The sequence below is a fragment of the Rhinatrema bivittatum genome, chromosome 2, assembly GCF_901001135.1.
Source record: "Rhinatrema bivittatum chromosome 2, aRhiBiv1.1, whole genome shotgun sequence".
Lineage (NCBI taxonomy): Eukaryota > Metazoa > Chordata > Amphibia > Gymnophiona > Rhinatrematidae > Rhinatrema > Rhinatrema bivittatum.
Window position 1 is genome coordinate 61,161,394 of NC_042616.1, and position 118,807 is coordinate 61,280,200.

General features: G+C 44.6%; 3 protein-coding genes across 3 annotated transcripts in view; 2 read left to right on the forward strand and 1 right to left on the reverse strand.

The window, feature by feature from the left end:
• The window catches only part of LOC115086021, a 12,973-nt gene extending 4,968 nt beyond the window's left edge, over positions 1–8,005 (forward strand). The window contains exons 2-3 of the mRNA XM_029592602.1: positions 6,490–6,978; positions 7,498–8,005. Coding sequence (XP_029448462.1) covers positions 6,498–6,978; positions 7,498–7,973 — 957 coding nt within the window. The 5' untranslated portion in view covers positions 6,490–6,497 and the 3' untranslated portion in view covers positions 7,974–8,005. The remainder of the gene's footprint in view (positions 1–6,489; positions 6,979–7,497) is intronic.
• Positions 8,006–40,192: 32,187 nt separating this feature from the next.
• LOC115086022 (nebulin-like) lies at positions 40,193–50,301 on the reverse strand. Its single transcript, XM_029592603.1, has 3 exons — positions 50,119–50,301; positions 41,401–41,514; positions 40,193–40,736 (listed from the first exon to the last, which is right to left on the reverse strand). The coding sequence occupies exons 1-3, from the start codon at positions 50,296–50,298 to the stop codon at positions 40,257–40,259; spliced, it is 774 nt and encodes a 257-aa protein (XP_029448463.1). The 5' UTR covers positions 50,299–50,301; the 3' UTR covers positions 40,193–40,256.
• A 2,085-nt stretch (positions 50,302–52,386) lies between these two features.
• Positions 52,387–96,215, forward strand: LIPT1 (lipoyltransferase 1). Its single transcript, XM_029588259.1, has 2 exons — positions 52,387–52,751; positions 92,681–96,215. The coding sequence occupies exon 2, from the start codon at positions 92,682–92,684 to the stop codon at positions 93,786–93,788; it is 1,107 nt and encodes a 368-aa protein (XP_029444119.1). The 5' UTR covers positions 52,387–52,751; position 92,681; the 3' UTR covers positions 93,789–96,215.
• The last annotated feature ends 22,592 nt before the right edge of the window (positions 96,216–118,807 follow it).

Sequence of the window (118,807 nt, forward strand, 5' to 3'; positions counted from 1 at the left end):
ATACAAATTTAACATGGGGTGGGGCAAAGGGGGGGGGGGGGGGGGGTTTAAAAAAAAAGTGGGGAAAGCATGCCATGGGAGAGGAGGAGGAGCGCTGTCAGTGTTGGCCCCCCTGTGCTGATGCTCCAGCAGGAGCCCGCGCCAAGACCAGCAGGGACTGAGCTCCTGCGATTGCTCGCAGGAGCTCTACCATCTCCTGCTGGCTGTGATGCTGGTCCTGCAGGAGCATCAGCACACGCAGTGAGTTCCCCTCCAGGGCGTGTAAGGTGTTGGCGATCTGCGCCAGGAGGTACAGCATTGAGTCCATACGGCCCTCAATGCTGCCCTCTGGCCGATCGCCAACCCTGGAAAGCCCTGGAGAGGCTGGGCCAACGACCTCGACATCGCTGTCCTCCTCCTCCTCTCCCATGGCAGGCGGGGCGGGGCTGGGCGAGGTGGGTAGGTCGGGAGACAGTTGGGGTTGAAAATCAGGGGGGGGTTTGGTGCGGTGGGATATAGCCGGGGAGGGGCAAAATAATGGGTAGGCGCTCCAAAATGGGGGTGGGCGGGGAAGCAGGGGAAGCAGGAGCCATTTTGGGGGGTGAAGGAAATGGGACGGGACGGATAACAGTGGGACGGTCCATGTGTGGGTGGGGTGGAATGGGCGTGGGCGTGGCCAGCATTTCTTCATCAGAAGTATCTGAAAAGAGAAAAATCAAGGCCTTAATCCCATCCAACATTAATTCATGCACAACAAGAAACAGAACAGAGCAACCTTTTTTAACAGGAACAATAGTGGATTCAATTTAACACATGTACACATGCCAATTCCCTTGTCGCGAACAATGCAGAAAGTAAGCCAATAATACTGAAGGCTCACCTTGGGGGGGTGCCAGCTCTTCCCCCGTCATTTCTCCTTCATCAGAAGTATCTGAAAAGAGAAAAATCAAAGCCTTAATCCCATCCAACATTAATTCATGCACAACAAGAAACAGAACAGAGCAACCTTTTTTAACAGGAACAATAGTGGATTCAATTTAACACATGTACACATGCCAATTCCCTTGTCGCGAACAATGCAGAAAGTAAGCCAATAATACTGAAGGCTCACCTTGGGGGGGTGCCAGCTCTTCCCCCGTCATTTCTCCTTCATCAGAAGTATCTGAAAAGAGAAAAATCAAGGCCTTAATCCCATCCAACATTAATTCATGCACAACAAGAAACAGAACAGAGCAACATTTTTTAACAGGAACAATAGTGGATTCAATTTAACACATGTACACATGCCAATTCCCTTGTCGTGAACAATGCAGAAAGTAAGCCAATAATACTGAAGGCTCACCTTGGGGGGGTGCCAGCTCTTCCCCCGTCGTTTCTGCTTCATCAGAAGTATCTGAAAAGAGAAAAATCAAGGCCTTAATCCCATCCAACATTAATTCATGCACAACAAGAAACAGAACAGAGCTACATTTTGGACAATGGTAAATACTTTTTTCACTTTCTGCTCAGCCTTTAAATCTGTTAAATGCACCTACCGTCCTGTTGGTGGCCCCGCAGGGCCCTCAGGTACTCCGGCTCCTCCTTCCGGATCCTGCGCGCCCGCTTCTTCAGTGCCTCTATCTGTGGGTTATATAATAGCCAAAGGAAAGGGAAGTTGAACTACAAGTAGAGAGGTGGAATGTAATTTTAGCCCTACCAGTCTAATAGGTAGTGTTATTTTTACATTTGTCATCCGCATCCCAAATAGATACCTAGTGCCCAAGCACATGTAAAAGTAAAGTTTAGTCAAGTGCCATGTTTCATGCTGTGATGTACAGCTCTACTAAGCGAACACCCCCAAAAAAAATTGCTCTTGCAAGTGAAGCATCACTTTACCACCATCAGATTTAACACTACTAAACAAACAAAGCGAAGATGTTAAACTTAAAACTTTACTCAAAAAAAAGAAGCAAACACCTCTCAATTCGATACGCACACAGCACTCTAGAGAGGGAAAATAGTATTTAGACTATTTACCGATACCATATATCAAAAAGTAGACTAGAGACAATATCATAGGCTCTATGAAACTTTAAACTTTTGCATGCAGTTACAAAATTTACTACAGGCCTATGAACTTACCTCCCGCGGAAAATCCGCTTGGGCGTTGAATTGCGCTCTGAGCGCCTGCCAGGCCTCGTCCGCCCTCTCCTGGTCCCGCGGGCGCCCAGGGCGAAAGTACAGGCGAGCCATGTTTGCCGCCACTAGCTCCGCCAGCAGCCGGACATCGCCGGCGGAAAAATTGCGGCCTCTTCCGCGAGGCATATTTGCTGCGATTGCAAAATGGCCGCCCGGATGTTTCATTGCACGTGCGAGCGCCGTGCATCCGGCTTTAGGCGCCTTTCCCTCCGCCATATTCCTACAGTCAAACACAACTGGCGATGTAGCCTAGATTTCAGCGTGCCTTCGGTTCGCCATTTTGCTACGGCTAAACATATGGGCGCTCTATCCTCGGTTGAAGCTTAGTTTTCGGTTCTCCATTTTGCTACGGCTAAACATATGGACGCTCTATCCTCGGTTGAAGCTTAGTTTTCGGTTCGCCATTTTGCTACGGCTAAACATATGGGCGCTCTATCCTCGGTTGAAGCTTAGTTTTCGGTTCGCCATTTTGCTACGGCTAAACATATGGGCGCTCTATCCTAGGTTGAAGCTTTGCTACGGCTAAACATATGGGCGCTCTATCCTCGGTTGAAGCTTAGTTTTCGGTTCTCCATTTTGCTACGGCTAAACATATGGGCGCTCTATCCTCGGTTGAAGCTTAGTTTTCGGTTCGCCATTTTGCTACGGCTAAACATATGGGCGCTCTATCCTCGGTTGAAGCTTAGTTTTCGGTTCGCCATTTTGCTACGGCTAAACATATGGGCGCTCTATCCTCGGTTGAAGCTTAGTTTTCGGTTCGCCATTTTGCTACGGCTAAACATATGGGCGCTCTATCCTAGGTTGAAGCTTAGTTTTCGGTTCGCCATTTTGCTACGGCTAAACATATGGGCGCTCTATCCTAGGTTGAAGCTTTGCTACGGCTAAACATATGGGCGCTCTATCCTAGGTTGAAGCTTAGTTTTCGGTTCGCCATTTTGCTACGGCTAAACATATGGGCGCTCTATCCTAGGTTGAAGCTTTGCTACGGCTAAACATATGGGCGCTCTATCCTCGGTTGAAGCTTAGTTTTCGGTTCTCCATTTTGCTACGGCTAAACATATGGGCGCTCTATCCTCGGTTGAAGCTTAGTTTTCGGTTCGCCATTTTGCTACGGCTAAACATATGGGCGCTCTATCCTAGGTTGAAGCTTAGTTTTCGGTTCGCCATTTTGCTACGGCTAAACATATGGGCGCTCTATCCTAGGTTGAAGCTTTGCTACGGCTAAACATATGGGCGCTCTATCCTCGGTTGAAGCTTAGTTTTCGGTTCTCCATTTTGCTACGGCTAAACATATGGGCGCTCTATCCTCGGTTGAAGCTTAGTTTTCGGTTCGCCATTTTGCTACGGCTAAACATATGGGTGCTCTATCCTCGGTTGAAGCTTAGTTTTCGGTTCGCCATTTTGCTACGGCTAAACATATGGGCGCTCTATCCTCGGTTGAAGCTTAGTTTTCGGTTCGCCATTTTGCTACGGCTAAACATATGGGCGCTCTATCCTAGGTTGAAGCTTAGTTTTCGGTTCGCCATTTTGCTACGGCTAAACATATGGGCGCTCTATCCTAGGTTGAAGCTTTGCTACGGCTAAACATATGGGCGCTCTATCCTCGGTTGAAGCTTAGTTTTCGGTTCGCCATTTTGCTACGGCTAAACATATGGGCGCTCTATCCTAGGTTGAAGCTTAGTTTTCGGTTCGCCATTTTGCTACGGCTAAACATATGGGCGCTGTATCCTAGGTTGAAGCTTTGCTACGGCTAAACATATGGGCGCTCTATCCTCGGTTGAAGCTTAGTTTTCGGTTCGCCATTTTGCTACGGCTAAACATATGGGCGCTCTATCCTAGGTTGAAGCTTAGTTTTCGGTTCGCCATTTTGCTACGGCTAAACATATGGGCGCTCTATCCTAGGTTGAAGCTTTGCTATGGCTAAACATATGGGCGCTCTATCCTCGGTTGAAGCTTAGTTTTCGGTTCTCCATTTTGCTACGGCTAAACATATGGGCGCTCTATCCTCGGTTGAAGCTTAGTTTTCGGTTCGCCATTTTGCTACGGCTAAACATATGGGCGCTCTATCCTCGGTTGAAGCTTAGTTTTCGGTTCGCCATTTTGCTACGGCTAAACATATGGGCGCTCTATCCTCGGTTGAAGCTTAGTTTTCGGTTCGCCATTTTGCTACGGCTAAACATATGGGCGCTCTATCCTAGGTTTAAGCTTAGTTTTCGGTTCGCCATTTTGCTACGGCTAAACATATGGGCGCTCTATCCTCGGTTGAAGCTTAGTTTTCGGTTCGCCATTTTGCTACAGCTAAACATATGGGCGCTCTATCCTAGGTTGAAGCTTAGTTTTCGGTTCGCCATTTTGCTACGGCTAAACATATGGGCGCTCTATCCTAGGTTGAAGCTTTGCTACGGCTAAACATATGGGCGCTCTATCCTCGGTTGAAGCTTAGTTTTCGGTTCACCATTTTGCTACGGCTAAACATATGGGCGCTCTATCCTAGGTTGAAGCTTAGTTTTCGGTTCGCCATTTTGCTACGGCTAAACATATGGGCGCTCTATCCTAGGTTGAAGCTTTGCTACGGCTAAACATATGGGTGCTCTATCCTCGGTTGAAGCTTAGTTTTCGGTTCTCCATTTTGCTACGGCTAAACATATGGGCGCTCTATCCTCGGTTGAAGCTTAGTTTTCGGTTCGCCATTTTGCTACGGCTAAACATATGGGCGCTCTATCCTAGGTTGAAGCTTTGCTACGGCTAAACATATGGGCGCTCTATCCTAGGTTGAAGCTTAGTTTTTGGTTCGCCATTTTGCTACGGCTAAACATATGGGCGCTCTATCCTAGGTTGAAGCTTTGCTACGGCTAAACATATGGGCGCTCTATCCTAGGTTGAAGCTTTGCTACGGCTAAACATATGGGCGCTCTATCCTAGGTTGAAGCTTAGTTTTTGGTTCGCCATTTTGCTACGGCTAAACATATGGGCGCTCAATCCTGAATTGCCGCCATTCTTGCCGCATTCCTATTACTGGCGTTTAGTGTTGGTGAAAACTGGAGTTTCAAGAAGGTCTTTGAAACCGTAGTTTCCTATTCGTTTTCAAACAGCTGTTTCCTATTGGTTTTCAAATTGCAGTTTGAAACTGGAGTTTCCTATTGGTTTTCAAACTGCATTTTCATTTCGGTTTTATAACTTGCTTTTCCTATTGGCCAGCACGGCATACTAATCGTACCATGGGCGTGTATATAGCTCGCTTCCCTTGGATGGAAAAGTCCCTTTACATCTTTCGTTTGGACAAGGACACACCGTGAACAACTGTTTTGTCGGATATTGTCAAGGCTTTAAGCAGGTAAGCATTGCATTAAACGCTTTTGGTTCGGGCATCCACGGGCCCCCCTTGTGTTTAACCGTGTGACTTTGCAACTGTCCCTCTTATTTTCTTTGTCTTTTTTGCCCTGTTATGTTTCACTCTTTTTTGCATTTCTAACAGCGCAGATGTTTCCATTTCAGCGCTTGGCTTTAAGCTTTCCGTTGTATTGTGCCCGTTAGCCTAGTTTCACGGTTCTTTGCATTCATGCTGTGTTTTATGTTTATCGCTTGCCATCCCTATATCTAATGGAGATGTGAATCGTGTCGTCAAGTCGGTAGATGGTCGCCCGAATCGCGATGGCCGCCCGTGAACATAGGCGTCCGTAAGGGAATTCTCGTCCACCCTCGATTGGCGCCCATTTTCCTGCGCCCATTTTCCATTTCAGCGCTTGGCTTTAAGCTTTCCGTTGTATTGTGCCCGGTAGCCTAGTTTCACGGTTCTTTGCATTCATGCTGTGTTTTATGTTTATCGCTTGCCATCCCTATATCTAATGGAGATGTGAATCGTGTGATCAAGTCGGTAGATGGTCGCCCGAATCGCGATGGCCGCCCGTGAACATAGGCCTCCGTAAGGGAATTCTCGTCCACCCTCGATTGACGCCCATTTTCCTGCGACCGCTTTGTCTGTTCCGCCCTACGGATGCCTCCTGCGTGATAATCGCCGGCCGTATTCCCGTACGGCAACACGATTCGTGTGCAGGAAGTAGTTCCCGGACCCCAGGTGGACTTTGGTCTAGTCCTGTGTGGGGTTTTACCGCCCTAACCAAGATTAACGATTTGTTGCATTAAATCGGGGGAATTCTTATTATTTATATCTCAACCTGGAGTTAATCACTAATGTTCACAACAGCTGAACACAGTTTATGGAAAGGCTCTTAAACAAGGCTATACAGGGGCCTAAATAATGTTACCGTATATATTACCGATTTCATCTCCTCCATGATGATCATTAATCGCGTTTTCTTTGTTACCGTCCAGGTTGAACTATGCCGGGAAAGCGAGTTCTGGCTCAGATAGAGGACCATGCCACTGACCAGCAGCCAGAGGAGGACTCAAGCGCCTCCCAGCCATCCCAAAAGAGAACCCGTAATGCGCGCTTTACGGATGATGAAAAAGAACTCTTGTGCCGTGCTGTATGTGAAAAACATCGCCTTCTCTTTAAGTCCAAGCTTTCGTGGTGCAGCCGAAAGAAGATTTGGGAGAAGATTGCACAGGATGTAAGCTCCCTTTCGGTTATGCCAAGAGATATTAAGCAGGTGCAGCACCGGTGCTGTGACACCAGAAAAGAGGTTAAAGAGAAGGCCGCTAAAATCAATGCCCACGCAAAGAGGACTGGTGGAGGGCCACCGTGCAGCATCGTGCTGACACCTGTGGAGGAGATGGTTCTCAGAACCATGGCTGCGGAGGTAGTGGTGGGCGTGCAGACGGAGTATGGCGGTGAAACGGAACCATGTGCACCTTGTGCAGGTATGTATTTATCTAAATTCAGATGTGAGCTGTATGGTAGCTCAGTGGTCAGCCGATGTGTGATCGCTCATTTCTTACAATTTACTACTGTAATATAAGACATATAAGACTTTCTTGTGCCATGTATATTTTGTTCTTATGTTTACGTTTAGCCATGTATTTTTTGCTCTTATGTTTAAATGTTACTCAAAAAGTTATACAATATGTTACTCAAAAAAAAAGTTCTTTGTTATATGTAATTGCCCACAAGCAAGCCTATTCAACCGTTCTCTGTAAACCGATTTGATTTACATATAATGTAAGAAGATCGGTATATAAAAACCATAAATAAATAAAATAAATAAATGTAATAGAAATGTGCATCATTGATTGCCCTGCCGTCACTGTACTTGTCACAATATTGTCTGATAGCCATAAGAATTCTCTTTTTATGACAAAATAGAAATCGGTACTGTTATAAATTATGATTAACTTTCCACAGTTATGTAATGACGTTGACCTCTCTATCTTTGCCCACAGAAACAATGGACAACGGTGACGGTGATGGTGACAGCGGAGAATCCGAACACCAGGAATCATTGTTTCCGCAGCCTAGCGCAGACCCCCCCAGCCAAGCGATGTCAGCAGGGGACATGGATACACAGGATCAGTACGATGTCCCTGTGATCGGAGCGGAGGATGTTGTACTGGACCTACAGTATTTGAACACCCCCCTGGCATTTCAAGAACCCGAGCCATCACAGCAAAGCGATGAAGCTACAGTGATTGAGGAATCTGAACCAGTGTTTCCTGACACGGAAATTGCACCAGTATTTGGCATAGAGACCGTGACCGATCAATTACTGGCTGGAATCAGCTCGCGCCTGGATGGTCATCATGCTCTAATCCTCCAGGAACTGCGTTTGCTCAGAGCTGACTTTAATCAGTGCATGGCGTCACTGATTGGCGCAATCAAGTCACTTGCCCCGAAACCTCCAGCCGGCAACAAATCCTAAAACGTTTAATAAAAGTTATATTTTGTTTTCAATTTGAGTAAGCGTACTTTTGTTTATATTAAAACCGTTGTCCTTGGGGGGGGTCATGTAACGCAGGAAGGGATATTTATTCAAGCATAAATCACCATTTCATAACGAAGTGGCTAGAAATGGCCAGGGGGGACCACAAAAGGTTATACATGTACAGTTTTTAATGGGACGGTCATATTTTCCAGATTCAAATGGAAATTAATAATTCAATAAGAGTTGTTATATAATAAAATTTTTATTGAGTGATCCTCAGACACAATTATAACTGTGTGTTCAAAATCTCTAGAGCCACCCCACAGAATACTCATGTCGCCTACAATCCTTTAACGGTGTAATCATCTTCCGTTAATGTCTTAAAAGACATGAATTTCAAATTCTGGAACAGAAATAGAAGAAAAGGCAAGAGTAAATAGTACATACATGTACAGAAACGATCAATCTCTAGAGATCTTAGTCTGAACCGGACCATGTAAAATTACCCCCTTATCTTCCTGCTCCAGGCTGTACTCCCACTTCCGGTCCAATCGGCTGCCAATTGTCCGAGTGGTGCCGATGGACTTATGCCCTTACCATGAAACATGGTATACGTGCTCCTACAATGCGACCGGGGCTGAGCAATGCCACCGGAAGCGATCTCCTGCACTGGGCCCGTCGGTGGGTTTGGGGGGGGGGGGTTCAGTAGAGTAGAGGTAAACAAGGGGCAACAATTCAAAGGACAAGGGTAGATTGATGCTTTTTGTGTGTGACATTTCCCGCCGCCCCCATTTTCAACGGGTCTCCCTATCTTCTTGGGTTTTACTCCCCCGCTATCGGATGATTTTAAAATTATCCAAGATATTCTCCATCGTCTGAAGCCTACTTCACATCTCTATTAATATGTATAGAATACCACAGCTATGACGAACTATTGAACCACAATATCGTCGTGGGCCACAGTAGACAGTAGACAGGAATGGTTATATGACAGCAGTAATGAAATGTAATGTATGACATGAAACTTACATGAGAAATAAATTTCGATGATCCTCCGCCGGACTTCATTACCCCGTGCTGTGCTGTCCGCATCAACTGCCAGCTCCTGTGGCGGATCGGGTATCAAGTTTTCTTCAACCTCTGCATGCATACCGAATCTCAGACAAACGTTGTGTAGCATGCAGCAGGCAATAATTATGCTGACAACCTTTTCGGCACCGTATTGCAGGGCCCCCCCCGAGCGATCCAGACATCGAAAACGCGCCTTCAGCACTCCAAAGGTGCGTTCAATGACGTTTCTGGTGCTGGCATGAGCCTCATTGTACCGTTTCTCAGCATTTGTGTGTGGTGACTGGAGCGGTGTTAGTAACCAAGGCTTACAACCATAGCCGCCATCACCTATGGGATGCAAAATATGGGATGTATTGAAAACAACTTGCAGCGCTAACACCGTAAACATAATATTCATAACTATATAGCTATCATCTTTCAGATCCGGAGAACAGAACACTACATATGAGAGACAGACAAATCACAGGAAGTTGCAATTGTCACTTACCAAGTAGCCAGCCTTCGCCGTACTTTCCTTCAAGGAAATTAGTAGCCAGATTGGAATGCGCGAGAATGTAGGCATCATGGCAGCTCCCTGGAAAGTTAGCTACCACATTTAAGATGCGAAGGCGTGCGTCGCAAACCACTTGCACATTCATGGAATGAAAGTGCTTGCGATTACGGAACCCACTCTCTTCTTCCGCCCTGGGTCTTAACGCTATATGGGTGCAGTCGATAGCGCCTAACACGTTGGGCATACCGGCAATACCCATGAAGCCACTGCGGATCTGTTGGAGTTCTGCTGGATCCGTAGGAAAGAATATATAGTCTCTCTTCCGCTTCATCATGGCCTTCAACACCTGGGCCAGATTCCGTGAAACAGAGGCCTGCGTCATACCTGCAACTTTGCTCACCGGGTTTTGAAAACTTCCGGTACCAAAAAAATTTAAGGCACACAGAAGCTTACTCAACCCGGGCACAGCATGGCATCGATTGGTCTTGGGATCCAGGTCCTCACGCAGGTCTTCATACAGGGACAAGATTGCCTGTGAGCTCAGCCGGTATGTTCGGACAACATCTCTCTCACACATGCCAAAGAGCATCGCCCGTGTACGGATAACACGCGGCCGCTGGATGGCCTGTTGATGGGCCGGCTCTGCCTGCAGGGGATACAACAGATGATAAAACCGTCAATGATATAAGACAACTCAAATTAGCAATGGACACATATAAATGCTTTTAGCACATGGATTGCACTGGGTTATATGTTGATTAACAGCTATGTTCATTGACTTCATTTGATATATGCTTGGTATTTCTACATTAATTGTAAAGCCAGTGCCTACATTAGCTATGTGAATCTTTATTTGGCGATTTTAAATGTCGTCTGATGTATTTTAATCTTCTAAAATCGTTAGAGACGCTATATAATAGGAATCCCCCCTATTTATCGTCAGAAAGGGTAGTGGAAGGGGGAAGGGGAGTGCGGGATAACCTCCCCAAGATATCTCTAATGTATATATGGTATGAAAAACTACAGCCGGATTGGCTCAATAGCTGACAAAAATATGTGTCACAAAAAAGAGCAAAATAAATACAGAAAAAACCATGGCCATGGATCAGTGACAATTATGCACTACCGTACAGGCGCCTGTGAACGGTCTTTTACGGGTGGCTGTGGGCATAGGCCCGGCGCCATTTGTTATACTCGGGTCTGTTTTCCCGATGGTTGAATCAGTCTCTATCTTGAAGAACAAAAGAAATTGTTAAAACCCTTTATCGTTTTGGTCGCCCTTCTCTGTACCTTCTTCACAGCTCGATTAACATTTCTATTCATTGTAAACTGATGTCTATAACGTGCCGCTGTATAAGAAGACTTTAAATATATAAATAAATATATTAATAAACAAATTAATAAACAAACAACTATAGCCCTTGGCTCAATAGCTGCAAAAAGACAGACACTGATCTCTAAGGCGCCCGTAACCGTGAACGGCGGACGAGAAAGCAGTCGACCGGCGCACATCCTCCGCTGCCCAACCACCGGCGCATACCCTCCGGCGCCCATTACCGGCGCCCATAACCGGCGGCTATATGGACCGGCGCCCATAACCGGCGGCTATATGGACCGGCGACCATCGACCGGCGCACATCCTCCGGTGCCCATCGACCGGCGTCAATAGAGGCACCAGAAGGCACGGGCGCCGTTCTTACAGAAAATAACAGATCACCTACCTCCGGTCTTACAGCTGGGTTCTCGGGTTGGTCTGGTTCTCCATGCTGCGGCAGCCCCCTGTTCACCTCTCCGATCTGCCGAGCGTTTCCTGGGTTTCTCAGTCGAGCATACATTCGTCTCCTTCTCCACTGAATCATTATTAGCGTCAGAGCAAAAAAAAACAGCTCGTCCATGGTGCAGTCCGGTACCTAACTGTTCGAACACCACACTAACACCACGTTGAGGTAGGCGCTAAACGAGCGTGTTAAGGCTGCGGCTAAACAGTGGGTTACAAAGGAGATAATCTGAGCGCGCTTTACGGTATCGGAGAGGAAGAGCTAATTCCTTCATTATACAGCATTATACAGCTAATTCGCTCATTTACATGCCGGGTGCGGAAAGGGTTATGCGTCTGTTTTCAGAAGCGATACGGACGCGTGAAACTGGAGACTGTATCGCTGAATTGCTTTGCGCGCCCGAATTGTGCGCTATGAGCACGTTACAGACGGGCAATCTTCGATCGGACGATACTGGATCGAGCTGATAGTGAATGATAAAGCCCAAAATGTTCCAACTAGTCTGTCCAAGTTTAACATTTTTTTTTAAGGGTAGTAGTGACTGCCTCTTTGTGCAGGCTCTCCCCAAGCCTTTTGTTAAGGGCAATAGCAACTATTGCTCCTTGCAATCCTCTGTTAAGCCTTCTGTTAAGGTTAGTCGTAACTGCCGCTCTAAGCAGGCTACCCCCAAGACTACCTTCAAGCAGAAATATAAGCTTCATGTTTTGTGAATTTTTTGCAGAGCCACTTTACTAATTTGAAAGATTCCTTACAAGGAGCTGCAGATTTTGTTAGCAGCGGTGCCGTATTGTATTGTATTGTATTTGATAGACATTTGATACTCCGCCTTTTACCAAGAATGGCCTCAAGATGGATTGTAAAAAAAATTTAGGCGCAGACATTGCAATTGAAATAATATTATGGTGATGGTCAATTTGCATTGAGAGTGCAGGTTTCCTAGCTTTAGGCTTACTATAAAGCAGTTTAACCAATTTAATAAATTAACCCCAAGGTTAAGTTTGAAGAGCAGCATTTGCAAAAAGTTCCATTCCACCATGTCAAAAGTATAGTTTCATGGTTTAAAGTTAAATATTACTGTTTTATTTATCATTCTCCATCTAGTGATTATGTCAAAATTGATTGTATTATGACCACTGTTGCCAAGTGGCTCCACCACCATTGTTTTTGCACTAGGACTAGCATTCTGCAAAGAGCCAGATGTAATAAAGCTGCATCTTTCACCATAAACGACTGCTCCTTAGTGCAGCTGGCATCTAAAAAGTTGAGAAATCAGACATTCACTAAAATTATATCAGGGTAATTGAAATCTCCCATTATTATTGTTTTCAATTTTGGTAGATTAACCTGGCTATTCAAACAAGCCTATCCCTAATGGACTACTCCTCTTCAGAACTGCGTTCTCACCTTCCCCTCTCTTTCTCACTCCTTATCTCAATGATCATTTCATACTGGTAAAAATCATCTTAATGTAAAATGTTTCACATTCTTTCACATACACATACTCCATCCTCCCCTCCCATGCACCCATCATCCCTCAATGTTCATCTCACACTGGTAAAAATCTTTTGAATGTATAAATGTATTCACATACAATTTTTACCCTACCCCAAATAGATTTCAACCTATTACGCCTCTTACTGCTCATGTTTGAAAATACCTAGTTATATATAGAGGTAGATCTTCAAAACTTACGCGATCGCGGGCGGGAACAAAAGTACACCAGATTTTATAAGATATGCGCGTATCTTATAAAATCCGGGGTCGGCGCGCACAAGGCTGCCAAAATCGGCAGCCTGCACGCGCCGAGCCGATTTCGGAGCGGCCTCGGAGGGAACTTTCCTTCGCCCTCCCCCCACCTTCCCCTACCTAACCCACCCCCCCCGGCCCTATCTAAACCCCCCCTTACCTTTGCACGCGCCAGCCGGCTGCCCCGCTCCGTGTTCCGGTCCCGGGGGCTGTTCCGGAGGCCGCGGCCACGCCCCCGGAACGCCCCCGGGCTGAAACCATGCCCACGTTGCCACCCCCGAAACGCTGCATCGCCGCCCCCGAAACGCCGCGTCATTACGGCACGCCCCCGACAGGAAGCCCCGGGACTTACGCGCGTCCCGGGGCTCTGTGTGCGCCGGCGGCCTATGCAAAATAGGCGCGCCGGCGCGCAGGGGTTTTAAAATCCGCCCCATAGTCTTCCATGACATAACTTCCCCCTGTTAGGCTTGACGCAATTGTATTATTTGTTTGTGCTATTTGCTTTGACTTCATTTGAGATTTGTTTGTTCTATTGTCAATTGATTGTAAAGCTTGTTGCTGAATTATGGTTCATTGTAAACCGAGGTGATGTTTGTAACGTGCCGCGGTATATAAAAATCTCTGAATAAATAAATAAAATAGAACAAAGGGGATAGCACACAGTTGCTCAGCAGTGCATGGTTCGGAGGGAGGTATCTTGAAAGGATACTAATGATGCATTAGAATTAGGGCATCCCAACAGTGAGGTTCCAATAATAAGAAAAGTAGTCCAAGTGCCTGTAACTAAAAACTCACCTGAGCTAAAAAATTCTAACTTATCCCTATTAATTAAAAAGCAGAATGATAATACAATCAAAAAACAAACTTTGAAATGTTTGTATGCTAATGCCAGAAGTCTAAGAATTAAGATGGGAGAATTAGAATGTATAGCAATGAATGATCTCACAAATTCTTGTAATTTATAGGCTTATAAGTCCTCTCAATGTAAATCTACAATTAACCAACCCTAGTCATAGAGGAACCTATCATTCATATATTCCAAAATTAAATACTCTCACAATTATATTTGGGAAATTGTATCAGAAAAGCAGTGTGCTCTTACAATCGTCTGGCTCTTGCCCACAAAGGGCTGCAACCAGTTTCGTGTATATGACACTCACAGTCACCTCATTTACTCTTTCCCATCAGTTACATTTTTTAGAATTTTTTAAAATTTCGATATTCCACTTGTGTCACCCAAATTTAAAATCACTTTTAACACTCCTTGTTTAAATTAATACCCAACACCTCTGTGCTCCAAATTTTTATCCTTAATGTTTTTCACTATTGCTTCAGCACCTTTTATCACCACATTTGCGCTCCACTTGCTATTTTCTCGCTGTTGCTTCAGGGATGCCTGAGATTCTTAAATTATTTCGGCGTGATCTATTTTCTAAATCATCTAATTTTTCACTCTGAGCTTTTATTTTGGATTCAAATGCAGCTATCTGTCTCACCGCTGTGTTCGAATCATCCTCAAGGAGGGAAACCCTTCCTTTTATGGTGTCCATGCGGGGCTGAATTTCATCCAGCGAGGTTTGTAGGACAGTTATTTCGGATGAAAGATTATCAAATTTTATGTTTAATGCTGCCACAACAGCAGCTGTAACTTTTTCCATCAGAGAATCCAGTTGCTGCAGAGGGGCCTACCTCACCTGGCTCGGCTGGCTCCAGTGCTGGTTTTTCTGGTGCAGGCCTCAATTTTTCTTTATCTTTTTTACCACTTTTGAGGGCCATGGCCATCGATGATTTTTGCATATATTTGTCTATTGACATATGCAGAATAGATCTCAAAGAGAATGGAATTATAAAGACCAGGATGGTGTTTAAAAGTTCAGATTGGAGGTGGCTAGGGCTCGGAGCTGGGGAAAGCACGTCTTTTCAGCTCACCACATCACGTGACCTCCCTGAGAACAGCATTTTGTGCATGTATGCCCTCTCCCCGGAGGAACTCCATCTGCCCATGTCTTGCCAGAGTATCGTGCTACTGAATGTCTGCCTGCTGCTGCAGTGATGGTACGACCGCAAGGAGTTGTGCTCGCCCACCCTGCCAAGGAGGAGAAATGGAGGGAAGCTGGCAAAGCTGAAACCACGGTCAAGTAGAGGAAAGCAGACCGATCCCGGCCCAACATCCCATCCCCTTCCCCCTCCTAGGTTATTTAAGTGGACCCCTCTCCTTTTCAATGGCTTCATTTTTTTTTTACAAAACACAGAAAGGTCAGCTGTAGGCAAATGAAAGACACTGAAGCTCCTGCTCCTAGGGTTGCATGAGATGTAAATCTGGTCTTGTCCAAGAGGGCAGAATACAAATAGGGACCTTCATTTTCACAGGATTAAAACCAGTGGATGAAAATGATTATTTTCCAATGATTTTTCACCCTTTTGTGTGCTAGAATACTGATACATTTCCAGAAAAAATAAAATAAGCAGCATAAAAGTGGAATACGTATGATAAAAAACTGTCTTGGATAAGAAGTGATATGGGAACCGAGATAAAACACACTTGGTAGTGTGGACAGGAATAACTGGATAGAATGTATGGGCTAATTGGTCTTTTTCGATCATCATCTGCAGTTCCATGATTTACACATTCATGGTCTGCAAATAACCAGGTGGAATCAAAAAAATCATAAATATTTATTTATTTAGCAGTTTTTTGTATATCGAGGTATAGCAGAAATCGCCTTCACTCCGGTTTACATTTACAACAACTTGTTACATTTAAAGCATTTAACAACAGCTGAAACTGGTTCTGAACAGCAACTTAATCCAAAACAATATCTACAATATAACGAGGTATATATCCGTGCTCAAATCATGTGAGGGGGAATTGAAAAAAGGGGGAAACTCGATAAGGTTTCAGTGAATCAGTGAAATAGTCATTGGAAAGATATTGCATGCCCGAAGTGGAAATGCAATGGGTGTGGTCTGTTGTCTTATCCTATGCCATCTTTGAAAGTTTGGCTGAACAGCCATGATTTGAGCTCTTGAAAAGATTTAATGTTTTCTTGTGAGCTCAGGTGTTGAGGTAAAGAGTTCCATAATTTCGGGCCAATGATGGAGATGGCTCTGTTTCTTGTGGATGAGTTTGGCTAGCGGTAGTGATGGCACATCAAGATGTAGTTTACTTGTTGACCTAGTCGTACGTAGTGACCTGTGTATATGTATGACATTGACCAGGGCTGTGTTGTCTGCTTTATGGATTGCATTGTGTAGAATTGAAAGGACAGGAAACAGAGAGTAGGACTAAATGGTCAATTTTCTCAGTGGAAAAGGGTAAACAGTGGAGTGCCTCAGGGATCTGTACTTGGACCGGTGCTTTTCAATATATATATCAATGATCTGGAAAGGAATACGATGAGTGACGTTATCAAATTTGCAGATGATACAAACTTATTCAGAGTAGTTAAATCACAAGCAGACTGTGATACATTACAGGAGGACCTTGCAAGACTGGAAGATTGGGCATCCAAATGGCAGATGAAATTTAATGTGGACAAGTGCAAGGTGTTGCATATAGGGAAAAATAACCCTAGCTGTAGTTACACGATGTTAGGTTCCATATTAGGAGCTACCACCCAAGAAAGAGATCTAGGCGTCATAGTAGATAATACATTGAAATCGTCAGCTCAGTGTGCTGCAGCAGTCAAAAAAGCAAATAAAATGTTAGGAATTATTAGGAAGGGAATGGTTAATAAAACGGAAAATGTCATAATGCCTCTATATCGCTCCATGGTGAGACCACACCTTGAATACTGTGTACAATTCTGGTCGCCGTATCTCAAAAAAGATATAGTTGCAATGGAGAAGGTACAGAGAAGGGCAACCAAAATGATAAAGGGGATGGAACAGCTCCCCTATGAGGAAAGGCTGAAGAGGTTAGGGCTGTTCAGCTTGGAGAAGAGACGGCTGAGGGGGGATATCATAGAGGTCTTTAAGATCATGAGAGGTCTTGAACGAGTAGATGTGACTCGGTTATTTACACTTTCGAATAATAGAAGGACTAGGGGGCATTCCATGAAGTTAGCAAGTAGCACATTTAAGACTAATCGGAGAAAATTCTTTTTCACTCAACGCACAATAAATCTCTGGAATTTGTTGCCAGAGGATGTGGTTAGTGCAGTTAGTGTAGCTGGGTTCAAAAAAGGTTTGGATAAGTTCTTGGAAGAGAAGTCCATTAACTGCTATTAATCAAGTTTACTTAGGGAATAGTCACTGCTATTAATTGCATCAGTAGCATGGGATCTTCTAGGTGTTTGGGTAATTGCCAGGTTCTTGTGGCCTGGTTTGGCCTCTGTTGGAAACAGGATGCTGGGCTTGATGGACCCTTGGTCTGACCCAGCATGGCAATTTCTTATGTTCTTATGTTCTTAATTCAGCAAAATTGCTTACCTTGTAATAGGTGTTATCCCAGGGCAGCAGGATGAAGTCCTCACATAAGGGTGACGTTACTCACGGAGCCCTAATGCGAGAAAACTTCTGGCAAAGTTTCTAGAAGCTTTTAACTGGCAGCCTGCGGCTACTGAGCATGTCCGGCATGCCATGATATTCCCTCCCACAGGGGTCTCACTTCAGTCTGGTATGTAGCAATAAGCGTTAGCAAAGTAAAATAATAAAAAGTCTGAGGCCCAACTCCGCGGGGTGGTGGGTGGGTTCTGTGAGGACTGAATCCTGCTGTCCTGGGATAACATCTATTACAAGGTAAGCAATTTTGCTTTATCCCAGGACAAGCAGGATGCTAGTCCTCACATATGGGTGATTAGCAAGCTAGAGGCTGAGTCATTGTCCATGTAGTTAGCAGTGATGCGTTGTTGAGGAAATGAGGCAGCCGAAGATCACAGCAGGTTAGTTGTAGAAGGAGTTGGGATCAAGCTGGAAACAAGTTCTGTAAGACAGATTGTCCATAGGCTGAATCTTGTCGTCCTTATTTATCCAGACAGTAATGAGCTGCAAAGGTGTGAAGAGAACTCCATGTTGCTGCTTTACAAATGTCAATGATTGGCACTGAACGGAAATGTGCTACTGAAGTTGACATTGCTCTCACTGAATGTGCCTTTACTCGCCCTTGGAGAGGAAGGCCTGCTTTTTCATAGCAAAACTGTATGCAATCTGCTAACCAGTTTGATATAGTATGCTTACCCACTGCATTACCCGGCTTATTTGGATCATAAGAGACAAAAAGCTGATTGGATTTTCTGAGGGATGTAGTGCGATTCAGGTAAAAGGATAATGCACGTTTACAGTCCAAAGTGTGCAAAGCTCTTTCTCCTTGGTGAGAATGAGGCCATGGAAAGAATGTGGGTAGAACTATGGTTTGATTTAAGTGGAACTCTGTAACTACCTTAGGAAGGAATTTTGGGTGTGTACGGAGAACCACTCTGTCATGGAGAAACTTTGTATAAGGTTCATACGTGACAATTGCGTGTAACTCACTAACCCTTCTAGCTGATGTGACAGCTATAAGGAAGATAGTTTTCCATGTGAGAAATTTGAGATCACAAGAATGAATGGGTTCAAAGGGAGGACGCATTAATGCTGTTAAAACCAGATTCAGGTCCCATTGTGTGACTGGAGGCCGAATTGGTGGTTTAAGGTGAGTTAGACCTCTCATAAACCTACTGACAAGAGGTTGTGTGGATATAGGTGCATCTCCCATCTTGTTATGATAAGCTGAGATTGCACTCAAATGTACTCTGATTGATGAGGTCTGAAGACCGGAGTCTGAAAGATGGTACAAATAGTCCAGAAGAGAAGTAGTGGGGCAAGTGAAAGGATCAATATTGTTTTGTCTGCTCCACAAAGTAAATGTTTCCATTTGAAAGAATAATTCTTTCTTGTGGAAGGTTTGCGTGAAGCTATAAGCACTTGAGAAACATTAGTGGATAGATTGAGTGGTTGTAAGATTAAGCTTTCAACATCCACGCTGTCAGGGATAGGGATTGAAGGTTGGGATGGCGCAATCGACCCTGATCCTGAGTTATGAGATTGGGAGCTACTCCCAGGCGTATTGGATCCCTGACTGAAAGGTCTAGTATTGTGGGAAACCATACTTGTCGAGGCCAGTATGGGGCTATGAGTATCATGGTCCCCTTGTCTTGTTGTAGCTTCACTAGGGTTTTCATTATAAGCGGTATTGGAGGATACGCATATAGCAGGCCTGAGCTCCAAGGGCGAGCAAAAGCATCCTTGGCAAGCTGGTTCTGTTGTTTGTGTAGAAAACAGAAGTTGTTTACTTTGTAATTCAGAGGTGACGCAAAGAGGTCCGTTGTTGGTTGTCCCCAACGTTGGACTATCTTGGCGGCTACTGAGGGATTCAGGGACCACTCGTGTGGTTGGAATTGACGACTGAGTCGGTCTGCTAGCACATTCTGAATTCCTGCTAGGTAAGTGGCCTGTAGGAACATTGAGTGGTTCAAGGCCCAGTCCCAAATTTGTGCAGCTTCTTGACAAAGGAGATACGAGCCCGTACCTCCCTGTTTGTTGATGTACCACATAGCTACTGTATTGTCTGTTTGGATCAGAACAGTCTTGTATGAAAGGCAGTCCTTGAACGCATGCAGCGCATAATGTATAGCTCGAAGTTCCAGAAAATTGATCTGATATGTGGCTTCGAGTTTTGTCCAAGTTCCTTGAATTTGAAGAGAGTTTATGTGAGCTCCCCAACCCAAGGTGGATGCATCCGTAGTTAATGTTACCTGAGGGACTGGTTTCTGGAAGCGTAGGCCCTTGCGTAAATTGTCCTTGGTTGTCCACCATCGTAGTGATGAGCGTAGTTGGTGGGTTACTTGTATTGGATAGTGTAACGGCTGAATGGCTTGGATCCATTGTGATCGTAGAGTCCATATGGCGAGTCGTGCCATAGGGGTGACATGAACTGTGGAGGCCATGTGGCCTAGTAAGGTAAGGAACTGATGAGCTGTTGCTTGTTGTTGCATGGAAATTGAGTGCGCTAACAGGGACAGTGTGACTGCACGATCTTCTGGTAGAAAAGCCCGTGCAATGTCTGTGTTTAACTCTGCACCTATGAATTGGAGTAGATGAGAAGGGTTCATGTGGGATTTTTGATAATTGATGAGGAATCCCAGTTTGTGAAGTACAGCTATGGTGTAATTCAGTGAATTTATTGCTCCTTGTTGTGATTGACTTTTGATGAGCCAATCGTCGAGATAAGGAAAAACATGAACACCTTGTTTGTGTAAGTGTGCTGCTATCACTGCCAGGCATTTGGTGAATACCCTGGGAGCTGAAGCGAGGCCGAATGGTAACACTCGGTATTGGAAATGCTGACGTCCTACTGTGAATCGCAGATACCTGCGATGAGGCGGGAATATAGGAATGTGTGTGTAAGCATCCTGAAGATCCAGAGAACAAAGCCAATCTCCCTTTTGTAGGAGTGGAAGCATGGTGCCTAGTGAAACCATCCTGAACTTTTCTTTTTTTAAGAATTTGTTGAGATTTCTGAGATCTAGAATGGGACGTAGGCCTCCGGTTTTCTTTGGAATGAGGAAATACCGGGAATAGAATCCTCTGCCCTTCTGACTGTGTGGTACGTGTTCCACAGCTTTTGCTTTCAGAAGAGTGGATAATTCTGTTTGTAATTGAGGTATGTGATTGAGATGGGAGTTTTGTGGTGGAAACTCCTGAGGGAGAGATGCAAAGTCTAGGCGGTAGCCTTGATGAATTATGGACAGGACCCAATGATCAGTTGTTATTGTTGTCCATTCCTTGTAGAAATGGGATATTCTCCCTCCAACTGGCAAGGTGGCATAGGGATTGGGATATTGGCTTTGTGCTCTGAAATTTGTTTCAAAAGCCCGAGGTAGATCCTGTTTGAGGAGGTGGTTGGGGCCTCGCAGACTGTTGTTGCCTTTGCTGTGGTCTTTGTTGAGACCTTGGCGGTCTTGACCTAGAAGCCGGAGGATAGTATCTCTTTGGGCGATAGAAGGGACGTTTCGCTTCTCTAAGTGGTGGTCTGCGAGTTGTGTGGGTTGCAGGGTCATGAGGCAGCGTAGAGAGTTGTTTTAGCATCTCTGAGTGCTCTCGAAGTTGGGCGACAGCATCTTGTACTTTGGTGCCAAACAAATTATCTCCCTGACAGGGAAGGTCTACTAATTTGTCCTGGACTTCAGGGCGTAAATCAGAAGCCTTTAGCCAGGCCCATCTTCTGGCACTGATGCCGGATGCTGCTGTTCTAGAGGATGTTTCAAAAGCATCGTAGGCTGCCCTTACCTCATGCTTTCCTGCATCCAAACCCTTTTGGATAATGATTTGTGCTGCCTCCAGGTGTTGTTGGGGCAGAGAGGGTAGAAACTCTTCAATCTGCTTCCTGAGATTCCTCTGGTGCTGCGTCATGTAAAGCTGATATGCAGCAATTTTGGAGTTGAGCATGGCTCCTTGGTAGATTTTTCTTTCCATCAGATCTAAAAATCTACTGTCCTTTCCTGGAGGGATTGAGGCATGAGTCCTGGTTCTGCGAGATTTTTTCTGAGCAGATTCCACCACAAGGGAATTGTGAGGAAGCTGAGGTTTCTCAAATCCTGGGGCTGCTTGAACCAGATAGGTTGAGTCTACCCTCTTATTTACAGTAGGGGTTGTACATGGATGTTCCCATATCCTCTGCTGAAGCTGTAATAGCACTTCGTGTACTGGGATGGCCAGATTGTGCTTAGGAGGATCCACAAACTGTAAAATTTCAAGCGTTTGCTGCCTCTCATCCTTTTCAGCCTGGAGTTGGAATGGTATGGACTCAGACATTTCTTGAATAAATGATGAAAATGAAAGGTCCTCTGGAGGTGACTGCTTTTTGGCTTGAGGTGGAGAGGCCTCAGACAAGAAATCTTCTGAGGAAGGTTCAGATTCTGTATCTGACCAAGTATCAGAAGTAGGTATGTGATACTGAGGAGGTGCAGGCCTTTGAGGTGGAGGTATCCCTGAAGGGCCTTGCAAGGGATCTTGTGGGTCCGGTGAAGTCTCTTGATCCTCTTCTTCTTGCCCAGGTATTATGGGCAATGAAGCCAGAAGGTCCTGATACCTCTTAGTGAGGATGCTGTGCAACTGTGCTTCAGAACTAGAAGTGTCTGGAACTGTGGAAGTAGTCTTCAGTGAAGAATGTTTAAATTTCCCCGATGACTTTTGTGTGGAAGATGTTTTTCTTGGCGACGGTGCCATGGTGTAGAGAGACATCGATTGTGTAATCGGTGGCATCGATGAAGTAGTGAAGGCAAACATCGATATTGGAATCATCGATGATATAGGTCTGGCTGGCATCAAAGGCATCGGGAATTGTAAAGGAGCCGATGGTATCGATGGTATGTATCTTGGAACTGGATCCGTCATCGAAGAAGTCATCAGCAGAATCGATGAAGACATCACTGGCATCGGCGTATATGCCGGCATCGACTGAAACGTCGGCATCATCGGTGGAGTCACCGGCATCGGCTGTGAAGCCGGAATCGAAGGTTATCGTCGGCGATCCCGCCGGCATCGACACGATGGTCGGCATCGACATTGTTGTCGGCATCAACGATGACGCCGGAATTTGATGCTGCAAGGCATCAGTGACTATTTGTTTAATTAAAGCAGTCAAGTCAGTAATCGAAGTCGATACTTGCTGTGATGTCGACGGTATCGATTCCGGAACCGATGGTACCGTAGTTGAGGAAGTCTTTTGCCTTTTAGCGGTCGGTTCCTCCGGCGGTGGGAGTGGCGGGACAGATCGATGCTGTCGGTGTTTGTGCTTCGATCGTGGTTCGGATACCGACCTTGTCGATGATGTGGAGGGTGTTGGAGAAGAGGCATCCCCCGAGCCCTCCGGAAGTCTTTTCTTGATCAGGATCTTTTTTGTAAGGCCTACCGGCGATGATTTTGTAGAAGTCGTCGGTGAAGGCCCCTATTGAATCTGGAAAATCTGTGCCATTTTTTCTTGGCGGAGTTTTCTGCCTTTTGCCGTCATTTCTTGGCATTTTGGACAGGCAGCGATGTCATGCTGTCCACCAAGTCATCGAATGCATTCGATATGCGGGTCCGTTATGGACATTGTTCGGTTGCAGGCTGGGCACTTCTTGAAGCCTGATGACATTTTGACTCGACGTCCGTCGAAGGAAAAAATGTGAATTTTTTAGCAAAAGCTAAATTGTTTGTCACCGGCCGGTGACAAACGGTATGAGACCCGAAATGGGCAAATTTGTTAACAAAATTTTTTAACTTTCTCGTTAAGTTGTGAGGAGAACCTCACAGGGCTCCTGTGACCGCGACGTCGATGGCAGTGCGGAAAAAAGAAGACTGAAGTGAGACCCCTGTGGCAGGGAATATCATGGCATGCCGGGCATGCTCAGTAGCCCCGGGCTGCCAGTTAAAAGCTTCTAGAAACTTTGCCAGAAGTTTTCCCGCATTAGGGCTCCGTGAGTGACGTCACCCTTATGTGAGGACTAGCATCCTGCTTGTCCTGGGATAATATTCTTTTTTCTACTGGAAGCCAGTGTAGATTGTTGAGCACGGGGGTGATGTGGTCTGATTTCTTTTTACCAGTCAGGACTCTGGCAGCGGCATTCTGAAGTAACTGGAGTGGTTTTAAGGCCGTTTTAGGTAGACCTATCAAGAGAGAGTTGCAGTAGTCAAGGCTGGTGAAAATGAGGGCTTGTAAAACGGTTCTGAATTCATGGAGGTGCAGCATTGGTTTTAGGTGTTTGAGTATTTGGAGTTTATGGAAGCCTTCTTTTGTTCTTGTTGCAATGTGTTTTTGTAGTTTAGTTCACTGTCAATCCATATGCCAAGGTCTTTTACGTTATCTTTGAGTTGTAAGCAGATGTTATCAATTTGGAAGGGTGGTGTGGTTATTGATTCTGAGTTTTTTCTTATGATTAAAATGCATTCGGTTTTGCTCATGTTTAACATAATTTTAGGTTGTTTAGCATATTTTGAATTGCATCAAGGTGTGAGACTGCTCTTGCCATTGCATCTTCTATAGTGGAAGTGATTGGAATGAGGAGTTGTATGTCATCATCATACATGTAGTAAGTTATACCTAGGCTTGTTAGGAGTTGGCACAGAGGTAGTAGGTAAATATTAAAGAGTATGGGCGATAGAGCAGACCCTTGTGGCACTCCTGTTTCAAGGACCAATTAGGCATTGGTCACAACTAAGAATCACAAATTTCGGTTTGCATTTTGAGAATGACTGAAATACCATACAGAGTGAGAAAAGCAAAATTGCTTACCTTGTAATAGGTGTTATCCCAGGACAGCAGGATGTAGTCCTCACATATGGGTGACGTCATTGATGGAGCCCTAGTGCGGGAAAACTTTATGTCAAAGTTTCTAGAAATTTTTGACTGGCCTGGAGAGGCCACTGAGCATGCCCAGCATGCTATGATATTCTCTGCCACAGGTGTCTCTCTTCAGTCTCATATGTAGCAAAAAGCGTTAGCAAAAATGAAATAATAAGAGATGTGGTACCCAACTCCGCGGGGAGGCGGGTGGGTTTCGTGAGGACTACATCCTGCTGTCCTGGGATAAAACCTATTACAAGGTAAGCAATTTTGCTTTATCCCAGGACAAGCAGGATGCTAGTCCTCACATATGGGTGATTAGCAAGATAGAGGCTGAGTCATTTGGTATTGAGGCAACAGAGAAGTATTGTTGTTGAAAAGAAGCAGCCGAAGATCACAGTAGGTTGGATGTAGAAGGAGTTGGGATTATGCTGGAAACAAGTTCTTTAAGACAGATTGTCCATAGGCTGAATCTTGTTGTCCTTCTTTGTCCAAACAGTAATGAGCTGCAAAGGTGTGAAGAGAACTCCATGTTGCTGCTTTACATATGTCAAGTATTGGTACTAAGCGATAGTGTGCTACTGAGGTTGACATTGCTCTTACTGAATGTGCCTTTACTCGCCCTTGGAGAGGAAGGCCTGCTTTCTCATAGCAAAATTGTACGCAATCTGCTAGCCAATTGGATAGAGTATGTTTACCCACTGCTTTACCTGGTTTGTTTGGATCATAGGACACAAACAATTGATTGGATTCCCTGTGGGCTGCAGTGCGATTCAAATAAAAAGACAATGCACGTTTGCAGTCTAAGGTGTGTAAGGCTGTTTCTCCTTGGTGAGAATGAGGTCTTGGAAAAAATGTGGGTAAAACTATGGATTGGTTCAAGTGGAATTCCGTAACTACCTTAGGAAGGAATTTTGGATGTGTATGGAGAACCACTCTGTCATATAGGAACTTTGTGTAAGGTTCGTATGTGACAAGTGCTTGTAACTCACTGACTCTTCTAGCTGATGTAATAGCTATGAGGAAGAAGGTTTTCCATGTAAGAAATTTAAGATTACAGGAATTCATGGGTTCAAAGGGAGAATGCATGAGCCTTGTTAGAACTAAATTTAAGTCCCATTCGGGCACGGGTTGCCGAATTGGTGACTTGAGGTGAGTTAAACCTTTCATGAACCTGGTGACAAGAGGTTGTGTGGATATAGGTGCATCTCCCAGTTTGTTATGGTAAGCTGAGATTGCACTTAAATGTACTCTGACAGATGAAGTCCGGAGACCAGTATCTGAAAGATGGCATAAATAGTCTAGTAAAGAAGTTGTGGGGCAGGAGAAAGGGTCAATCTGCTTTTGTGTGCACCACAAGGCAAACCTTTTCCATTTTGAAGAATAATTCTTTCGTGTGGAAGGTTTGCGTGAAGCTAGAAGTTCCTGAGAAACTTTAGTTGAAAGATTGAGTGGCTGTAAGATCAAGCTTTCAACATCCATGCTGTCAGGGATAGGGACTGAAGGTTGGGATGTTGTAACCAGCCCTGATCCTGAGTTATGAGAGTGGGCGCTACTCCCAGACAAATGGGATCCCTGATTGAGAGGTCTAGAAGTGTGGGAAACCATACTTGACGAGGCCAATACGGGGCTATGAGTATCATGGTCCCCTTGTCCTGTTGTAGCTTCACTAGAGTTTTGGTTATAAGTGGTATCGGAGGGTATGCGTATAGTAGGCCTGAGTCCAAGGGCGAGCAAAGGCGTCCTTGGCAGATTGGTTCTTCTGTTGGTGTAGGAAACAGAAGTTGTCTACTTTGTAATTCAGATGTGATGCAAAGAGGTCTACTGTTGGTTGACCCCAACATTGGAATATCCTGGATGCTACTGCAGGATCCAGGGACCACTCGTGTGGTTGAAATTGACGACTGAGTCTGTCCACCACTACATTTTGAATGCCTGCCAGATATGTGGCCCTGAGAAACATTGAGTGGTTCAGGGCCCAGCCCCAAATCTGTGCATCTTCTTGACAAAGGAGATACGAGCCCGTACGCCCCTGCTTGTTGATGTACCACATGGCTACTGTGTTGCCCGTTTGGATCAGAACAGTCTTGTGTGAAAGGCAGTCCTTGAACGCATGCAGCGCATAACGTATAGCTCGAAGTTCCAGGAAATTGATTTGAAATGTTTCTTCGAGTTTTGTCCAAGTGCCTTGGGTTTGGAGATTGTCTATGTGAGCTCCCCAACCCAAGGTGGATGCATCTGTAGTTAAAGTTATTTGTGGGACTAGTTGCTGGAAGGGAAGATCTTTGCACAAGTTGTCCTTGTTTATCCACCATAATAGAGAAGAACGAAGCTGGTGGGTGACTTGAATTAGAGAATGTAGTGGTTGAATGGCTTGGATCCATTGAGATCTTAGAGTCCATTGGGTTATTCTCATGGCCAGTAGTGCCATAGGAGTGACGTGTACTGTGGAGGCCATGTGGCCTAGTAGAGTAAGAAACTGGTGAGCTGTTGCTTGTTTCTTGGAGTGCATGGAACTTGCCAGAAGGGAAAGTGTGTCTGCTCGATCCTTGGGAAGAAATGCCCTTGAGAGTATGGTATGCAATTCTGCTCCTATGAATTGAAGCAGGTGAGATGGAGTAAGATGGGATTTCTGGTAATTGATTAGAATCCCATCGAGTGGAGAACAGTGATTGTTTGATTGAGAGAAGCCAGAGCCCCTTGCTGAGATGGGCTTCTGATTAGCCAGTCGTCTAGATATGGAAAAAATGGACATGTTGTTTGTGTAAATGTCCTGCTATGACTGCTAGACATTTTGTGAATACTCTTGGAGCAGAGGTTAATCCGAAAGGTAGAACCTGGTATTGGTAATGTTGATGGCCTACCATGAAGCGCAGGTATTTGCGGTGAGGTGGAAAAATTGGAATGTGAGCATAAGCATCTTGAAGGTCCAGAGAACAAAGCCAGTTGCCTTCTTGAAGAAGTGGAAGTATGGTTCCCAGAGAAATCATTCTGAATTTTTCTTTTCTTAGAAATTTGTTGAGATTTCTGAGGTCGAGGATGGGACAAAGGTCTCCAGTTTTCTTTGGGATGAGGAAGTAACGGGAATAGAATCCTCTGCCCCTCTGAGAGTGAGGTACCAGCTGTATAGCTCTTGCTTTCAGAAGGGTGGATAATTCTGATTGTAGAGTGAGAAGTTGAGATTCTGTTTGTGTGAAGAATCTTGGAGGGGTTTCTGGAGGAAGTGTGAGAAAGTTCAGTTTGTAACCTCGAGATATTATAGAGAGTACCCACTGATCGGAGGTGATGGCTTGCCATTGCTCTTGAAAGAAAAGCACTCTTCCTCCCACTGGTAGGTCTGATCGAGGATTTGGTGACTTGGCCTGTTCTCTGGAGTGAGTTTCAAAAGCCTGTAGCCGGGCCTGTCTGTGGAGGAGGCTGCGGCCTGGTTGTTCTAGGCTGTCTGGTTTGAGAGCGTTGTTGTGGTCTTGTAGATCTTCCCCTAGATGTCTGGGGGTAGTATCTTCTTGGTCTATAATAGGGTCGTCTAGTATCCCTTCGAGGGAATCGACGAGGAGGCTGAGGGACAGTGTCTGGTGGTGTTTGAGAAAGCTGACGAAGGGTTTCTGTATGGTCCTTTAGCTGTTGGACTGCTTCCTGGACCTTTTCACCAAACAAATTGTCTCCTTGGCACGGTAGATCAACTAGTTTGTCTTGGACCTCAGATCTAAGGTCTGAGGCCTTTAGCCATCCCCATCTTCTGGCAGTAATTGCAGAAGCTGCTGCCCTAGAAGATGTCTCAAAATTATCATACACTGCCCTCACCTCGTGCTTTCCAGCCTCCAATCCTTTATTTATTATAGACTGTGTTTGTTCTTGCAACTGAGAAGGGAGAGAGGTGATAAGCTCTTCCATTTGCTTCCACAAATTTCTTTGATATTGCGTAATGTATAATTGATACACAGAAATTCTGGAACTGAGTATTGGACTCTGGTAGACCTTCCTGCCTAAGGCATCGAGAAATCGATGGTCTTTCCCTGGTGGATTGGAGGAGTGTGGACGGACTCTTTTTGCTTTCTTCTGTGCAAATTCTACCACAACAGATTGGTGTGGTAGTTGCTGTTTTTGGTAACCTGGGGCTGACTGTACCAAATAGGTAGAGTCTATTCTTTTATTCACTGCACACTGAAGATGGATGTTCCCAGATTCTATTCTGAACATCTAAGAGGACATCATGTATTGGAACCGCTAAGACCTGTTTAGGTGGGTCCACAAACTGTAAAACCTCTAGGGGTAGATTTTCAAAAACGGCGCGTTGGCGTACTTTTGTTGGCGCTCCAGGCGCAACAAAAGTACGCGGGATTTTAGTAGATACGCGCGTAGCCGCTAAAATCCTGGATCGGCGCGCGCAAGGCTACCGATTCCGTGTAGCCGGCGCGCGCCGAGCCGCGCAGCCTACCTCCGTTCCCTCCGAGGCCGCTCCGAAATCGGAGCGGCCTCGGAGGGAATTCGCTAACGCCCTCCCCTCACCTTCCCCTCCCTTCCTCTACCTAACCCACCCCCCCGGCCCTGTCTAAACCCCCCCTACTTTTGTTGGGGGATTTACGCCTCCCAGAGGAAGAAGTAAATCCCCGTGCGCCAGCGGGCCACTGGCGCGCCTAGACGCAACCCAGGGGCGGCTCCGGAGGGCGCGGCCACGCCCCCGGACCGCCCCGGGCTGAAACCACGCCCCCGGGCCCGCCCCCGAAACGCCGCGTCCCGCCCCTAAAACGGCGCGCCGCTCGGCCCCGCCCCCGACACGCCCCCCTCGGAAAACCCCGGGACTTACGCGAGTCCTGGGGCTCTGCGCGCGCCGGTAGGCCTATTGAACATAGGCACACCGGCGCGTAGGGCCCTGCTCGCATAAATCCGGCTGGATTTACGTGAGCAGGGCTCTTAAAATCCGCCCCCTAGTGTCTGTTGTCTTGAATCTTGCTCAGCTGAAAGTTTAAATGGGATAGAGTCTGCCATATCCTGAAGAAATGAAGAAAAAGAAAGATCATCAGGAGGAGATCTTTTTCTGGGATCAGGAGGAGATGGATCTGACATAAACTCCTCTGATGAGGGATCAGTTTGTTGTTCATCCCATGAATACTCTGGGTCTTCTGTATAAGGAGACCTTGCAGTTGACTTAGGAGGATGATGAAGACCTGAAGGGCCTGGCTGTGAATCATCGATAGGAAAAACCTGAGGAATGTCCTGAGGCTTTGTAGGTGGTAGATTACCGATGACTTTTTGGTATCTCTCCAAAAGTTGTTGATAAAATTCGAGGTTCTGCTGTCCCTGATCCGTTGACCTCGATGGCATCGAGGGTTCAGCTGTCGGCATCGAGGAAATCATCGGACGACTCATTCTAGACGGCGTCGATGACGTCGATGGTCCAGTCATCGAGATTGGTATCGAGGAAGTGGACAGTATCTGCGCAAAGACAGACGTTGATGTCGTTATAATCCTCGGCACCAATGACAGTGGTTGAGAAGTCGTCGATGTCATCGATGGCATCAGTGATCCCACTGGCATCGGTATCTCTACCAGCATCGATGCTGGTTGCATCGGCATCGGCGGTATCGCCGGAAAGACTTGTTCTTTGAACGCCTGCAGTACCGCTTGTCTGATCAAGTCAGACAATTCCAGCTGTACAGCTGCTGGTAATAATGCAGGTGTAAGCAGTGGCGGAGTCTGTGATATTATTTCCTGTGAAGGGACCTGCGGCGGAAATGTTATCGATGGAGAAGGCCCAGGCAGTAATGCTACCGATGTATCTTCAATACGTGGCCGCTTTATCATCGATCCCTCTGGGGATGTCGAGGTCGATGCTTCCGGGCGTCGATGACGATGTCGATGCTTGGTCTTCGACTGGTCAGCCGACTTAGTCGATGCGAAGGACGATGGCGGAGACGGTTGATCTCCAGACCCTTGCGTGCGAGATTTTTTGACTAACAAACGTTTAGTCGTTCCAGCCGGAGACGATTTTGATGATTTAGTAGGCGAAGGTATTAATTGTAAATGGAATAAATGTTCCATTTTTTCCTGACGAGATTTTCTAGTTTTCGCCGACATTTCACCACATTGATTACATGTATTGATATCATGTTTATCTCCAAGACACAATACACATTCTAAATGTGGATCCGTGATCGACATCGTTCTATTACAAATGGAACATTTCTTGAATCCGGTCGCCATTTTAAGCCGACAGCCGTTGAGTGAGATGGGACTTCGTAAGAGAAAAAAAAATCAAGAAAGGGAATTCGAGACAGAGGTACTCACCAGCCGGTGTTAGACACCTTGAGAGAGATGGTATGAGAGAGAATATCAGTAATATTTCTATGACTATTCAGTCAAAGAGTTGAGAAAAAAACGTAACGGCTCCTGAACCGCGATGCTAATGGCAGCGCGGAAAAACAAAGACTGAAGAGAGACACCTGTGGCAGAGAATATCATAGCATGCTGGGCATGCTCAGTGGCCTCTCCAGGCCATTCAAAAGTTTCTAGAAACTTTGACATAAAGTTTTCCCGCACTAGGGCTCCATCAATGACGTCACCCATATTTGAGGACTAGCATCCTGCTTGTCCTGGGATAATGAGTGGTATATTGCAACCATTTTTTCTGATGCTTTCCCCAAAATTATTTCAAATAGGTCCCAACCCACTTTCTCTTAAATTGATTGCACAAAAATGATTCATGGATCCAGAATCATGAATGATTCAAAGAAACAGTGTGATTCAAAGAAACAGTACAGTAGAATGTGCACTAGAAGAAGCAGGACATAAGATATACACTGCCTGCATAGTTTTAGCATGCCTTAGATATGTTTAGTAGTTGTCAATTACTCACCTCATCAAGGATCTGTGAAGCCCTCTTGGTCTTTTCCATATCTAGAGATCCAAATGGCAGCCAGCCACAGCCCTTCATCCAGCTATTATAATCCGCTTTGTAATCAACCTGGAACAACATGAGGAGGAAATGCCAGAGAAAGAGAACGCTGTGAGTGGGACACATTATCCATATGCGTTTTAGTACTCAAGCTTTGCTTCTTTGTTCTCTGAATGTGATTTTATACTGGTGCTTTCCTTAGATGTTCCCTTTCCTTATCAATGAGCCTTATCCTGCACCATGAGAATCTTCCTGTTTATTTGTAAAACCATGCACAATGAAATTGTTATGCATACAAAATCTCTAAAATGACAAGGTAATTTAAATTGCAGAAAAGTTGAGTTTTAAGTACATGACTATGTGTTATTTTTCAATAAAGCAAAATTGCTTACCTTGTAATAGGTGTTATCCCAGGACAGCAGGATGTAGTCCTCACATATGGGTGACGTCACTGACTGAGCCCTATTGCGGGAAAACATCTGTCAAAGTTTCTAGAAACTTTTGACTGGCACTGTGAGGCCACTGAGCATGCCCAGCATGCCATGATATTCTCTGCCACAGGGGTCTCACTCTAGTCTCGTATGTAGCAATAAGCTTTAGCAAAAAATAAAATAATAAAAGGTATGAGACCCAACTCCACGGGGTGGCAGGTGGGTTTCGTGAGGACTACATCCTGCTGTCCTGGGATAACACCTATTACAAGGTAAGCAATTTTGCTTTATCCCAGGACAAGCAGGATGCTAGTCCTCACATATGGGTGATTAGCAAGCTAGAGGCTGAGTCATTTTGTATTAAAGCAACAGGGGAGTATTGTTGTTGTTGAAATGAGTCAGCTGAAGATCACAGCAGACTGGTTGTAGAAGGAGTTGGGTTTAAACTGGAAACAAGTTCTTTAAGACAGATTGTCCATAGGCTGAATCTTGTCATCCTTCTTTGTCCAAACAGTAATGAGCTGCAAAGGTGTGAAGAGAACTCCATGTTGCTGCTTTACATATGTTAAGTTTTGGCACTGAACGCTAGTGTGCTACAGAGGTTGACATTGCCCTTACTGAGTGTGCTTTTACTCGCCCTTGGAGAGGAAGGCCTGCTTTTTCATAGCAAAACTGTATGCAATCTGCTAGCCAATTGGATAGAGTATGTTTACCCACTGCTTTACCCGGTTTGTTTGGATCATAGGAAACAAAAAGCTGATTAGATTTCCTGTGGACTGCAGAGCGGTTTAAATAGAAAGTGCACGCTTACAGTCCAAAGTATGTAAAGCCCATTCCCCTTGGTGAGAATGAGGCCTTGGAAAGAATGTGGGTAGAACTATGGTTTGGTTCAAGTGGAATTGGGAAGGAATTTTGGATGTGTACGGAGAACCACTCTGTCATGTAGGAACTTTGTATAGGGTGAGTACGTGACAAGTGCTTGTAACTCACTAACCCTTCTAGCTGAGGTAATGGCTATGAGGAAGATAGTATTCCATGTGAGAAATTTTAGGTCACAGGAATCTATGGGTTTGAAAGGGGAACGCATGAGTCTTGTTAAAACTAGATTGAGGTCCCATTCTGTGACTGGTGGCCGAATTGGTGGTTTAAGTTGAGTTAAACCTCTCATAAACCTGGTGACAAGAGGTTATGTGGAGACTGGTGCATCTCCCATCTTGTTATCGTAAGCAGAGATTGCACTTAAATGTACTCTTACAGATGAAGTCTGGAGACCAGATTCTGAAAGATGGTATAAGTGGCTAGTATAAGTAGCTAGTAGAGAAGTAGTGGGGCAAGTGAAAGGATCAATATTCTTTTGCCTGCACCACAAAGTAAATCTCTTCCATTTGGAAGAATAATTCTTTGGTGTGGAAGGTTTACGTGAAGCTATAAGCACTTGTGATACATCAGTGGAAAGATTGAGCGGTTGTAAAATCAAGCTTTAAGAACATAAGAAGAAAATGCCATACTGGGTCAGACCAAGGGTCCATCAAGCCCAGCATCCTGCTTCCAACAGTGGCCAATCCAGGCCACAAGAACCTGGCAAGTACCCAAAAACTAAGTCTATTCCATGTTACCATTGCTAATGGCAGTGGCTATTCTCTAGGTGAACTTAATAGCAGGTAATGGACTTCTCCTCCAAGAACTTATCCAATCCTTTTTTAAACACAGCTATACTAACTGCACTAACCACATCCTCTGGCAACAGATTCCAGAATTTAATTGTGCTTTCAACATCCACGCTGTCAGGGATATGGATTGAAGGTTGGGATGGCGCAACCGACCCTGATCCTGAGTTATGAGAGTGGGAGCTACTCCCAGGTGAATGGGATCCCTGACTGAGAAGTCTAGAAGTGTGGGAAACCATACTTGTCGAGGCCAATATGGGGCTATGAGTATCATGGACCCCTTGTCCTGTTGTAGCTTCACGAGAGTTTTGGTTATGAGCGGTATCGGAGGATACGCGTATAGTAGGCTTGAGTTCCAAGGGTGAGCAAAGGCGTCCTTGGCTGGTTGATTGTTCTGTGTGTGTAGAGAACAGAATTTGTCTACTTTGTGATTCAGATATGACGCAAAGAGGTCTATTGTTGGTTGTCCCCAACGCTGAAAGATCCTGGTCACTACTGAGGGATCCAGGGACCACTCGTGTGGTTGGAACTGACGACTGAGTCGATCCACCACTACATTGTGAATTCCTGCCAGATAAGTGGCCCGGAGGAACATTGAGTCATTCAGGGTCCAGCCCCAAATCTGTGCAGCTTCTTGACAAAGGAGATACGAGCCCGAACCTCCCTGTTTGTTGACGTACCACATGGCTACTGTGTTGTCCGTTTGGATGAGAACAGTCTTGTGTGAAAGGCAGTCCTTGAACGCATGCAGTGCATAACGTATAGCTCGAAGTTCTAGGAAATTGATTTGAAAAGTAGCTTCGAGTTTTGTCCATGTACCCTGGGTTTGGAGATTCTGTATGTGAGCTCCCCAACCCAAGGTGGATGGATCAGTAGTTAATGTTATCTGTGGGATTGATTGTTGGAAGGGTAGGCCCTTGCGCAAATTGTCCTTGTTTGTCCACCAAAGCGGAGATGAGCGTAGCTGGTGGGTTACTTGGATTGGAGAGGACAGTGGTTGAATGGCTTGGATCCATTGTGATGTTAAAGTCCATTGAGTTACCCTCATGGCTAGCCTTGCCATAGGAGTGACATGAACTGTGGAGGCCATATGGCCTAGTAAAGTTAGAAACTGATGAGCTGTTGCCTGATTCCTCGAGTGAATCGAGTTTGCCAATAAGGACAGTGTTTCTGCTCGATCCTCGGGTAGAAAGGCCTTTGCAAGGACGGTGTTCAATTCTGCTCCTATGAATTGGAGCAGTTGAGATGGAGTAAGATGGGACTTTTGGTAATTGATGAGAAAGCCCGTGGAGTGGAGTACCATAATTGTGTGACTGAGAGAAGACAAAGTTCCTTCTTGAGATTGACTTCTGATGAGCCAGTCGTCTAGATATGGGAAGACATGGACACCTTGCTTGTGCAAGTGTGCTGCTATTACTGCCAGACATTTGGTGAATACTCTGGGAGCAGAGGCAAGTCCGAATGGCAGTACTCTGTATTGGAAATGTTGATGACCCACCATGAAGCGCAGGTACTTGCGATGAGGAGGGAATATTGGAATGTGAGCATAAGCGTCTTGAAGATCCAGAGAACAAAGCCAATCCCCTTTTTGAAGAAGTGGAAGCATGGTGCCTAGAGAAACCATTCTGAACTTTTCCTTCTTCAGAAATTTGTTGAGATTTCTGAGGTCTAGAATGGGACGAAGGTCTCCGGTTTTCTTTGAAATGAGGAAATACTGGGAATAGAATCATCTGCCCTGCTGAGACCGGGTCACCGGCTCTACAGCCCTGGCTTTCAGAAGGGTGGATAATTCTACCTGTAACTGAAGCATGTGATTTTCGTTGAGACTAATTTGAGTCGGTGGAAAATTTGTGGGAATTGAGAGGAAATTGAGTTGGTATCCTCGAGATATTATGGATAGAACCCGTTGGTCTGATGTTATTGGTATCCAATTGTTGTAAAATTTGGATAACCTGCCACCTACTGGGAGTTCTGGTTGAGGATTTGAGGATAGGCTGAGTTCTCTGGGTGAATCTTCAAAAGCCCGCAGCTGGACCGGTTTGTGGAGCAGGTTGGGGCCTAGCTGTTCTCTGCTGAAGTGGTTGCGGCCTTTGCTGGGTTCTGGAGGGTCTGGGTCTAGACGCAGGAGGGTAATATCTCCTCTGACGATAGTAAGTCCGTCTTGTGTCTTTTCACGGAGGCCTACGGGCAGTATGCGTAGGGGGGTCCTGTGGGAGGGAGGATAGTTGTCTTAATATTTTATATTTATGTTATAAATATAAATATAAAAACTTAATATGTTATAGTTATGTTTACTATGCACCCCTGTTTTATGTGAACCAGCATGATGTGACTGCTGTCTCGAATGCCGGTATATAAAAATTTGAAATAAATAAATAAATAAATAATATTTCTGTGTGCTCCTTTAACTGAGAAACAGCTTCTTGCACTTTGGATCCGAATAAATTGTCTCCTATGCAGGGGAGGTCAACTAATTTATCCTGGACCTCTGGCCTAAGGTCTGAGGCCTTGAGCCAAGCCCACCTTCTGGCACTGATGCCTGACGCAGCCACCCTTGAAGCCGTCTCGAAGCCATCGTAGGCAGCCCTGACTTCGTGTTTTCCGGCTTCTAATCCTTTAGTGATGATGGTTTGTGCAGCCTCCTTATATTCATTTGGAAGAGATGGAATAAATTCTTCAAGTTGTTTCCATAAGTTTCTTTGGTATTGTGTGATGTAGAGTTGATATGCTGAAATCCTGGAATTCAACATTGCACCTTGAAAGACCTTATGACCCAGGGCATCCAAAAACCTGTGGTCCTTTCCTGGAGGATTTGAAGAGTGGACTCTTGTCATTTTGGACCTTTTCTGTGCTGATTCAACAACTACTGAATGGTGGGGTAGTTGTGATTTTTGGTATCCAGGAGTGGATTGCACCAAGTAAATAGTGTCCATCCTTTTGTTTACTGGGGGAACAGTACAGGGATGTTCCCAAAGGCGATGCTGTAGCTGTAGGAGAACATCATGTATGGGAATTGCCACCACTTGCTTTGGAGGGTCAACGAATTGCAGTACTTCCAAGGTCTGCTGCCTAGAATCCTGCTCTGATACCAATTTAAAGGGGATAGAGTCAGCCATCTCCTGCACAAATGTGGTAAAAGTAAGATCTTCTGGAGGAGATTGTTTCCTAGGATGTGATGGTGATGGATCAGACATGAAGGCTTCTGATGAAGTGTCTGAGGCAGTGTCACTCCATGTATCATATTCTGGAGTTTTTTGTTGTGGTACTGCAGGTTTAGGTGGAGGAATAAGACCAAAAGGACCTGGCAAAGGGTCTTCAGGGGAAGAGTCCTCTTCTCGTGGATTAGTTGGCAAAGAATCCAATAAATCCTGTTATCTCTTTTGTAAGAGAGAATATAGTGCTGCTTCTGAGGATCCTGGAGCCCCAGGAGGAAGTGGCACCGATGAAGAAGTCTTTGGCATCGAGGGTATCGGTGCCTTCGATGTTTGTTTAGTGGGTATTGTTGATATTCCACTTTTCTTTTGTGAAGGTGCAGTATGTATTTATTTATTTATTTATTTATTTATTTATTTAGAGTTTTTATATACCGACATTCTCGATATACATATCAATCAAGTCGGTTTCCATAGAACAAAACTGTCGCCGGTAAGGCGTTACATTAAACAATAGACAGAGTATTAAACAGATAACGTGCGGTGTTACATTAAACAATCAACATATTATTGAACAAAAGAACATAAATCAATAAATATTAAATATATAAATCAATAAATATTAAAATAAATGTGAAAGATATATAAAATAGACAGTAAAAATTTGTCAAATAACATGAATGAGATGATAAGATAACAGTAGTAACAATAGGCACCGAGATTGGAACCGATGATGTCATATGCATCGATGTAAACTCCGAAAAAAGAGGAGGCATCGACTGTGTAGTTGTGAGTGGCAGCAATGTCCATGGCATCGGGGATTCCCCCAGCATCGGCGTTGTCGCCGGTACTAAAGATGTCATCGGTATCGGTTGTACCGGCATTGGTGACATCCCATGTAGAGAAGACATCACCGGCATCGGCGGTATCGGCATAGTCGCCGGCAGATGTTCTTTTATTGCCTGCAGTACCGTTTCCTTAATGAATGCCATCAAGTCTTGTGGTACTGGGGGAACGCTCGGCACCAGAGTAGGCGGAGAGAGTATTACCTGCGATGGTGCCGGTTCCACCGATGGAGGCCTAGGTGACGGCGAGGTGTCTTTGTATTTCGGCCGTTTCTTGCTCGGTTCCTCATGGGAGGGAACTGATGGCGATGTCGAGGCATGCCGATGCTTATGTTTAGGCCTTACCTCGGTCTCCGATCGCACTGATACCGTCGACGGTGTTGGCGAGGTTTTGTCCCCAGAACCGTCCGGTCTACATTTTTTCAACAGAATTTTCTTGGTAATTCCTGTCGGTGAAGATTTTGATGAAGTAGATGGTGAAGGAATCAGTTGCAGGTGAAAAAGTTGTTCAATTTTTTACCTGCCGAAGTTTTCTTCCTTTTGGTGTCATTTCCTGACATTGCTGACAGGAAGAAATATCGTGGTGTTCACCTAAACAGACAACGCATCCAAGGTGCGGGTCTGTGACCGACATGGTCCGATTACAGGCTGGGCATTTTTTGAAAACCAATGCCATGGTGTTATTGACAGCCGATGAATGAGAGAAAAAATTATCAGCGTTTTGAATATAAGCCGATGAGATAGGGAAAGAGTGAGATCCCGTGAGGGAGAGAAAATTTTCAAATACTGACTTTCTAGTCAGAACAGAGTAAAATCTCAGAGGGCTCTGATGACCGCAATGCTGACAGCAGCGTGGAAAAACGAAGACTAGAGTGAGACCCCTGTGGCAGAGAATATCATGGCAAGCTGGGCATGCTCAGTGGCCTCACAGTGTCAGTCAAAAGTTTCTAGAAACTTTGACAGAAGTTTTCCCGCAATAGGGCTCCGTCAGTGACGTCACCCATATGTGAGGACTAGCATCCTGCTTGTCCTGGGATAAAAAAAAAGGTTTAATGGAAATTGTGAAACATGCAGTTGGCCATGTTTAACAAAGCAAAACATTTGCATCTGTCTCTTGAAGTCTGATTTGTATTGCATTTTACATTGCGGATAACATGAGGGCCTAAATCTACGCGCGCGCATACTTTTGTTCACGCACCAGGTGCAAAAAAAAGTACGCTGGATTTTATAAGATACGCGTGTAGCCGCGCGTATCTTATAAAATCCGGGGTCGGCGCGCGCAAGGTGCACAAATGTGCACCCCCTTGCGCGTGCCGAGTCCTGCACGAGCTGCCCGTTCCCTCTGAGACTGCTCCGAAATCGGAGCGGCCTCAGAGGGAACTTTCATTCTACCCCCCACGCACCTTCCCCTCCCTTCCCCTACCTAACCCACCCCCACGGCCCTATCTAGACTCCCCCCCCCCCACACCTTTATTCGAAAAGCTACTACTGCCTCCAGGCAGTAGTAACTTACGACAGCCGGCGCGGCAGGCCCCGACACAGGCCGCTGTGTCGGGGTACTCAGCCACGCCCCCGAACCACTCACACGCCCCCGAGCAGACACCACGACCCCTGGCCACGCCCCTGACTGCCCCTTTTTGCAAGCCCCGGGACTTACGCGCATCCCGGGGCTTGCGCGCGCCGCCAAGCCTATGCAAAATAGGCGCGCGCAGGGGCATTTTAAAAGGGTTACGCGCGTACCATATGCGTGTAACCCTTTTCAAATCCGGCCCATAATGTCCAAGTTATCCACATTTCCCACTTCCCCCTTTAATGTATCCTACTGCTTGCATTATGAATTAAGATGCTGCTGCAGAGGTATTCATTCTCAGCACGAGGGTCACCAACAGGTCAGTTTTCAGGGTGTCCCTAATGAATATGCATGAGATAGATTTGCATACAAAGGAGGCAGTATGCATGCATATTCATTAGGGATATCCTGAAAACCTGACCTGTTGGCAGCCCTTTCAGGGCTGGGAGTGAATACCACCAGGCTACTGTGTCACTCCTCTTCAGAACGTCCCCCCTCCCTGCTAATACAGGTAAAGGACAGGAACAGTAGAAATAACTAATTAATAGACTAAGAGAATATTAAAAAATATATATGGTGGAGTTCTCTTATTTGGCCCACATTTTTCATTCCAAGGTAAAGATAAAATAAAATATAGTAGGGCAAAGAAAAAGAGAAGAAATGAAGTGCTAGGAAACAGATAAGATGATATTTTTAAATAATATGGTAAGTTCTGCTTTCAATGTTCTTCTGGAACTGATTCCTGCAGGATAATTATGTTACAGCACAGACGTACTGCATAATCAGACCCGCAATTACTTACGTCACTCTGCAGATTGTATGCCTTCTTTGCGTGAGACAAACTAATACTATCAGGAGGATAGGCATAGTTATGCAGGAGATGTTTGTAGTCTATGTTGCTTGCAATAGCTTGCGCCTTCTGAGCCATATTGACTTGGACCATGTCCAGTGGGGCAGAGTATGTGGTCTCTGTTTTCTCATAATCCTTCTTGTATTCAATCTGTAAAAGCCAATTCAACGGCTATAAGAAACAGCTGCATTGCCACTGCAAGATGCATAATACATAGATTGTGCTTTTGAATAAAAATAAACTTTGATCCAACTTCAAAATATTTATTTATTTGTTTATTTATTTATTTATTTAAAAGTTTTTTATATACCGCACATGGGATCACTTACGTGTCCGTCTAAGCGGTTTACAAATTTACATACACAATAAAACAGAGTTTACATACTTAGTATAACCAAAATTTACATGCATAGTAGAGCAAAGTAATACCTAATAATAGTGGAAACAAAGGAGTATGAGAGAGTTTAGGGTGTTGATTTAGGTGCAGGTACTGTAATTGTATGCATCGTTAAATAAGAAGGTTTTAATAATCTTTTTGAATTCATTTCGATTGGGTGTCATCCGGATTTGGTCTGGTATGGAGTTCCACAGGGATGGGCCAAAGACTGAGAAGGCTCTTTTTCTTGTTAGTGCTAGGCTGGTAGATCTAACTGACGGTATTTCTAATAGGCATTTGTCTGTTGATCGGAGTTGTCTTGTTGGTTTGTATATGTGCAGCATAGAGCAGATCCATACGGAGTTGGAGTTGTAAAGCAGATTGTGAATGGTAGTTAAGATTTTGTATTTTATGGGGAGCCAGTGTAGATGTTGTAGTATCGGGGAGATATGTTCTCTTTTTGGTAGGTTGAAAATCAGTCTGGCAGTAGCACTCTGGATAAGCTGAAGTGGGTGTAGCGTGGATAATGGTAGTCCAATGCATAGCGCGTTACAGTAGTCCAAATTTGATAATATTAAGGCCTGTGAAAATATGATAAAATGTTTAGATAGAGCAATTTCATTAGAACGGCTAGTGGTGGGATACTTGGGTACTTCTGCATCCGCAAAACTTGTAGTGGATTTTCAGAAAGAAAATCTACCCATGTAGTTTCTCTTTGAAAATTCACTAGTATTCACATGGGTACAAAAGTACCACGCATTATCCCATTTTATCTGTGGATGGGATGAAGCGGTAAAACCTATTGAGTGAATTTTCAAAGGAGGTATGTGTGTTAAAAGAAACAGATATTGTAGCAATTTTCAAAAGTCCATTTATACGTGTAAAACCTTTTGAAAATTCAGCCCCATAATGGAGTGAATTTTCAAAGGAGTTACGTGTGTAAAAGTAGCAATTTTCAAAAGTCCATTTATGTTCATAAATCCTTTTGAAAATTGCCTCCTATATGTATACATTATATTTCAATTTTCACCATACTTGCTGGATCTAAGCCCACCTCCTGAAACCCCCATTTTTTTTAGAGCAATTAACAAAGATATAAATATAGATGCATAGTGAATCTATTTAGCCATTCAGTGGAAACAATTTTCATAACCCCTGATCCAGCCAGTTATAATACTTAGTTAGATGTTTTTAATAAAAGCAGAGTCCCGAGACACAGTTCAAGGTGACTTTAGTGACACTTACATCACTCTGTATACGGGCCACCTTCACTGAATGTAGCATCTTAGGATCATCACGAATGCTAAGGGCTCCAACCAGCTTCCCTTTGTTCTTTTCATCTTCCTTCTTATAGGCCACCTGCAGGACAAGGAAATATATTTCAAGCACAGCCCTGAATCAAGAACCAAAAAACCCTGTTATTATGTAAACCGATATGATATCCATTTGAATGTCGGCATATAAAAATTCAAAATAAATAAATAAATAAAAAGAAAAGTACCTGTATAGATCCCAAATACGGCACTTACATTGCTTGCAATTCTTGCACTTGCGTTAGCTGCAATAAGTGGGATTGTATCAACTTTAAAGAAAAAAGAGGTGGGCATGAGCTGAGCATCACCTGCACAGACAAGCTAAGGAACAGGGGAATGACCAAAAAAAGGGGATTTGTAAAAACACAGAGGGAAGGGAAAGGGGGGCTTGCTTAGGCTGAAAATGTATACATTGAAAGGCACAATGCTGTGAGGGTGTGCCTACTTCTGTAGGACTCCCGTACTTGCAAGTTCATAAAATAAAGAAAAGCAAAATTGCTTACCTTGTAATAGGTGTTATCCCAGGACAGCAGGATGTAGTCCTCACATATGGGTGACGTCACTGATGGAGCCCTATCGCGGGAAAAACTTCTGTCAAAGTTTCTAGAAACTTTTGACTGGCAGCCTGAGGCTACTGAGCATGCCCATCATGCCATGATATTCCCTGCCACAGGGGTCTCACTCCAGTCTCGTATGTAGCAATAAGCGTTAGCAAAATAAAATAATAAAACGTATCGGACCCAACTCTGCGGGGTGGCGGGTGGGTTTCGTGAGGACTACATCCTGCTGTCCTGGGATAAGACCTATTACAAGGTAAGCAATTTTGCTTTATCCCAGGACAAGCAGGATGCTAGTCCTCACATATGGGTGATTAGCAAGCTAGAGGCTGAGTCATTTTGTATTGAGGCAACAGTGAAGTATTGTTGTGGAAATGAGTCAGCCGTGGATTACAGCAGGTTGGATGTAGAAGGAGTTGGGATTATGCTGGAAACAAGTTCTTTAAGACAGATTGTCCATAGGCTGAATCTTGTCGTCCTTGTTTGTCCAAACAGTAATGAGCTGCAAAGGTGTGAAGAGAACTCCATGTTGCTGCTTTACATATGTCAAGGATTGGCACTGAACGATAGTGTACTACTGAAGTTGACATTGCTCGTACTGAATGCGCCTTTACCCGCCCTTGGAGAGGAAGGCCTGCTTTTTCATAGCAAAACTGTATGCAATCTGCTAGCCAGTTGGAGAGAGTGTGTTTACCCACTGCTTTTCCTGGTTTGTTTGGATCATAAGATACAAACAGTTGTGTGGATTTTCTGTGGACTGCAGTGTGGTTGATATAGAATGCTAGTGCATGTTTACAGTCCAAGGTGTGTAAGGCTTTTTCTCCTGGATGAGAATGGGGTCTTGGAAAGAATGTGGGTAAAACTATGGATTGGTTCAAATGGAATTCCATAACCACTTTGGGAAGGAATTTTGGATGTTTCTCGGAGAACCACTCTGTCATGTAGGAACTTTGTATAGGGTGCCTACGTGACAACTGCTTGTAACTCACTAACCCTTCTAGCTGATGTAATGGCTATGAGGAAGATAGTCTTCCATGTGAGATATTTAAGGTCACAGGAATCTATGGGTTCAAAAGGAGAATGCATTAGTCTTGTTAAAACCAGATTCAGGTCCCATTGTATGACTGGTGGCCGAAATGGTGGTTTAAGATGAGTTAAACCTCTCATAAATCTACTTTCGAGAGCTTGTGTGAAAATAGTTGCATCTCCCATCTTGTTATGGTTAGCTGAGATTGCACTTAAATGTACCCTTACAGAAGAAGTCTGGAGACCAGATTCTGACAGATGGTATAAGTAGTCTAGTAGAGAAGTAGTGGGGCAAGTGAAAGGATCGATATCCTTTTGCCTGCACCACAAAGTAAACCGTGTCCATTTTGAAGAATAATTCTTTCGTGTGGAAGGTTTACGTGAAGCTATAAGCACTTGAGATATACTTTTTGAAACATTGAGGGGTTGTAAGATCAAGCTTTCAACATCCATGCTGTCAGGGATAGGGATTGAAGGTTGGGATGGCGTAACTGACCCTGATCCTGGTTATGAGAGTGGGAGCTACTCCCAGGCGAATTGGATCCCTGACTGAGAGGTCTAGAAGTGTGGGAAACCATACTTGTCGAGGCCAATATGGGGCTATGAGTATCATGGACCCCTTGTCTTGTTGTAGCTTCACTAGAGTTTTGGTTATGAGTGGTATTGGAGGATACGCGTATAGTAGGCCTGAGTTCCAAGGGTGAGCAAAGGCGTCCTTGGCTGGCTGATTCTCTCGGTTGTGTAGAGAACAGAATTTGTCTACTTTGTGATTCAGATGTGACGCAAAGAGGTCTATTGTCGGTTGGCCCCAACGCTGAAAAAGCCTGGTCGCTACTGAGGGATCCAGGGACCATTCGTGTGGTTGGAATTGACGACTGAGGCGATCCGCTAGTACATTTTGAATGCCTGCAAGATAAGTGGCCCGGAGGAACATTGAGTGTGTTAGGGCCCAGGCCCAAATCTGTCCAGCTTCTTGACAAAGGAGATACGAGCCTGTACCTTCCTGTTTGTTGATGTACCACATGGCTACTGTGTTGTCCGTTTGGATCAGAACAGACTTGTGTGAAAGGCAGTCCTTGAACGCATGTAGCGCATAACGTATAGCTCGAAGCTCTAGGAAATTTATTTGAAATGTTGCTTCAAGGTTTGTCCAAGTCCCTTGTGTTTGGAGACTGTCTATGTGAGCTCCTCAAACCAAGGTGGATGCATCTGTAGTTAAAGTTATCTGTGGGACTGGTTGCTGAAAAGGTAGGCCTTTGCGCAAATTGTCCATGTTTGTCCACCAAAGTAGAGATGATCTTAGTTGGTGGGTCACTTAAATTGGATAATGTAGTGGTTGAATGGCTTGGATCCATTGTGATCTTAACGTCCATTGGGTAATTCTCATGGCGAGCTGTGCCATAGGAGTGACATGAACTGTGGAGGCCATATGGCCTAGTAAAGTTAGAAACTGATGAGCTGTCGTTTGTTTCTGTAAGTAAATGGATCTTGCTAGTAGAGTGAGTGTCTCTGCTCGATCTACAGGTAGAATGGCCTTTGCTAGATTGGTGTTCAATTCTGCTCCTATGAATTGAAGTAGGTGAGTTGGAGTGAGATGGGATTTTTGATAATTGATGAGAAATCCCATGGAGTGAAGTAGGGCAATTGTTCGAGTCAGAGACGCGAGAGCTCCTTGCTGAGATTGACTCCTGATGAGCCAGTCGTCCAGATATGGGAAACATGGACACCTTCTTTGTGCAAGTGTCCTGCTATTACTGCCAGACATTTGGTGAAGACTTTGGGAGTAGATGCCAGTCCGAGTGGCAGAACTCTGTATTGGAAATGTTGATGGCCCACCATGAAGAGCAGATATTTGTGATGAGGAGGGAATATGGGAATGTGAGCGTAAGCGTCTTGAATATCCAGAGAACAAAGCCAATCTCCTGTTTGAAGTGGAAGCATGGTGCCTAGAGAAACCATCCTGAATTTTTCTTTTTTCAGAAATTTGTTGAGATTTCTGAGGTTTAGAATGGGATGTAGGCCTCCAGTTTTCTTTGGAATGAGGAAATACTGGGAGTAGAATCCTCTGCTCTGCTGAGTCCGGGGCACTGGCTGGACAGCCCTGGCTCTCAGAAGGATGGATAATTCTACTTGTAATTGAATTAGTTGCGAATTTTGTTGTGGGAAGAAACTTGGTGGAGATTCTGGAGGAATTGAGAGGAAATTTAGTTTGTAACCTCGAGAGACTATGGAGAGTACCCATTGGTCTGATGTTATGTTTAGCCAATGTGTGTGAAAATAGGATACTCTTCCTCCCACTGGCAGGTCTGGTTGAGGATTTCGGGGATGGACTTGTTCTCTGGTCTGTATTTCAAAAGCCCGCCGCTGGGCCTGTCTGTGCAGGAGGTTGCGGAAGGGTAGGCCTAGGCTGTCTGGCCTGGGACCGTTGTTGTGGTCTAGTTGATCTACCCCTAGAAGTTTGGGGGTAGTATCTCCGTGGCCTATAGTAAGAGCGTCTGGGTTCTCTTCGGAAAAGGTGATGAGAAGATTGTGTAGAGGGCTCTTGTGGGATTTGAGACAGTTGACGTAGAGTCTCTATATGGTCCTTAAGCTGTTGTACTGCTTCTTGGACCTTTTCTCCAAATAAATTGTCACTGACACATGGTAGGTCCACAAGTTTTTCTTGAACCTCAGGCCTGAGGTCTGAGGCCTTGAGCCATGCCCATCTACGGGCGGTGATTCCAGCTGCTGCTGCTCTGGAAGCCGTCTCAAAGTTGTCGTATACTGCCCTCACCTCATGTTTTCCGGCTTCTAGGCCTTTGTTGACTATGGCTTGTGCTGGTTCCTGGAATTGTGGTGGCAAAGAGGTAATAAATTCCTCCATTTGCTTCCATAGGTTCCTCTGATATTGTGTGATGTATAATTGGTAAGCAGAGATTTTTGTATTTAAGATGGAACTCTGATACACTTTTCTGCTTAATGAGTCAAGGAACTTATGGTCTTTACCAGGTGGAGTTGATGAGTGTGGACGCACATGTCTCGACTTTTTCTGTGCAAACTCTACTACAACAGACTGGTGTGGTAACTGTTGTTTTTGATATCCTGGAGCTGTCTGCACTATATAGGTTGTGTCCACACGCTTGTTCACTGTGGGGACAGAAGATGGATGCTTCCAGATGCGGCGTTGAAGATCCAAGAGAACCTCATGGATTGGGACAGCCAGCACTTGTTTAGGTGGGTCTACAAACTGCAGAACTTCAAGAGTTTGTTGTCTGGTATCTTCTTCTGCTGTTAGTTTGAAGGGAATGGAGTCAGCCATGTCCTGAACGAATGTTGAGAATGATAAATCCTCTGGAGGTGATTTTTTTTCTCTGATCTAGAGAAGGTTCAGACATGAATCCCTCAGAAGATGTTACAGACTGCTGGTCATCCGGGTCGTCTCTATAGAGAGATTTTGGCGATGACCTGGGAGGGAAGTGAAGGCCTGAAGGGCCTAGCTGTGGATTATCGGAGGAAAACAAGGGTGAGGTCTCTTGAGGCTTTGTTGATGGTAGGTTATCAATGACATTTTGATATCTTTGCAAAAGACGTCGATAAAATGCGAGATCTTGTACTTCAGGATGCTCAGATGATGGTTGCCTCGATGATACAGTGGTTGTCATTGATGTAGTCGTCGGTGGAAGTGTTGTGGAAGACTTCGACGTCGATGAAATTGAGAACAGCATCGAAGAGCCCGATGTAATCTGGGCGAAGATGGACGTCTTTCCTGGTCCCGTGGCCGCTTTGCCATCGATTCCTCTTGGGACGTCGATGTGGACGATGATGGTGGACGATGTCGATGACGATGTTTCAGCTTTAGATGGTCTGCCGACTTCGTCGATACTATAGACGATGGTGAAGACGGACGATCACCGGATCCGTCCGGGCGTGGTTTTTTAAGTAAGGCTCTTTTAGTCGCTCCAGCCGGAGACGACTTCGACGATTTGGAAGGGGAAGGAATTAGTTGCAGCTGGAACAAATGTTCCATTTTTTCCTGCCTAGCCTTTCGCCCCTTTGCTGTCATTTCGGCGCATTTAGGACATGTACTTACATTATGTTTTTCACCGAGGCAGAGGACACATTCTAAATGTGGGTCGGTGATCGACATGGTTCTGTTACAAATAGGGCATTTTTTGAAGCCCGTAGCCATTTTGTTATCGACGGCCGTCGAAGAATGTGAATTCGTGAGAAGAAAAATTTCCAAAATTGAGAAATCAAATTAAGAAATCAAAACTTCTCATAGAAGTTTCTCGGGGTTCCCTTTCACCGGAGAATTTTGCGGCTTTTTTAATGTGCTGGTTTATCCTTGAACGTTCCTTAATTTTGTGGCTTTTAATATGATGGTTAACCCTTGAACATTCCTTAATTTTGTGGCTTTTAATTGTGACGGTTTACCCTTGAACGTTTCTGGGTCTGTTTGCAACTGTTTTGTAAGCTAGGGGTCTAACTGTTAGAAAACACCTTAGGGTCACAGCAGCAATATGTCTTATGTTCCTTACGTGTTATTCTGTTTCCAGGTGCAGCCCAGACCCATCTGTAGATCCTTAAGGCAGCAAGTAATCCTGCCACGCACAACCGGATCCTGAATTGGTACAAAGATACCGTCTCAGCTCTAGAGCAATTGAGACCCTGTACCAGGACCTGCAATGATATAGATCCCGTCACCTCTCGCAACCATGCTGTCCCGGGGCTGGTGAAACTTCTGTGTGCCTTGCATTTTTTTGCAACAGGAAGTTTCCAGAATACAGTTGGATTGGTTTGCGAGATGAATCAGTCCTCACTCTCGCGGCACTTTGGACAAGTCTTGAGAGCTATGATGAAACGCATTTGGAAGTATATTTATTTCCCGGTGGACCCTGTGCAACTGCAGAAGATCCGGCGTGGATTCTTCGACATGTCTGGGATCCCCAATGTATTGGGAGCAACAGACTGCACCCATATTGCACTTACCCCCAGTGCGGAACAGGAGAGTGCATTCCGCAGTCGGAAGTCATTCCATTCGATGAATGTGCAGGTGGTATGTGATGCCTGTCAACGGGCATATTCTCTCTCATAGAAACTTCTATGAGAGAGAATATTGGTAAAAGTATGACTTTTCAGTCAGCAAAAAGTTTTGAAGAAACGCAACGGCTCCTGTCCTGCGATCCCTGAAGCAGCGTGGAAAAGCGAAGACTGAAGAGAGAGACACCTGTGGCAGAGAATATCATGGCATGCTGGGCATGCTCAGTGGCCTCACAGGGCCAGTCAAAAGTTTCTAGAAACTTTGACAGAAAGATTTCCCGCGCTGGGCTCTGTCGGTGACGTCACCCATATGTGAGGACTAGCATCCTGCTTGTCCTGGGATAATAAATATTGCATCTTTGACACTGACTATACAAACACCAGGAAACATATCTACACAATTCAGTGGACCCTCCAGTTAGAACCCGCTTGACATACGAATAACTTGAGTTACAACCCAAATTTTAGTTTTGAGTTACAACCAAAAGTCCTGAGTTACAACCTGAATGCCAGCCAAGGCCATGCGTATCCGCAGCAGCAGAAAGGGAGTGTAGCACTCAGCTGGCTAGAAGCAAGGTATCAGGAGGGGAGGAATGAGTATGCTGGGAGGGTGAAATGAGTGTTGGGGGGCCAGAGATGTGCTCTGAGGGGGTGGGGAGGGGGGAATCCTCCCTTCCTGCAAGCCAAAGATGTCAACTAGAATGGTGAGTACAGTATGAAATTGTTGTTTCTGGTAGGCTAGACACATTTTTAACTTTTTGGTGAGTACGCTATGAAAATTATAGGTGTTTCTGGTAATTAAACACATTATGCAACCCTTTTTTATTATGAAAATGTTAGGTAAGAGGTGCTTTGGGAGGTTCGCAACGCATTATGGGTATTCCCATTATTTCTTATGGAAAAAATACTCTTGACTTACAAGCAACTTGAGTTGCAGCCAGCCCTCTGGAACGAATTGTGAGTTCGTAAGTCAAGGGTCCACTGTAGTAACAAAACACTTTAGGATAAGGCAATTTACTTCTACTTGTGCATTAGCCTGTGCCACCTGGTTCTCTATCAAGACTACGGTTACTTACCAAGCAACCAGCCATCACCGTGTTTCCCTTCCGGAAAATCGGTTCAAGCAAGGAACGAGCAAGGATGTAGGAATCATGGCAGCTCCCTGGAAACCTGGAAACTACATTCAGGATCCGTTGACGGGCATCACACACCACCTGCACATTCATCGAATGGAATGACTTCCGACTGCGGAATGCACTCTCCTGTTCCGCACTGGGGGTAAGTGCAATATGGGTGCAGTCTGTTGCTCCCAATACATTGGGGATCCCAGACATGTTGAAGAATCCACGCCGGATCTTCTGCAGTTACACAGGGTCCACCGGGAAATAAATATACTTCCAAATGCGTTTCATCATAGCTCTCAAGACTTGTCCAAAGTGCCGCGAGAGTGAGGACTGATTCATCTCGCAAACCAGTCCGACTGTATTCTGGAAACTTCCTTTGGCAAAAAAATGCAAGGCACACAGAAGTTTCACCAGCCCCGGGACAGCATGGTTGCGAGAGGCGACGGGATCTATATCATTGCAGGTCCTGGTACAGGGTCTCAATTGCTCTAGAGCTGAGACGGTATCTTCGCACCAGTTCAGGATCTGGTAATCCTAGGATAGTTGTGCATGTCAGGATTACTTGCTGCCTTAAGGATCTACGGATGGGTCCGGGCTGCACCTGGAAACAGGATAACACGTAAGGAACATAAGACATATTGCTGCTATGACCCTAAGGTGTTTTCTAACAGTTAGACCCCCAGCTTACAAAACAGTTGCAAACAGACCCAGAAACGTTCAAGGGTAAACCGTCACAATTAAAAGCCACAAAATTAAGGAATGTTCAAGGGTTAACCATCATATTAAAAGCCACAAAATTAAGGAACGCTCAAGGATAAACCGGCACATTAAAAAAGCCGCAAAATTAAGGAACGTTCAAGGGTAACCATTAAAAGCCGCAAAATAAGGAACGTGTTCTACGGTAAAACGAAAGTCATTCCTTACCTCGGCCTGCTCCATGCGATCTGCATTATCTTCTTCCAGTCTTCTGTTGGCAGGGTTAATCACTATTGCCCGTGTACTTGCCCTAATTCTTGCTTGCAGACGCAAGAAAAAGGTAAACAGGACGAAGAAATAAACAGTATCCATTACAGAAACTGAACCCACCGGAAGCCAACAGCACATTAATGCCAGTGTAAAGCGGGCGCAAAGTTTTGATCGCTAAAAAAATCACTAAAGAAGCACTAAATTTCAGCGCACAATATGGCATCGGATACGAATACCTAATTGGCGCATTTAACTAACATTTGCATGCCACTGGCGTTATCCTGTTCGCGCAGATTTTCTGTGTGCATTAAGAACGCGTTAAGTCACTTATTGCATACACATTCCCTTTGCGCTCGAAAAATGTGCGTTCAATCACGCGTTCGGCCCTAAGCTCAGCTGCACAATCCAAAAACCCCTTCCCCCCCTTTATCTAGAAATGTGCTTTGAGACAAAGAATAGTGTGTGGATTTTTCTAAATGCAATAGGATGAATAGATAAGAGCAAGGACAGACTGGTTGTATGAGCTCCTTGAAAAAGCAGGCAGTGATTAAAACTGCTGAAGAGAATTGAAGCTGAATACAGACAGGGGAGGGAGTATGGGAATAATGATTGCCAGAATAGCACTGGGAAGGAGGCAAGCAGAGATAAGACTCTACCCCTCCCCACACCTGGCTTTAGCAAGGGCATTTACACATATACACAAGAGAAAGGGGGAAGGGAGTCAGGAACAGGATTGAACAAGTAGAAGGAGCCGGGACAGGATATGAGTTTAAGCAGGAGACCAGCAAGGGTTAGCTGCATGGACGAAGGGGCTCAGTAATTGGCTACTGGATCCCCAAGAAGATAAGGGTATAACCAATCGGGTAACAGGGGGGGGAGGTAAAGAAAAAAGAGGTGGGCATGAGCTGAGCATCACCTGGACAGACAAGCTAAGGAACAGGGGAACGACCAAAAAAAGGGGATTTGTAAAAACACAGAGGGAGTTATTGGGAAGGGGAAGGGGGGCTTGCTTAGGCTGAAAATGTATAAATTGAAAGGCACAATGCTGTGAGGGTGTGCCTACTTCTGTATGACACCTGTACTTGCAAGTTCGTAAAATAAAGAAATAAATTGCTCACCAACTCTTTTGTGTTCACCATATAATTTTCTAAGAAGGTGCAATACAACTTCTTACACTGTTGTTGCTGAAGGTGAGCTGGGATAGAAGGAGGTCCACCAATGTGATAACTGCTGGTACTGTCCCTGAATGTGGGCTGGGATAGTAAGAGATCTGCCACTGTGATAACTGCTAGTGCTGTTGCTGAATGAGAACTGGGATAGTATGAGGTCTGCCCTGTGATGACTACTGGAGCTGTCCTTAAATGTGAGCTGGGTTAATAAAAGATCTTGCCACAGTGATAACTACTGTTGCCAACAAAAAGCTGGGATAATGATAAGTTTGCCAATGATATATGCTGCTGCTGTTGCCGACAGAGAGCTGGGATAGTAAGAGAGCTGTCACTCTTGATAACTGCTGGTGTTGTCACTGAATGAGAGATAGGACAGTAAGAGGTCTGTAACTGATAACTGCTGGCCCTGTTGCTGACAGTTGGGAGAGTATGAGGACTGTCGCTCATAACTGTTCCTGCTGTCACAGAATGAGAGCTGGGAAAGAAGAGGACCCCCAAAATGCACAGTAAAATTTAGTGTTGTTAAAAGATGCAAATGGGGGGTGCATAACTTTCTAGAGTAGGAGCAAAGAAGAAATAGGGAGTACATACATCAGAGGGGTTACAGAAGGGAAAAACGTTTGCCCCAGTGGGACAAAATTACAGCCCTCAAGGGGCATATAAAGCAATAGAGAGTCTGATGCCTGTTTGTGAGCTTTGCACCAGTCTCTAGCTGGGTTAAAAAAGTTGAGCAAACGGTGCAGTGAATAACTGCTAGTGCTGTCAGATTCAGATTCATTAAACTTTATTGGAATGACAATGTGCCAAAGTAAAACCTAAAGTGGTTTAAATAAGAGGAAGAAAAATATATGTAATAGTAATAACAAAGACAATTTCCACTCTACTCTTTCTCCTCCCCCCCTCCACGCATATAGCAAGAGGTTGCAGGAGAGAGGACTCAGCTGATTGGCTACAGGCAGGAGCTGGAAATCCTCAGGAGATAGGCTGGATGACTTATTCAGGCTCAGCTGATTGGTTGCAGGCAATGAGGAAGTGGAACTAGAAGGCAGCCAGGCACAGTAGGTCAGTTTGTAGTTAACAAGTAAGCCCTTTTCTGCTCTTGCTGCATGATGTTAGAGAGAATAATTTTTCATTTTTTTTTTAATTTTTTGATTCATATGGTGGATCCAGTTTTCTTAGAGATGCAGCACAGTGAAATGTGTCACTCTTAGGCAGAAACTCTCTGGTTCCTGCTATAGGACTGGCTTGGCAATAAGCGGCAGCAAGGGCAAGAAATCCTTTGCTCTCTCTGAGAACACCTCAGGGTAATGGGGGTGACTTTTAATAGCAGAGCCCCTCTGCACTGAGGGCCTGGTCCAGTAACCAACCACCGGCGGCCTCCTAGCTCTGACCTCCGTCACTGTGCAGACTCTCCCTCAAAAGGTTTGTCTTTTTTGTGCCGCTGAGATTCTGAATGCTTCCCCAGTGAAATCTGACCCCAAGTGCAGGGCTGAAGTGGCAAAGGAACAGTGCACTTCCTTTGGATGGGAGTGAAGAGGTCTGACAGACTATTGATCATCTTTTGTTATTTGCCTTATAGTTTAGCACATTTCCAAAAAGTTTTATTACACACAGGTGTATAGTCAGTTTACTTCAAGTTTCTTATTTTGACACACTTGAATAGAAACCAGTACAAAGAAAAATGATTTCTGATGCTTAGTTTTATGTGAGGGGTAGATGGCATCTTTATTAATCATAAGATAATAATGTATTTGATCCCAGTACATTTGGACCATCATTATTTTGTATAGTACTGCTGCCTGAAATGGTTACAGAAAATCTGTATCAGAAACTTGAAAAAAAAAAAAGGTTGTTTTAAAAATTGCCTTGCCCTGAAACAGCACATTGCCTGAGAAAGTTGGTAAAATCAATGTTAATTGTATTAATAGTGCTAAAATAATACTGTGTCTCAGAAAAAAGTAACTTAAAAGTCAAATTTGATTTCTCTGTTATTTTGAGCTTGGCTTGTGTTCGGAGAATATTTGTTCCAGCCATCTAGTTGAACATTGCACTGTATTTCTGATTTGATATTTGATGACTTCATAAATCTGCCTTATTTAGAATCTACAAGAGTGATAATATAATACAGAAATTAAGGGACATTGAGCTATTGGGGAATGGGGATTACATCCATCCCCTCCAACCCAATGTTCATAATTTTTTTTTTTGTATATTCTGTACAGAAAGTTCTCAATAGGCAGTGTTATCTGTGGAGCTTCTTTTCATGTGTCAGATCGATCAGTCCTCATTTTAACACTCTGTAAAAGCTGGAATTTGCCCATCAGATTGATTTGATTTTAGCCTTTTCTGTCTTAAAGCTCTAATTCATGGCTGTGTAAATATTTATTTATTTATTTAACATTTTTCTATACCGAACTTCATGACAAGCTTCATATCAGGCCGGTTTACATCAAACTTAGGGATTAACTGAACATAACCATGTAACAGGAAGGCCGAAGCGCAGATACAAATAACAGGGAGAATGAACTTGGGGGCTAGGGTAGCCAGGAAATAAAGGACAGAAAAAACTGGAGAATGAGAACGTATGAAAATACAGTGGCTGGGTCGGTCATTTAGTCTATGGGGCTAAAATGAAAGAGCTGTTGCACTATTAGGCTTAAGGGAAGGCTTGGGTGAAAAGCCAAGTCTTGAGTTTTTTTCGGAAGGCAATCAGGCAGGGTTCCAGTCTTAGATCAGTCGGCAGGTTGTTCCAGATGGTGGGGCCAGCTGTGGAGAATGCCCGTTCTCTCGTGGAGGTTAGACGAGAGGATTTAGTTGGGGGGACTTGAAGGGTTCCTTTGTGTGCCGCTCTGATGGGTCTTGCAGATGTGTATAGTTTGAGTGGGAACTGAAGGTCTAAAGGAAGTTGGTTGTGTATGGATTTGTGGATAATGGTGAGTGCTTTGTGCAAAATTCTGTATTTAATAGGAAGCCAGTGTAGGTTTCTAAGTATAGGAGTGATGTGCATCGTTAAGCACATCGTTAAGCCCTATTGTCTCTGGCTTCGTTTCTGGGCCCCCTGTGGGAAATTTAGTTTTTCCCATGGTTTGGGTATTTTTTTGGGTTGGTGTGCACCAACTCAAAAAACAAAATTTTCTGAAATTTCAGAAAAATTTATTTTGTTTTTCTCTTCCCCCAAACCATACCGAATTTAGGCAATTTCATTGAAATTGCCTAATTCTGGAAAAACGAATGCAGATCACTAGTAAATTGTAAGAATTGTACCGCAAGTTTTTCAGATCATGCTGGATGAGAGTAAAATTCTAGTTTAGTGTAAAATACAGGGTGAAACAAAAAAATAAAACAATTGTAGAAATACAATTAGTGAAAGTCTGAGAGATTTTTAAAATCTTTAATCATAGGATATGATCAATTATTTACCTTGGTGTGGAAGGCTGGGGATCAAATTTTCTCATAGAAAGAGCTTGGCTGGGTGTTGGAAACCATTGCTTCGAGTTTCTTAAGGCATCTTCCTTTTGATTTGCAAACATCTGTTAAATATTGTTCTCCTCTCCAGCTTTTAACTTGAGCCACAGAGAACTTTACTTTCACTAACTTTCTGATATTGTAAACAGATGGCACTCAGCACAGGGTGGAATTCCTTCAGCTTCATAGCAAAAATCATGAAAATACAACAGATAGGTAAAATGCAAATTGTTTTTAAAATGTATTTCAGTATTTTTCATTTGCCTATAGTCATGCTAGATATATTAGGAAATTAAGATCCTTCTTTCTATTCTACCACAACAGTATTCCTTTAAAAGACATACAGGAGACACTGCAGAGAGAACCCAACTCATTGCATTTAAAACACCATATAGTTTTGCAAAATCAAGGGGTGGATTCTGTTACAGTTTTGGCTGCAGTGCAACCGCCTTACCACCAGGGGTCCCTCTAGTGCTGGCTTTCCGGACAGGCCCAGTCCATCTTATCTGTCCACTCTGTGCTCTGGGTGTGTCCTTATAACCCTGCCTGCCAGTTGCCTCGGTGCTTCGGCATCGAGCTCACCTGGGCTCCCTGCTCTAGCCTTGCGCGGCCTTCGGGCCTTTCCTTGCCCTGCGCGGCCTTCGGGCCTTTCCTTGCCTTGCCTTGCGCGGCCTTGGGGCCTCCTTCCTCGTTGTTCTCACCTGGCCTACGGGCCTTCTGACCTGCTTGCTCTGCTTACGGTGTGTGGCCTACGGGCCTTCTGTGTGTGTGTGGCCTACGGGCCTTCTGACCTGCCCTGCTCTGCTTATGGTGTGTGGCCTACGGGCCTTCTGTCTGTGTGTGTGGAGCCTACGGGCCTTCTGACCTGCCTTGCCCCGCTTATGGTGTGTGGCCTACGGGCCTTCTGTGTGTGTGTGGCCTACGGGCCTTCTGACCTGCCCTGCTCTGCTTATGGTGTGTGGCCTACGGGCCTTCTGTCTGTGTGTGTGGAGCCTACGGGCCTTCTGACCTGCCTTGCCCCGCTTATGGTGTGTGGCCTACGGGCCTTCTGTGTGTGTGTGGCCTACGGGCCTTCTGACCTGCCTTGCCCCGCTTATGGTGTGTGGCCTACGGGCCTTCTGTGTGTGTGTGGCCTACGGGCCTTCTGACCTGCCTTGCCCCGCTTATGGTGTGTGGCCTACGGGCCTTCTGTGTTTGTGTGGCCTACGGGCCTTCTGACCTGCCTTGCCCTGCTTACTGTGCCCTGACCCAGCCTGAACTTAGACTCTGCTCTTTGCCGCCTGCTCTGACCCAGCCTGAACTAGACACTGTTTCTAGCTTCCTGTCTCTCTCCACCTGGAGCCACCCTGCTGGGTGGTGTTCACGCCTCCTGACCGGAGCCCAAGCGTAACAGATTCTTTCTATGGGGGTGAAAGTTGTCCTTTGTGGCCCAGGCGATGTGCTTTTACTTAACTATGTTTTTTTTCTCTGGTGTCATCTTTATGGTTGAGACAAACAAACTGCACATAGCCTGGATGTTCAGATAAAATTTACTGATTATCTCAAAAACTTCTATTATTGTCAAATAATGACTCCACAAATGCTAACTGTACAATGGGGATATTTGCACTGTCTTCCTGAGTCCTGGGCTCGTGTCCTCAGCTCAGGTTTCTGGGAGGGAGCTTATAACTTTTCCTCTCGGTAAACAAAACTTCCCAGTAATTTAGGGAAATCCCCTGAATCCCAGAAAAATCCTACCTGAGTCCACAGTTCTTTCTCTTGCCCACAACCTGTGTCCTGATCCTTTCGGATGGAGATCCTGTTGAGGCCTGATCTCCTTCTTCCCAACTTCCAATAGATGTGACTCTTCTGAAAGAAATGTCTGATGCACAAGGCTTCCAGACAAACAAAAAGGGGAAAAAGCTTATTTACTTCCAAAAATTTCTTTGGCCTGGGTCATGCTGTCATTGGTCTTGCTCATTCTGTGGGGTAGAAGGATGGCTCACAGATCTCTAGCCCCTGTCCTTCAGATCCAGGGAGATAGCTTTCATCAAAAGGTCCGTTTCACATCAGTCATTTTCAAAAATAGTAATTCTCTTAAGACTGTCTTTCAGAAAAGGAGGCATACCCTTACTGGCAGGAGTGCACTGCAAGGGATGTCCTCATCAAACAAAAAGAGGTTGAGTGGGGGATATAAGCCTCATGCCATACTGTGGAAACAAAAAGTAGCTTCTCCCTCCTCAGATGTTTACCAAAATGAGCATGCTTTTCCTACTCCTAGCCCTTCTCAAGTAGACTGAGACCACAAATTGATCCTCAAGAGGAGGGGCTGCACAGGACTTACGTCCCACTAAGCTGATAAATTCTATGGCAAGGATCTAGGATCATCTAGTGGCTGACCAAGGAGGTTGCCATACGTGGGAGATATTTTATTTGCATAATAACTTCATAAATGATGGCAGATAGACAAAATATCCATATAGTCTGCTCTATTGAGATTGTCTGCTTTGGGTAGATATACCTATAAATTCCCATAGGAAACCTAACATCAATTCTTTCTTCCCCCATATTTTTACCTGATCGCTCAAAGTTTCTTACCACTACCCTCCATATCTTACCCAAACATCTTCAAGATCTGCCACAGTTCAGGTCACTCCAACCTTCCTGAAGGCCCAATGCAATCATATCACTGTTTAAGGTTATAAGTGCTGTTCCATGCACATTATCTCAGTGCCTTCATGGAAGCACATAGTCATAATACTGTTTTGGGCTGAATTACTGCTCTATGCATGTTTCTCGTGTTTCATTGTCATCCTTTTGTATCTAGAGATCCTCTGTGTTTATCTCATGCTTTTTTGAATTCTATTAATGATTTTATCTTCACACTCTCCTCTAGGAGGATATTCCAGGCAGTGTAAAAAAAATGTTTATTTCTTTAATATGTTTATTCATTTGCCATTATAATCAATGGGGAAAGCAATATAACCTATTTTTGGCTTCCAGATTGGAATTTTATAATTTCTAATGAAACTGGTGGGTAGACATCATTAGAAGAGTGAAGGCATGGCAGTGTATCAAGACTGTCAATGTGGCACAAAAATTGGCATGAAAAGCCCAAGGACCTGCAATGGGGCAAAATGGTACCAGCAGTGGCAGAAGTTCTCCAAGGCACTGTAACAGGAACAAAAATGACAGCAAGACAGATCAACCCAAGGCTGCAAAAGTGGCTCAAAGATTACCAGTAACATTCACATGAATCCTCCAAGACTGAATGAGAGAGGCAAAGTGACACCAAGTGTGGCATGAATAGCTCAGGGTACAATGGAGAGGGTACAAACCCCCAGAAGAGGAAACAAACCCTCAAGGCAGTGATAGAAGATGAAAGCAACAGAAAGAATGGCATGAAGACTCCAAAGCATTGGGAGAGGCACAAAGCAGCTAGCCAGAGTGGCAAGAATACTCTTAAGGCTCTAAATGAGGGGTAAGGTGAACCAACCAAATTGGTAGAAAGCTGTAGACAGAGAGAAGCAAATATAAATCCCTGGAGGAAGCCTGATGTCATTTCCAAAGGAGCTGGCTGTACGGGTATGAAATTTGTATTCACTGGAGGTTAAGATGCTACTAATTAGAGGCACCAAATGCTCTTTATCCACTAGCTGTTTAATATCCTGTGATTCAGGGAATCCACGTCATAATCCTTCTTCTGAATCAATTTTTGCAAATACTGCCTCTATTACCTCAGAAGCAGTAATCATTGAGGTGTGTGGCCTGGTTCTATGTGCTGCACATCTGCAGCCCTTACCATTTGCTGTGGTATAATCCATCGAAGGCTAAATACCAAATAAGCCCAATAAAGAGTGGGGTATGAAGAAATTGACCAAGAGGGCATAAAACTGTTAAAGATAACTGGGTGAGTAAGGTCTGTGAAAAAGCATCAGATGGTCAGGGCCACAGCAAGTGATAGGGAAGGGGATTTGGAAAGCATCAAGACAATAGCCAGAGCAGCAGAGGAAATCCCTAAAATATCAAGACTGGCTTGGAATGGCACTGCTGATTAAAAACTGAAATTGTAGGAGCAGGGCAATGCAGGAAGAAGAATAGCCATGAAACCCCAAAATCTGAGGCAGGAGGAAGAATGGTATCAAAAGCCTGAGGAGTACTTCAGCAAGCATGCAAAGCAACAGATGGCCAGGGCAAAACAAAGAATCGGCAAGTATTGTAAAGGAAGGGGATATGGAAAACATCTTAAGACAGTTAGAGCAAAGGAAGAAGCACCCTAAGATAACAAGACTGGTGTACAGTGGTGGCAGCAGCAATAACCCTGGTGATTGAAAGCAGAAATGATAGGAGCAGAGCATCACAGCGAGAACAGTAGCTGAAAACCCCCAAGGTGTACTTTGAGGACCTAGGAAGGAGGAATAATGGTATCAAAAGCCTGGGGTACCAGGAGTGACATGAAGGGGCTGAGGAATGGGGCAGCAGAAGTGCAAAGCATTGAATAGTCAGGGCAAGACCAAAAATTGACAAGTATCAAAGGGGAAGGGGATTTGGAAAGAACATCAAAGAAGCCAAAGCATAAGAGGAAGCAGCCTAAACCACCAAGACTGGTTTAGAGTGGTTGCACTGGCAGTGGTACTGGCAATTAAAAATTAGAAATAGTAGGATCCGAGCAGTGCAGGAAGAAGAGTAGCTAAAAAACCACCACGATGCATCTTGAGGGCTGGAGGAAGAAATCTCAGGGCACCAGGAGGAGCAAACAGTACCAGGAATGGCATGAAAGGACCAAGGAGTGGTGCAGGAAGCATGCAAAGCAACATATGGACAGGGGAAGACCAAAAATTGGTAAGTACTGTACGGGAAGGGAATTTGGAAAGTATAAAGAAGACAGCTGGAACAAGGACACCAACTGACAACTGAAAATGGTTGGAGCAGAACATCAAAGAAAGGGTAGCTGATAACCGTCCGAATGGGGTACCTGGAGGGCTAGAAAGAATGGTACCAGAACTCTCATGGTAATAATTCATAGACATGGCAGGTAGTCATATTAGCAGCAGGATCCCTAAGGTAGTAAGTTCAACTAGGGCATGACAAGTAGGCAGAGTGCCAGCAAGGTACGTGTTGCTTTCAGTTATCTTGCCACTGTCATGGAAATTCTGCAAAAGCAGATAAGACCAGCTCACAATATCCTCTGCCATTGAGAAGACACATTCACTGGGCATGATGGTTGGTAGGCAGGAAAGTTGTTGATTTTTGTGTCCAACATGCCAGTGCTTCTGTGTCCATGTCCTCGATGTGCTCTGTGAGATAGTCTCACAGACATATGTACTGTAGTCTCCTTTGCTGAGGTGGGCTGAGGATCTCTCTTACCAGCTGCTTTAGCTTTGAACTGTGTCAGAGAGAGTTCTTTACAGGCAGCGTGACTTTGGCATATTGAGGTGGGGGAGGAAGTGGTAGCTGACAGGGTGCTGCTCCTGCTTGCACTATTCTCGAAAGTGGCCTCTTTTTCCTGAGCTACATCCTCAATGTGTCTCTGTCTTTGGTGCCACAGAGAGTGTGCAGGGTTTAACATACAGTGGATGTATTGTGTAGGGTGATGGTTTTTCTCCTAAGGGAAGTCTGCTAAGTCTTCAACAGTGATTTTGGGAAGGTTCCAGTGAGAGAGATTCATTCTGAGTGCAGAGTGTGTGACAGGCAACTAGGTGACTGACAACCTGTTATAGTCCCTTTTGGGTATAATTAAGTAAAATGTTGTAAAACCCTGGTTCAGATTTGAGCTGGGGCTTCTCCAGATTCACAGAGGAAGAAGAAGGATGTAGCTGTTATTCTCTGCAGGAGTTACAGGGTGGGAGAAGCAGGAGTCCGACAGGGATACTCCTAAAGTGTCTCATAAGGCCTGAGAGGAGTAAGGAGAGAACTGAAGAACCAACTGTGGAGTTTTGCAGAGTAAAAGGAAATATAAGAAGGGTCAGCAGAACTAGAAGGAGACCTGTGCCTGTTTGGAGTCTCTGAACAGGCCTGGGATACTACAGTCCATCTACTGAAGATGGAATTAGTAATCCTGCAGTCATCCAAGAGTTGTGTTTTTAAGTAACTGTGGGAAGATATTGGTATTTTAGCGGGGGTAACCTCCCCTCCTAGCACTAACCCACAATCAACAGCTGATGGGGGATGGCTGGAGAGGAGAGGAATTTGTTTTTAGATAATGTTGTTCATTTGGAGGATTAGATAATTCTTTGCTACCTATTCCCTCTATTATCCCAGATATGTCTGATTTGCCTGAAGGGGATGTAGAACTGGAGTCAGTTTCTTTAAAAGATTTGTAGAAATTAGTAGCTAAAGTTGATAAGAAAGTGACAAGCTCTATATACCAAATGCACAATTTTTCTGTTTAGACCTGTGCTAAAATAGAAGAACAAGATTTAAGATTAAGGAATGTAGAGGCTTCAGTTTCTAAATTCAGTGCTCAATTACTCCCATTGCAGGGAGTGACTACATCATTTATAAAAGATAAATTATTCATTTATAATCAAATTGAAGCATTGGAAAATGAAATGAGGTCTAATCATTTGCACTTGTTAAATTTTCCCCATACTAGACTGTTGTCCCTGAGGGAAATTCTAAGAAAATACTTGATAGAGATACTGTCCTATGAGGAGGACAAGATTCCAACTATCTCAAAAATCTATTCTATTCCTATTAGGAAAAAAAATAGTAAAGGGATGGATGTTTTGGAAAGTCCTGGCATCACAACTTTCCTTGAGGATTCCCTTGATAATATTCCTACCAGAGCCACTTTGCTAGTATCGTTTTCTTTAAAGTGTGATAAGGAAGAAGTATTTCATAAATATTTTCACAATAATCATTTGATTTTTTTGTGGACAGAAAGTCCAGATTTTCCCTGATGTTTCTAGAGCTATACAAGCTCGTAGGAAACATTTCCTAGCGTACAAGCCAAGGGCTCTGGATATAGGTGCCAGTTATTTTTTAAAATATCCTTGCAAATCCGTATAATAATAACAAGTTTGTTTTCTTTGATCCTCTACATCTAGAGCAATTTATTAGGGATAAAACTGGTAGTTAGCAAGCTAGGTTGCTTTGAAGGTTAGTAAGGCTGCATAAGAAAAAAAGATGTAGCTGCTTAAAACAGATACTCTCCTTCCTTCCTCAAGATGTGGACTGTATTAACATAAATGTGGATAACAAGTTGGTTTTGTTTTGTATTATGATTATTTCTTTAAATACCTGTTTATTTCATTGTATGCAATGATATATATTCAATAAATAATAACATTTAAAACTAAATAAATAAATTATCCTTTTGTTTGGCACACACGTTTGCATTGGAGATTGAAGTTTTTTTTGAATGTGTGTCCAGCCCACTTTGGCTCTGCAAATGTTTTCTGCCTCCAGCCCAGGAAAGACTTTTTCCTTACCTTGGAGGAGTTAACCCCATGCCTTCCAAAGCTGAGAAGGTGACCCTATGGAAATAGGGGTTACACTAGCTACTGGCATCTCTTTGATGAATGTGAGATGTTGGGGGTTGGAGGGTGAAACTCCCTTTCACCTGTGGATCACTGAAGTGTAGCAGGCATGTATGTGTTGCTTTTTTCTTTCAGAGATTTCAGTCTCTCTTGCATCTGCTGCTGCAAAGAGTCCAGAAACTTCAACATCTCTCTTTCTATTTCCTCTTGCTTAGGGAAGCCCGCTAACTTTTCTTCCAGAATATTTATTATTGGAATAACCCTGCCCAGGGTGATAACTTCTGGAAGGCAGATCCTCTGTGGCATCCTTGAAAGGCTTCAGGATTTGTACTCACTACTTAATCATGATGCGCACCATCTGCTGCTCCATTAACCTCTGTCTGTCACATCTGCTGCTCCACTAACCTCTGTCACATCTGCTGCTCCACTAACCTCTGTCTGTCACATCTGCTGCTCCACTAACCTCTGTCTGTCACATCATATTGTGAAATTCTAGCAGGTGCTAACATCTTGAATCAGATGCTTGTGAGGCATCCCAAATTCTTCCTGCTCCTCACAGAGAAGCTGCTCATCCTTCACACTTCGATTGAAATGTCCTGCTATTTTCTTGCACCTATCAGGTCATTCAGGAATAGATTCCCATGGTCCTTGGACCCACCAGGTGCAGGAAGTGTGCAAAGCAATGGATACCCTGCCAACCCCCCATCATCTTTCTTATGGCGGATAGGATATTGAATGAGGCGCGGAGGCTATGAAATCAATTGGGCATGCAGCAAAGCCCACCTGCATTCTTATCTTCCATCCCCGCTAGAGCTGCTGCTAGCCCCTGCCTCAGCCAAGCCCCACCAGTGTGCTATCAGGGAGACTTAAGCATCAGAGCGTTTGTGCTGGTCCAGATATCGCTGGTGAAGTGCCCACCACTCCCCTCTTCCTAGCTAACTCTGCTTGTGACTATGGGCACTGGTTATTCAAGGTGGGGATGACCTTCCTACTAAATGTACTGCTGGAGGGAATTTTGAATTGGGGGCTAACCCCTGCAGCAGATGTTTAAAGCCCGCGTTCTCCACAACCTGAAGGGATTGGTCGACCAGGGCAGTCATTTCCCTGATGCACCTCATTACTACTTTCGATGCTGCCTGTCTCTTGCCCCAGGACAGCGCTGCCGAATACCATTCCATTTCTTCTGATGGATTGCCGTTTCGAGCGAATGGCTGGGGACTGCTGGTGGAAGGGGCTGTGGGATCGGCGTGGGGAAAAGCCTTCACCTTTTCAGCTCCTTTCCTCTGGCTTTTACTTTGACTTGCAGAAGGGGTCCCCAGGCTGCTACTGTCACTAGTTCTAGTGGATGCTGCTTCTGCAGGTGATACTGTATACCAGCGTTTGTCAGATGATCCACTTGCTTCCCTCATTTGATATCCTTTTTGCCTTGAATACACTGAGAAGTTCACAGGTCCTCTTTCACTCTAAAGTGCTGCCAGAGCAGGGGTGTTTTTTGCAATTTCTTCTCTATTTCCTTGGGGGCTGAGGCTGGCGCTGGAGTTGAGGTTAAGGGTGGACCCTATAGGAAAAATGCCAGGGGCATCACTCATGCTTTCTACCTGCATTGCCTGTTTCTACAGGGTGGTTGATCTCAACATTGTCAGTATCATTTCTTTCTTCCGTCACCTCATTGGAGGCTAAGATGCTACTGACTAAACTTCCCAAATTTTGGCAGTACAAGCGAGCAGCACTGATAGTTCATATTTTGTAAGACAGTATTAGTGGAATGCGTAAAGAAAAAACTATTACGTTATGTACCTTTTTTATGGTTTTAAATAATTTGAATAAATAAAATGAAGGTTTACATTGGTAATTTTGTTAGTCAATGTTTCATGAAAATGGTAAATAATTAGACAATGAGTGCTGGTATCTGAAACCTGTTTGAAACCCATTGCGGGCATGAGGTGGTGGATTAATCCTGTGGTACATATTTTGTTTCTGATACCATTTTCTGTTAATCTTTCAAAAATGTTTTGTCATAATCTCCAGTAAGTGGTTATTGGGTCTCTTATTGGAGTTCCTTTAACTTTGACATTGTCGTTGCTTGTCACTGCTGTATGAGGAGCTGGCATGTGCACTCCTGTGCTTCCTTCTGACGCAGATGCTTCTCAAGCCTTCACACCTCATCTCAGCGATGCATTACTTCCTGATGTGCAGGGGCGTTAGCTGAAAACAATGCCTCCCCCAGCCAGACAGCCAATCTTCACTAACAGGGACATCCGATAGCTGGTGTCCCTGGTAGTGGAGAATGAGCATCGACTGTACACAACACCCTGAGAGAGAAGGAATTGGATGCCTTAAAACAGCTTGCTCATTGCCTTCAACCATAGAGCCTTCTATTCATGCATGGTAAGTTGAATGAGAGGAGGAATAGGCCATGCATGGGATTTCTCTAGTGGACTGAGGAGGAGGAGGAGGGTTGGAGAGGGTCAGGCCATGCGTGGGAAGTGGGAGGGGAGAGGGCGGTGAGAGTTTCTCACTAGTGGATGGAGGAGGAGGGTTAGAGATGGTGAGGCCATGTATGGGGGAAGGGGGAGAGGGTAGTGGATGTTTCTCACTAATTGATGGAGGAAGAGGAGGGTTAGAGAGGATCAGGCCATGCATGGAGGTAGGGGAGGGGACGGAGGGTGTTTATCATTAGTGGATGGAGGAGGAAAAGGGTTAGACAAGGTCAGGCCATCCATGGGGGGGAAGGGGGTAGAGAATGTTTCTCACTAATGGATAGAGGAGGAGGATGGTTAGAGATGATTAGCAGGCCATATATGGAGGGGGGATAGGGGTGGGAACTGGCTAATAAGGGAGGGAGGGGGGTTTCTGGAGAAAGCAAAATTGCTTACCTTGTAATAGGTGTTATCCCAGGACAGCAGGATGTAGTCCTCACATATGGGTGACGTCACTCACGGAGCCCTTAAGCAGGAAAAACCTCTGGCAAGTTTCTAGAAGCTTTTAACTGGCTGCCTGAGGCTACTGAGCATGCCCGGCATGCCATGATATTCCCTGCCACAGGGGTCTCACTTCAGTCTGGTATGTAGCAAAAAGCATTAGCAAAATAAAATAATAAAGTCTGAGGCCCAACTCCGCGGGGTGGCGGGTGGGTTCCATGAGGACTACATCCTGCTGCCTGGGATAACACCTATTACAAGGTAAGCAATTTTGCTTTATCCCAGGACAAGCAGGGTGCTAGTCCTCACATATGGGTGATTAGCAAGCTAGAGGCTGAGTCATTATTCATGCAGGTAACAGGAATGCCTTGTTGATGAGTCAGCCGAAGATTACAGCAGGCTGGTTGTAGAAGGAGTTGGGATTAAACTGGAAACAAGTTCTTTAAGACAGATTGTCCATAGGCTGAATCTTGTCGTCCTTCTTTGTCTAAACAGTAATGAGCTGCAAAGGTGTGAAGAGAACTCCATGTTGCTGCTTTACAAATGTCAATAATTGGCACTGAACGAAAATGTGCTACTGAGGTTGACATTGCTCTCACTGAATGCGCCTTTACTCGCCCTTGGAGAGGAAGGCCTGCTTTTTCATAGCAAAACTGTATGCAATCTGCTAACCAATTGGATAGAGTATGCTTTCCCACTGCTTTACCTGGCTTATTTGGATCATAAGATATAAAAAGCTGATTGGATTTTCTGAGGGATGTAGTGTGATTGAGATAAAAGGATAATGCACGTTTACAGTCCAAGGTGTGTAAAGCTCTTTCCCCTTGGTGAGAATGAGGTCTTGGAAAGAATGTGGGTAGAACTATGGCTTGATTTAAGTGGAATTCCGTAACTACCTTAGGAAGGAATTTTGGATGTGTACGGAGAACCACTCTGTCATGGAGAAACTTTGTATAAGGTTCATACGTGACAAGTGCTTGTAACTCACTAACCCTTCTAGCTGATGTAATGGCTATAAGGAAAATAGTTTTCCATGTGAGAAATTTAAGATCACAGGAATCTATGGGTTCAAAAGGAGAGCGCATTAATCCTGTTAAAACCAAATTCAGATCCCATGCTGTGACTGAAGGCCGAATTGGAGGTTTAAGGTGAGTTAGACCTCTCATGAAGCTACTGACGAGAAGTTGTGTGGATATAGGTGCATCTCCTATCTTATTATGATAAGCTGAGATTGCGCTCAAATGTACTCTGATTGATGATGTCTGAAGACCAGAGTCTGACAGATAGTACAAATAGTCAAGAAGAGAAGTTGTGGGGCAATTAAAAGGATCTATATTGTTTTGCTTGCACCAGAGAGTAAACCGTTTCCATTTGAAAGCATAATTTTTTTGCGTGGAAGGTTTGCGTGAAGCTATGATCACTTGAGAAACATTGGTTGAAAGATTGAATGGTTGTAGGATTAAGCTTTCAACATCCATGCAGTCAGGGATAGGGATTGAAGGTTGGGATGGGGCAACTGACCCTGATCCTGAGTGATGAGATTGGGAGCTACTCCCAGGCGTATTGGATCCCTGACTGACAGGTCTAGCAGTGTGGGAAACCATACTTGTCGAGGCCAATACGGGGCTATGAGTATCATGGACCCCTTGTCCTGTTGTAGCTTCACCAACGTCTTGGTGATAAGCGGTATTGGAGGATATGCATATAGTAGGCCTGAGTTCCAAGGGTGAGCAAAAACGTCCTTGGCTGGTTGGTTCTTCTGTTTGTGTAGAGAACAGAAGTTGTCCACCTTGTGGTTCAGATGCGACGCAAAGAGGTCTGTTGTTGGTTGTCCCCAACGTTGGAATATTTTGGTCGCTATTAAGGGATTTAGAGACCACTCGTGTGGTTGGAACTGGCGACTGAGACGGTCTGCTAGGACATTTTGAATCCCTGCTAGATAAGTGGCCTGTAGGAACATTGAATGGTTCAAGGCCCAGTCCCAAATTTGTGCAGCTTCTTGACAAAGGAGATACGAGCCCGTGCCTCCCTGTTTGTTGATGTACCACATGGCTACTGTATTGTCTGTCTGGATTAGCACAGTCTTGTGTGAAAGGCAGTCCTTGAACGCATGCAGCGCATAACGTATAGCTCGAAGTTCCAGAAAATTGATCTGATACGTGGCTTCGAGTTTTGTCCAAGTTCCTTGAGTTTGCAGAGAGTTTATGTGAGCTCCCCACCCCAAGGTGAATGCATCTGTAGTTAATGTTATCTGAGGGACTGGTTTTTGGAAGGGTAGGCCCTTGCGTAAATTGTCCTTGATTGTCCACCATTGTAGCGAGGAGCGTAGCTGGTGGGTTACTTGGATTTGATAATGTAGTGGTTGAATGGCTTGGATCCATTGTGATCGCAGAGTCCATTGGGTTAGTCTCATGGCGAGTCTCGCCATAGGAGTGACATGAACTGTTGAAGCCATGTGGCCTAGTAAGATTAGAAACTGATGAGCTGTCACTCGTTGTTGCATGGAAATTGAGTTCGCCAACCGGGACAGTGTGATTGCACGATCTTCTGGAAGAAAAGCATGTGCAGTGTTTGTATTTAATTCTGCTCCTATGAATTGGAGTAGACGAGAAGGTTTCAGGTGGGATTTTTGATAGTTGATGAGGAATCCCAGTGTGTGCAGTAACTTTATTGTGTAATGCAGAGAATTTACTGCTCCTTGTTGTGATTGACTTTTGATTAGCCAATCGTCGAGATAAGGAAAGACATGAACACCTTGCCTGTGCAAATGTCCTGCTATCACTGCCAGGCATTTGGTGAATACTCTGGGAGCTGAAGCCAGGCCGAATGGTAACACTCTGTATTGGAAATGCTGATGTCCTACTGTGAATCGCAGATACTTGCGATGAGGCGGGAATATAGGAATGTGAGTGTATGCATCTTGAAGATCCAGAGAACAAAGCCAATCTCCCTTTTGTATTAGTGGAAGCATGGTGCCTAGGGACACCATCCTGAATTTTTCTTTTCTTAGGAATTTGTTGAGATTTCTGAGATCTAGAATGGGACGTAGGCCTCCGGTTTTCTTTGGAATGAGGAAATACCGGGAATAGAATCCTTTTCCCTTCTGAGAGTGTGGTACGTGTTCCACCGCTTTTGACTTCAGAAGAGCAGATAATTCTGTTTGTAACTGAGGTATGTGATTGAGATGGGAGTTTTGTGGTGGAAATTCCTGAGGAAGAGATGTGAAGTATAGGCGGTAGCCTTGATGAACAATGGACAGGACCCAATGATCTGTTGTAATGTTTGTCCATTCTGTGTAAAAATGGGAAATTCTTCCTCCAACTGGTAATTCTGGATAAGGATTGGGTAGTTGGCTTTGAACTCTGGGATGTGTTTCAAAAACCGGAGGTGGAACCTGTCTGAGGAGGCGGCTGTGGTCTCGCAGCTCGCTGTTGCCTTTGTTGTGGCCGTTGTTGAGACCTTGGGGGTCTTGACCTAGAGGTCTGAGGATAGTACCTCTTTGGCCGGTAGAAGGGACGTTTGGGCTCCTTGCGTTGAGGTCTGCGATTTGTATGAGTCGCAGTGTCATGAGGTAAGGTTGACAGTTGCTTTAAGGTTTCAGAATGTTCTCTGAGCTGGGCAACGGCATCTTGCACTTTTGTGCCAAATAAGTTGTCTCCCTGACAAGGTAGGTCAACTAACTTGTCCTGTACCTCGGGGCATAAGTCTGAAGCCTTTAGCCAGGCCCATCTTCTTGCACTGATGCCGGATGCAGCTGTTCTGGACGATGTTTCAAAAGCATCATAAGCTGCCCTTACCTCGTGCTTTCCTGCATCTAGGCCCTTTTGCACAATTTGCTGCGCTGCCTCTTGTTGTTGCTGAGGCAGGGATGGTAAAAACTCTTCTATTTGCTTCCAGAGGTTTCTCTGGTGCTGCGTCATATAAAGCTGATATGCAGCAATCTTGGAGTTTAGCATGGCTCCCTGGAAGATTTTTCTTCCCATTAAATCTAGAAACCTGCTATCTTTTCCTGGAGGGATGGAAGCATGTGTTCTAGATCTGCGGGATTTTTTCTGCGCAGATTCTACTACTAGGGAGCTATGAGGGAGTTGAGGTTTTTCAAAACCTGGGGCTGCTTGCACAAGATAAGTAGAGTCTACTCTCCTGTTTACTCCAGGGGTTGTGCAAGGGTGTTCCCATATTCTTTGCTGAAGCTGTAGCAGCACTTCATGTACTGGAATGGCTAAATTGTGCTTAGGAGGATTCACAAATTGCAGTATTTCAAGGGTTTGTTGCCTCTCATCTCTTTCAGCCTGGAGTTGGAAGGGTATGGACTCAGACATTTCCTGAATAAAAGAGGAAAATGAAAGGTCTTCTGGAGGAGACTGTTTTTTAGCTTGAGGCGGAGTGTTCTCAGATAAAAAAATCTTCTGAGGCATGTTCTGATCCTGTGTCTGACCATGTGTCTGACATATGTTGGTATTGAGGAGTTTCTAGTGTTTTAACTGGGGGAACTCCTGAAGGTCCCTGTAGGGGATCTTGAGGGTCTGGTGTACTATCTTCATCCTCCTCTTCTAGATCTTCCTCTTCCTGACCAGGTGCTATAGGCAAGGATGCTAATAGGTCTTGGTACCTTTTAGTAAGGATGCTGTGTAGTCTTGCTTCAGATGTTGAAGTGTCTGGAGCAGGAATGGAAGTATGTTTAATCTTTCCTGATGACTTTCTTGGTGCAGTTGGCCTTTCTTGTATAGGTGTTCTAGTTGGAGCTAGAGTGTACAAGGACATCGATGGTGTAAGAGTTGGCATCGATGAAGTCTGAAAAGTGAACATGGAAATTGGGACCATCGAGGAAATAGGCCTAGAAGTTATCGTGGTCATCGAGCAGGTAGTGTATGGCATCGATGAAGTTATCGTTGTCATCGGCGTTGATGGGTTTGCCGGTATCGGCTGAGCAGGCGGTATGGAAGTTGGAAATATCGGCAACTCTTCCGGCATCGATACTGCAGTGGGCATCGGCATCGACAGTGTAGACGGTATCGGCATCGACACCGTTGTCGGCATCGACTCAGTGGTCGGCATCGACTGTACAGTCGGCATCGACCCGGAGGTCGGCATCGACCCGGTGGTCGGCATTGGCGATGACGCCGGTATTTTATCCTTCAGAGCATCGGCGACTATCCGTGTGATTAACGTGGTTAATTCTGTAACCGATGTGGATGGTATCGATTCCTGTCCGGATGTTACGGAGGTCGATATCACTTTTTGTTTCTTAGGGACCGGTTCCCCCGGCGGTGGCAACGGAGGAATGGAACGGTGCCGTCGGTGCTTATGTTTGGAACGCGGTTCAGATACCGACCTTGTCGATGACGCGGAGGGTGTTGGAGAGGAGGCATCCCCGGAACCCTCTGGAATCCTTTTCTTTATTAAGATCTTTTTTGTAAGGCCTACCGGTGACGATTTTGTTGACGTCGTCGGCGATGGCGCTGTCTGAATTTGGAAGATTTGCGCCATTTTTTCTTGGCGGAGTTTCCTGCCTTTCACCGTCATTTCCTGGCATTGTGAACAGGCGGCGATGTCATGTTCTCCACCAAGGCAACGAACGCATTCGACATGCGGGTCCGTAATGGACATCGTTCGGTTGCAGGCCGGGCATTTTTTGAAACTCGAAGTTTTTTCTGTCGACATCCGTCGATGAAAATGATGTTCTGTCACCAGCCGGTGACAAAACAAGTAAGACCCGTAAAGGGCGAAATTTCTTATAATTTTTTCTGGTTGTGAGGTAACTCACAGGGCTCCTATGAAAACCACGATGCCGTTAGCAGCGCGGAAAAAAGAAGACTGAAGTGAGACCCCTGTGGCAGGGAATATCATGGCATGCCGGGCATGCTCAGTAGCCTCAAGCAGCCAGTTAAAAGCTTCTAGAAACTTGCCAGAAGTTTTTCCCGCTTAAGGGCTCCGTGAGTGACGTCACCCATATGTGAGGACTAGCATCCTGCTTGTCCTGGGATAAATGGATTTTTAACAGGGTGGATAGAGTACGACTATGCAGGAAGAGAAAAGCTACTAGGGGGGATAGAAGGGGCTGGGGGGGGGGGCAGTGTCCTGCAGCTACTGACTTTGACATAATTCACAAATACTATAACAGTTCATCCTTTTTACCCTATAGACTGCAGACCTGAAGAAGAAGGCCTGGGAGTTGCACCTATGGAAGAGGAGATGGCTGGACCATCTGCATGCTCAGCAGGATGGGGCTGAAGGTCATAAATTCCTCATACCAGCTAGAACTGTCACCAATCTTCAAAAAAGACCGCTCAATTAACTACTCCTAGCCCTGTCACACCTAGTCTTTGCTTTCTCTTAACATTGACCTTCTTTCACACATCTGACTCAAAATCCACTATCCTGAGGTTGTAAAGGAAAGACACTCTCCCTCCTTCCTATCACACTACGGGGCCGATGCTATAAAATGCGCGCAGACAAATTGCGTTCATTAGGAACTCATGCGGTTTAAACGCTCGTGCAATTTTTTTCTGGCACCATGGATGCAATATTTAAATTTGAAAATAAAAATCGCTTGAAAAAGGCACGCGTAGTTCGAAACAGAGCATCGGCAGCGCCATCAGTCTTATTATATTGGATGTTCAATATTGCATCGTGCATGTGATCAGTCTGTGACAACTGTAATACAATTGTTGAAGTACAAAAAAACGATATTTTAAGTAGAAAAGCATATTTGAAATCGGCTTTGCACCCCCACTGTGACATCAGCAAGCGGGTCATAATCCTATCAGCAGCTGGGTATATAAATCGCTGCCACAAGGTGTTGCATCTGTCGCTGCTCGACGCCCTCTTTACCTCTGTGGCGACTCCCTCCGGGTCTGATGGATGGTTAACTGCCGCGGCGTCTTCTTGCTGTCTCCCTCCGGCGTCCCTGGACCGGCACGACGCTGAGGATCCACCATGTTGCCTGATGATGTAGGGCATGCTCGCGCGTGCGCTTGCTCCGATTAATATACCAGCAAGGGCGCGAACCTCGGGGGCATCCCCCTGAGATGACAACATCCGCTTCCAGTATAAAAGGTCTCAGTATTCGCTAACGTATCGAGTTTGCAAGGGAATTGCTTCGGCTTTTCTCCCAAGCTACTCTGCCTCCTCAGACTTACCAGGGGTACCCGCTCCTCGGGGGCCTCGCTCTCTTTTCTTTATTTCAGATTGCAGATGGGAACCGGTACTCGCTCCTCGAGGGCCCATGTTCCTGAACACTCTGAAGATTCTCTACTGCCTGGAAGCTATCACAGATACAGACATTTGTGAGTTACCATTGCTCTCTCAGAGCTTTCCCTGGAACCAGGTCCTCGCTCCTCGAGGGCCTAACCCTTTCCAGCTATTGAGCTTCCTTAAGACCTTATGTGAGCTTTGTCATCCAGTTCTGGCTATGAACACAGCATACCCTGTCTACTCACTATCTATAGTTTCTTTACAGCTCAGCAACCCTGGGATCGCTGTTCCAGTACCTGAGGGACTTCAGCCCTGCCGGGCATATCGCCTCACTACTGCCACCTTTGGTGGTTCTACTAACCTGTCTAATAAAAGAATTATCTGTGTCTGTCTCCATACCCAAGCCTAGCCGGTGGTCCCTCTCAGGTTATCCTCCTGGGGGCGCTGTCATCTGCCATCGGCCCAAGGATCCACCTATCTACATTCCTCTACAGCTAGGTGCCCTCTCCAAGCACTCCTCTGGTAACAGATTGCTACTCCTTCCCCATCAGGAGTCTTCAGCAACGGTTCATAACAGATGGCTATCTCCGCAGTCTATACCTGAACAAATTGTTAATTACTCCCTCTACAGGAGCTGAGCATATCAGATTGCTAACTTCTCCTTCCACAGGAGTCAGTTCATAACAAATTGCTAACTCCTCCCTCTTCAGGAGCCGATTCATAACAGATTGCTAAGTCCTCCCTTCTTGAGGAGTAGTGCATAACACAAGGCAAACTTTCCTTTTGCGCTGAGTTCAATTAGACCTATACTGGCTGCAGACTGGTGGTAACTGGTTCCTTGAATTTACGCGTCTTCAGCTTTATTTAATCTCTTCATTTCCTTCATTTTCCAAAGGTAAGAACTGGTTGCTTGCTACTTATATAAACATTTATTATATTTATTATATATTTTTCTGTTGACATGTAGTAAATGTATGTCCTTGAATACGACATCTGAGGATAGAGCATGTCAAGTATCAACATTTCAAAAATGGGGTGTCACAAAATCAATTATAATGGGCCCGAGATGCAAGGATATTGAAAAAGTAGATAAGAATGTTTTAAGTGTCTGGGGGCTATCTAACATTTTTAGTGTCTTTACATTATGGTTTCTGGAAACCGCTCATTTAAATTATTTTTTCATTTTTCTCGGCGTGTAATAACGGTTTTTATCCACGTCTGATTCCTGTATGCCCAGCTCAGACGTCCAGTAATCGAACGTCCATAAAATTACATTCTGCCAATCGAAGTCTCATGCTTGAATGTGTTATGTATGTGGACCCTTGAGCCGGTTGAAGGCAGATGGAACTATTAAAGAAATATCCCTTAGAATTACCTACAGCCGGAATGCGGAAAATACTAATAGCTTAGATAGGAACTTCACCTTACTAGCCCACGTTCCCTGCAGGTTGAACTTTTGGGTACCAGAGCCAGTAGGATTTACCAGAAAGTCTTTTAGCAGAAAAAGAGTCCAGGAAAGATCTAAGTCAAAATTGGTGATATTAGGGTTAATAGTAGTCTGATGATCCAGGCAGACGGTTAAAGCATAAATCACTGAGGTAGCTATGACTTCAGATGTAACCATAGAAAATTGAACTTTATTCTTTTAAAAACTCAGCCAAATATATACAGTCCAGAGAAATACACACTTCCTGAGACCACAGGCAAAGAGACTGAAGGGAAAAAACACAGCAGAACAAAATAATAAAAACAAGAATCTACCAGAGAAAACCCTGACAGTTGCTTACACTAAGCAGACTTGTTTATAAAGCAACCAGAGACACTGACAACAGCCTTACCTAACCCTACGTGATGATGTCATTCGGAACATGATGACATCGTCAGCTGCTGCTCATGCATGTGTCCAGAAAAGAAGGTCTGCAGGCAAACAATCTGCCTCGGCCTTCAGGCCCGAGATGTTACTAATACCCGTCAGTGCCCCCTTCCCGGAGCGAGCTCGCGACGGCTCAAGCCACGCCACCCGCCTTGAAGGAGCAACAATCCGCCACGACCTGAAACACCGCGCCACCCCCTTCCGCCTCGAAAAAGTGCCGAGACCGGGGACCGTGACCAGACCTGTGACTAAAAGAGACTGGGGACCACAACTAGGCCCACGACCAGTATTAACAGTACCCCCCCCTTTTACGACCCCTCGGAGAAGGATTTGGTTTGTCAAGGTTTTCCCAATGAAACTGAAGGAGGAGAGTCATATCTAATATATTAGATGCTGGTTCCCAAGAGTTCTCCTCTGGACCCTAACCTTGCCAGGAGATTAAATATTCCCAATGTCTGCGATAGAACCGGATGTCTAATATATCCTGAACTTGATAAATAGAGTCATCATTTGCAACCACTTCTAACAGTTCAGGGGGTCTTCAATGAAATGTTGATGTAATTAAAGGTTTTATCAAAGATACTTGGAAGGTATTGTGAATCTTTAATGTGGTAGGTAACGATAACCTGTATGAGACTGGTCCTATGTGTTCCTTTATAGAAAAAGGTCCGATGTATTTGGGAGCTAAACGCATAGAGGGTATTCTTAACCGGATATGACGAGTACTCGGTCTCCAGGTTTGAAGAGTGGAGCTTGCCAACGATGTTTATCAATGGTGTTTTTCACTGTCTCAGCTGCTTGTTGGAGGCGAAATTGTGTTGTATTCCACAAAGTGTGAAGTTGTTGAGCCGTGAGTTGTGCTGCTGGTGAATGTACATCTAGAGGTAATGGTAATGGAGGAGTTGGTTGTTTTCCAGAGACAATTTGAAATGGTGATTTCCCAGTTGCAGAATGAACATGATGATTATATGAAAACTCTGCCCAAGGCAAAAGGGGCGCCCAGTCATTTTGTCATTGGTTTACAAATGATCTGAGATAGGTTTTAAGCGTTCGATTGGTACATTCAACTTGCCCATTCCCTTGAGGATGAAATGCTGAAGTAAAATCTAATTTAACTCCGAATTTTTTATAGAGAGTTCGCCAGTATTTAGCAGTAAACTGTGAGCCTCGATCAGATGTAATATGCTGAGGTAATCCATGCAAACGGAAGATGTGTTGAGTAAATAGCTGAGCAAGTTCAGGAGCGGTAGGCAATTTTGGTAAACTCACAAAGTGAGCCATCTTTGAAAAACGATCAATAGTCACCCAGATTACTTGCTTCCCTTCGGATATTGGTAGATCTACCATGAAATCAGTAGAAATATGTGTCCATGGTTCTTTAGGAATAGGAAGTGGCTGTAATAGTCCCCAAGGGTGACCAGGAAGAGGTTTTTGTTGGGTGCACATTGGGCAGAAACTAACATAAGCCTGGACATCTCGTTTAACATGAGGCCACCAATAATATTGAGTTAATAGTTCAAATGTTCGTTCCTTGCCCGGATGTCCAGCTGACAATGAATCATGGGCCCATGATTCATTGATAATAGGTGCAGAAGTCCTTCATGAATAGTGAGATGAAAGGATGTTGAGCTATGGAATTTTCGTCTTCCTGGACGTGAGCGAATTTACCGCTCAGATGTACACGAATGGAAGTTGTTGCAAAATCTACGCTTGATAAGTAGTAGAGGTAATCTAGTAGTAGTCAAGGTTCACATGTGATGGGATCCAAAGAACTGTTCTCACACCATCTGATATATCTGGACCATTGGAAGGAATAGTTGTGTCATGTGGAAGGTTTCCTTGCTGAGACTATGATGTCTTTGACTTCGGATGATACCTGAAAACTTGTTAGGATCAAGCGTTAAATTTCCACACTGTGAGATTGAGAGAAGCTTGAAAGGGATGGAGGAGTAACTCTCCCTATGTTGCGGGAGCTCTGTTGAGAATTGAATGAGATATGCATACCATGGTTGTCTGGGCCACACTGGGGCTACTGATATCATCCTGGCCTGGTCTGCATATATTTCTGTATGTTTTTGTAATGAGTGGAATTGGAGAGAAAGCAAATAGAAGGCCTTAGGACCAAGAAATTAGGAACACATCTGGTGTTTCTCTGTGAGGGCTTGGGTAGAGAGCAAAAATGGGTCAGTTTTCTGTTGTGCTTGGTTGCGAACAAATTTATCAATGGTTGGCCCCATCAGTGGAAGAGATTGTCTGCTACAGTTTGGGAACGAGCCCATTTGTGAGGTTGGAAAACTCTGCTGAGTCTGCCTCCTCATTTGCTATCTCAGGAAGGTGGACCTTCGCCCAGTTCCTGGTGGTTAAAGTCTCTTTGCAAAGGTTCCAAGATCCTGTTCCACCTTGGTTGTTGACATAATACATTGCAACTCAATTGTCACTGTGAATTATTTGTGCTGATATTGGAACAGGTGTTGCAAAACCTTGAGGGCATGTCGCACTGCTCTTAATTCTAGCAGATTTATCTGACATCCTGACTCTGGGTGTGACCATAAACCCTGGGTTTTGTATTGCAGAAGATGTGCCCCCCCGAACTTCGGGGGGAGGCATTGGTGATGAGTATAATTTGATATAGTTGCGGTTGAAGTGGGAGTCTTGACTCCAATACTCCTGAACATAGCCACCAATGGATATCTATTTTCATGAAGTTGATTATGATTATTTTGGAGGATAGAGGTTGAAGGAACTGATTCCATTGCATCCTCAAACCCCATTACAATCACTTCATATGCAGACAAGTGAAGGAAACTACATGAATTGCTGCTGCTAGGTGACCTAGGAAGGTGAGACTGGCAGGAGCTGTGGAGCGCACATGGAGAAGAACGGTGTGGTTCTGCAGCTTTTTGGCTCTATTGCTGGGAAGGAATACCCTGATAGAATTGATCCTATTTGAGCGCCTGTGAACTGTATTGTTTGAGTTGGATATAGGTTTGATTTTTCATAATTGATTACGAACCCCAGATCCTCTGGACAGTGAATTGTTAACAGTGTGTAAATTCGGGGGGGGGGGGGTTTGATATCAACCAATTGTCCAGATAAGGAAAAATTTGGATTCCTGACCAGGGATGAGGAAGTATTTGGAGTAATAGTCCTAATTGTAGCTGGATTGGGCTATTTGTTGTATGGGATTTTGTTTGAGGGGGGATTGCACCTCCCGCTATAAAAGATCTTGATGGAGGTGATCTATTGGGGAGGGGGAGAGATGGGTCATTCGGGGTTTGCTCTTGAAGTTGAGCTGGTAAGCATGATGTATCAATAGTACCCACTGGTCTGATGTTATAATAGCCCAAAATGTTGCACACAATTGGACCCTGCCCCAATCTGATGTCATCTGCTGTGGCGGTGATGTTCTTAAAAATCTTGTTGTGGTTTTGATGCCGCTTGTGCAGGTTGCTTTTGCTTGCTTCTATCTCTTTGTCTTTCCTTTTGCTGGGTAGATGGCGGTTGAGTGCATGGTGATTGGTATGGAGGCTGGCGATAGCCCAGATATGGATGATAGGGCTTTCTTTGGTAGAAAGGCTTCTTAAACTGCAGGTGAAAATGTTGGAAGCTGGAAGATTGTCTCCCACTCATAGAGAGTGACTGCACCGCAAGGTTTTGATCCTTTATGTGCGTGACTGTGTCCTTTAGCTTGTCCCCAAAGAGGTTTTCTTCAGAACAGGGAAGATCAGTCAACTTTCATGGACATCTTCCCGGATGCCACTGATGCGGAGCCATACCATTCGATACCCTGCAATGGAGGTGTCAGATGTTCTCGCTGCCATATAAAAACTCTCATAAATAGCCTGAAAGAGGTGACGGAGATCCTTTTCCAATGTCCAGGAAATGTTGTAGTATGACTGCTTGCTCATCCTCGGACCAAAGAAAAGATTTTAATTGTTGCAAGCATTCGGAGAGATGTTGCACTATGTAAAATTCATGCTGCTGAATCTAAGTTGACACCATAGAGCCCAGTAGCTTGTTGTCCCTTCCTGGGAGTGAGTTTGAATTGAAGCCTGGTCTTTTTGGCTTGGTGCATGGCTGACTCCATCACCACTGAATTATATGGAAGTTGCACCACTCCGTAATCAGGTGATTTTTGAAGGTGAAATTTTAGATCCAGGTTTTGCTCTGTGGTAATATCTGAAGAAGGAGTCTCCCAGACATTCATGAGGGATTTATGTGGTATCAGATAAGAAGGGAATGCAGTAGGCTCACTTGGTAGCTCCAGAATGTAGTAAACTCATCACGTCAGAGTAGGGATCTGGTTCCTTCCAAATCCTTTATTTTTAAGAGAGAACCCACTTTATCTACAAAATGTGAATAAGGTCCTCTGGCATCTCCTCCAGTGGGTCAGAAGGAATGCCTGTCAAACTATCCTGGGGACATTTGCATAGAACTCTCTGATCTCGAGGATAATGATGAAGGATCCCTAGAAAGTGGAGATGGCAGTTGAGGCGCAATAATGGGACAATACACAGTCCTTGGAACTTTTGGTGGTGGACTGGTAAGAACCAAGGGTGGGTTGGGTTCTTGCCATTCTTCATGAACAGGCTCTGGAGAAGTGGGAGCGAAAAAGCATTCCACTGATGAGGTTGGAGGAGAATGAGATGGGGACTGAGCCTCTTCTGTATGATTCATTCCTTGTCTCCTCCTCTTAAGAGGAGGGCTACCAGAAGGGCCCTTGAGTTGTGGCAGTTACAGGACCTTGGATTTGTCTTTTGCGGTGCATGCTCAGTTTTATGCACCATGTATGGTGTCTTGTGCATCTCGTGCTCCTTCTTTGTTATGTGTGCCATGTCATCTTTGGCTCTGTGTGGGCCATTGCTTGCACTGTGTGCGCCGTCTTTGGTGCCGCATGCGCCGTATGTTTAATCTTCATCGCCGAGTGTGCCGTCTTCAGCGTGGAATGCGCTCGGCCTGATGCTCCGTTGTTTTGTGGCCCGTATGTCGTTGCCCTGAATTGGGAAGCGTCCTTGCAGAGGCCGGCCGACGCTCTTTCTGGTGAGGATGCTGAGGCTGTCCTGGGGAGGATTGGGCAGATCGAGAAGACTCCTTTATCTTTCCTGAAGGTGTTGAAGGAGAGGCTGACAACTGTCTGGAGGCTTCTTCCACTTGGAGCCTTGGTATTTTTTCCACTTGCTGCCTCTGTGCCCTGGGGAACATTCTGCCATAGTCGCATCAATTGGCTTGATCATGGGCTGTGCCCAAGCACAAATAGCAGTAGTTGTGGCCATCTGTGATGGGCATTATATGGCTACAACTATGATACTTGAACCCGGCAGTTTTTCTCTGAGACATGATAGCACTGAAAAAAGGGTTGCTGGAATGATGAAAAAAAAAATTGAAAGATGAGGAGATATGAGAGACAGAATTCCTTTTGAAGTACGGATGAAAAAATACTGAGGGGACGAAGGCTCATTTGCATGGGAAATATCAGTAGAACAAAAAGCCTTATGCTTTGAGAGACAGAGCCGCCTAGTGCCGCCCTGATGCAGTTACCCATGTAGCATGGCTAATTCAGCCTGCTTATCAATGGAAAAACAAATGAGAAGAATATTTTTTATTTTATTCGTGAGACCCCCTCCATTTCGGGGGAATACGAGTAAAACAAGTATAGACTCATTTGTTACGCTTTATCCATTTGTTTTAGATGAATACACATCCCTACTGTTTGACTACCATGAGATCATCAGACATTGTCATCCCGAGTTCTTGCTCCTGGTTGATGGCACATCAGCTTTTCGACTCCCCAAGATTTCTGCAATTCAATTGCATGATTGCACTTTTGTATTGAATTTTAACTGTCAGACATTCTCCCACTCCCTCGGGCTTGCTAAGATCACTTCTCATTCTGTCTCTTCTCTCAGGGTTCTCCACTCTGTATCTAGCTGATTATTTTTTTCTGAGAATTATTCGAGAGGAATAATTAACGTTATTGAGTGCATATGGCAGGTCCTCTAAGGTGCTTAACACTAAGTAAAAATAGCTCTGATATAAAAAAGGGAAGCATTGAATCCATGGCATGTCACATGCTTTCATTAGGAACTAGGGCTAGGCTAGAACAAACAGTAATCCTTATTTTAAAATATCCTCTCTGGGCCTGGATGTCCTCACCATGCTTTGGTTTTGTTTTGCATTACAGGAAATTAGAGGTATTTCCAGAAGGGAAACTGTTGCGCGTCCCGGCCGCACTGTTGCCGCAACCTGGCCTGTTCACCTCGCGCTTCCCTCCACGAACTCCGAGCACTCTTCCTTCGGCTCTGCTGCCAGCTATCTGCATCCTCTGTATCTCCCCCGCTCACCGCCATCGTCGCAGGCCTCACAGCGGAGTTCCTGTCGGGACTCTGCGTCCTTGGCCCCGCCCCTAGGCGTGCACACAGCCTGCGCTCCACCCTTTAAAGGGCCAAGGGCGGGAACCTCGACCCGGACGTTACCGGATGACGTCACTTAACCTCCGCATATAAGATGAGGCTCTGCCCCCAGAACCTCGCCTTGCAAACGGGTCGTCTCATTTGAGAAGCTAGTTGCCGTCCTGTGTTCCTGTGTTCTTCTTCCTTGCTTCTTCCAGTGTTTCTGCGTTCCTGTGTCTTCCAGTGCTCCTGCGTTCCCATGGTCCTTCCTGTGCTCCAGCGTCTTTCCTGTCCCGCTACCCAGGTTGTACCTTCTCGGACTGATTTCACTGTACTGACCTCGGCTAGCCCCTGACCATGCTTGGACTGATTCCCGGTATTGACCTCTGCTTGCCTCTGACCACTATTGGACCGCCACCTTCAACTGACCTCTGCATGCCTCTGACCACGATTGGACCGCCCCCTGGAACTGACCTCCGCTTGCTACTGACCACGCTCGGACTGATACCTGGAACTGACCCTTGCTTTGGCTGACTACTCTTGGACGGATACCCTGGCTTTGACCTTTGCATTCCATAAGGACACTCTCTTCATTGCTCCTGTGATCACCAGGCCTGCCTGTTCGGGCATTACCTGTGGCCTTCTCCAAACTAGACCAATAGACCCAGCCTATCTTGACCGGAGGACCTCAAGTTCCTGTCTCGCTCCATTGGTCTCCTGTACCCTCCGCTCTGGACTAGTCAAGTGGTTCTCCACTAGCCGCGCACCCTTGCTCGTGGTGGGCACACCTCTCTGCTACCTCTACGGGAGACCCTCCGAGGCCCACCTAAGCCCAGGCGGTTCAGGAATCCAAGGGCTCAACCCAAGGAGCCTCCAGACTGTTTTTGGTGAAGCTCCAGCTAGCCTCGTTCTCCTTGTGTGCTCCGCCTGGAAGAGAGAAAACGGCCTTTCTCAGGTAAAATGAGGATGGAGGAGGCAAATTGGTTTGAAAAAGGATAAAGAAGACCAATATAATTGTAATTGATTTTTTTTAAATTTACTGTAATCTTAAAATTGACTATTGTAACGCGTTACTATTAGGTCTGCCTAAAAATTCCATAAACCCACTACAAATCCTACAAAATACGACAGCTCGCATTCTCACGAATACACCTACAAGGGAACACATTACTCCCATACTTAAGAAATTACACTGGCTCCCTGTCCACTACCGTATACAATACAAGATATTATCCCTCATTCACAAAGCCCTCCACAACCCAGAAATGAACTGGCCCTCCAACACCTTTCAATTCAATAATTCTAATAGGCCTATTAGAAATCCCTATATTGCTACTCTACAAACCCCATTACCTAAACTATTTAAATATGCATCCACCAAAGCTCGTGCCATTTCCATAGCTGGACCTACACTATGGAATGCTATGCCCACTGAATTACGCCTTGAACTGTCCTCTAAGACATTCAAGCAAAAGCTCAAGACATGGCTTTTTACTAAAGCCTACACTTGATTTTGCTGTGCTCCCCTTTAACTCTACTGTTCCTAACATGTATCTAACTTACACGATCTCTCTTAACTCCTATTACTCCCTTTTCTTAGTCTGCCATTCTTTCCATCTTTTCCCTAAACTATTACTCTCAACTTTAGTTTAACTATGCCCTCCTCTTCTAGGCATTCTAGCTCTATTGTTACTCTCTTATAACCTTTGATCTCGCCCTCTGTACATATGTATATAACCCTTTCCTTCCTTACCCTTTCTCTTCCCTTCCCGTTCCAACTTGCTCCCCACCCCTCCTATACCCCCATTTTTTCGCCTTGATACTAGATTAAGTTATGCAATCACATTTATTTTACTCTATATTTCTATCTAATATTCCGTTAATTAAGTTGTTCTTGATTTTGTATTTTACTGTTTTAATGTATTGTGGATTCCAGATATTATTATACTGTTATATGTACACGCAACTGCGTATTTTTGTTCTATGTACACCGACGTGATATCTTTGATGAGCGGCGGTATATAAAAACCAATAAATAAATAAAATAAATAAATAAAAGAAATAACATTCTCAGTTCATCTAGGATAAAGCAATGTGGTTGCGCTGTTAGTCCACGTAAATTATATTGAAATAAAGGTCAACAAAGAAGTAAGTATTTATTTATAACATTTCTATTCTGCTTATAACAGCACAGTGATATGTTTTTATTGTGAATTAATAGTACATTTCTTTTCATACGTTTTAATACAACTAACTAGATATTGTCTCATATTGTTAAGAAATGTATGAAGTTACTATCCTGCCATGAACATAAGACTTGTCATATTGGATCAGATCAAGGGTCCATCAAGCCCAGCATCCTGTTTCCAGCAGTGGCCAAGCCAGGTCACAAGTACCTGGCAGGATCCTAAGGGGTAGGTAGATTCCAAGCTGTTTATCCCAAGAATAAGCAGTGGATTTCTGCAATTCTGCTCTTTAGTATGTCAGAGCTGCCTTTTATATTAAATATTTGATAGTTAACTTTATTTCTGTACAATTTATCTAGTGATTTACTACAGAAATTGTAATGTTATAAACATAAAAGATTTTATGAAAATGTACATAGGTTGTTAAATTACACGAAGAACCTTTCATTTGTATGGCTCCTTCTTTATGGTCTCCTCTTTTGATTTGAAAAGAAATGAGGTAGATGGGGATCCTGAAAAGGCAATTAATTAGTCACTGATTTAGTTGGTTTTTCAAAGGGTCCCTATCTTTCTGGCAGTTTTTAACTGAAGAATCAGGTCTTGATGATGCAGGCAGCTGAATATTATGAGGTCCATATTCAGTCACTGGCCGGATTGCAAAGTTAGCCGGAAAACTTACCCGGCTAATTTGAGAGGAATATTCAGTAGTGCAGCCGCACTACTGAGTATAGATGACTATTTTAAAGATAGCCGAATAAGATTATCTGGCTAACTTTAGGACAGCTGGTCAGCACGACCAGAGTTAGCTGGATAACTTACAGGCCGATACTGTACAGATGCATAAATAAAGTGCGGCAGTGTCCAGCGCCCGCTCATTTGACACGCGCACATTTTGGTTCACAATCCGCTCGATTCAGTATTCAAATTAGACACAAATCCAAGCGGTGCTAAAGGCGCGCCTATCAGGCGGTATGCATTCACTATCGATTTTACTGTATAGGACATTATAGAACTCAAGGCAGCGGCCATGGACGTTGGAAGGGAGCGGGGTCTCCGATCATGGACGTCCGGGTGCTCAGGGCAGCGGCCATGGACGTTGGAAGGTAGCGAGGCCTACCTCAGACCATACAATGGACGTTCCCGCCTCTTTCTGGACGTCGATGATCGGAGGCCCCGCTACCTTCCACGTCCGTGCGCTCAAGGCAGCGGCCATGGACGTTGGAAGGGAGCGGGGCCTCCGATCATGGATGTCTGGTTACTCAGGGCAGCAGCCATGGACGTTGGAAGGTAGCAGGGCCTGCCCCAGACCACGCCATGGACGTTCCCACCTCTTTCCGGACGTCCATGATCAGAGGCCCCGCTACCTTCCACGTCTGGGTGCTCAAGGCAGTGGCCATGGACGTTGGAAGGGAGTGGGGCCTCTGATCATGGATGTCCGGGTGCTCAAGGCAGCGGCAGCGGCCCTCCATCGAAGGCCATGGATGTTGGAAGGTAGCGGGGGCCTTCGACCATGGAAGTTCCCACCTCATTCCGACCAATGTCCATGGCGTGGTTGGAGGCAGGCCTCGCTATCCGGACGTCCATGATCAGAGGCCCCACTACTTTCCAACGTCCATGGCCGCTGCCCTGAGCACCCGGATGTCCATGATTGGAGGCTCCGCTACAATCCTTTCCGGACGCTCAAGGCAGCGGCCATGAATGTTGGAAGGAAGCGAGGCCTGCCTCAGACCACGCCATGGACGTTCCCGCCTCTTTCCGGGCGTCTATGGTCGGAGGCCCCGCTACCTTCCAACGTGATTGGCCGCTGCCCTGAGCGTCCAGAAAGGATCGGTAGCGGAGCCTACGACATGGACGTTCCCGCCTCTTTCAGACCGACGTCATTCGCTCGTGGGCACCGATAGTCCAATAGTCCGAGCAATGACGTCCCCTCTCCTACTCCAGCGTCTATATGCTGTCCATTGTGTCATTTTTTCTTTCATTTTGCTGATTTGACTCTTTACTGTATGCTCTCCATGTGTGCTTTTACTGATTTTCACTCTGCTTTTTGCTCTCCACATGTGCTCCTCTTCTGTTTTGTTGATTTTGACTCTTTACTGTATGCTCTGCATGTGCTCCTCTTCCTTCGGGGTCATTATTTTCTTTTGTTTTGCTGATTTTGACTCTTTGCTGTTTGCTCTCCACATCTGCTCCTCTTCTATTTTGCTGATTTTGACTCTTTACTGTATGCTCTCCATGTGCTCCTCTTCTTTCGGGGTCATTCTGTTCTTGATTATCTCTCCATTCTTTAATCCCTTTCTCCGGTTTTTTTCTCCCATTCAGACAATCATGTCAGGAAAACATTCCATTGCATGGGTAGAGGCAGAGTCTGGAGATCGGCAACTGCTGGAAGGCACTAGTTCAGGCTCTTTCTTGATGCTGTCCGTGGTCTCCGCTTGTTTCTGGTTCACAATTTTTTTCATTTATTCTGCTTTGTCTATTTCCGTCATGCTGTCTCTACATTCATTCTTCTTTTTTTTTCCCATTCAGGCATTATGATGGCTGGAAAACGTTCTATTGGGCATGTCGAGGCAGAGTACAGTGAACATCAACAGCTGGAAGGCACAAGTTCTAGCCAGCCATCCAAAAAGCGAACCCGTAATGCTCGCTTCACAGATGAAGAAAAAGAGTTACTGTGCTATGCTGTCTGTGACAAATATAAAGTTCTCTTCCAGTCCAAGGTTTCTGGCTCCACGAAGAAACAGATTTGGGAGAAGATCGCACAGGATGTGAACTTCCTTTCTGTCACGCCCAGGGACGTAAAACAGGTACAGCACCGGTGGCGTGACACTAGAAAAGAGGTGAAAGAAAAGGCTGCCAAAATTGACGCGGCAGCAAAGAGGACCAGTGGAGGGCCACCTTGTAGTATAGTATTGACACCAGTGGAGGAGCTGGTTCTCAGTACTGTGAGGCCAGAGGTCGTCGTCGGCATGTGCACACAGTTCGGCGCTGACACTGGAGCAAGTGGAGATATGCATAAACATATATCTTGTTTGCATTGCATGTTAACTTTTGGGTTTATGAGGGGTAAATTGACAACTCTAACTGCAACCTCTTTCTCCATCTTTCTCCACAGATCGAGTGAATAATGGTGACATAACTAGCGATGAATCCATTCCCACGCCTGATGAATTTGTATTCCCCATGTCGAACGCGGACTCCCCCAGCCAACACGTCTCCACAGAGGAAGTGGTCACACTTAACCTGTTCAATGTGTCTTTTGTGAGCCAACAACCTGAGGCATCTGTACCCCTGGAACCATTTGTAGCACAACCTGAGGCATCTGTAGCCATGGAACCATTTCTAGCGTCAGAACCATCTCCGCTACAGGCTGCTGCTCCACCGGCACAGGTAATGGCATCAGTATCACAGGACCTGGAACAGGCATTATTCTGAATTGACAGCCTAAGCGAGCAGTTTATGACTGGAATCACCTCTCGACAGGATCAACACAATGACTTGATGCTCCAGGAAATGAGGTTGATCCGAACCGACATCAATGGTGTGCTGGCTTCTCCCGGGTTTTGATGAAGGAAATGATGACAGAAATAATCGATGCCGTTAGAGATGTCGCCTCAGCTTTTCGTTCCATTAAGCACTCATAATATTTTTTTAATTAAAGTTTGTTTTTTCCAGTGCATAGGTCCATTGCTGGACCTATGCACTGGAACTCACTCCCAACCCACCTCAGACTTGAACCTTGCATCACCAAATTCAGAGCCCAGCTCAAAACCTGGCTGTTCAAACAAGCCTTTCCCTAACACCCTTGATGGATATTGAATTGTGATGGATCATGACCTGAATTTGACTATGACCTTGTTCTTATGACATTATAGTTCACTTGTTATTTGTTCCTATGCTTCTCTGCTCTCCTATTGGTTTTTTGTACCCCTTACCCTTCCCCTGTTACTTGTAATTTCCGTTGCTTTTATTCCGTGTAAACCGAGGTGATGTTTCGACTAACATCGGTATAGAAGACTCTTTAAATAAAATAAATAATAAATAAATGTTTCTTTTTTTATGTGGCATGCCACTTCTCATAACACACAATAGTTTCATTCAATAACTATTCAAAATAAATTGGTAAAATTAACTCATACAATTTTCAATTTTGGGTTATGAAAAAATAACAAAAGATTTTTTTTATAATGGCATGGGGAAAGGGAAGGGACCATGCCATGGGGGAAGAGGAGGATCATGGTCATTGACGTTGATCAAACAGTGGCCATCCCACAGGAGCCCGTGCCATGACCAGCAATGATTTTGCTTCTGCCATTGTGCGCAGGAGCTCTATGATCTCCTGCTGGCCATGGCGCAGGTCGTGCAGGATGGTCACCGCCTGCACTGCCAATCCCTCCAGGTCATCCAGGCTGCAGAGCAACCGGACCTGGAGAACCAGCAAAGCATCCTGGCGGCCTTCAACGGCTGAGGGCCCTTCCCCAGCTGCTGCGCTGGCCTCCGGTCGTCGACCCGCACCTGGATGTTCCGGAGAGACTGGATTGACAGCATCAATGACGATGTCCTCCTCATCCCCCATGGCTGGTGGGGCAGGAGAGATGGGGGCAGGAGAGATGGGGGATGGCAAAATTTACCGGTGCTGGCCCCTCGCCTTCCTCCTCTGCCTCTTCTGCCAATGTATCTGAAAAGAGAAAAAGCGAAAGCGTTACTGCTGCCGCGCATGCAAAGATCCAGAATGGTAGGAAGGAGAACTTGCTTATAGCCATTTTTAAACAAGACATCACCTCTAGCATTATCGTAAGCATGACATTTAAAATTCAAATGTGAGCGGCGTGCCACGGCATAAAACATCCATATACTTTTACAAGGTCGATACTATTAAAGGCTCATCTTGCTGTTCTGGTGGCGGGGAAGGAGGAGGAGCGGATTCAGAGCTTTCTGATGATCCCTCCGAGGTGGTCTCTGAAAACAGAAATAGCAAAAGTGTCACTGCTGTGCATGCAAAGATCCAGAATGGTAGAAATGATAAATTTCTTATAGCCATTATTAAACAAGACCTCACCGCTTGCATGGTAACCATGACATTTCAATTGCTAACAGCACATACCTTCCTCCGCTCTTCGGTGGTCCCGCAGCTATTCTGGCTCCTCCCTTCTGATCTCTTCTTCAATGCCTCAACCTGGCGAGATAATAAAACACGAATAGGAAACATAAGTTCATATAAAACTTTAACTTTGCTTTAGAGGCAAAAAACAATTCTAACCAAACAAGTCAAGTGTCAGTTTTTCTTTTCTGACCCCCAGCAATACAAAACAACACCAAAATACTAAATTTAATTTAACTTGGGTTTTTTTTTTCTGCTAGCTAGAAATATAAGCTGTGTCATTCCTTACAAGCAACATAAACCAGACCTTGGCCTACCACAACAGAGGCCTATGAACTTACCTCCCTCGGGAAGGACGACTGGGCGTTGAATTGCGCCCTGAGCGCCCGCCAGGCCTCGTCGGCCGGTCCTGGTCCCGCAGTGCCCAGGGTGGAAGTAGAGGTGTCCTGTGCATGTGTCTCGGTTATCAGGGCCAGGGAAAACAACCACTCTCCAGAGTTTGGCTACATGTAGTCTCTAGGTGGACAGGGTACCCTTAGTTGGGCTGGATTCCCCCTTCCCAAAACTGGTAAAATCCTCTCTCTCCCCAGGGGTGAAGACTCCAGAATGGGTGTCCTCAAAGGGCTCTTACTCATAGTTAATGGTTTATTTTTCTTCTCTTTTTTACCATTATCGAATTCCTGATGGGAGAGATCCACTTAGGAACAAACAGCTCCAGATATTCCTTAGTAAGGTAGGAAGAGAGGCAGCCAAAATGTCCCCCCGAATCTTCTCAACAGAATTCTTCTTCCCTTAAATGAGGCAAAGCATCAGAAGGTCCTGCATCGGGTCACCGCCATTCCTCTGTCCTCACTCGGGTGGCAAAGGGGCAGATCTTCCCTAGCCTGGGACTCCAAAGAGAGGATTCCCTGTGTCCTCCTTCCAGGCAGTGTCCAGGGGTCTCACCAAATCTTACAAATCAAACTCTCTGAAAACAAAATCCCCCAAATGACCTGGGATACAGTCTCCACTCATGGGGGACTGGATGGACAGAGCAGATCCCCCACCTATCTCACTGACTCCAGGCAGGATTTGCCTGATCCTTAAGAGATGGCTGTAAAACGTAAGCTCAGGAAAAGCTGCACACGCCTCCTATAACTTCAGAAATCAACTACATTGTCCCCCGAGCTCTCAGGAGAGAGCTGCTTTTAAGTCCTTACCAGGGGGACAACCTTTCCAGCACCCTCAAAGGAAGGGACTCTACCGAATGGTGCCTCCCCCTGCTCACTGACCTACACCGTCCCTAGCTAAAGGAGTGAACCAGGGCCGCTAATGGTTTACATTTTTCTTGGTTTAAGCTTTTACTCACAGGCAGTACTGCCTTTAATTCAGCAACCAACTTATTACCTGACTATTTGCCAATATTTATTTTCCTCTTGCTCTTTTGCACTTCAAGTTCAATCGGAACCTGCACATGGGGTTTTGTTTTCAATTGCCTATGGATTTTTCCTCTAGTTTATATCCCCCTCCCAACACACTTAGATCACCCACTGCAGTGATAATCCTAGCTAGGAGACATACACCAGAGCTCCTAACAGAAACTGTGATAGTGTGCCCAGAGTCTGGCTACCAGGGGTCACCATTGTACAATGACTGGGAGAGCTGGGAATGCTTCCTTTGCATAGCATCCCCAGCCCTGGCCGGCTTAGGGGGCAGAAAGCCTGGTCCCCCAGGGTCAAACCCAGATCCTCTCCCTGGCAGCAGACAGCACGTGCCAGTGACTGAGCCACTGGGTCAGCCATGTGCAAGATTTTTATTTGCTCTCACCAGGGCCAACTCTCCACTTCTTTATTTCCTCTGTTTCTTGCAAAACTTTGGCAACACGTCAGCTGTGGTAAGTATTCTGGAGATATGACAAATTATTGGTAATTAGGAGTTTCTCAATCTTTTCTTTCTAAAAGTAAAAGATAGAGGATGGGAGGAACTAAAAAGAGAGGCGACATGCTACAAACAAATGGTTTAAATAACATTTTGAAAGAAGTTTACAATTGGGGAAGCTTATCAAAACGTTTTAACATTGTACATGGTTTTACTTAGATTCTTATTGCTCTTCAAGCTGTTTTGTCAAAGTTCTACAAAGGTGCATGCGTTAATTGTGTTAATGAAACATAGAAACATAGAAATGACGGCAGAAGAAGACCAAATGGCCCATCTAGTCTGCCCAGCAAGCTTCACACATATTTTCTCTCATACTTATCTGTTTCTCTTAGCTCTTGGTTCTATTTCCCTTCCACCCCCACCTTTAATGTAGAGAGCAGTGATGGAGCTGCATCCAAGTGAAATATCTAGCTTGATTCGTTAGGGGTAGTAGCCGCCGCAATAAGCAAGCTGCACCCATGCTTATTTGTTTTACCCAGACTATGCTATTAGCCCTCATTGGTTGCCTTTCTTCTCCCCTGCCGCTGAAGCAGGGAGCCACGCTGGACATGCGCGACGCATAAGTCCTCTCCCATGCCGTTGAAGCAGAGAGCCATGCTGGATGTGCATCGAAAGTGAAGTATCAGGCACATTTGGTTTGGGGTAGTAACCGCCGTAACAAGCCAGCTACTCCCCGCTTTGTGAGTGCGAACCCTCTTTTCTTCTCCCCTGCCGTTGAAGCAGAGAGCTCTGCTGGATGTGTGAAGTATCAGTTTTTCTTCTCCCCTGCCGTTGAATCAGAGAACTTTGCTGAATATGCATTGAAAGTGAAGTATCAGGCTTATTTGATTTGGGGTAGTAACCGCCGTAACAAGCCAGCTACTCCCCTCTTTGTGAGTGTGAATCCTTTTTTCCACATTTCCTCTTGCTGTTGAAGCTTAGAGCGATGTTGGAGTCACCGTAAGCCTGTGTATGTTTATTTAATAAGGGTATTGACTCCAGGCAGTAGCCATCATTCTGGCGAGTCACCCACTCTTCATTGGCAGCCTCTTGACTTTATGGATCCACAGTGTTTATCCCACGCCCCTTTGAAGTCCTTCACAGTTCTGGTCTTCACCACATCCTCCGGAAGGGCATTCCAGGCATCCACCACCCTCTCCGTGAAGAAATACTTCCTGACATTGGTTCTGAATCTTCCTCCCTGGAGCTTCAAATCGTGACCCCTGGTTCTGCTGATTTTTTTCCTTCGGAAAAGGTTTGTCGTTGTCTTTTGATCATTAACACCTTTCAAGTATCTGAAAGTCTGTATCATATCACCTCTGCTCCTCCTTTCCTCCAGGGTGTACATATTTAGATTCTTCAATCTCTCCTCGTACGTCATCCGATGAAGATCCTCCACCTTCCTGGTCGCCCTTCTCTGTACCGCCTCCATCTTGTCTTTGTCTTTTTGAAGGTACGGTCTCCAGAACTGAACACAGTACTCCAGGTGAGGCCTCACCAAGGACCTGTACAAGGGAATAATCACTTCCCTTTCTTACTCGATATTCCTCTCTCTATGCAGCCCAGCATTCTTCTGGCTTTAGCTATTGCCTTGTCGCATTGTTTCGCCGACTTCAGATCATTAGACACCATCACCCCAAGGTCCCTCTCCTGCTCCGTGCACATCAGCCTTTCCCCCCCCCCATCGAATACAGTTCATTCGGATTTCCACTCCCCATATGCATGACTTTGCACTTCTTGGCATTGAATCTCAGCTGCCATATCTTCGACCACTCTTCCAGTTTCCTTAGATCCCGTCTCATTCTCTCCACTCCTTCCGGCGTGTCCACTCTGTTGCAGATCTTAGTGTCATCCGCAAAAAGACAAACCTTACCTTCTATCCCGTCCGCAATGTCGCTCACAAAGATATTGAACAGGACCGGTCCCAACACCGATCCTTGCGGTACACCACTTAAAACCGCTCTCTCTTCAGAGAAGGTTCCATTTACCATCACACATTGTCTTCTGTCCGTCAACCAATTTGCAATCCAGGTCACCACCTCGGCACTCACTCCCAAGCTTCTCGTTTTATTCACCAGTCTCCTGTGCGGAACCGTATCAAAAGCTTTGCTGAAATCCAAGTATATGATATCGAGTGCTCTTCCTCTATCCAATTCCTTGGTTACCCAGTCAAAAAAGTCAATCAGATTTGTCTGACAGGATCTTCCTCTGGTGAATCCATGCTGCCTCTGGTCCATCAATTCTCCGGACTGTAGATAGTTCACTATTCTCTCTTTCAACAGTGACTCCATTACTTTTCCCCACCACTGAAGTGAGGCTAACTGGTCTGTAGTTACCAGCCTCCTCTCTGTTCCCACTCTTGTGAAGAGGGACCACCACCGCTCTTCTCCAATCACTCGGCACCACTCCTGTTTCTAGGGATCTATTGAACAGGTCGCACAGCGGTCCCGCCAGCACATCTCTGAGCTCCCTCAGTATCCTTGGATGAATCCCATCAGGCCCCATGGCTTTGTCCACTTTCAGATTCTTTAGCTCTTCCCATACATTATCTACTGTAAATGGATTTTCCTCTGTTCCGCTTCCCTCCAGTTTCTTGTTGTGTAGAGATGGTCCTTCTCTTTGGAGGGAGGGAAGACGGCAGCTGTAACCGCAGTGACTCCTGTTAGATGAAGGAACAGCGCTGTGGTTAAGTCTTCCCTCCTGGCCACTGGTATGCTCTCTGGGATGCAGGATGTACAAAGAAAGAAAAGGATGGGGGGATTAGACTTAAGTGTACATTAGTAATAGTGTGACTGTTTCTTTAGGAGGAAAATATCAGTGACTATTTGCTCTCTCTCTCTCTGTGTTTTGTTTTGTTTTTTACAAGGATGTTGACCAGATCCTTTTTGAAAAACTACCTCCCAGTCCTTTGTGTACGTGGAATCTCAAGTACTGTTTTTAGGAGTCCAGTGGAAGGAGGGATCATCCTACAGTCTGTCTCCAGGGATGTTTATGCAAATTTGGCTGTGGAAGACTGGATCCATGACCATATGGACCTGGAGGGCAGGCACGTCCTTTTCCTTTGGAGAAATTCCCCAGCTGTTGTGATTGGTCGGCATCAGAATCCCTGGGTGGAATGTAACCTCAGGCTAATGAGGCAGAAAGGGATAAAACTGGCCAGAAGGAGAAGTGGAGGAGGGACAGTCTATCATGACTTGGGCAACGTCAACTTCACTTTCTTTACATCCAAGAAGAAGTATGACAGAATGGAAAACCTGGAACTTGTCATAAGGGCCCTTAAAACATTGCAGCCCCAGCTGGATGTGTCTGCTACAAAGAGGTGCGACCTACTGTTAGATAGGAATTTTAAAATTTCGGGTACTGCTGCAAAGCTTGGGAGGACTGTTGCTTATCACCACTGTACCTTGTTGTGCAATGCAGATAGGTCTTTCTTACCAGTGATACTGAAAAGTCCTTACCGTGGAATAAAAAGTAATGCCACTGTGAGTGTGCCTGCTTTGGTAAAAAATCTTCTGGATGTGGATCCAACTTTAACTTGTGAGGCAGTCACGGATGCCATGGCAGCAGAATATGCTGCACATCATCAAATTGACAGTCGGGTCAAGTTGGTAAATCCCATGGATGAGATTGTGTTCCCTGGAATTGGTAACAAACGTACCGAACTGCAAACTTGGGAATGGATTTATGGGAAAACACCAAGGTTTAGCGTTAGCTTGTGCTTTCAAATAGTGCATGAGCAATCTAAGCTTGATGTGAAGTTAAATATGAATGTAAAGAATGGTGCAATTGAATCCTGTAGTCTTCAGTTGCCTGATCAATGGCTGCCAGCTGAAATGTGCGAGGAGCTGCAGAATAAACTTATTGGCAGTAAATTTTGTCCAGATGAAATCCCACTAGTAAGGATGTATCCTGATGATTACGAACTGCACAACAAGTGGAATCTCTTGTGTGAAAAGATGAAGACCGTAATCTGAGTTTCATGCTCGTGTCATTCTTCTTGTGTTTCCTGGCGTCATAAATATCTTTTTCATTTGAAAACCCACTGGAAGTATAAAATGCAGAGGAAAGTAAGGAATTATTAACCACAAAAACCTTATCTTTCATAAGATGGTGTTACTCCTTTGAGTAGAGCTCCTAATTTTACAGTCACGTAGCAGATTGTGTAAACCAATACTGTGTGCCAAAAGCCGTGCGATTAAATCAGGCAGCCTGCTGCGTCTGCTTATTGATTCTCAGCATTTCTCTGAAAGTGAAGTATTGTGGTTGCTGTGTTAATCCACTTGCATATGTAGAAATAAGGTTCAAACAAACAAGTTGTAGGTGGTATCCGTTTTAGTGGACTAGCTCATGACACATGTCTAGTTTTCAAGAGCTATCATCCTTTCATCAGGTCAGTGAGGAAACAGTACAGTTTACACTAGGTTTAAATATGATAGGTCTAGATTGCCCGTCTTTGCAATTACACCTCAGTAAAGGGATTGGGGGGAGGGGTTTAATAGAAGTAACCCTGAGAGTAAGACTTTACTGTACCCCTTGGAACTCTAAAGTAATACTTTCACCTGCCCCTGCATGCAGACAACCTAAAATCTAGCTGCCAGTCTACTGTTTAAACCCAGTGTAATCGCTCTGCCTCTACACTGACCTGATGAAGGAAACCTAGCTCTCAAAACCTAGTCACAAATAAAGTGAGCGAGCCCAATAAGCAAGTATATCCTTCCTACAACTTATTTTTTGACTATTATGTCAGCTGATGCACCTGTTAAATCCATCACTAAACTGCCTACCTAGTATTTTCCCTAAAACAGAAGCTACATCCATTTGACCTTAAGGAGTTACCTAATAATCCCAAATTAATAATTATGTAATATCATCTTCCTCCTAAGCCTCCAGTCTGGGTTAGCAAACTGCAAACACAGTAGTGAAAATCTCCCTGTATTGCTCTTCTCAAGAAGTAGTCCTAGGGTGGGTAATTTTCAAATATACTGTGTAACATATGCTGCAAATTTGCATGCAGTTTGCACCAATTTTCAAAGTAGATTTACATGTGCAAATCTGTTTTGAAGATTATCCCGCCAAATTTACCCTGCAAAAGTTACGCCTACTGTTTGATGCGCACCAAAATTTCCTGAAAACTTAGGCATGTACAATCAAAATTTGTAATCCATGCACGTAAGTTCAAGCCCGGCCCCAATTTCATCCTGGAATGCCTCCATTCAGTCCAGGTAAACTGAGGTACAGACATGACATACATGCATGTCAGGCAGGCAGCGTAAAAGGGCACTTCTGTGTGTACAGAAAACTGTTTTTCGCAAAGTCCCTTTGAAAATTACACCTCCCACCCCCACCTTCCATAGTAAGTAAAAAAGACCCTGGACCTATTTGAAACAGATTACTAAGTGCTAACAATTGATGGACCTTATCCATGTACAAGAACGTACATATTGGGATAGTGAAAAGGATGTTAAAGGATTATTCCTGATTTAAAGCAACAGTGCCTCCCACTTTTGGTAAACTTTTGATTTTTGTAATGCCTCATGAATAAGAGCCTGGGTAGCACTGGAAAACAAATATAGTTCTCCTAGACCTTGTTATATTTATAAAATGTGATTATTTTCGAGTAAAAATGAATGGGTCTCTGGATGGCTCAGTAACAAACCTAAAATGCAATGTTAAGGGATATAACTAGTATAATATCAACACAACAAAATCAACTAGTTAATAGTGAATGTGGGCACCCGTAAGGTCACCGATTCTAAATGTTGCTATTTCGAAAAAAGTTTTTTGATTTGATATAATTAAATATTAATAAATTTTTTAAATTTTTTAATTTTTATATGGGGAGGAATAGACCTCAGCACCGGCCCAATAATTCTGTTAATTAACAGAAAATTGTAATTTGATAGCCGTGTTGGTACAATCACTGGTCTACTACCTAGCCTATGTATGTTTTAAACTTTTCAAAGAATTAAAATATTACTTTAATAATGTTACTTAAAACTAGGCTGGTAATGCAACTATTCTAATTGACAGTCAGAATTCTTGGAGATTTCCAAGATATGGTGCCAATTAGCTATATTCTATTTTTATATTTCAAATTGTGATATTTTAGCACCAATAGATTAAATTTGCTCTCAATTCATGCAAGAAACTCCATTCAGACTCTTAAGTGATACGTGCATCACCAAACTACAAATAGTCCAAATAAGCAACTTCTCAATTCTGATGACTCAAACTCAGAGCCTGACAGGCTTCCGATAATGTGACTTGAAGCAACTGCAGTGGTCATAAACTTGTGTTAACTTGACCTTAGAGCCCGGACGGCTTCCAATGATGATCTCAAAACGACTGCAGTGATGTTTAAATGGTGCCACCATTTAAACATCACTGCAGTCGTTTTGAGATCATCAAATTACAATTTTCTGTTAATTAACAGAATTATTGGGCCGGTGCTGAGGTCTACTCCTCCCCATATAAAAATTAAAAAAATGTATTAATATTTAATTATATCAAATCAAAAAATTGTTTTTCGAAATAGCAACATTTAGAATCGGTGACCTTATGGGTGCCCACATTCACTATTAACTAGTTGATTTTGTTGTGTCAGTAACAAACCTAGCCACGCAGAGTACCAGGGTTCGAATTCCAGGCCAGGCTTCTGCTCCCTAGGCCAACCGGGTTTAGGGATGCTGCAGGGGCAGTGTTGACAGTCCTGGGAGGAGGGAGCCTCAGCCATCATGCAATGGTGGGACCTAATGCCTGGACTTAGACCCCGTGGTCACACAGTTCTGGAGCTGGTGTGTAGCCCCAGGCTGAAAATTGTCACTGTAATGACTTGGCTAAGTGAATTGATGGGATAAAAATAGGGGAACAACCTTTAGGTAGTTGAAAACAAAGGCCCTTTGCCATAACCCAATGGAGGTCAGTTCCCATTTAGCTGGAAGCCAAAGGAGCGGGAGAAAAAAAGGAGCTCCAGCTAATGAAGTAAATGGGCTGTGACAGAATGTAATTATTTAGCATTTTTAATGACATGGATTAAGATAAATACCATGAAGAAAGGAGGGAGGGAACTAATTAGTGCTAATTAAGATGAGCACTTTTTAGACCATCCCTCTCATTTCCCATAGGCAGTTGACAGTAATCAGGGTACAGCATATCTGGATCCCAGCTCAGAAATAAATGTTAAGTGGGAATTCATGGCTGGTGACAGTGCTTGAAGTGGAATTGTTAGGTGTGGACTAGCACTTTCCTTGTCCCACTTCAATCCTGGAGCAATGAGGCCTAGTGGCTGGGCGTGGCGGAGCCCCACCCTAGTGGCTGCCAGCGTGAGCTCACTTATTCTACTGCCATCCTCTCCTGCAGCAATGAAAGGGGAAGCCAGCAGGCTGGCAGCTTGGGGATGCAGTAGATGCACTTGGTTATCATGGAGGCATCACCTGCTACCCTGCACACATCCCCCTTTAGAAAAGATGCACCGAGGGGAGTGGGGGAGAGGCAAGGGGTGGAGGAGGAGGAGGAGAAGGAACAGTTGCCAAGGAAAAATATTTTTTTCTTTATTTTTTTTTTTTTGACTAGTGCAGTTGGATTTGAAATTTCATGCCTTAGGTGATTACCTATATCTGTGGATTGTATCGCATCATATATGGTAGACTTTAAGGGAAAGCTGATTCAGGGAAATTATGTTATACAGGGGTTTTCTCTCGTTTTCCTTTATTTTTTCTGTACCGGTGTTGTGACTTGTTTAAAATATTGTACAAGATAATAAAAAGTAAAAGAAATGTTATGCCTTGGTATTGACATTCACTACTATCACCTTGAGATACATTTAAACCAGTGAACTAGAGGTAAGAAACTTTATTTATTTATTTAACGAGTTTTATATACCGTCATTCAGAAATGTCAAAATAACGCCATCATAACGGTTTACAAAATATAAGGTTATAGGGATAAGGGGGGGGGGTTTAAACAAGGGTTTCAAGGTACAAACTGTTATTAAGCAAAGGGAATAACATGTGTAACATTATAGTTCAGTTTTATGTTTCACTTCTTATTTATAAAACATAGATGTGATGAATTTCATTTATTCTTGAGGGTGGATTGGAGAGCGATGTAGTTGGGTGAGTTGGTATGCTTTGTTGAACAACCACGTATTTAGATCCTTTTTGAAGGTTTTGAGTTCTGAGCTCATTCGGTAGGGAGTTCCATAGTTTTGGGCTACCAAGGGAGATTGCTCTTTTTTGGGTTGAGTTGAGTTGATTTGAGTGCGTTGGAGGTGTTTTTAGGAGTCCCTTATTTGTTGATCTAAGGTTTCTGCTTGGGGTATGTAGTTGTATGTAGGGGCTTAGCCAATTTTCTTGTTGTTCATATATAATTTTATGTAAGATGGATAGGACTTTGTATTCAATTCTGTATCTTATTGGTAGCCAGTGAAGTGAAATAAGTGTTGGAGTGATGTGGTAATGCTTTTTTGTTCCGGTGAGGATTCTTGCAGCTGCGTTCTGCAGGATCTGGCGTGGGCGAATGGTGTTTAGAGGTAAGTTGAGAAGAAGAGAGTTGCAGTAGTCTATGTTGGAGAAAATTAGTAATTGCAGGACTGATCTGAAGTCATTGTTGGAAAGAAAAGGTTTTAGATGACGGAGTGTAAGTAGTTTATGATAACCGTCTTTGATTTTTGTTGATATATGGTTTTTGAAAGAAAGTTCTCTGTCAATAATTACTCCGAGGTTGCGGGCATGGTTGATTGGAGATATGATCGTATTTTGGTTCATGAGGTTGAGCGGAGGTATTTGAGGAGAGTTATTCTTTCTATCTAATAATATTAATTCAGTCTTGTCGAAGTTGAGGATGAGTTTTAGGTAATTGGCTGTTAATTTGCTTGTTTCTTTTAGTGATTTTTTTATTGGGATTAATATTGACAGAAAGTTTTCCACAATAGGGCTCCGTCAATGACGTCACCCTTATGTGAGGACTAGCATCCTGCTTGTCCTGGGATAATGCAGTATTATATTTTTCTCTTCTACTAGGGTACAGAGTACACACAGCACAGATGACTGATACTATTCTGCTGTGCTTTTTGTGCACTAGTACTGACAGCCATAGGATCCACAAACTGTCTGGGATGTCCTCCGGTCCTGTAGGTGGCAGAGCTCTCAAAGTAAAGATCTGAGTCTTGCTGTAGTATGTGCCTGCTTGGCACCTCCCCCGCTTCCCTCAGTCTCCTCAGTCCTTGATTAAGCAGATGAAATGGTAGCAAGAACTGTCCGGGGAGGCAGGAGGGTCAGCATGGCTAATTCAACTGCTATCTACGGAAAACACCATTTACAGTAAGCAAACGTGCTCTTTTCCCATAGATAAGCAGCATGAATTAGCCATGCTGTCTGTCCCCAGCTGGTGGCTTGAGCGACACGTTTTTTATCATGTCTGTGATGTGTTTTGTTATGCGCTTAAGACAGTGGAGAAAGCATGTGGACAATTCCTTGTTTGGTTCTTGCGTTAGGAAGTGCCCACTTCGAGAATCTTTGTGCCCATGTTAGCATCGGCCGCTGTGAGCTTGTCCAAGCAGTAGTGGGAGGTGAATGTATGTAGCGAGGACCAGGTTGCAGCGTTGCAAATGTCCAGAATGGGCACGTCACGCAGGTAGGCTATGGAAGCCGCTATAGCACGGACCTGGTGTGCTTTAGGTGATGTAGCTAAGGATTCTGAGCATTTCTGGTAGCAGAATCGTATACAGTTTGAGATCCAAGTTGACAGTGTTCTCTTGGAAACAGGTAGGCCTGGAGCATTAGGGTTAAAAAAAGACGAATAGCTGCGATACATTTTTATCAGAGTCTGTCCTTTGTTTATAGAAAGTGAGTGCCCGCTTACAATCCAGTGTGTGTAATCTATGTTCTGCAGCATTGCTATGAGGCTTAGGGCAGAAGGTTGGAAGAGTGCTAGACTGGCTGAGGTGGAAAGATGAAACCACCTTAGGGAGGAAGGTGGGATGCATATGTAAATGTGACTTTGTCTTGATAGGATTCCAGATATGGAGATTAGTGTACCAGGGCTTGTAGCTCACTGACACGTCTCGCAGAGGTAAATGCTACTAGAAAGAGTACTTTCCAGGAAAAAGGCTCGAAAGGTGGAAACATGAATTATTCTAGTACAATATTTAAGTCCCAAGGTACAGGGCGCTTCTGGATCGGTGAGCGTAGACGTAGCACACCCTTCATAAATCTCGAAATGAGGGGGTGAGAGGATATCAGTGTGTCATTGTGCAGAGAGTGATAGGCTGCTATGGCACTTAGGTAGACTCTGACGGAGGCTGTGGCTAGCCTTTTTGGTAGAGTAAATGAAGGTATGCTAATAGTCGTTCTGGAGGACAGGTGAGTGGATCCAGTCCGCTGTTCGAGCACCAAGAGGCATACCGTGTCCATTTCCGTCTGTAATTTATTCTCGTGGAGGGCTTTCTAGAAGAGATCAGAATATCTTGGAGCTGAGGTGACAGGTCTAGGCTTTGGAATACCAGTCTTTCAATCTCCACGCTGTGAGATTCAGAGAGGAATGGAGTGGATGCAGGAGGGAGCTTCCTTTTTGGGTGAGGAGGCGAGGGTTGCTTCCCAGGGGGATCGGTTGGTCTACAATAGTCAAATCAGGTATGCGTACCATGGCTGTCTGGGCCACGCTGGAGCGATTAGAATGAGATCCGCGGTGTCTGTGATACACTTCTGGACCGTGTGAGAAATCAGCAGTATTGGGGGAAGGCATACAGCAGACCGTCCATCCAGTCTATGAGAAATGCATCCTGCGCTAATCTCAGGGAGCTTGGATATCGTTATGGTTTTGAGGTGTTGGAGTGGATTCTTGAATACTGCGGTGATGGTTATACCCACGGGGAGGAGCCCTGTGAGGAGCCGCAGTGTTAGGCTAGACTCGAGACACGCAAACACTGAGATTTGTCTTTTATTATACAGCTGGGTGATACCACTAGAGGTGGCAGTAGTGAGGTGATCCAGTGGAAGCAGTCCAGGGACCCTCGGCAGAGGGGACCCATCTCAATACACAGTAGTATAGGGAGTTCCGATGCAGGTTCCCGGTGCAGAGCTGTAGATGAGACAGACTGACAAAGGTTAGATTACTCACTAAGTTGGTAGCTGTATAGATGTTGATTCCAGCAGGCAGAAGTAGTGGGATACAGGCACCGACACAGGGAGAGAAGGTCCTCGAGGAGCGAGTGAAATAAGAAGCAATTCTGTGCTCATAGATCAGCGAAAACTGAATTGATGAAGGTTAAGAATTTCATTTTTTTCTAGGAAATCTGTAAGTTGTTGCAAAACAGCACCTTCGATGACTTTTGTGACAAAAGGAAGGGAAGAGACAGGCCTATAGTTTCCAGCATCAATAACGTCTAAATGGGGCTTTTTCAGTAGAGGTTTGACTACCGCTTTTCTAAGGCAGTCAGGCAGAAAACTCGTACTAAGTGAAGTTAACAATACATGACAGAGAAACACTCACGATGTCAATGATAGCTTTGAAAACTAACACAAGGACTTTAGTTAAAGGACAGAACACATCTTTGAAACCAGATTGGAAATTTCCAACGAGGAAACCACTTCAAAAGTTGACCAAATTGATGGATTATGTAAGGTAGAATTAAGGAACCAAGGATTCTTGGATATCTTGGGCTTCCCAACTCCCACTCTTCCTCTTCTTCCTCCCTTTGTAATCCATGAAAAGCGATGTCCTTTCGTGGATTACAAACTGGTTAAAAGACAGGAAACAGAGAGTAGGATTAAATGGTCAATTTTCTCAGTGCAAAAGGGTAAACAGTGGAGTGCCTCAGGGATCTGTACTTGGACCGGTGCTTTTCAATATATATATATATATATATATATAAATGATCTGGAAAGGAATACGACAAGTGAGGTTATCAAATTTGCGGATGATACAAAATTATTCAGAGTAGTTAAATCACAAATAGACTGTGATAATTTACAGGAGGACCTTTCAAGACTGGAAGATTGGGCATCCAAATGGCAGATGAAATTTAATGTGGACAAGTGCAAGGTGTTGCATATAGGGAAAAATAACCCTTGCTGTAGTTACACGATGTTAGGTTCCATATTAGGAGCTACCACTCAGGAAAAAGATCTAGGCATCATAGTGGATAATACTTTAAAATAGTCAGCTCAGTGTGCTGCAGCAATCAAAAAAGCAAACAGAATGTTAAGAATTATTAGGAAGGGAATGGTTAATAAAACGGAAAATGTCGTAATGCCTCTATATCGCTCCATGGTGAGACCACACCTTGAATACTGTGTAGAATTCTGGTCGCCGCATCTCAAAAACGATATAGTTGCGATGGAGAAGGTACAGAGAAGGGCAACCAAAATGATAAAGGGGATGGAACAGCTCCCCTATGAGGAAAGGCTGAAGAGGTTAGGGCTGTTCAGCTTGGAGAAGAGACGGCTGAGGGGGGATATGATAGAGGTCTTTAAGGTCATGAGAGGTCTTGAACGAGTAGATGTGACTCGGTTATTTACACTTTCGAATAATAGAAGGACTAGGGGGCATTCCATGAAGTTAGCAAGTAGCACATTTAAGACTAATCGGAGAAAATTCTTTTTCACTCAATGCACAATAAAGCTGTGGAATTTGTTGCCAGAGGATGTGGTTAGTGCAGTTAGTGTAGCTGGGTTCAAAAAAGGTTTGGATAAGTTCTTGGAGAAGTCCATTAACGGCTATTAATTAAGTTTACTTAGGGAATAGCCACTGCTATTAATTGCATCAGTAGCATGGGATCTTCTTAGTGTTTTGGTAATTGCCAGGTTCTTGTGGCATGGTTTGACCTCTTTTGGAAACAGGATGCTGGGCTTGATGGACCTTTGGTCTGACCCAGCATGGCAATTTCTTATGCTCCCCACTTTCTTGGCACCTGTTTTGTGCACGCCTCTGCTGTGACCTCTGATTGCCCGAGCTCCACCCCGGTCCACAGGATCTTCCATCGTACCCGCTTGCTTCCGGCCACTGCTGACACCGGCTCCACAACAAACTGGACATCCTCTATCCTTTCTCACTGTAGAAGCCTTGACCCCACCACCGCGGGTAATCGCTTCGGCCCTGCTGGCATTCTTGCCCCATTGGCTGCTGTCACTTCTGACCACGTCAACCTCTCCTTCCTGCCTACTGCCACCGGGGGTGGAGGGCAAACATGGAAGCACTGGGGGGGGGGGCGCCTGGAAGAAGGGAGGAATTCCTGCCCAGAAGCATTCAAAGATAAATCTAGCGGGAGCCAGGCCACCTCCTGCTCCTCGCTAATGGATGGCTCCCCCCGGAGTCAGGCCCTACCTCGGGGTCACTTTTGCCTGAACTGGAAGCCTGGGGTGGAACGCCTTGGGAGCTGGAGGGGCCCTGCACCGTCGCCCTGGACACTGGCATGGCGAATCGCACCGCAACCGACATGCGACGCCCTCCCTTTGCATGCGGTGCCTTGCTCGAGTCAGGCCTACCACCTCGCTCACGACCCCTCTTCATATCCATTTTTTTTTTGACTAACTGAACCCGAATATTTACCAGATCCTCACTAAAACTAATATTGAGGGACAACTGGCCAAGCGCACCTCTTTCTGGCTGAGCCTGGAAATTGTGGCGGAAGGTACAGCCATGTCATCAGCCCACACTTACCAATGCAGATCCTAGGTTTGAATCCCCGCACCCCTGCTGTCATTAATCCTCCCCCTCCTTTCCCTTCCTTTTCCTTTTTTTTGCAAAATCATTTTTATTGTGAAGACTTGCAATTCACATGCATAGAAAAGGTACAGAAATGGGACCAACAGTTAAACAATCCAGACAGTGGTTATGCAAATCCTCCTTTTTTTTTATAATGTATTTATTGATTTTTTTTGTTAAAATACAAACATATGTGTCCAAACAATAAAACAAAGCAGATGCCTGTATAATGCCCTCATCGGAGGCCCTTGCTGGCTACCTTTGCTAGCCTGTGATGTGGAACTATTGAACAATATGAAATCAAGATGAAATCAAGACTTATGAAATAACAAACTGGGATTTGTTATTTCATACTGAGTAGCAAATCACCTGGACCGGATCGTATGCATTCTAGGGTTCTGAAGGAACTCAAAAATGAAATTTCTGATCTGTTAGTTAAAATTTGTAACCTATCATTAAAATCATCCATTGTACCTGAAGACTGGAGGGTGGCCAATGTAACCCCAATATTTAAAAAAGGCTCCAGGGGCGATCCGGGTAACTATAGACCAGTGAGCCTGACTTCAGTGCTGGGTAAAATAGTGGAAACTATTCTCAAGATCAAAATCGTAGAGAATATAGAAAGACATGATTTAATGGGACACAGTCAACATGGATTTACCCAAGGGAAGTCTTGCCTAACAAATCTGCTTCATTTTTTTGAAGGGGTTAATAAACATGTGGATAAAGGTGAACCGGTAGATGTAGTGTATTTGGATTTTCAGAAGGCGTTTGACAAAGTCCCTCATGAGAGGCTTCTACGAAAACTAAAAAGTAATGGGATAGCAGGCGATGTCCTTTCGTGGATTACAAACTGGTTAAAAGACAGGAAACAGAGTAGGATTAAATGGTCAATTTTCTCAGAGGAAAAGGGTAAACAGTGGAGTGCCTCAGGGATCTGTACTTGGACCGGTGCTTTTCAATATATATATAAATGATCTGGAAAGGAATACGACGAGTGAGGTTATCAAATTTGCAGATGATACAAAATTATTCAGAGTAGTTAAATCACAAATAGACTGTGATAATTTACAGGAGGACCTTGCAAGACTGGAAGATTGGGCATCCAAATGGCAGATGAAATTTAATGTGGACAAGTGCAAGGTGTTGCATATAGGGAAAAATAACCCTTGCTGTAGTTACACGATGTTAGGTTCCATATTAGGAGCTACCATCCAGGAAAAAGATCTAGGCATCATAGTGGATAATACTTTAAAATCGTCAGCTCAGTGTGCTGCAGCAGTCAAAAAAGCAAATAGAATGTTAGGAATTATTAGGAAGGGAATGGTTAATAGAACGGAAAATGTCATAATGCCTCTGTATCGCTCCATGGTGAGACCGCACCTTGAATACTGTGTACAATTCTGGTCGCCGCATCTCAAAAAAGATATAGTTGCGATGGAGAAGGTACAGAGAAGGGCAACCAAAATGATAAAGGGGATGGAACAGCTCCCCTATGAGGAAAGGCTGAAGAGGTTAGGGCTGTTCAGCTTGGAGAAGAGACGGCTGAGGGGGGATATGATAGAGGTCTTTAAGATCATGAGAGGTCTTGAACGAGTAGATGTGACTCGGTTATTTACACTTTCGAATAATAGAAGGACTGGGGGCATTCCATGAAGTTAGCAAATAACACATTTAAGACTAATCGGAGAAAATTCTTTTTCACTCAACGCACAATAAAGCTCTGGAATTTGTTGCCAGAGGAGGTGGTTAGTGCAGTTAGTGTAGCTGGGTTCAAAAAAGGTTTGGATAAGTTCTTGGAGGAGAAGTCCATTAATGGCTATTAATCAATTATTCTTAGGGAATAGCCACTGCTATTAATTGCCTCAGTAGCATGGGTTCTTCTTAGTGTTTGGGTAATTGCCAGGTTCTTGTGGCCTGGTTTTGGCCTCTGTTGGAAACAGGATGCTGGGCTTGATGGACCCTTGGTCTGACCCAGCATGGCAATTTCTTATGTTCTTATTTCTATTGATGATTGCCGGGTCTGGCAACTATACACATCTGAATCATATGTCAGTACTTGTACCGTCCCCCCTCCCTCCCTGAATCAAGACCATACAAATTTCTGTGGGTGATATGATGCCCGAAACCATGAACAGTATAAATATAGATATAGAAATATATAAAGACATAGATAGAGATATAGATATAGCTAGTTAGGGATGGTGTGGGCCATTTGGGATAAAATAACTAGGGTTCTCTCCAAAACATATTCCGGCAATTTCTATTACTACCTATCCCTAGTCTATGTAATGAAGGGTGGGGCTTGTCATTCTCACTCCCACTAGCACTATAGGATCGAGCTAATCCTATAAGAGGAGAGAGAAAGTCTCCCCCACCATTCAAAGACTAGTTATTCATTCGGGATAGCCCTGTTTGTCTACATGTGCCCTCATAGCTATTGAACATCCTGCTACTGGTACTCATGGGATATGTCTCTGTTCATCCATAGGAGAAATCGTAGTTGGGGAAATGAATTGTGAAAAGGCTTCCCATATCTGTTAGTGTAAAGTAAGCTTCTTAAGAGATGACATTTGGGCTACTACATATTCAAAGGAAAATAGACGAAGCATACCATAAAACCACTGTTCCCTATCTGGTCTATGAGCGAGAGAATGACTTTATGTCCAATCAGACCCGCTTTACATAAGAATAAGAGATTGGGTAGGGTTAATGGCTTTCTTGGTCAGTTAGTGTCCCAAAGAGCCATAAACTTTGGTTTAAAGGTAAAGTCACATGAAGGAGTTGTTCGCATTGCCGCTGAATCAATTCCCAAAAAATTGTGTTTAACTGGACAGTCCCAAAAGGAATGTGTGAATGTTCCTTCCTGCATTTTACATTTCATGCACTTGAGGGAGTCCGTTACTTTCATGATAAAGGCCTTAGATTGCATAATGTAGATCTGCCATAAAAATTTATAGTAAGATTCTTTTTTGAAGGACTTTCTCTGAGATAGTGGGTAAATGCGCGAAAATTAGTTTTAAATCATGGAGTGATAGTGTAAATAAGGACCACTCGGACCATTTAGCATGTAAGTGGTGAAGAGATTGTGTTGCAGTGTGCTTAGTGAGTTCTCTTTGAAGGGCCAATATAGGTGGGCATGTAGTTCCCCCGACCTTCAAGATCTCACGAATCCTTCCAGCCACCTGTAGATTCGTTAAACCAGGTGAATCGCTACGGAGGAAGTGTCTGATCTGAAATAGAGCAAAGTAGTCAAGCGTGGGCATCTTAAAACAAGTCTGCAGTTCTGCTGGCATTAGCAATTTCTCTGTTTTGGGATCAAACATTTGATATATAAATGTGAAACCATGTTTCTGCCAGATCGTAAAAACGCTGTTATCAGATCCGGGAGTAAAGAGGGTATTGTGTGCTATAGAAAGTAATGGTGTTAGCTGTAGCCGGTGCTGCCCGTAAATACACAGCTTCAGCCAGGCATTTCGACAGGTATGTAGTAGGAGGTGATTTCTTAGGTGCCCCGGTATGAACCTAGTGTGAATTTTAAGCAGTGGATTTAGTGGTGCTACTCCGTACCATTCTAACAACGGGCTCCTCCCGGGTCCCTACGGGCTCCGGGAGGAGCCCGTAGGGACCCAGGCCGCTAGGACTTAGGTGGGCCCTTGGAGACGGTGGTCCAGAAGAAGTCCAAGGTCAAGTGCCAGAGGGTCGTCGCTTACCAGTCCGAGGTCACACGCCAAGGGATCGCCACTTGCCAGTCCGAAGTCACACACCAGGAATCACCGCTAGCCAATCCGAAGTCAGGAACCAGGAACAACAAGACGAGACAGGAACCAGGAACAAGGATCCAAAGCGCAAGAAGACTCACCGAAGCAAGCAGACTTAAAAAGCGCTACAAGTGACGTTGCCAAGTCAAGGAATGAGCAGAGGAAGCCTCCCTTTATACTTCCTCTACTCTGGCTCATTGAAAACAGCTGTAAGTAGTTAAAGGAACCTGGCCCCTTTAAATCTAGAGAGGAGGTGCAGCCTCACGCCTAAAGATGGCAGCGGTCATCTTGGATTTCCTCCGCGGAGGAAAGACTGCCGGACACTGCGAGGGAGGAGCAGGGATGGCTCCCCACCCGGCGGCCATCCCGGAGACCCACGTCAGAGCAGCGGGCACAGGCTCAGGGGTTTCTTCAGCAGCTGCCACAGCGGGTCGCCGCCGTGGGCAAGGTAGGGAGCCACAGTCGTGGCCGTCCACGGCCGCGGAACACAACACCTCGTCTGGTGGTCTCATCAACACTGAGAGAGGAATCCGTGCATACTTACCTCGCCACAAATACATCCTCAGAGCTTTATTGAGAGCTTTAAGATCTTGCTGGTGGAACCGCAGAGGCACCATCTGCATAAGATATAACCACTTGGGAAGTATTATCATTTTGAATAATTGCACTCGACCCATATGCGATAGTGGCAGCGACTGCCCACGGTTTAAAGCGATAGTAGAGTGTTGCATTAGGGGTTTTATGTTAACCTAGTATATTTTGTGTATATTTAGGGGGATTCTAATTCCCAAATATTTAAGATCTTTGGTTATCCATTTAAGAGGGAACGTTCCTTTCCAGGTAGTCTGTATGGTGCCTGTCACATCCATGGGCTCCGATTTGTCTTTGTTAATTTTCAACCCTGCAAACCATACAAAATGATGCTGTATGGAAAGGACTGCATGAATGGAAACAAGTGGGTCCATTAAGAAGACCAACACATCGTCCGCAAATGCTGCCACTTTGAAAATATAATTCGGGCCCCCAAACCCTTTTACTACCGGAGATGTTTCCAAACTACGAAGCAAGGGGTCAATGGAGATATATAAAGGAGTGGCGAGAGGTGGCATCCTTGGCGAACTCCCCTCTGGAGATGGACAGCTCCTGAGAGAAAGCCATTGGAGACTATTTGAGAAATGGGACAATGGTACAGAAGGAGGATGTACTGCAGAAAAGCATCCTTAAATCTGAATCTACTCAGTACCTTGAACAGGTATGCCCATGACACCCTGTCAAATGCTTTCTCCAAGTCAAACCCAATAGTCAAAGCTGGGATGTTTTGAGATTGACAAATGGTGTAAACAGAAAGCAGTTTAACAATATTTGCAATTGGTTTCCTCCCTTTAACAAAACCTACTTGGGCCGGCGACATCAAAGAAGGGAGAACTATATTTAGCCGTTCTACTAATACTTTGGCTAGGATTTTTAAGTCGCAGTTCAGGAGCGAAATTGGCCTATATGAGGCCGGTAGGAGAGGATCTTTGCCAGGTTTAGATAAAACGGTAATATACATTAGATTAAAAGATTCTGGGAAGTGTTGCTGCTCCAAACCTGCAATGTAATCCCGTCGGGTCCTGGGGATTTACCGGACTGAGTAGAGCTTATTGCCTGCAGTACCTCAGTGGGTTGAATGGGCCTATTTAAGAATGCATTTTGGGCCTCCGAGAGCTTCGGTAATTTAAGGCTTTGGAAGAAAGATTCCTCGTCCTCTTCCGCAGTATCCGGTTCCCTTTTATAAAGCTCTTCATAGAAGCAATGAAAGGCTTCACTGATGTCAGATTGCTTTGTAGTAATCACACCCTGTTTTGTTTTCATCTGTAGGATGTGCAATTTCCGTTGCACCAAGCAAACTAGGTTCGCCATTAATTTTCCTGGCTTGTTCCCATATTTGAATAAAAGTGTTGATAGAGAGCACGTTATGCTCTAATATTTAAAAGTGTGTTTAATCTGTTTAGATATTGGTAAAATGTTTCTTGTTTTCGATGGTGGGCACTTGGTTTAGGTAAAATATCCTTGTTTAATTGCTTAGTGCGGTCATGCACATACGCTATTATATCCCCTCTTATCATTGCCTTTCCAGTTTCCCAAAACAAATGGGGTTCCCCTACATGTTGTTGGTTAGTGGTCGCGAAAGATGTCCATTTATCTTTGAGAAAAGTGTGAAAGGATACATCATCCTCTTTAAGATACGTCGGGAACGTCCACCTTGATGACGGGTTGGGGCCCGATCGAAACTCTAACGATACAGTGACTGGGGCATGATCAGAAATCACTAAAGTTTCTATTTCTGCAGTTTGAATGCATACGAACAGATCTTTTGCAGCTAAAATATAATCAATTCTCGAAAGTGAGAGGTGAGATCTCGATACGTGCGTGTAATCTTTCTCCTCAGGATGTAAGAGTCGCCACACATCTACGAGGTTAAGTTGGGAGCAAAGAAATCCAATACCTTTCTTCTGTAGGCTGTTGAGTGACCCTGGTGTCATGTTAGTGTGCATGCTTCTATCTAGGACTGGGTCGGCAACGCAGGTGAAGTCCCCGGCCAGGATAACAGCACCCTGAGAGTGTGTATGAAGGACATTAGTGAGGTGGACAAAAAAAGAATGTGAGTAAGCATTTGGCGCTTGTATATTACAGATGGTCACCAACATATACCTCCCATGGGGATCTGCTATACTAGATTATAATTGAAAATTTGTGGTTTTATTAATTAATATTGCTACTCCTGCTTTCCTGTTAATGGCTTCAGCATAAACACATGTTCTAACCCATTCTCTTTTAAGTTTCTGGCTTTCTATAGAAGTGAGATGTTTCTTGTATATACGCTATGTCAGCCTTCAGTCTTTTAAGATGGGATAGCACCTTTTTTCTGTTGATCGGGGAGCCCAGACCGTTTATATTCCAAGTGATAATTTTATTCAGTGTGGGTAATGAAAAAGATGTAGCTGTGTGTTGATAACTGGAATTATAAGACTAGAGGACCCCCAGCTTAACCCTCCCATCTCCAAGAGTCCCATTCTGGCATATGGGGTAACTGATAGAATATAGAGATCCAAGTGCCCTATCCACCCTCTCCCAACTTGCCCATATAATATTATCAGAAAAAAAGATATGTACAGAACAATTGTCAGGAAAACAGCATACATCATTGGTCTTGTTCCCCCCCCCCCCCCCCCGCGACTGCTCTCCCTCCCCCATAAACCCCATCCTAATACCTCCACCCTCCTTTGTTCTTCCCCCTCCCTCACCTCCTTCATCTCCCAACTCTCTCCTTTCCCACCCACCCCCCTTCTCTACCTCAAATCTCCTTAATCCCATGTCCTAAAGGACCTCAACAAAAAAGAGGTAAGGAGATCAGACTTGATGTGTCCAGGGTCCCCTGCTCCTCTATGAGCACATAAATGCACTTGTAAGTTAGAGATCCGAGTCCAAAAAGAATCGATGGGAAAATCCAAGACAAAAGCTCTCTGCAGCAGTTTCAACGGGGCTGCTCCCGTGGCAGTGTTGCGCTGTCTCATCCGGGAAGATCGCGATGATGGAGACTTAATCTGCCCCCGGATGTTTAGATCCCAACTCCATCGGGGAAATGGGGACTTAAGGCCATACCCTAAAATAACCGGGTAATTGCAAAAAATACCGGGCAGCTAAGCTACGAACCTGCGATCAATTGTAATTTTAGCCTGCATAAATCAGTTTCTCAAAGCCAGATCGGAGGCATCGGTTTTACCCGTGCAGATCGCCAGGGAGAGGTATCTGTTCCAGACAGCTCAAAGTGCTGGTTCTAAAAAGCTTGGGCTGTGCTGGTTGCCCTTCCGTTCTGACCCAGCGGGCATGGTTGAGTCCGTCAGTTGCAGCCATGAGTTGCACTCCTCCTCCACTTCTGTGAATTCCACCCTGTGCTGAGCCGAGCATCATTTCCCTCTCAAGTGGTGTAACTGCTGCCAGAGAGTTCTCCCTCTCCACGGGTATCCTGTGGAAAATGTGAGTATGCCACTTTAAGATCAAGTGTGGCACAAACCTTACTCATGTCCCGAATGTAACGTGCAATGACATGCTGACAAAAACACATGAACAAGTGTGGCACAAACCTTACTCATGTCCCGAATGTAACGTGCAATGACATGCTGACAAAAACACATGAACAACACAACCCCCATAATGATGGGTATGAGTTCTCTGTCTCAGTTTTCTATTTTGTCCAGGAAAGCCTGTGCTTTAGCTGGCAACTCGAAATAATACTCTCCTCTGCATACCAGATCCGCAGTCGGGCTGGGAAAAGTAACGAGAATTTAACGCCTCTGTTATGCAACGTGGAGCAAATTGATGTAAAGCCCCTGCGAGCCTCCGACACAGTTGCCGAGAAATCTTGGAAAATTCTTATGGAGGTTCCTTGGTATAACAGCTCTGGTGTGGAACGGGAGGCCCGCCATATCTTGGCTTTATGGGCAGAATTCAGGATTTTGGCAATGACAAGTCGTGGTCGGGTGGTGGTATCTTTTTTACTCCAAGCCGGTGGGCTCTTTCTACTACAAGTTTTCCCTGTAAATGTGGGGAGCGCCAGCATTGTGGGGATCCACTCCTCTAATACTGAGCATAAGGATTTTTCCTCTACCCACTCCGGGAAACCCAGAAACCGGAGGTTATCCCTGCATGCTCTATTTTTGAGCTCATCTACTTTAATTTGGAGCTCTTTCAGTTTTTTGTCCCGGTCGGCCATTTTGCTCTCATTAGTTGTCGCCTCGTCCTTGAGCACAGATATACGATTTTCAACGTGCTCCAAACGGGGGTTTATTTCATTTAAAGCTTCTCTTACTTCCCCTATTTGGGTTGTTATTTGCACTAATTTTTGTTCCAGGGCTTTCCGGATTGCTTCCTTGATATCAGCGATTGTGAGTACCGGGGGTGAGGGAAAGACCTCACCGTCAGCCACGACCGCCATTTTGGGGTCAGAAACCCTGGGTTTTTCTTTCTCTCTTTTCCCACCTTTCGTTGTCATTGCTGGTGAAATTCTATTCATGTAATTAACGATGGACAAAAGCTCTGTCCACCGTTATTGCCAATGTGCAGTTTTGGTGCCAAACGCGCTGTGATGGGTCACGATTTGTGGAGCGAGCCCTGGAGCCAGAGAGAGACACGTCCTCCTGGCTCACCACATCACGTGATCTCCGCAAATCCTCCTTTAAACATTAACTCCCTCCATTGTATGCAAACGAAACACCCAAACTTCAGTACGCACGAGCGCTGCATTCACACTAGACACACCCCACACATTCCCAGCATCCAACCATCCACACCAACCACCAGATGCATCCTCTTCCCCCCTCCCCAGTTGACCCAGGAGCCCCAGTACCCACCTACAAAGACGGTATCTATCAAGAAAAAAGAAGAGAAGAGCAGAGTCCCGCTCAGGACTTAGGTGCGTCTAAAGCAGTGGAATACCAATGAACGCGGTAACCCACTGTTATCAAATGACTTTGAAAATCTGAGGAAAGCAGAGAGTAGTATACAGCCCAACAATCAGCATATTTCTTGTCCGTTGTCTTGGCTGTGCGTGGATATCCCAGTTGCTCCAACAGCACCTTGTCCATCATACGATGATGCCAGGCTTCAATTGGCGGCGCTTGTAAGGGATCAGTCCAAACAGTAAGTAGAGTACGGCATGCTAACAAAACCGCAATCCTGCCAAAGCGATCTTGACCCCCTATACACGTGCACGTGTCAGCGAGCGCTTGTGGTCCAGCCAGGAGAAGAGCTGCTGTACCTGGATACATTTAGCAATACAATCCAGTATCTGAGTCCAGAATAAATCCAAGGTTGGGCAAAAAATTAACCGATAGTCATGTTGCCTTCTACTTGGGTACATTTAATGCATGTCGGAGAAGGAAGGCGATCCATATGAAAGCGAAGCACACTGTCACATATTGTGTGATGCAAAATTATGAAATGAAGATCCCGGAGACCACTGTCTTTCAGTCGCTTATGTAGCGATGTAAAGCAGGAAGTAAGGAAGATTGTAGTTAGATCCGTAGCTCAGAACTTCGACCAGTATGCAGCCAAATGGTCAAGGTGTGGTGCTGACCACTTGCTTTTAAGTAGCCCACTTCAGCCTTTGATGGAATTGTGCGAACATGCAGTTTCAAACAGAGAGTTGGCGAATGCGACTTCGCGAGAGAATTCTTCCGGTTGCCACTGAAAGGCCTGCAGGTAGTGTCTCATTTGAAGATAGGCAAAGAAAAACTTATGTGGAAGCTGATAGTTTTTAACCATAGTCTCGTATCCCAACATTTGAGGGACACCTTCTTCAAAATAATGAAAAGCATACATTAAACCCCGGTGGGCCCATGTCTTAAAAACTCCACTGGCACTCACCCAGGCTGAAAATCACGATTGCCCACCAATGGAGTCAAAACAAAAAAGGTTTTCGCAATTGGTAAAGATTGCGCAGCCATCTCCAAGCCTTTTGGCACGCGTAAAGGAAACAGTGAGGGGTATCCAGCGTCTGTGGTGTAGCTGCCGGTGCCTGCACTAAATACAAGGGAGACCAAAGGAAGGACATACATGCTAGCAACCCCTCCTCACAGTAAGTATAAGCATCAATTATCCATTCCCCAATAAAGCGCAGCTGACAGGCAACATTGTAGAGGCGAAAATCAGGCAATCCCAGCCCTCCTTGTGACTTGGGATACACCAGGGTATGATAATTAATCCACGCACGTTTTCCTGCCCATAAAAATGTTTGCAGCCCCATCTGTAACTTTATGTTGCATACTTTGAGCCAGAGAGGGAGCATATGAAGTTTATATAAACGTTTGGGAATAATCATCATTTTTATTAAGGCACCCCGTCCAGAGAAAGTGAGGGAAAGAGACTGCCATGCCTGTAACTGCTGCCATATATTATCCAAAGTGGCAGGAATATTTAGGTTGTAAAGCTGTTCCAACTATCTAGAATCCAAACCCCTAAGTATTTCAGCTTCCCGGGGGCCCATGTAAATGGGAAGGGACCTCCCCATGATGTAGGGAGGTGGGGGGTTAGAGCCAAGGCCTTTGACTTGGAAAAATTAATACGCAAATGGCTATGTCTTTAAACTTTGTGAAGAGCGACATTATGACCGGTACACTCTGTCTGGGCTGGACTACGAAGAGAAGGATGTCGTCTGCAAACATGGCAAGTTTAATGGGGTGTCCTCCCAAACTAATCCCCCAGGATCCTTGGTCCCACCTGAGTGTTTCAGCTAAGGAATCAATTGCCAATACAAATAACGGGGAAAGTGGACAGCCCTGGTACACTCCGCAGTTTATAGGAAAAGGAACCAACAGGTCCCCATTGATAAGAGGTCGAGCACAAGAGTTATGGTACAAAACTTTCAACCAGGAGACAAAATCTTTGTCTATCCCATATTGCTTAAGTACCCAAAACATGTAGTCCGAGGACAAGGAATCAAAAGCTTTTTCAACATTTAAACTAAGAATTAACGCCTCCTCCTGTGAGTGATAAAGAAGGGCTGCAATGAGATGTCTCACATTTTGAACCCCCCTGCCGACGTTGAATGAAACCAGTCTGATCAGAGTGTATCAACGAGGGCAAGATATTAGCGAGCCGAGCTGCCAGGACTGCCGCCAGGATTTTTATATCAACATTAATAAGGGAGATGGGTCTATAAGATCCCACCTCCTGTGGATCCTGCCCCTTTTTGGGCAAGAGGATAATAGTCGAACAATTTTCTTCACAAATGAAATTAATCCTCAATACAGATAAAACAGAAATTATATTGCTAGAAAGAAAATATTCACAAGCTGTTATTCCACCATTTCAATTCGAGAACACCAAATTGATTCCCGCATTGTTTGCAAGAGATCTCGGTGTGATAATCGACACTGAGTTAAATATGAGAAAACATATTGCGATAAAATTAAGAGACGGTTATTTTAAACTATTAACGTTGAGAAGATTAAAACCATTGTTGGAATTTTCTGATTTTAGATCAGTACTTCAAGCTTTGCTGTTTGCTAATCTTGATTACTGTAATGCATTAATGCTTGGCTTGCCTCAGTCTACGATTAGGCCATTACAGGTTTTTCAGAATGCCGCAGCTCAGATCCTAACAGGAAAAAGGAAGTTTGAGCACATTACTCCAACTTTGATGACTCTACACTGGTTACCTGTGCTGCTTTACGACTGCATGTACCACAAAGAGACCTCAGATCCGCTAATAAAGGTCTATTATCAATTCCTTCCATTAAAACAGCACACCTTGGTGGAGTCCAAGATGGCCGCCGAGTGAATAGGCTGTGCAGGACGCTCGCTCCGATTTTCTTAAAAATCAGTTGCTTTAAAATAATGCCGCATTCGAAACGGAAGGCCAAGCTTCGGGAGGCGATAGTTACAACTTCATCGCCGAACCCAGAAGCTGGCCAACCACGGATCAAGACTTTCTTCACCGCTGAGGCAACAGGAAAAACGCCGGTGGAAGCAGCCGCTTCGAGCCTTGATTTGGGGCGGATATCAGACTCACTGGCTGAAGAGGTCACCCTTAGCCCCGGCGCTCCGAATACCCCCCCCCACCCCGGTACCGTCAGAAGCTGTGCTTGCAGGGGTGAGTACACCTATGTTTCAAATGATGCCTGGAACTTTTGAAAATAAAATAACTTTGCAAGGCGACTTACCCCAAGCCAGCAAAACTGACGAGGAAAATGCTATCAGGGGGATAGTGAGCGGGGGAGCTACAGGAGGGGGAGAAAACGCCCAGAGGCCTCTTTTGGGAACATACACACCTGCAGTGTTGCCAAAGACTATAACGCTGGATTCTCTGTGGCATGCGATAAAGGGCTTGGAGAAAGCAGTAATTGATTTGACAAACATTACTCTTCAGGCTAACACTAAGATTTTAAAAATGGAGAAAAGCTTAGTGGAACATACGGACACTCTGCAAGCAATGGACCAACGTATGGGAAAAATGGAAAAGTCACAATTTGAGATCATGAGAGTGGAAAACATAAATGTGAAGAAGTTGGAAAATTTGGAAAACCAAACTAAATATTTAAACCTTCGGGTTTTAAATTTCCCATACATAAAAGAAATATCAGCCTATGACATGATTAAGGAATATATGATAAAGATATTGAAGATCCCTACTGATGGAATACCTGTACTTGCAAAGGTATATTATATACCATCAAAGAAAGAAAAGGAGAAAGGGAAAGAAATAAATCAAGAAGAAAATGAACTGAATTTGACCCAGATACTGGAAATGTCATTTGAAACAGAAATTAAAAATAGAATGACGTTATTTCTCCAATGTACCTTTCCCTCAGATAGAGATCTCATATTGAAAAGATATATGAGAAACAGAGAGGAAGTATTCCACGGGAGCAAAATCTGGATATATCCGGACATTTCACATGTTACCCAAGAGAGACGTAAAAAATTTTTGGCTCTTAGGCCTGATGTTGTAGCTAAGGGATCCAGTTTTAGTCTGAGGTATCCCAGCAAGTGTGTAATTAAACACTTGAACATGAAATATATTTTCTTTGAACCGGCCCAGTTACAGAGGTTCCTAGAGCCTAGTAACCCCCAGAGCCTGTAGCTTTCGAAGTTATTTGTAATTCCTGTTACATTCACACGACGGTTAATTTGTTATAAAATGTTTAAAAGTTTCTTCTAAACCGCCATGTTAAATTGACTCCCCTACATTTCTTGGAATAGTAGATAAAAACTAGATGTATGACTGAGTAAGAAATGAAAAGTCAGTTTGTTATAAAAATATATGATGGATGTATCTACGCAATGTATATATATTTACTGGAAGTGAATATTGAAAATTAATAAATATTAAATTAAAAAAAAAAAAAAACAGCACACCTTAGCCAGATTCGAGAAAGGGCACTATCTATCGCGGGGTCAAAGCTATGGAACTCACTACCAATACAACTAAGAATGAGGCAAGAAAAAAATAAGTTTAAAGCAGAACTTAAAACTTGGCTATTCTATGCGGCATATAATGAAGATAAGAAATAGGCATCAATGTAACTGTACAATCTCAGGTGGCTCTGACTTTTAACCTCAATACTTAAAGCATGTTTTATGTTTTTTAGTATTTATTGGTTTAATATTTATGGCTTCTGACATTATTTTATTAGGATATCTTTTATTCTTACTTGTAAAATTTTATCTCTTATTATTACTGTTGTTTGTAATTTTCTTTTATTGTATTTTACTGCTATGTTAACCGCTGTGAAGGCCATGCCGAGACAACGGTATATAAGTACAAATAAACCTTAAACCTCAAACCTTAAGACTGGTTTTGGAAGAAAGAATTATAATAAGACACCATACTCAGTAAGAGGGGAAATTTTAACGCTTTGTAAAACTCATTACTCAGCCCGTTGGGACCAGCCGCCTTATCGTTTTTAAATTTCTGAATAATGGTAAAAATTTCCGAGTCCACTATACGGGCATTTAATGCCGTAAGTGCGTCACCAAGTGATTGAGGCCAGGGAAAATTTTGAAAAAAAGCCTCTGACACCAACTAAGTGTGAGGTTTGGAAGCGTATAGTGTCTTATAATAATCCACAAAACTGGCTTCAATATCTTTTTGATGTGTCTGATATGTGCCATTGCTACCTTTAACCCCCGCTATGAAAGATTTTGCACGTCCAGGTCTAACCAAGGGCTGGATTCACTAATGCCGCGAGGCATAGCGAATCCCACGATAACAGGGGGGCAAAATGGGCGGCGGTCCTGCGCTAGCCGGCAGCGATCGTACCGCGACAGCTAAAGTTATTCGTTGCGCCGAATAACTTTAGAAAATGACCCCCTAAATGTGCAAGTAGCTTGCCCGGTACATTCCCGTGTTTGAACAGCTTGTATTTAAAATACCTTAACGATTTGGACGCTCTTTGGTGCAGTGCGGTATGAAGGGCTTGACGCACCCGGTCCGCCCCTTCCTTTTCCTATTTGCTCGCTTCCCCCTCATCACTCCTCCCCGCCCTCTCCCTCCTCTGCCTTCCTTTGCGCGATTTTCCCCATGTTATCCCTGCGGCGCTGTACTGGCCTGGCCCGCTGGTCTTTTATTTCAAGTAATGAGAAAATTATGAGAATGTACATTTATTTATAGTATCAGATTGTGAAATTCACCATCCAAAAATATGAGAAAAATCTGTTGATCAAACAATCCGGGGGCTCATTAACTTGGCTTAACCTCTCCTTCAGTGTATCTTCAGCACCAATATATCCCAAGTTAAGTATTATTGCACTGCTTCAATCACAAGCACTCACAAGCAGGGAATTTATTTAACCAGCCAGTCAGAGCTTATTTTCTCAAGGTGTTCTTTTCTTACAGAACACATTAATTTATCCTTCTCACATAAGTGGAAGGATATTTCTCCAAAGGAATAATCCTTTTTATAATCACTTATGATCACTTTTCTTGACTTATTAAGGTTGAACCATTCAATTTCTCTCTCACAACACTAATCAGTCTGGTAAAA

Coding starts and splice junctions, on each gene's coding strand:
- LOC115086022 (XM_029592603.1), bottom strand. CDS start 50,298: ATGTGCTGTTGGCTTCCGGTGGGTTCAGTTTCTGTAATGGATACTGTT. Junction 41,515..50,118: donor ATCGCATGGAGCAGGCCGAG/GTAAGGAATGAC, acceptor CTTGTCCTGCAG/GTGGCCTATAAGAAGGAAGA. Junction 40,737..41,400: donor TGGCCCGTATACAGAGTGAT/GTAAGTGTCACT, acceptor ATATTTTCACAG/GCCTTAATATTATCAAATTT.
- LIPT1 (XM_029588259.1), top strand. CDS start 92,682: ATGTTGACCAGATCCTTTTTGAAAAACTACCTCCCAGTCCTTTGTGTA.